The sequence below is a fragment of the Lepisosteus oculatus genome, chromosome 24 (genome assembly GCF_040954835.1).
Source record: "Lepisosteus oculatus isolate fLepOcu1 chromosome 24, fLepOcu1.hap2, whole genome shotgun sequence".
NCBI lineage: Eukaryota > Metazoa > Chordata > Actinopteri > Semionotiformes > Lepisosteidae > Lepisosteus > Lepisosteus oculatus.
In genome coordinates this window covers 4,355,124-4,488,371 of record NC_090719.1, presented here as the reverse complement: position 1 = coordinate 4,488,371, position 133,248 = coordinate 4,355,124, and the positions used below count along the sequence as shown (strand labels likewise).

General features: G+C 38.9%; 5 protein-coding genes and 1 long non-coding RNA gene across 10 annotated transcripts; 3 read left to right on the top strand and 3 right to left on the bottom strand.

The window, feature by feature from the left end:
• Window positions 1-15,151: 15,151 nt before the first annotated feature.
• Window positions 15,152-35,662, bottom strand: mrrf (mitochondrial ribosome recycling factor). 3 transcript variants are annotated; one of them, XM_006640621.3, is made up of 7 exons: window positions 35,577-35,662; window positions 29,187-29,392; window positions 28,667-28,816; window positions 24,526-24,644; window positions 18,851-18,942; window positions 16,551-16,710; window positions 15,152-16,050 (listed from the first exon to the last, which is right to left on the bottom strand). In XM_006640621.3, exons 2-7 carry the CDS (start codon window positions 29,362-29,364, stop codon window positions 15,973-15,975), a joined length of 777 nt encoding a protein of 258 aa, XP_006640684.2. In that variant the 5' UTR covers window positions 29,365-29,392; window positions 35,577-35,662; the 3' UTR covers window positions 15,152-15,972. The 3 variants fall into 3 exon arrangements, with proteins under 3 accessions (XP_006640684.2, XP_015222344.2, XP_015222345.2); XM_015366858.2 differs by lacking the exon at window positions 35,577-35,662 and adding an exon at window positions 34,971-35,276; XM_015366859.2 differs by lacking the exon at window positions 35,577-35,662 and adding an exon at window positions 34,777-34,889.
• Window positions 35,663-35,735: 73 nt separating this feature from the next.
• Window positions 35,736-57,750, top strand: rbm18 (RNA binding motif protein 18). The gene is made up of 6 exons (XM_069183267.1): window positions 35,736-35,908; window positions 36,147-36,265; window positions 48,129-48,255; window positions 50,117-50,203; window positions 55,297-55,382; window positions 56,598-57,750. Exons 2-6 carry the CDS (start codon window positions 36,153-36,155, stop codon window positions 56,755-56,757), a joined length of 573 nt encoding a protein of 190 aa, XP_069039368.1. The 5' UTR covers window positions 35,736-35,908; window positions 36,147-36,152; the 3' UTR covers window positions 56,758-57,750.
• A 5,119-nt stretch (window positions 57,751-62,869) lies between these two features.
• Window positions 62,870-86,483, top strand: lhx6a (LIM homeobox 6a). Of its 2 annotated transcripts, none has more exons than XM_069183253.1 (9): window positions 62,870-63,135; window positions 64,049-64,120; window positions 64,954-65,136; window positions 67,181-67,302; window positions 79,396-79,613; window positions 80,581-80,681; window positions 80,760-80,855; window positions 81,790-81,964; window positions 82,734-86,483. In XM_069183253.1, exons 1-9 carry the CDS (start codon window positions 62,959-62,961, stop codon window positions 82,811-82,813), a joined length of 1,224 nt encoding a protein of 407 aa, XP_069039354.1. In that variant the 5' UTR covers window positions 62,870-62,958; the 3' UTR covers window positions 82,814-86,483. The 2 variants fall into 2 exon arrangements, with proteins under 2 accessions (XP_069039354.1, XP_006640594.2); XM_006640531.3 differs by having other exon boundaries at window positions 79,393-79,613.
• On the bottom strand, window positions 75,831-79,564 carry LOC107079837 (uncharacterized). The gene is made up of 3 exons (XR_001480745.2): window positions 79,475-79,564; window positions 76,619-76,705; window positions 75,831-75,910 (listed from the first exon to the last, which is right to left on the bottom strand). It is a non-coding gene; the product is annotated as an uncharacterized lncRNA (long non-coding RNA).
• A 2,081-nt stretch (window positions 86,484-88,564) lies between the features above and the next one.
• morn5 (MORN repeat containing 5) lies at window positions 88,565-99,717 on the bottom strand. Of its 2 annotated transcripts, none has more exons than XM_015366764.2 (5): window positions 99,541-99,717; window positions 97,797-97,944; window positions 96,522-96,648; window positions 96,138-96,269; window positions 88,565-89,186 (listed from the first exon to the last, which is right to left on the bottom strand). In XM_015366764.2, exons 1-5 carry the CDS (start codon window positions 99,585-99,587, stop codon window positions 89,107-89,109), a joined length of 534 nt encoding a protein of 177 aa, XP_015222250.2. In that variant the 5' UTR covers window positions 99,588-99,717; the 3' UTR covers window positions 88,565-89,106. The 2 variants fall into 2 exon arrangements, with proteins under 2 accessions (XP_015222250.2, XP_006640682.2); XM_006640619.3 differs by having other exon boundaries at window positions 96,522-96,633; window positions 99,541-99,705.
• Window positions 99,718-100,045: 328 nt separating this feature from the next.
• Window positions 100,046-106,549, top strand: ndufa8 (NADH:ubiquinone oxidoreductase subunit A8). The gene is made up of 4 exons (XM_006640530.3): window positions 100,046-100,251; window positions 101,666-101,829; window positions 102,853-103,018; window positions 106,252-106,549. The coding sequence occupies exons 1-4, from the start codon at window positions 100,201-100,203 to the stop codon at window positions 106,387-106,389; spliced, it is 519 nt and encodes a 172-aa protein (XP_006640593.1). The 5' UTR covers window positions 100,046-100,200; the 3' UTR covers window positions 106,390-106,549.
• Window positions 106,550-133,248: the final 26,699 nt, after the last annotated feature.

Genomic DNA, 133,248 nt, shown 5'->3' with positions numbered 1-133,248 from the left:
CAACAACCACTGCAATCACAATAAATAAAAATTCGTCTGCCCCGAAACAAGGTTTGGGATTTTACAAAGCCAGTTCTTTTTTAATTTTCTAGCTCCCTCTGTCGTTTCTTTGTTAATACAACAGATTCTTTTCTACTCTACTGCGACTTGACTTTTCCTATGAGCAGGAAGCAAAACACCGCGAAGAGTAGTGCTGTAGTGACTGTAGTGTGACTCATTTTTATTGCTGTGTAATATATTGCATTTCTGTAAATATGCAGTGTATACAGTACGTTCTTAGTCAGACTGTTTCTGGATAATATGGCGTGCATTGCAGCCAATGATAGGATGTTTGTTGGTGGTGTTATTGTTATTCAGGAGGAAATTGTTTTCCGTATCTATTTCCGCATCTAGCCTATACAGGAATTTAAGCTTAGAATTTATTTTTTTCTATAATGGAAAGCTGAATACTGAACTGATTTGATCATGTTTAATTTGATAAAACAGCTCACGAATGGTTGGCAATCCTTGTTGTTGTTGTTGTTGTTGTTGTTGTTGTTGTTGTTGTTGTTGTTGTTGTTGTTGTTGTTGTTGTTATAATAATAATAATGACCGCAAAGCCTATTTCGTTTTCTCCAAGAACTAAAATGAATGCCTTCAGTCTTTCCAAGATGCAAAGAATGGTTGTTGCCTCTAAGCTGCAACTCAGGGCTTAAAATATGCCATTTTCTTTCCTTGACGCAAATACTGTATACCCCTTTTGTCAAAATAAAGTGGAAATTTGCATTTGAAATGTATGTAATTTCTACTTTATAGAAAGATTATGAATATCCATTCAAACAGAACCTCTGTTTAAGTGCGCTTTATAAAAATATTCCAAACAATGGTATTGAAAGCCTTTTACAAATCTATGACTTTGTGCATCAGATATAAAATTGCAATAATTTCTCTAATACACAAACCTCAGTTACAATAATATCCATTATTGTATTTATTTTCCAAGAATGTTTTCCAAAAAGCTAAGTGGAATTTCTTTTTCTCTACATTTGTTACAAACCAGCTTTCAACTGCATTTAGGAAGCATCTCAATATATTGTGCTACTGTTGTGACTTTTTTACGTTCTTGTTTTGAAAAGACCCAGGGACATCCGCTCAGCTCTTGCAATGTACGAGCCGTTCAGACAGACATTGTTGATGGGTAAAACTGTATAAACAAGTGTGTAATGCTAACATGTACACCACATTGCTGTAAATATGCTTCCCTTTTTACAAAACTAAGGCTCTATGTTAAACACTTTTATTCCACAGAATTTCCCAGATCACGCTTTGCTTTGAAAGTGCAAGGTCTTCATACTGAGACTGAGTACATCTAATTTTACTTACAGTACATGCTGTACATACAGAACATCACACATATACGCATTCATCCCTCTGTGAAAGCTGTTTGTTCTTGGTAAAGATTACAGCAATCAGGACGTACACAGTACACAAAGCAAGACTACCCTGTGGATAGGATGCTCAGAACACGGGCAATATAAAAGCACCTATTAATCTAGCAAGTAATTCCTCAGCACGTTTGAAGAAACTGCAGCAAAATGAGAAAACCCCACATAAAAACAGAGCAAAAAAAAAACAAACTGGAATTGAACTCAGGACTCAAAAACTGCCACTGTGCCTTCATTCAATCCTGAAAACATAGTCTTCCAATCTTGAACTTGAACTTTATTGCCATATGTAACCGGTACTGGTACAATGGAATTCTTACTTACAGAAAGTCTCTCGATTGTAAAACAAGTGTAAAAAACAAAACAAAGTGCATCAAGACAATATACAAACAAACAGTAGACAATGTGATCAATATTGACAAGAAACACGGGAGGAATAAAAGATAGCGTTGTCACAAAAAGCATACTGAATAAGTGTTATTTTAAGACGTTCATTTCTTTTTGAGACGTGTATATGTCTGTGTACTGAGAGAAGGACCATCATACAAACTGCACACATGCATGAGTCCTTTACACTGAACAAAGCTAAGCCGTTTTTAAAATATATATATATAACTGGATTGGACTGAAATGTTTTGCACCTAAAGGGTTAAGAGAATTAAAGTACAGGACACTGGGCCCCATGTAATTCTTTTTAAAGTTTCAATTTTATGATTGTAGGATTAAGAGGCCAAAGTCGCCAGAAGAGCTCCATTAAAAACGTCTTTGTCTTGTCATAGAAATAGGATTAGTTCAGTCATTCGATACATTGCCAGAAAGGTAGGGTGCAGTCATTTCCTTTAAACATCAAATGAGGGTTGACTACTTTTTGGAATTCGCATAAAGGCGAATGTGTACATTTTTAATTCTTCAGAGCAGACGCTTCATTTATGATATCCGTGTCCTCGTATCCTTTAAGACACAATTAGCGGATCAATCCTTTGAAAACAGAAATGACACCATAATTGTGGCCTGCGATCATCTGCGAGGAATCCAGAACACTCGTGTTTTCCTTATGAAAACCATGTGGACCCCAGAGAGAAACAAAAGCCAAAACATATAAGACTTTGAGAAATCAAACCCTCCCCTCCTTTAGCCTTTAAAAGAAGAAGAAAGCCACAGACAAATATGTACCTGCATACCATTGGAAACCGGAATTCTGATGTCCTCTATCTAAAACAGTGCAAAGGAAGCTTTCGTCGGGTGGAAGGCTCCACAGCCGAAACGTTGTGTTTTCTTTCTTCTCTTTTCAGCATGGAATAAACCTATTATTTTGTTCCTTCGCAGCCTACACATGCTGACGCAGCTACCCACCTGAACTATCTAAAACAATGTCAATGACATAAAATGCAAACTTTTGGAGTTGCGATGAATAAGGAAAATGCACCTTATTCCCGAACAGGCTAAATTAACGGGACATGCTGTACTGTGATATGTAAAATGTAATGCATTCAGTAATGTTAGGCTTTGCACATCAGCAAGTGAAAACTCTTCTGAATTAACCTAATGCATCCTCTCCAGCATTTTCTAGCATTTTAAACTTACTAATCAATTGCTAATTTACTCATTAAAATTGATGCCGGTTCCTTGTTCAGCACCTCGACATGTATTGGATTTTACTCCAGACAGATTTGACCCCACTCAGAACCCAGAGTATGAGATTAAGAACGTAAAGCGCGTATTTAAGCTTTGTGTGCGTCTGTGTTTGTATTGTGTATCTGGCGCCACTAGGGGGCGTATGGATATAACTACTTTCATGTTCGGTACCCAGCCTGCAGAAATGGATGCTAACAAATGCTAGAGAACATTCTATTCACTTAAACGGAATATCCATCTTAAGAATCCCAGATGCAACACATGCGACACACAACGCTGAGTAAGAACATCCGTGGGATGAACTTGGCAGTGAACACCCTGAAATGTTTTCATGTTAACATACTGTATGCCGGATCATTTCGGCAGCATTCGAAAGCAGAAAGAAACCCAGATGCTCTCTTATCTGCTTCCCAAAAACATTTCATGAATTAATCTCTTAAAACAACAACAGCATTATTTCAGGCAAACGCATGTGTTCTACAGCTTTTATTTCCTGCTACGCTGTTTTTGTTTCATTTATTCCCAACCTTGAAAATGCTAAGCATCTATTCCCTGATTTTCTAGTCAATGAGATTTCAGATTCTTTTTTTTTTAATGTAATGTGGTGATAAATTAAAACATTGTTTTAACGCAGGCCCTTCCTTGTTCAGCAACAACCCTTTCTAAGAACTCCAGAGCAACATCATCCTTTTCTCCTGGTCCAAAACTTTAGATCTGACACAAAAATAACCTTTCTTTTCTGCTTCACACTCAGCTTCCCCACAAACATCGTAACTGAATGAAAATTTATATTTATTCGGAATTAATACTCTGGGTAAAGTAGAGCATCAGGAAGCAATTATTTAATAATGCTTAGAAAAGTAAAGGACAGCATACATTTGAATTGGAGTGTACTTCCTGTTTGTTGCTAGGGTACACTGGAAGGGTCCAATATCACCAGGCTAATTGACAGCAGATGCTTCCACGACCTGGCTTGTAAGTAACCTGGAAGCATTTATTTTATGAAAAAGATGTTTAGTTAAGTGCACCAATGTGGCCTTAATGAGTCTGTGCTTGGCTGTATGATGAATATGATTGGTGAAAGCTCTGAAAGGTTGTTCCTGAGTCCTTCCTTCCTTGGTATTAGGTTACAGATTAACAGACTTCCTGTCCAGTCTCTGTGTTTACTTTCCAACTGATAGTTTTTGGGGGGTCATCGTGTATTATTTCAGATGGGGTTTTAGACATAATGGCAACGCACTGGCACAGAGTGCCACCTCTATTTAGAAAAGAGTGAGAAGTAGCACCTGTGATGCTTGGATATCTTCTTTTGGGCTTAATCGATTCCAAACTGCTGAAGACCTCTTTTGGGCATCAATAATACCTGAGCGACTGGGTTATTTTTCATGAGCTAGAACCAGTCTATCTCTCCAGTTTGACAAGGTCACTCAATGTTTCAGGGCTGCAGCTGTGAATAGATAGTAGACTAAGGTAAAGTTAAGATAAAGGCCCTTTAAAGCTTTATAAGAACCAGAAGTCTACGGCACACATGTGCATCGTAGTTCTTGGTAGGAGACTTGGTAGGAAAAGGCATTTCAATGAGATTGACATTTGAATTGAGAACCAATCCAGTTCCACTTACTTTCATTAGATTTACCTTGCCATTCATAAAAAAAAGTCTAGCAATCAAAACAGCACATTTAAAGATAAATAACACAAAAATATCTCGTTTGCGTTTTAACAATTCCCCCACTTATTTTTTCTATATTTTCCGTAAAGGAATCTGCTAATGTGAACAGTAAAGTAGCCGATTCGTCCTCAGAAAACTTCCTGTTCCTGGTGGAGGAAGGACACAAGCTAGAGGATCAAACCCAGGATGCAAGAGGCAGCAGCACTAATTGTCACACCACCATGCTGCCCTGAAACATTCCGAACCAATAAAATTTAATTAATTTGTTTTCACATTTGAAGTACATTTTGTGGCAGATCAACGGCAGCCATATCACCCTGCAACTCACCACTGGCAGCCCCACTGGAGCTCAGCAGGTGTGAGCCTGGCCAGTACCTGGATGGGAGATTCCTGGAAAAGCTGAGGTTGCTGCTGGAAGAGGTGTTAGTGAGGCCAGGAGGGGGCGCTCACCCTGCAGTCTGTGTGGGTCCTAATGCCCCAGTATAGTGATGGGGACACTATACTGTAAAAAGGCGCCGTCCTTCGGATGAGACGTAAAACCGAGGTCCTGACTCTCTATGGTCATTAAAAATCCCAGCGTGTTTCTCGAAAAGAGTAGGGATGTTACCCCAGCGTCCTGGCCAAATTTCTCCCTGACCTTTACCAGTCATGGCCTCCTAATAATCCCCATCTCTGAACTGGCTTCATCACTTTGTTCTCCTCCCCACTGAGAGCTGGTGTGTTGGGAGTGTACTGGCGCACTCTGGCTGCCGTCACATCATCCAGGTGGGGCTGCACACTGGTGGTGCTAGAGGGGATCCCCATTACTTGTAAAGGACTTTGAGTGGAGTGTCCAGAAAAGCGCTTTTTAAGTGTAAGCAATTATTATTATTAAAATGTATTATATACCTGGAATAATGAAAACAAAACTATGAACTGTAATGAAGTTATCCTGGATAAATAGAGGGATTTGCTGAAGACAAAACGGTGCCCACGAAATTGAGCAAGAGGTTTGCTGTGCTCTTTTTTAAGTCTTCCTTGTACTACGATGGAAAATCCTGTGGATTTGGGCCTTGCTTGGATCCCTTTGCATGTGCTGCAAAACGGGGATCCGACGCCCTCTGCTGTTACAAGCAGAACATGCACTCTGAAGTGAGAACCTGATGCTACTATCAACCTACATACCTGGCAGAAATGTGAGGAGCATAATCTAAATCTAGATGCATCACTGATTCTAATATCCCAAACATTACTAATAACAATTTTCTGGAAAAGTCAAATTTCCTACAAAGAAAGCGACTAAGTTGTTTTTGGACATGTACGCTGAAGCTGACACACATGAAATCTTTTGTAAACATCATATTTGATTATAGTGGACTATAGACATGGCAGAGACTCAAAGGAAACGGGTGCCTTTGATTGTTGTACATTGTGGGGGCAGGATAGTCTCTTGAAGCACTCAGGGCTTTTAACCCTTTAATTACCACTCAGGAAAGTAATCTGAAACAGAAAAACATAACTGAAGACCGTGACACGTCACTGACAAAGAGCTGAGAAAATATAAATTCATATTTTCCCATACAAGTTAATAATACCTTATGGTGAACAAGTAAAAAATTCCTGAATAAGACCTAATTGGGATTTTAACTATTCCCCAACCGTCCAGGCTTAAAAAGTGAAAAATAAATGCCTGCTGTTTTGAAATATTAGGTATTTTTCTTCTAAGGCAAGCTGTAAAAGATTCTGTGTTGCAGAAACATCTTGCATTTGTATGTTTGTAACTGAACTACTACTGCACATTGGACAGTAATGTAATCTGAAAAGCATGCATTTTGAAAGAGCTAGAATTAAGCCTGTATAGTGCTGCTTCAAAGGCTCAACCTGGTATTGACTCTTTTTTTTTGCCATTAGAGACATGGATTAATGGAGAACAGCCAGAGGAATAAGTAAATGGTGTCCAAGGGTTGCCAAGTTCAACTTCTTAAGGCAACACCCTCTGCTGTGTTAAACCTGCGTGCTATCGGAAAAGGCTCTTCGTGGCTCCTAAGAAGTGCTAACAGCTGTTCTCTCAGCTCCCCACCCTTAACCAAAACCAGGAACCTCCTACAGACTAAAGCCAAACCTTAGAGGGTGGCCACAACACACTGGAAGTCTACACTGGCCTCATTTATCATGTGTCACTGAATCGGTGCAGTTCAGTGAAGAAAAACACAGGCTCAGCTCTGCTCCGTGCTCAGATGGACGAAGGTTAAGTGCTTAAAAATCAGTGCTCAAGGTTAAGTGTTTAAAAAGGCTTCACAAGCTCCACGCATAAAGTAGCTAATACATCAGGAGGAGTTTTGTGCTCCATAGGTCCATTGGAAACAGCCGGAGGGAAGCCATTGGGTTTGAGTCTTTACTTTGTCCAATGTGAACTTCGCCAGCACCCAGCAGGAAAAACAAGCTGACACAGACTCTACCATGTGGGATGAGGTGCTCTGGCACAGCAAAAGAGCGCATTTCCTCTTAAGGCCTGTCGCCGTGTTGTGCAGCCTGTTTACAAGCACAGCAACTGCGGGGGGTTTCGGTTTGGACATGTCTGCTAGTGACCACTCTGTTTCTTCCTGCATAGGCTGAGAAACTGCAATCACACACACACACACACACAAATGGTGCCCACCCACCTGGGAGACAGTAGCCACAAAGAGGAGAGGTGGGAATCTCCAAGTAGATTACACGTCTCGCCGTGTAAATATTTTCAAAGCACATCTCTGCTCTCTCTGCAGATTTGCTAAACTAACAACAGGTAATGGCATTTCAGATAGGCAGTGCATCAGAAAGACAGAATGCTAACCTGTGTGAAATGGGTACCAATTCTGCCACAGAATCAGAGGGGGGAAATCAGTTGATGTAGCAGAAGCCGATACTGGAATGATCTATCTTCTTTGACTCAGTAGAGTGGCCAGGGTCCACCTCATGGGCTCATGGGCTGTAAAGAGGATATGATTAAATAGTACAGGACGGGAGTCTGCATGAATATTCATCTTCCTGGCAACTTTGGGGCCTGAAACCCAGATAAAAAGTAATTACTTGACTTTTATCTGAATGGCTATGGTGGATTCTTAACTCTTGAGGATTTCTCGGCTGTGGTGACTGATAGTCTAGTATTGTATGTAATAATTTGAGCCGCGTAACGCTAAAAGCGCCACTTATTTTAGTCATAATGTTTATAAGGGATGTGCGTATCAGACAAAGGGATCAAAAAAAGAGGTCAGCTACGCATACTTCATCAGTGAAAGCAATAATGTCCCTCCTCCTTATCTCCCCGTGTCTAAATTCCCCAACTCCCTCGCCCAAGGAACGAGAGGTGCTTGAACGCACTTCCTTCAACTTGATCTGCGATGACTTTGCTTATTATCTCTAATTACTCCTGCGTGTGCCGGTATTAATGACTCACATCCGAATAGCGACTCTTGACGATTCTCAGATCGGCAACTGGTCATATCAGATGAACAAGATTAAAATCTAACACTCTATATTGTTATGTTTGTATTGATATAACTACCCCATACTTTGTCCCTCTTCACACACACGTATGACGTACACGTTCACTTGTTATCGATTTTGTTTTTGGATGAACGATGCAAGACAACGTTTTGTGCGTGTTGCAAGGCACCAGTGTAAACGGATCTTATCTCTTAGCCTGGAAACACTGACCCGTAAATCACTCCAGATCAAGACTCTGGACCAGGAAATTGCAGCAGACACAAAGCTAAATATACAATTTCTCAAGACGTTGTAATCAGGGTTTTCAGCCTATTTGAATTGACAGTTTAAACACTTCAATTCAAAGAAGCTCTGTTTAAGAGGATCAGCGTGTGCCATTCAGCGTTGTGTCCAGTCTTGTGCTTTCAATCCCAAATTAGACGCACGTTTCCCGGCCTTGAAATTGCAGTTTTTTTGTGGACGCACTAGGATGAAAGGAAACAATTTTTCTCACGAAACTAGTTAACCTGATTAAATAGTTTATTTAGCAAAAAGGTTTAGAAATGTCAGAAAACTATAAAACACATTACAACGAATGCGGTTTATTTACATCTGTAAACAACCAAGCCTAATGAAAATCCAGTATACCTGGACATTTATAATTTAAGATAATTTACAAAACTGAACGAATCATAATCATTGCGCCTGCATTGTTCAATGTATATATCAGATTCAGTTATAGAAATGCATCCCTATCAGAGTAGTACTGTATGGTACTTTAGCTTAGCAAGGTGATGTGCGGCATTCTAAAAACAGAAAATAATTTCACTTTCTAGAGTATGTGTGTATATCCTATACAATATAAATTGCTAAGGGGAAATGAAAAATGTAATTCGGCTAAAGGCGAGAAGAATAATTTAAAAAGTTGCCATATAGTGTACTGTATATATTCAATCAATATGTTGTTGTGCAGCCAATTGGTAAATGGTGGTAATTTTAAACCTTGTTATCTCCTTATAATCTGATACAAATAGCGTGCAGTGTGTGGCTTCATCGACACTTCTGCGGTTTATCGAGGTCTCGGCAAAAAAAAAAATTATCAATTTGCAACGTTGTTGAACACGTTACATAATAATTCAGCCTTCCGAGATTAAATATGAAACGCAAAAGAAACATTGAGTAATTTCAAGCAATGTATATACAGGCACGGCAATTTCTGGTATCACAATAACCCGAGTTGTCAACCCGAGTTAAATAGCGGTCGCTCTTAAAAATAGAAGAAAAAAAACAGAATCCCATACATGATTATGAATTTGCGTTATTTTCAAATCATTTATTACATTTTTTAATAATAGATATATTTACTTAAAACATACTGTTATACACGTCCACCAGTATTTTTTGTAAATAAATTCACTTGAATTCTGTTGCAGTTCATTGCCTTATGCAGCTAGTGTCTCCCTTTTCTCCATTCTTCCATTATGTTAATACAGTAGCTTGGATGCTGTTGCTCTCATAGCTTCATTTTCTGAAAAAAAAAAAACTAATCCATATTCAAAAATTGTTCTGTGGCCGCTTCGTTTGCATACGACGTTAGCCTGTCCTTAAAACTTAAATATGTGAGCAAAATAGATTTTTTTCTACTTGCTGCATAAAACGCGCGGTTTATGCTAATTTTGATTGGATTCGAATCCTTTGAAACCTACTCATTAACGAAGACTGAGATTGAGGTGTACTTGAAACGACACCGAGTGTCAATTCAACGCCGGAGCCAATTATGTGAGAGTGAAGTGATTAACAGAGCTCTCCAGTTTGTGTAACTATCTGAACGTAAATTGATCCTCACTGCGCTATCAATCAAGTTCTCGGATTCACCAGACAGAAATGCTTCATATTAATCAGTTTCTTCCAGCAAGGACAATGATACAGTAAACCATTCGACATTAACTGCTCCAGACTTTAGGAGTCTGTGCTGCACAGTCCAGGTAATGCTAAATTAATCCCGCTACAATATTTACACCTCTTTTTAAGGTTGAACTATACCTTAATAGTCACACTGGCATTTACGTGAAAGAAAATGTGTCAATTCCATTAACGTCCAATCAACTGGATAAAAACTACTTCTTAGCAACTCTACAGTAAATACAACAGTAAAACAAACTTACAAAACTATTTTGCATTATCTTTTGTAATGTGCACAGGACAACATAAATAAAAAAACAGTACAGTCACCATTTTTTACCAGAAATTTCACTCGTTAAATACTGTCGACACTAAAATGGTTTAGGCTTTACGGCCATTATGTATTTTTAACTTTGTTTCTATTTAATCTAGACCCCAATGGTCCAAGCACAAGGTTCTTGGTTTCAGAGAATAAACTACAATAACTCGAAAGGTATTTAATCTCCCTCTTAACCAGAGTGTCAATTTCCGATGGCACGTTCTCCTTCACTTGGCTCTGAATATGGTCATTAACAGCGTCATTAATTTTTCACCAAACGCCACGCAAAGTGTATTGGCCGATAATTTATACATTTTCATATTTACTTTTTAGAAATAAGACTGCACTATGACACAGTGTCTCCGCGGAAGACAGGAGTAACTAATTGCGTTGGACGGAAATACGCTTCAGAATGAGAAAACCAAAACAGGAGGCCATTACTCCCAAGTTTGCATTGTTTAAAAGCGGCTTGGAAGGAAACATTTGGGAACGGTTTCCCTTACCGACCCCTCTTGGAAAATCGATTGCATTACCTTAGGAGATGACAGGTTATTATCTTATGCAATCGGAAAAGTTGTACTTTGCTTCGAAATGCAGAACAGAAGCTAGCACTCTAGCTTGCTGCTATGGGGTATACCCTGTGTATAAGGCCAGGTGCTCTATTTTGGCTCCCACTGTGTCAGGTATTGTAGCGAACTCGACCTTTCCAGACACTTTCCAAGAAATATGTTTTGGCAGCTTCGGTTTCTCCAGTACTGCTGCTTGATAAGTAACACTACACCCTCGGACATTGCAAAAGCACCGAAAGGTGTCGCATTCCATACACATCTATAAAATAATGAGCAATGTAAACACCGTCAAATCGTGATTTACAGAATATGCTAACTCAGTTTTAATGTTTGTAAGTCTAATTACAAAACACAACAGACATTATCCTTACATATGACGTATTTATCTCAGTTTCCACAACTGAGAAGGAGCTGCAGAACGCTTGCATACAGTACATCCAAAAACATGTTCTGACTTCAAAAGTTCACCTGCGGTTTGGAAGGTTTCTGCTGAGCTGACACGTTTCTGTGGCAACAGGGAACGCATGACCCAGTTCTAGAAAAGATGCAATATCCACATAACCACATAACAAATGAATGAAAAGATTTCGGCATCATCTCCCAACATCTATGGATCCTGTGATAGTTTCTGTCATTAGGAATGGTCACCTCAAGCCATTGTGCCACCCAACACAGCACACTAGAGAATCTGAGATCAAACAGCCCTTAGAGACTGCTGCCTTTGAAACCAGGAACAAAGTATGTTATGTATTCTAACGGAAGATATTAAAAATTGTACTGTATTTTGCATAGTCAAATATATTGTACTGTATCAGTAAAAAAACAATATAGGTCATTAACCTTAACGCTTCTCACTTAAAAATAGATTATTATGATCTAAACATTTCAACTTGACTCCCAGAAAATTTGGTAATAATTGCATTGTTCTCTACACCTGAAGAGGGACTCTATGCATTATGTGTACTGAGTTCAGTTTTTTTTATTTGCTGATATTGGCGGGGAAAAATGAAAGGACTGGGGTGTGGTTCAACTTCCACCATAACGTCAGCCTTCATTTCACGTGCAGAGAATTTCAGTGAAACTGCTTTCGCTGATTCTGCATTAGGGTACCAACACAAATTGAAACGCACTTACCTTCAACCTTAAATTTACTTTTAGCGTATTAGCCCCACTCCGGGGCACAAATGGAACTATAGAAAGATCCCAGATTCACAGATATTTCAAAGACTTTCCGGAACCAAAAAAAAAACCCACTGTCTTAACAAAACACAGGGATCCTTCTTAAACCATTCCCAGGTATCATGGAAAGAGGGTATCGGATCCCACAGAAAGCTACAACTGGGTTTTCTTAGAAAAAAAAACATTAACCATTACATATGTATTGGTTAAGTAAAGTCTAAAAGCATCGCACTCTACTCTAAATCCCTCTGTCCTCCTGGGGTATTTGTTCTAGTAGCATTTGGCCTCATATGCCTGTTCACAGGATAAGCGGAATGTTTATCTTGAGCCTAACGGTTCAAATGAAAAGGTCACCATCGTACTGGCAAGCAAACTGTGCACCTGTGTGCGCCGAAACCCAGAGTCTCACCCAAACTGGAGCAGCTAGCACAGAATTAAAATGTTTTCCGAGCCTTCTGGGCTTGTATGTTTTTTGTCAGCAAGATAACACACAAAAAAACCCCCGCTATTAGCTCTCTTTGCTGTTTTGCCTTTTCTTTCTGCTCTTTCATACTGGTAAACAGGGGGACATACTGTAATCTACTTGATAAATGTCATCTGAAATAAAGTAATCAGCTGAAAGCAATTTGCATGTCTCTGTTACTGCCAGAGGCTTATGATTTCCCTTCATTCATCTATCATGAAACGTTGTTCTTGGCCAAAATACACAATGCCCTGAAATTGCTGACATATGGAGTCTAAATGTAAAAAAAAAATCCCTCAATTTTTCCTTGTCCGTACATGAATTATATATATATACACATATTGTTTATTTAAAGACCACAGAGTATTTTCATCCATTAAAAACAATGCTTTGGAGAGCAGGTCCTTCATAATGTGTTATTTCCTTTGTTTATTTGAAAGAATTTTAATGCAATGGTAAAACCCAAAACTGAAATTAGTTGTTTAATAACGAATATCAACTAAAGCATTCACAACACTGAATACTTGCCGGTTATCGATTCAGCTATAGAACAGGACATTCATGAGATAATTGACTACATTATTTTGATTGTAGTTAATAACTTTCCAGAATTTGTTAGGTTGTGCACCCTAAATGATGTAATGATTCATGTACTATGCCCTCCAAGTTTGCTGTACCAAATAAAGTGCTCGGTTAGCTAATAGAGCCTGTTACAATCGCACTTAAGTACATTCAATTTCTGCAACTTCTCATTTTCTTTACAAAGCAGTACATTCAATTCAAAATACATGTGTACTTCTCCGGATCAACCCAAAAGCAAGGATTAGATATAGACGAGTGCTCTCAGGTTTCTTTATAAAACCAGAAGATCTTTATACCTTAACCAGCCCAGTCTGAAGATACTGGTCAATTGAAAGGGATACCATCCCCTGCTATTGTCAGTGAGCTAATGGATACCCTTTTGATTTTTCTTTCTGTACCAAGGGAACAGTAATGCCAGTATGGAGCTCACGGCCAAGATCAGGAGTTTGTGGAAAACAAAACTCAAACTATATGATGATTGTTTAGGGAGGAGTTTTCAATAATTCATTCCACTTATATAGCCCTTTTCTGGACACTCCACTCAAAGCACTTTACAGGGAATGGGGACCCCCCCCCCTCCACCACCACCACCACCAATGTGCAGCCCCACTTGGACGCTCACCACCCAACAGCTCTCAGTGGTGAGGAGAACAGAGTAATGAAGCCAGTTCAGAGATAAGGATTATTAGGAGGCCATCATTGGTAAAGGCCAATGGGAAATTTGGACAGGGCAACACCCTGTCAGGACCTCTCTTTGCATTGTATGCACAGTATGGAATTACCAATTGCTTCTTTTGTTTCATGTTTCAGGTCATGGCAATGACTGTTATGCGCTATATGTATACAGGGCAAGAACCTTTTCCATAAGACCATGTCAACCCCTTAGTACATAATGTACGATTCTCCCACAACAAGAGATGCGGTCTTTTGCAGTAGTAGAGCTGGTTGCTGTCTAGGGAGAAACTCTGAGCCCATGAGCAACTGCGATTGAATCCCAGCAGGAGCAGAGTTGCACCCGTCACTCAGAGGGAGAACAAGATGGGCAGATGTGCTTCTCCGACGCACTTGCTCACTGAAACATTAATCTGATTTGACACTCCGTATTACGGTTGTGTAACATATTTCACCTTTTCTTTTTACAATAAAATAGTGCCACAAAAAAAAAAAGTTAAAACTTCGACTTGTGTCCCTTCATCTACTGCACAGTGCTGTGGAGTCATTCATTTAACCAATATGAATTATATTTCAAACTAAATCCCGGGGCCTCCTAAGTGGCTAAACTAGTAAAGATGCTCATCCTATTGGAGGTTGAGTTCTATTTATGTGGATTCAAGCCCGGATCACGTCACTATCCAGCTGGGACAGGCTGGGATTCTCCAAATGGCAACACACAGGCTGAGTGAGCGCTTAGAGGGCAGGATGGCAATTAGTCAGCCAGGGTTCTCAGCGACACAGTGCCCCCCTGTGGCTGCAAGTCTGCAATGCCATCATGGAGGGATATACTGTACTGTACTTCTCCACTCAGCACTGAACCTCTGGTACGGGGCTGTGATGCCTGTGACCTGGCTAAAAGGTGGGAGGGTCAGAAGACTCTACCTGCACTTCTTCATTCGCCCCCTGACTGTATGGGGTCGCAGGCATTGCATCTGCAAGCAGAGGTGGACAAAACCCAATTTGGCTACTCCATATCAGGAAGGTAAAACAACAAAAAATTCTAAATAAAACTGGTGATTCTAGATTAAAAAAAAAAACTATAAAACATAGTTTGGACAATGGAGTTTATGAGGGGATAAAGACTTATTTGTAATACACACTGTGTCTAATATACTATAGTGTGTGTATATATACAAACAAGCAGCAAAACTTGAGAATTCAAAGTGAGTCTCTGCACAATATAAGATCTTGACGATTTAAAGATAAAGCTGCAATCATTCTACAAAGATGCTGACCCACGAATATCAAAGATTTTTAGGGAATCATACATTTTATTCCGTGTATCACTGGTTCTTTCAAGCAGAGGGCTGGAACCCGGGCTTTCCAAACGAAAACAAAATCTGATCTCACAAACACCAACAATACTCCTTTGCCCTTGGAATCTATTCAGTCATGCTGGGCCCATATTTTACACTGGGAAGAGACGAAAACTGATGGTAAACTCAAACGCACCACACCGATGAAACTTTTATGGAAATGCTATAGAGGCAAAAAACAAAAATCAAGAAACAAGCATAATGAAAGGAGTTTCTACAAAACAGCATCAATGAATAATGTCCAAGTTGTACTTTGTTTATGTTGGTAGCTGTGCTAAGTCCTTTAAAATGGTGGAAACACTGATTAAATGAGCAAAACCCCTTAAAGACGACCTGAAACCAATGTTGGCAAAGTATTAATAATCCTGAATCTGTAACAGACTCAACGTCTCTACCCAGCCCATTACTTTTAAAACGGCATATATTAAATCAACAGTATTTGCGGCATTGGTTTTAATTAAAAGGAGAAACCAAAATCACATTAAAAGTCTATACTTTTCAGTGCTTTCTTGCAAATGTGTGGAGAAACAGGCGATGCATTAGAGAGCCAGGATTTGTTTATGCATGAGTGAAATGCATAAATACTTCAGATTGGCTGAGTGGGCCAAGCTCAAATGCGTTTTCTGGAGGCACAAGTTCTGAAAGCAGGTTTTGTCATTCCGAGTTCCGAGTCCTGCTCCGGTCGGTGTTGGTTTACATGTCCATGGACAGTATTCTGCAGGCCAGTGTCCATAAGGTCCAAAACATGAACCAATCTCATCCCAGAAGCTCCTTGGTTTTTATGGCAAGTTGATTGTCCAAGTCAACAGCAACCCCATCTGCCAGTTGTTGTATCTGCGAGATATAGTTGAGGAACGAACAAGGAGAAAACTCAAATTGGTCTGTGTACAGGTTTTTAACATGCCCACCACTCAAGAACTATGTATCAAATCCATTCAGCTGGAACTACATTAGATTTAGCCCCTTTAAGCAGTGTACAAAGCAAATGGTTACTGAAGTAAATCATGTCATAGTATTTAAAAAATTCTGTTTAAAATCGTTTCCTTCTCTATACCTTCTAAGTATTTTTTGTGGCTGCACTTTTTATCCCATGCTGGATCTATAAATGATAAATCAAAATCCAGCATTTTTTTTTTTGCAAAGGAAAACGGACTATTTGGAAAACGTGTTTTTTTCCCCCCATAACAGGATCATGTTTCACTTTAGAAGTTAGGAAAAAAATGATCTTTACCATAAAAAGCAACTGCTGTGTTCAGAGTAATTACATACAGTAATTGCATCGGCTTACAGTAATTCCGTAATCTTAACCAGCAACCACCAAAAACTGCATTTACCTGCTTTTCTATTAGCTTGATGGTGTCTTCAGAAACGGTGTCCTTTGATTTTTTGACTTGGTTCAGTGCATTGGTTCTTACTTTCCTTAGGGACTCCTTTGCCTTGTTGGTAAACTGCTTTGCAAGCTTCGCAAGGTTTTCTCTGTGCTCTCTCGTAACTCTTTAAAACAGAATGAGATGACAAAATAGAAATAAAGGGGGCAAAGGGAACAGAAAAGCAGGACTGTACACTGTTTGCTCATAATTTTATTACAAATCTTTCACATTCAGCATCACTGTAGTGCTGGTCTTTAAAAAGACCAATACTCCAGCCTACTGTTCCATCAACCCAGCTGACTAAGTAACCACAGCATAAATGGTTGCCTTTCAATGCTCTGAATGTGGACGTGATGTAATCTACTTGTTTGCGCCAGCCAGAAACTTTACAAGAACATAATTATATTGTTTGCAAACACATGCCACGAATGGCATCTGTTTATATATAAAAAAAAACCTCCAATTAAGTTAATTAGTAATTCAAGGCCAATCAAGCAAGCGATATTGGAAATGCAAATTTCTGTAGTTCCGAATGATTGCTGGAATGGGCGTTTCTGCTTGCTCAGAGCACAAAGCAGCTGCAGTGCCGTCCTATTAAAAGAGGTAAACAACGGTTATTAACGGATAGCGAGAGCTCAGATGGCAAATAACATGAAATACTTTTTCGGAGGAATACGACACAAAACTTTTTGGAGAGAGGGACCAAGCAAGTACTGCAATAGTAACTAAACAGAAATTCCTTGTGCACAGGAAGCTGAAATGTGAAGATACTGCTCTGGTAGCACAACACACTTCAGTCTATAACTATTCAGATCCAGTCTGCTCTTCACCAAAGGCATGCAGCTTTAGTTAATCATGCATTGCATTGGCACTAATGACTAATGCCTTCTAGGGATTATATTCAGACCAATCAGCCATTCATCTTGTAAACGAGCACCCAAGGGGGATGGAAAAAAAAAATGAAAGCCAGGCCAACTAAATCTCCACGCCCCATAAAGAAAGTGCATCTTGATCAGTGTTTCTGTGCTTTCTGACCAACCTCAAGTCAAATACTACTGCGTAAAACAAACAAAAGAGCTGTTTTGTGACCCCTTTCTTCCAGTAAAAAGCACTAGATTTACAGAAAACAGGGCATTACTTTGTATTGCCATGCACTGATGGGGGGAAAAAAAAATCATTATACAAATCCTATAATAAAGCTTAAACCTTTGATATTATACTGAGGTTTGGACTACAAATGGGAATTTAATTATCCTGCTTTAGGGATTTATCAACTCATAACTTCTATGCTCAACTCTGATTTTGCCAAGTGCTAGAAGTATTCAAAGGCCAGATGAAAATAAACTGTAAGCTGGGATGGGACTTTATACAGTATATATGTATATATGGATAAGCCCTGTCAATCATTTCTGAGTTGTTCTGCTCAGCACAAGACTAGAATCGCATGGCCAGGAGTAAATGAAGGAAGTATTAATAAAAAAAAGGCAAAATACGTACTGCAATATAAAATATTTTTGGGTTATTATTTTAATGTTCCCAATTTTATTTCTGGGCCTTTCCTCCAGTGAAAATTATGTGCATATTTTCTTCACCATTCTGTCTGAAGGCCTATTTTCAGAAGTTAATTGGTCTGGAAAAACCTATCACTTCACATAGCCAATAAAGCAGAAACAACACACAGAAGTGTAAATGTGAAGGGAAAAAAAAAGACATCCAGACCATAACTGGAGACATTATTTGCTTTACATTTTTAGGAGAGAATGTTTTGTCCATCAAATTTCACTGTATTTTGCATTTCTAAAAAAATACTTGAATGACAATCAAAATAATCCTACCACAGTCCTGCTAGAACGCATCTAATCTCAAACTGTCTTGGGGGCCAGAAGGAGCCTCATTGTTATCGATATATTACACACTTCAGCTCTTCTGCAGATTTTGAATCCAGGATTTTGAGACTAACAGAATGCAGATCTGTTGCACAGGCATTCAACTGTTCGAATTTGTACAATAAACACGAATGAAGGATGCATCTAGGACAAAATGTTACTAGAAAATCTTCTTGCATCATAATTAGTGCTATTTGTATTATATTCTCAGAGCAAAGAAGTTTTGGGACTCAGAGTTAAGATGATGTCGAGGGCTATCAATCAACCCTCTGAGCAGACGGACAAAAGCACGCTCGCTGCTTGAGGAAGAAGGAAATGAGCCTCGCTCGGCGGGAACCGTCGCTGTATCAGGACAGCCCTTGACCTCAAATTACTTACTTAGGAACTGGCACCCTGATCACTGTCCCATCCACCTCCGGGTTCAGGTTCATTCCACTCTCTCTCAGGGCCCTGGTGGCGGCCGCTGTGGCCTGCAAGTCGGATCAAAAGACACGGGGGCATTAGCAGAATAATTACTGCCAGCTGCCAGGAGGGGAGCCTCTGGCTTTGCGAACCCAGCCTTGCCAGAACATGGAAACATTTACTTCTGTTTTCAGGAATATCAGGAAGTGATACTGGCTTAGGCTGCCTTTGATCGCTCTTTGAATTAGGGAATTGTGTCCCTTTTTTTGATATTGTGGTGTTGCAGAGATAAAGTGAGAAAGTGGAGTGGGGAAGAAGGGGGGGGAGAGTGAGCTTAAAAAAAACCCAGCAGCAGTTCAGGTGGGGGGGATAGCTGGAGGATATAAGTGACTTTGCCTGCGATGGAGCAAAGTCTGCTGGGCTTTGCGTTGAAAGAACACAGAGGTGCACGCAGTGTTCTTGTGTTCTTGACCAGGGTTTCCCCTAATATATGCAGTAAAAAAACAAAACAAAATACATGCCACGCTCTGGTAGAGTAAAAATCCACTGGAGACCTTTTTGTCGAGCGGAAGAGGAGTTTATTGTACTGTAAATTCAGCCAAAGAGACACACCCTCCTTGCAATTAGGAGCATGGTTCTGACAGGAGAAGCTACAGCTTACCTTTTATGCACTTACTTGATAAGGAAGGCAAACAGCTTCAATTGTATTTGTAATTCTATTGGTTAAGCAAACTTCTATGATAATTGATTCATAAGATGTCTACATATCTGAGCTACATCAGTGTTTTCTAAAAGCAGTTACAGTTGCGATTGGTCTTCTACGCATAGATAATTCTTTGGAATTCTTAAAACGAGCGTTCTTCGTGTCTGTAGCAGATACATGTAATTTTGCAGCTTGTGTTTTGATGAACATGGTTAACAGAGAAAGAATTTCACTCTTGAAATTTAAAAAAAGTTGCAGTTTTTGAATCGCCTGATGCATTCAGGGGGGAAAAAACTTTTGGAAAGTTGTAACTATATGTTGAATGTAGTTAAGTAGTAGACTGTCAAACTTTGTTTCTGTATACCTTCCAGCCTTACTTAGACCTCATCATCCACTTAATATATAGTAATAAACCTAATACTAGCAATTGCCAATGCATAAATGACAGGTTTTCAGAAACTATGTGGAATAAGCATTCGAGAGCCAAGAACTAAACAAAAATGACAATGAATTATACATTTCTTTAGTTGTAATGTATACATATTTACAAATATGTAAAACATGTATATAACTTTGTATAAGTGTATACGTTTGCTTCTCTAAATTATTTTTTTCAGAGGGGTGGTGATTGACATGCAAATTTATAGCCCAAAAAAAGGACTTTACAGTACTTCTGTTTACGCTCTCTGCTAAGACGGTATAATAGAGAACATCACACATACTGTAAGTCTGTTCAATCGGGCATCAAAGATGTTAATGCACTGAAATAAATACCACCGATTCTGAACTTGGTGGTATTTAATGGAAATGGGATTTTTGTCAACATCCATAGTTAGTTTTAGAATCTAGTAGCTTAGTAATGCTGAGACACAAGACTAATCTTATAAATGAAAATGTTAAACATTTCCTACGGTGCAAAGCAAGGTTTTACAAGTTTAAGGTAATTTTGCTCATGGAAAGCTGCAAAACTGACATGCAAACCTAAAATAACACCCACAGCTTTTGTAAAACGTACACTGCATGTACCAGCCATTTAGTTTTTGTAATTATATTATAATTTGAACTCAACTAGAACTTAATTAATGCTTTCTGCCCTTTATCAGTCACTTTTATGACAGCTGAGTTTCCAGTTGTTAATGCACTTTAGATTTGATTTAAATGACTAAAACAATGCCCTCTCCTGGGGACACACTTCATTTATTGGATTCATTAAGAAAGTGTTTGTTTTTGCCCGTCTGCAGTCACTTCTACATTATCGTTGCCTTGGTGTTGGATAATTGAAGGCAATTGAGTTGTTCAGCATCATTACCACTGGAGGACAGGTGAAGAAGAAGACGACCACACGATGCTGACTGCAATGTGTAAACGTCTTCTCAGGCTAAGTCCATCTTCCAGGCTATTTCAATTTCCAGAGCTGTCAGCAGAGAACCATTTCCTCAGAGTGTTCAACTCTAGGACAGCAAACTCATATAGACCAAATATCATTCAGTTTTTGAAGAGAAAAAGAAAATCCTGTTGGTATAGGCAGTGAAATGGCCACTGTTCCTCCAGGACTCCCACTTATGAACAGACATGCACAGCCCATTAATTACCACAGGCACTGGTATGAACCTGCTGAACTCAGTTTCAGTGTTTTATACAGACACACCACACTGGTCAATTTCACAGCTCAGAAAAAAGAAAACCCGTTTCCTCCAGGCAACTTTTGGTTGTTACCAGAACAGCAGACCGCAAAATGCGTCAACTCTTTTTGTTTAGACAAACCAAACCAGGAACATTTCAGAAAGAGTAATGTTTTACCAATGAGACGTAGCTTTGTTACAAAGCTGTAAGGATCCTTTGTGGTTGTTTTTTTTTTTTGTTGTTGTTGTTGTTGAAATGCTGGAAAAAGAGGAGCAATGCACACAAATGTAGATCAGAAACTGAACTGTCCTGTTAAGTGCTGTGATTTTTTCCAAGATTTGTCAAATACTTGATATAAAGTAAGATAAATACCTAATACTACTACAGTAGCACCTTCCTCTAAATACACTCCATTGAGCCTTGATTGCCTGCTATAGCAACAGTGCCCTCTACTGGCTGAAATTGCAATTGCAACCTTTTGGTACATAAAGTAACCACACAAAAACCCAGGCTGGTCCAAATCATACACCAAAAATATTCAGATATATTACTCCGATATCACTGTATCCACTAAAAGCAACTTCTTTAAAAACTACAAAAGCATTAAAATCTAGTACATTATTAGGTAGTGAGAACAGAGAATCTCACACTGTGTCCTTTTAGTGCAGTTGTGGCTGTAAATTGAATTTACTTCACTGTCTGCGATGGAAAGAGCATGTCTAGATCACGAAAGAAAAAAAGACTCAAGACGAAGTGACCCTGGGCAGGTTAAAGGAAATTTACTTTGAGATCCGTCTTGTAGTTAAAATACCCAGAGATGTAGCCAAATGAGAACAAGACCTAATGTTGCAAGACTGTCTTCTCCACATAGGGGAAGCTTTCGCAAAATCCATGTGAAGTCCAGCAGCAAGCTTCTCTCTCAAGACAGCTTCAGATTGAAACCAAAAGGAAAAACTGCAGATAAAATATATCAAGCCCTTTACCCCCAGCTGTACATCTGAACGTGGCAAAGTGTGTTCAGTAACAGCTCACTGTTGAGTTTGACTCAATGCCCTGCCTCGCAAGAGAAGTGTCAGCAGAGGCATGGTAATGTACGTTTGGCGTCTCGGACGCTTGGAAGGGTGCCCACGGTCATGAACTTTATTCGTTTCTTGAAAGGCCTGAATCATAAGTGTTTCTGGCTAAGAACTCTAACCTCAATAAGCTCAAAAGTCATGTTCTTCCCATGTCACTGGATGTTTCTCCTCAGACCAGAGCCCTGAATCATTACTTCATCCATCTTCCTGATTGAACGTCAGCAAACACAATTGGTCTTAAGTGGAGTATTACTGCATGACACAAAACAACATTTTTTTCCCCCCATCGTGATCAATTACTCCCCCCCCCACAGTGGTTCCTAGATCTTGAATGACTCAGAACATTTTGAACTCAAAGGCAACACAAGAAAAACATTGCTATGCAGTGCATATTAACAGCACTAGTGGCAAATAGCATCTTTATGATAAGATTTTTCTCATTCTCATGCAACCCTTTTGAGTTAAATAAAAGGCCTATGAGGGGGAAAAAAATGTTCAACAGAATTAAAATATTTCACATAATTTACCCGTTGTTTCTTGATCTTTTATTCCTTAAGGAATACAACATCTGTTCTAACAGGGTCACTGCTAATTTAAATTATGCTATAGCAGTCCTTTAGTCCATGAGCCAGTTCCTTCAAAAGAAAATTGCAACAGATTTTGTTCTAGTTTAATTCTGCACCGTCAGAGAAAAAAAACAAGAGAGACATTCTGATAGTTTTGCTTTAAACTGTTGTGGGAACTCACAAAAATGTTCTTTTCAACAGTACACTGCTTCTCTTTTATGCCATTTTCATTAAAATATTATACAAGTAATTGATTTGCTTAAATATTTTCCAGGTGAAAAAGTTGGAGAATTGAAATTGATGGCACAGAAAAGAAATGTAATAGAGAAGCACAGTCTATATACTGAAAAATGGGAGACAAAGCACTAACGTAAAACCGACATTTAAAAAAAAAAACAGGATATTTTCTTGCTTTCCAACCTGACTTGGTCTTCTAGGGGAAAAGCACATTTATTCAGCTTTCAGAACGCTCAAATCGAAATCTGGAACAGCCCTCATAAATTAATGCAGAGGGCATTATCAAAAAAGAACAAGAACATCCAAAAAAGAATCTCTCTGAAGTGTGTGTTTGCAGAGAAAACACATTTGTGAAATCGACAATGCAAGGTGGAAGCCTGGGTCATTTCCTTTGTCTTGACAGCCTGCCAGATTCTCTTGGCCTTTGTTTCAAGAGCGCTTTAGGAACAAAGTAATTTTCAAATAATCAATCAATTTGTCTGAACACGGCAAAAACAGATTCAGATTTCAGCTGCAAAGACCTTGGTGCCAGCGATCTTACGTGCAAATGTGCAAGGTCCTAGATGGAAACCGAAGAATTAGATGAAAGCCGTGGTCTGGGCATTTGGTTCAAGAGCCTCACCACAGTCTTTCCATAGCTTTGTGCTTATCAAGAAAGCTTTCAACAGGCTGTTTGGAATAAGTTAACACCCTCTGCTTTATTTTACGGGATCTCGGCTCACGCAACGCACTTAATATTGGCTCTGGTGCGTGACATTTTTATTTTTCTGGGAAAAAGAAAAATACAGGCTGGCCAGGTCTTTCTCTTTTCTCAACCCTGCTTTTGCCCTGTCACTGGTTTTCCCCACTTTTTGCCATTTAATCTTCTGTTTCTTACATAGTTGTATACGGTCTCCATAAGAAGGTTAGGGACCGGACAATCTAACTGTTGCAAAGCATCTAGATTTTGCAGGCATGGGTGAATCTTGTGATAGGACTGTTTCACTACTGTACACGTTCCTGTGTGCTTGAGTCTGGAGAGTGGCTGTCAAGGAAATGGCCGAGCGACATAACTACTGATTAGGGGTCCACCTCATAGCTTTGAATAATCAGAACAGCCATTTCTGTTTTTGTGGGGTACGGTTGTGCTTTCTAAAAGCAGGCATTAACCAGAGAAACCCATATAAAACTAACATTTAAAATCAGCATCTGTTTTTACAAATGTATTGTAAGAAACCTGTGATGGACTCAAGTCCGGTCTAGTTTATACTGTAGTTCCTCCTTGCTCCCTGATTGTCCTGGGACTAACCCTGTGTCGTCTCAACCCCTTAGGAGGAATATGAGACTCTCTGATAATGGAAGGATGCTAAGAGAACGTCTCATTTAAAAAGCTTAAGATTAATTAAACGTCGCAGTAAACACACGGTTAAGGCTTTATTTCTTTACTGTAGCAGTGTTGGAACGTACCTCTGGGAAGCTGGTCATATTTACTAGGATGACCTGATTAGACGTCATGGAAATCTGCCCAAGCTGGTTCAATGGAAACTTCCCATCCTTTGTGCTCACTGTGATGTGGTCTAAAGCACCTAGGAAGAGAAAGAAAACAAGACTAATAAAAGACTTGAGCTGGCAAAGCCCAGAGAGGCAAATCTAAACAATCTGAGCTCCTGATCAAATGAGCTGAACACACATCTGGCTGTCTCACCCTCAGCTCCAATTAAAACTGTATTGGGTCGATTATAATTTAGAAGCCACTATCTTGATTATGTAGTGATTTAGGCCTTATAATATATTTGTGTTTATAAAAAATGAAATGAGTAGGTTGTTCAATCTTTGTGACTTCGGGCCATCGTGCATTGAGGTGCACTTTGAAGGTGGCCTCTCCACAATTCCTTCTCCACAATATTCAGGAGTTTGGGATTTGTCCTTTCCATTCTGCGGCGTGGACCCCAGTCATGGAAACAGAGATACACTAGCCAAAAAGCTTCTCGTCAGTCAGTCTGTTTCAACTCACAAGCTGGTTTTTTTTTTCTGTGCTGAAGGGATGCTTGCAATACGAGGTTGGGGTGCAGTGTTATTCGCCAACATACTTTGTACAGTTTAATTGCCTTTGATCCTTCATTCTTTGGCCTTTGGAAAATATTTTTTCAGAACTAATTTCAGTCTATGCACGAGATGCGTTAAAAGTGGTTTTTTTTTTTCTATGCAAACTTTTAACCTAGATGAGAGTCACTTATAAATAATGAGCTATCTGGGTAAAAGTCCTGCAATTTTAAATGGTCTCTGATAAAAAATGATTGTGTGGACAACTCCTCAGATGTTCTCTCTTGTTTTAGAGACACGGATCAAAAAAATACAGAGTGATCCTTCACTTAAAAGAACCAAGTGTATTTCTTTTTATGGCTACACATCCATGTTCAAATACTTAGCTCCACGCGTCTTAAAAAGCTTTTGTGTTACTTCATCAGATTTTTATTCTGTCTTCTCATGTCATTGTCCGATTTTCCATTTTGACAAACAACTGACTTACAAATTGTCAAATTGTTTGACAATTGACAAACATTTGTCAAACAATTACTGTTCAATCCGCCATTTGCCATTTTGCTCCCAATAAAAACAAATAACAGATATTTTTAAACTAATTTCTGAGTTAATTTAACTCACACCCTTTATTATTCCATGCACTTTTTGTTAGTCAGTTAAAAGTCACTATCAATGTCACAAAATGTTTTATGCCACTGTCACAGTTTCGGTACTAACCACCAGCTCATCTTTGCAGTTACGAACCAGTAGTTCTGGATTTATGTGCTTAATTCACACAGTTTTGTTTTATAAATTTACATGATTTTGAATTACATGGCATCTTTCAGGAACACACTGCAATGCTGGTACTTCTTGTAAATTGAGGAACTACCTATATTTACATTTTTATTCTTCATGTACCACTATAATACAGGACACCACGAAAACTATAACAGAATTTGACAAAAATATTTTTTTAAAATTCTGATAAGTCTCATAATCATATATTTTCAAATAAAAACTGCTGAATTATAGAATCCCTATGAAATGGTAAAGTAACGGAATTTTAAAAAAGAACAGAATGAAAACCCATAACCTGGTGGGGTTTTTTTTAAATATAGACAATACCCACTCTTTATTCGCGAATAAAAACGACTTGTCTAGGCTGGCTTGTCTGCGATGCCGAAACTTCGTCCCCAGCCTCTGGAGAGGAGCTGTGACACCGTTATGATGGAATCTGTCAGAAGACTAATTTCGCATCAATTGGACTTTTCCTGGTCTGCCAGAGCATTACCTGAAAACTGACTTCTTCACCAACATCTGCTAACACTTCAACTAGACATCCTGACATTTCCCTTTCACCAAAAAAAATCAGTGAGGAAGTGATTAACAAAACTGGACTCTTCCTGGTCAGGACATTGCTTAACTCGATGGATTCTGAAAGCGTTACTGTACTGCAATACAAGTCACACAAAGTGATACCTGATGAAAACCGTCTGCAGCCAAGGGGTACGGACGCAAAACACTACGGAGAGCTCGTTAACAAACCTTCTCTCTCTGTATCTGGGCCTGGATAAAATACCAGCACAAAATCAAAACCTGTGTTGTGTGTCCTATAAATTAATGTATTTTAATATTCAATAAACAGAGGATACACAATTGCAGACCCCATGGGTTGGAGTTTTAGGAGATTTTTCAGGCCATTTCCATTTCGTGTCTGATTAAGACCTAAAAAACAAACACTTTGACTTTTTCATATCAACAATTACTGTAGTTCAACTATGCAACGAACTTCAAAGTTGGGGAAAATCCAGATCCTTCTCAGGCCCTCGAAACGGAATTTGCCCATCCCTGGTCTATACTTACCACTTACCATCATCGGTTACAAAATAAAAAGAGCCCAAGTTTATGCATTTGGTATTTTAATCCCAAATTTTAACGAACTGTTTAGACAAATTATATTGGATAATGCATCTACAGAGCTATTAAAAAAATCAATTAAAAAGTTTGCACCAAATGCAGCACTGCAATCACAGCAGAGCAAAACAAAATCCAGATCCCATACAGAATGGAACTTTGAGGTACATTCTTTTTCCAAGAGATGCTATAGCTCTTCACCATAATTTCTCCTTAGCACCAACAAGATACACAGCCAAGATGACATCATAAAGATCTGTCTTACTGCCAATGGCTGTTGTCTGATGAATGCATTTCGAGAACATCCCCCCTATACTATATACTGTTCTGAGCATCTGCTATCCAAAAAGAACAAGAGACCTCATGTTAACCCTGTAGGCCGTAAAGCAACTTTGTAACTTCTACATTGTATCCAGATGTGCATGTATTACCTTTAACTTAGTGCAGTTAAAAAATGATAGGCTGATGCTCAATCGTGGGGTGATGAATCATTTCACAGCAATGTTCTTCCTTAAATGTAGGTGCCTTTCAGTTTTCTTTTACAATAAACATAAGGAATAATTAAAACCAGATGAGTGCATTAATAAACTGTTGCCCTCCGACTACAAATGATGTCATTAAATTTCATCATCTGACAAATGGCGCGTTTTATTCCAAGTTAAATTTCATGTCATTCCCAAACCTTGCAGCTTCTCATTTCCTTGCAGCGAGTCCGAGGTTGGCCTTATTAACAAAGGGACGATGTCGCTGAATCGTTTCGAGTATCAAAGTATTGGACAATTTGAAAAATATTTTATAAGACATTCACTAAAAATTCCCCAACTGTAACTACATTTAAAAACTTAAAGTTACCGTGTTGGTTTTATATAGCCGATCTAAAATGCTTGTAGCAAACAAATGATGCAATTATGCAAAAAAAAATTTTTAAAGTGGAGACAAACTGAGTCTAACGTTGTTTCACACCTGAAGCAGAAGCACACAACAGATCGCGTTTTGCTTGGAGCAGCATGCCAGTTCTGCATTGTGTCGGTGGCCGTGAAAAAAAAAAAAAGCTCTGTGCCAGCTAAATGGATTAATCAGGCTGACGCGTGCGGTTTATCCCTGGTAAACCCGACCACGTCTAAGAGTAAACATCCCCCTGCAGAGCTCTCCAGCATGCTTCCAGAGAGCACGCCCCCCCCGGGGAGCTCTGGGCACGCCAAAGACGAGAGCCGAGGTGCACTGACATGGAAGTGCTTAAGGAAACGGAGACGGCTCCGATTTGCTCTGCACATAACCCTGGTGATGACGGAAGAAAACGAGCACTGAACTGTGCCATTAGCTTCCAATTCATGAGGAACGAGCACTTGTACTGTGCATTTTCCTTGGAATCACACAGAACAGTGGTGACAGTTCCCCTCCCCGCACTGGCTGAAGACTTACCATTCTTGTGTCCCACCAAACATCTTGCATCTGGCTGCTCGAGTTCAGGAATTTTATTGAAAAAGATACTATCTGTTCACTTTGCTTGAGAAACACTGCACTTTTCAATGTATTAAAATCCACGCATTCATCATTATAATGATAATGGAGGCAACTTTACACTGCACTATGCTGACTTGCTTCACACAACTTAGCAGAGATTCAGAAGGAAAATGTATGAAAAGAATATTAAGTTGCAGCCACATACCAGGTGACGTCCGGATACTTAAATTCCTGCTATAATCTTCCTTGAGGTTCACCACCACAGCGTTCATCTCATCTTTCACCTCCTCCAGATTAATGATATCTTCTACTAGTGCTGAATTGATATTCACTTTAGCTTGTCCTTTACTTTTAGCTGCAAATGAGGAGGAGAAAAGACAGTAGTTGCTACAGTACTTGAGAGCTAAGAGATCTCGCTGCAGAGTGAGGGGGGGAGGAAAGGGAAAGAAACACATATCAGCTGCTGATCATAGCTATTACAAATCAAGGCACTAGATTGAGACAGAAGTAGGATTTTTCTTGTAAGTGGTAATGAGCCACTTTGCACTTGCTGCACGAGATACCGGCGTTCACTTCTTCATCGATCGCCGAAGCAGGCTTTGCACAAAGCAAACTGAAGTTAAGAAATAACAGGAGGGATACCGATCCAGGCTTCAGAAGCCTATCATGGACATATGAGACAGAGCGGTGCAGGTCAGCAGCCAGTGAGTGGAGAAACTCCTTACCTTTGCTTTTCTTGGTCGCGTAATGCCTCTTCTGGGCTGGCAGCAGGCCCCCACACTGCTGGCAGCTGTGGGGGAGGACAAGGAGACGTCTCGTAGTTGACTCCAGAGGCGACCCCACGAGAGCCGGCAGGGATCTGCTCCACGCCGCCCGCAGGAGGCCAACACGACTGAGTGCCATCGCTGTGAGTGCCGCCACACACTGGAGCCTGAGGAGAGCGGGCACTTAACAATACAATTCTGCAGCTCTTGTCCATTTACCTTACACTATAACACGGCCTGCCATCGCCTCTGCCAAGATGAAAAACGAATGAAGAAAAGGCTGGAAATGTTTATTCTTCTTTTCTTTTTGCTCACCAACATATTGTTCCTGATTTGCCTTCGAGGGAAAGATGGAAACGGCACAGGAGACGAGAATTGTTCTTGCAGCACGCCGTTGATCACGGCTTGATTACTTTTGACATTCTAATCATGAGAACCAATAAGTAATGTATGGAATTTACAGTAGGGCACTTGCAAATGGCTTAATTTAGGATCATATGTCATTGAACAATATAATTAGGTTAACATTTAATGAGCCACAAAGCAATGTCCTAAAATGTTTCGGCCTGGGTGAAATTTTGTTTGTGCTGCTTCAAGCACATTTGAGCAATGCTGACATGAAATAGGCCAATCATGCTCTTCGGAAATGGTTCCAGCAAAGTTTCAGTAAAACTGAAGGTCACGCTGTGGCAATGAACACTAAACAGGCGTTTTAAAAGAACCTAGCGGACGAATGTGCAGTATTTTTCAAAAGTGTAACAACCGACGCTAAAGGGTTACAGCCACTATCCCCCCCCCCCAGTTCATCTCCGAAGTGCTACAGTAACAAGATAAGGCAGCATTGTTAAGTTTGGGCTTTGCAGCTTGCTTAACTAAACATTTTCCTTCTGCAAACATGCCAAGCACTGCATCAGTCATTCTGTCATTGGCCTTTATGCTTTCAAAAAGGAGAGGCCTCTAATCGGGATTAAATCAGTGTTCACGTTTTCATAAACCGAGTGGCGAACTGTGCTGGCACCTCAGCTTTCTATAGGCAAGAACAACAAGCAAAACGGTGGCACTTTATCTCAGGCAGACAGAGAGCTCTTGACAGGACAAAGGATGCTGGGCAGGGTGGGACCGCACCAAGCCCTCCACGATATAAGGAGGCAAAGGCAGATATTTTCGTGGCACACTGTGCTGAATCCGCTGACCCTCTGAAAAGAAAACGCATAAAGGTTTCAGCGTCCTCCCTAAACCAGAAAAGATGAGCGCATTTGATCAACAAAGGAAAAAAATTCTCTGGCCCTGGAATACTACCTATGATGCATGCAAAGCTGAAGGAATTTCGTTAAAAACAAATGTACATCTAAGCTGCGGTAGACGTGCAGAAATATTTTTAACAAAATAACAGGCATAAGCGTATAAGTTTGACCTTTCTGATTCTGCATTGATTGTGCCATATTTCCTCATTCCACTTGGAATATACAGGTATAAAAGCGTTAGTCTATTAATACAGCGCTAGTGAGTCCAAACAGCTTCCTACTTCATAAATCTGATCTTGTCACCCTTTCAAATCCTCAGGGGGCACAGTGCTCATCAGAACTGATGTTCCGGAATATTATTTTGCCTCTCATTCTGCATGTTTCAGCCAACATGATTCTTCAAAGATGTCCATCAATTACCCGACAAACATCCCTGGTTTATATCTAAGATTCCAGCTGGGAATTGAGCGCATTAAAAGTATGTTTTTCTTTCTGATATTTAACAAATGATGGTGCAACGACACAACCGCAAAGGGAAGCAGATCTCCCCAGGGAGAGGGTTCTATGGACTATGCTGAGTGTACGAATTGCACAACTTGACACAATGTGTTTGTCTTGAGAGTGTTCATGAGCCTCGAGGCTCCGACTTCCCACCAGCTTCTCAGGGTTAGGACTACCCAAGAGGTTTCACCTGTGGCTGGCTGAGAAATTAAAAATTCCCAGCAGCCACGATTTAGTGTTTGCATACATCCAGTACTTATAGGGCCCCATATGATACACCTTCAAATCTTTTTGTGGTCACGTGATCAGAATTATAAATCCAGTCTTTTAGGCAGTATTTGTCTTGATCTCATTTTACAGGTATTCATTCTTAGGGTTTACAGTCACGATATGTCCCTTTCTTAATTCACAGGAGTGCGTTAAAGTACTTCTTGAAAATACTTTTTATGTTTTTATTGGACAAAAAAAAGACCACAAGAAATTCCAGCATCTGTGCAGGTTTAACGTTTGCCTTCTTATGTGGCATAAATGCATTTAAATTGACTCGGGGAAACAAGTATTTTCAATGGAGAAAAAAAAATCATTTCCGTATAAGAAAAAAAGAGACTTTTAGATGCACTAGCCGAAAACTGAGCAAGCTGTACAGACAAGTAACTGTGATTAACCAGAAGAGGGCTCTACCTCGGAAATATCACCCTAAGAAACTTTATTTACAGAACTTCAAGGATCTTCACTGCTGAATGGCAAATTCTCACACTGGGAACCAGAGATTTCCTGGTGTAGTGCTCATGCGGAAAAAAAAAAAATTGCTTACTGTAAATTGCCTACTGTACATCACAATAACAGATGTTTCAATAAAGGCAAAATTTGGCTTCAATAAGTTCTACTTTGCTTCAGTAATTTGTAACACTTAAATAACTTCTGCACCCTATCTGCAATAAAAATGTATAAAGATGCCTTAAATCAACTTTTAAGTTGTTCAACAGGAACGATAATTTAAATGTTAGAAACCTAATTAGACCATTAATTATAGGCCTAATCAGACAATAACTTTTTTTATAAAGAATAAAAAATGCCCTGATGCCTAAGAGCTTTCAAAAGTTTGAAAGTGTGACATATGAAGGAACTTAATGCAGTACAGAATTAAAAGACAACTAATGTCCAGTGATCCACTGATGCAGACTTGGACTTCGTGCAGAGATCCTGCAGAGATGAAAACGAATATTAAGGTGAATTACTTCACCAAGGCTTCATTTTTTTTGGCGAAGACTGATTTTTAAAAAACCTTGCATTGGGACTTTACTTCAAGAAAACACAAATCCAATCTGGAAATTTGCTCAAGCACCAAGACAAACCAGACAACCGAAATACTGGCGCGTGAAGCTCTCTTTTTGTTTTGAATACTAAAATTAAAAAGGTCCTATACATGTATAATAAACCAGTGCTATTCATGGTCATCTTAATCAAATGAAGAAAAAAAATTAAATGCTCTCCAGAAACAGGTGGATCTCTTCAGTTCCCTCAAGTGTTAAACTTTGGTTTACAATTTCCTCCTAGTCAAAATATAACCTCACTTTGTCTTTCTGCAGAGACCACAGGCCAAGACAATTCAGACAGTCTCTGTTTAAAGTCTGCTGTTCTCCACTGCATCAATAATACCTCAACAGTGTTGTTTTAGCACACGTACGTAAGAAGAAATACCCCTTCTGCTTCTCTAAACAAAGCCAGGTTCTGATTTTATCTTGCTTAATGACGGGGGGGGGAGAGGGAACGGGTTCACTGACAGACAAACAGGTTTAAATCCATCACTTCAATGGCTTTGTTGTCAGTAAGAATTGTTACTATCGGCAAGCACTACGAAACAATGTTTGCCTTCAGAACAGAAGTCATGCAGAAAAAACTATGTCCAGGTGTTAGGTACAATACTGGCCCTTCTTTTTGAATCCAGGTTTAAACAACTGGGGCAGCTGGCTTCCTTGTGTGTGTGATCATCCAACTGTAACTGATCTGAAGAGTAAGAATGCTTTGCAAAATGTACTGTAAGTGTTAAGGTCCTTATCGCACTGAAAGAGGATGTTGGACATGGCTTGGATATCTTACGTGCATCTTTTATATTCACCAAAGGTGTTTACTATGTTTCAACCTGTAGATAAGGAATTTCCTGTAAAAGAAAACATGATCTCCAACCAACCAACACACACAATCAAGTTCGGGCCTCACAACAGCTTTTTTCTCTGTGCAAAACAACCACCCACATCTAATGATCGCAGGCAAAAGGGTGTCTATGTGATTCATAGAAATTAATTTGGGTGAATGTAATTTCAATCAAGTCGAATCAAAAGGTGCACAGCTTTACACAAAGAGATGTGGATGTCAGGAGTAAACAAGCTGACAGATTGGATGGGACACACATCAACAACCTAACACTAATTAAGACATCCAGAATAATTTCATTTGTAGCCCCTGTGTACTACTCTAACAATAAGTATCTATTTCAGGGCTGTCAAAATGTATTCCTTGAGGACCTGTTTGCTGTTGCAACCTGAGCTGTCAGTTAAACTAATCTAAGTATTTTCTTATTAGTCACATGCAGTATGTTTCTTCAGGTCTTTTTTCCCCAGTCGATAAATCACACCATGCACTGCATAAAAAGTGCAGTTATCAATTAAAACTTTGGAGCAAGGGTAAACTATTACAATAAAAAGGGTTAAATGAATAACTATATAATAAAAAAACAAAAGAAACAAAGCCCTCCAGAAGGTTGACACCCCTGATCTGTCCCATTAATGGAATATTTATTTTTCCTTTGCTTAAGACAAAGTTGTTGTCATTTTCAAAGTTTGGTCATTAAAAATGAAGCACAATTTTACTTGTGGAAAATAGGGCAATCTACTGTTCAAGGTCATTAAGAATTAATGAGATATTTAATGAGTTTGTTATAGCTACTGCTTGTTAGCAGAATGTAAACCTGGAGGCGATTTTGTTTGTCGTTTGTGTTGACTTAACTGATGAAAACACCACACAATCAAATATACACCGATTAACTGGCTTATCAAAATGTTTTACAAAACAAAACTCTCCTTTTATTCACCGTTTCCAGGACTCCAATCCACTACAATTAAAATATCAACCCGGTTCTTTGCAAAACATTCTGTTGAATTCATTGGAACTGGCAAATGATTTTAATTAGTTCTGCTTCCAATGACGAGTAAAGATGGTTTCAAAAGTTAGAATTCAAGACCAAATGTATTCCTGGGGTCACCTCTTAATCTGCTCTATAATCCATACTAAAACAGCACAAAGGACAATCAGGGAAGTTATGTTTCAATCTACTTATTTTCCCCATACTATTTCTTAGCTGAATGCTACATGTTTAATCTGGTATTTAGAGATTGCGTCCGTAAATCCACACACTGTTGACTGTAAGTATTACAGACCACAGGCAAAAAAAAAGAAGCTTTTTTTAAACAAATAATATAACCAAAATGTACTATAAGGTCTATGGTAAGTGTAGCGTCATTTAGTCAACATTCAAAAATCCAATCACTGCCAACACTGTGAGCTTCCGAGAAAGGTAAGGATCTCAGAAAGAGGGGACATAAAACAAAAACTAGGACTGCTTTCCACTCCTAAATAAGAAAACGTATTCGCCGCAAGGGGAAATGGTAAAACCATCCAAAAAAAAAACACCTTTAAGGAACCAGGCATCTCCTGGACTGCTTACAACAGGCGACACGAAACCCTAAAACAAGTCGTAGACTTGGCAGCCCAAACAGTTTCCTGGTTCTGTCCAGACTAAACCTCACCCAGGAGCACTCGAGAGCCGCAGACGCCGTTTCACTTAACACGCAGGGTACAATAGTACCATTGGTTTCTTTTCCACCCAGATGGCATGTCGGCTTCCCAATCCAAACTTCGCATTTCTCCAAACCTTAGGAATCTGCAAGCAATTTCCCGTCTGCCCGTGTTCTTAAGTGTTGTGGACAGAAAGCAACTTAACCTGCAGGCCGCAGCTCCTTTGTGATACGTTGCAGCTGTAGAAACCGTTCAATCTTTTCGGTAGCAGCGTCTTATTGACATTTGGGCCACGAGTTTTATGAATGTTTCCGAGAATTCCTGGATTTTCACCAAGCAGGTTTTTCTTCTGCCCTTCCAAAAGAACTCCAAGTGCTATTAGCATAAAAGTGATGTATTGCTTTATACGCAATGAGTAGATCCTGCTTCGAACTAGAAAAATATACCATTTTAACACGGTATCATATCCGCTGTCCGACGCTTATTTTATTCCATTATTCTGTACAACACACCTGAAATCAATTTATCTAAAGACATGTGGGTCCTTTTGCGGTACTGTATAAAAATGTTTAAAATTAACATTACAACTACAACCTTTATAACAGTCAAGACAAAACCTTCAATGAGCTAAAACGTGCTCACTGCGGTAGGTTAATAAACGAGTCCCCGTTGAAGTGCAACACTAGAACTTAAAAAGAAAGGGAGGGAGAAAGAGGGGGGCAGGTTTTTTTCTACGCAATACAAAGCTTAAAAATGTTTAATGTAAAAAACAACAACGAATGTCTGCTTTTCAAGCTGTCAAAATACTTACTGAATGAACAGAGAAGTCGCCCCCTCTCAAATCACGTCCGAAAACCTGAGCTTGCAGGAGGCGACCCACTTTTGCGTCATCAAGGAACGACGAGAGCGATGTAAAAACGTCATCGAAAGCAGGAGCGGCCCCCTAAACGAATTGCTTTCTGTGGTAAACGTCATTAAACGGCGTCTGTGTTGCTGTTTTGTAGTTTGAGACTTTATGATAATCAGATTCGGGGGAAACATACTTTGTCATAGGTTGTTTTGCTTTAAAACGCGATTCTGGTATCGAACAGCAGGATCGGTGGAGTACCGATTTGCCTTTAAAAGGTGACTTCACAGAAGCCGGTAATTATTGTTCAAGTTTTAACCTACTTTACCCATTGACAGGTGTGGCATGATATTCGTGTTTTGAATGATAGAAATTCATGTTAAGATAACTTTGAGTTCGTGGAAATTGTCAGTTGTGCATTCAGTCATGAATAAAGAACGCTAAACGGAAGTACGGTGTATATTTAGTCTGTATTCTTTTTTCAGTTACGTTTGAGTTCTCTATATTTTCCATATTTTGTATGTTCAAACGCAGGTACCTATGGCGTCTAGAGTTGAAACACTCCACTTGGAGAATGCTTCTATCCTTTCAGAAAGCACATCTCAGGAGGGACACCGTCTTTGGATTGGCAACATTGACCCGAAAATTACTGAGTAAGTTCCTAAAGACTATCATAGTAACCTCCCTTTGTTTGAAAATGTGTCAAGTAATGAAAACCGACAAACGTTCCCCAATTAACAGTTCTAGGGGGGAAATGGTCAGGTGTAATTTGTGCGAGTTATCATCTGTTTAGGATGTGTTAACCTACGTGATACTTGTGCCATTGAAAATGTCTGCGGTCTATCTGAATAATTTTGGCTGGTGTATATGTACAGCCCTGCAACTTTAAAAGCCATGAAACTGATCACAGTTCCTGATTAGTCTCAGGACCGTTAGACATGTTGAAACCTGAATCGTCCTGATGGTAAAGACTTGGACACGCAGTTGGTGTAAAACAAAACATTCAGAGACTCCTGGTTAAGATGCATTGGTTGTGTTCTCTAAAAACTTTGATCGTGAGCAGATAAGGTTGTTAATAATAAACTGCTACAGTGAGGGGGAAAATTGTGGTTTTATTGTAAAGTTTACTTTTCTCTCTGTGGAGAAAGAGAGTTATTTTGGGTATGAAGTGATCAAATGGCTTTATGTAATCGATAGCCCCTTTCACATTGACAGTCACTGTGTGGTTTATATCCTACCTAGGGTATGACCAGGTGCTTAGTGGAACATATGGTTTCATATTATAGTTGAAACAAATGGGGATAATCTGTTTCTTCAGACCTCTCAGAAATATGTGTTTTACAATTACTGACATCCTGCATTCTTTAAATGTAATACTACCTCAAACAATGACTAGATGATTCTAATGTTGGTTTTGAAATATAAAAAATATACATGGCATGCAAAAGGGTATCAAAGACTTCCCATCTAATTCATATATAATTATATATATATATTTCAACGGATGAATGCAGTTTACCATAAGCAAGTAAATGGAATTTAATCTTAAAAAATACATTTTACATAGTGTTTCTGTTAGCATGGCTTCATTCTTGATTATCAGAAATAATATAATAAGTAGAATACATTTTTCATTTTCTTTAATGAAATGTGTGATTTAAAAATAATGTAAAAGGCAGCAACCTACTTTTGTTTATTCATTCGATTGCATTTGTTTGCATTTTAGTTAACATTGACTTGAAGAAGGCATTCTAAGTAAATTAACAAGACACATTTGTGGTTTTCTGGTTGTGTATTCTGTTTTTTTTTTTAAGTTGTACATTTCCATGAAACGATCTGTATTTTTCCTTGTTAGTCTGGCAGTCACATGCTGACACGTGTCACGTAGCTGGGAATATTTGACAGGTTTTGGGTTGCCGTTGTAAAACAAATGTAAGATTGGTGCTGTGCAAATCAGAGGTTATGATCTGAAAGTGAAAATGAGTCCATTAAAATGTTAACATTAAAAGTTTATTCTTTAAGCCTAGAAGACCTAAAAAATGGTGAAATCTATGTTCAGAGGTTATATGCATATACTTAAAGAACGTAATAGATCCCTGTCACTGTTCATGTCCAATTTAAGGCAATGTTGTATCAGGCTAGGTTTTCAAAATTATTTTCCAGTTTTTGAAATTTTGTGTTCCAGTTTGCCATTAAAGACTGCTCCTAAAGCAAACAATATCGCTATTACTTACATCTGGGTTTCTTTCCAGATTCTGTGCCATTTATTTTTTTGTAACGTTCTGGAGCTGAAACTCTAATTATTTAGAAATTTCCAAATATTTGTCCGCCAAATCATTTTTCTGGGTGTTTTACAAGCAGGCTGAGTGCCCAGCCCATGTCATCAGTTCCATTAGAGCACTTTCTTTTATTAGAGCTTTACTGGGAGCGATTTCTTATGCTAAATTGACCTTTTTTGTAGAAAAAAACAATCTGTCAGTTACTTCTTTCTAGACTTTCCCAACTTAGAATTCTTAATTGTTAATCATATCACTGCAACCTTTGTCCCAGCACAGGGCAGATGATGACTTGGATAGGATGATTGTACATGACATTTTTCTGAGGACGGTTAAATATTTAAGTCATTTTCTGGGCTACCCATCTTTTTTCCCCAAATTGACATTTTGCCTAATTTTCCAGATTTGGAAAAAAGACCCAGGTGCCTTGTTTTCAGCTCGGGAAAATGCGATCAACCTAGTCATGCACTGTTGGGTCATTTGTAATATTACATCCTGTATGCTCTGCAGTATCTCACAGGGGACGTCAATTGGAGGAGGTGTTTAGCTCACATAATAATAATAATAATAATAATAATAATTGCTTACACTTATATAGCGCTTTTCTGGACACTCCTCTCAAAGCGCTTTACTTGTAATAGGGACTCTCCTCCACCACCACCAATGTGCAGCCCCACCTGGATGATGCGACGGCAGCCATAGTGCGCCAGAATGCTCACCACACATCATCTATCAGTGGGGAGGAGAGCAGAGTAATGTAGCCAATTCATAGAGGGGGATTATTAGGAGGCCATGATTGGTAAGGGCCAATGGGAAATTTGGCCAGGATGCCGGGGTTACACACCTACTCTTTTCGAGAAACGCCCTGGGATTTATAATGACCACAGAGAGTCAGGCCCTCGGTTTTACATCTCGTCCTAAGGACGGCACCTGTTTACAGTATAGTGTCCCCATCACTATACTGGGGCATTAGGACCCACATGGACCGCAGGGTGAGCACCCCCTGCTGGCCCCACTAACACCTCTTCCAGCAGCAACCTTAGTTTTTCCCAGGAGGTCTCCCATCCAGGTACTGACCAGGCTCACACCTGCTGAGCTTCAGTGGGTTGCCAGTTGTGAGTTGCAGGGTGATATGGCTGCTAATGGCAAGTAAAAGGACACTGATCTATGGGCAGAAAGCTCCCCCAACCAATGAGGTGTGGGTTCAAATCGTTTTACTGTTATATTCACTATTGTTCAACAAGTTATGGCCTGCCAATCATACCACTACAAAAAAATATCATTTTACAGTACAATGCCCATTCATTCTAATATTGCATCCTTCATGCCAAGGCATTTTTGTAAATAAAAACAAGACATGTTGAAGAAAAACCCAGATCTTATTAGATTCAGAAAGCATCATTTCAAAGATGTCAGTATTCTACTATGTATTCACTACATAGCAGTGTAAGGTCCAGATTCCAGTAGTCCACCTTCTTAAGTACCAATGCATAATCGAGTACATGCAAAGTAAGCGGTTCAAGACCTGTGAAGGACCAGTAGATTTAGCCACACCTGCCTTTTCATGATCCTTTTAACCACTTCAGGACAGTCCCCCTCAAATCTGATCATCAATCACACACAACTAAAACTGATTGAGTTGAAAAGATTATAATCATTTTGGTTGTAATTCTCAAGTCTCTCCTTGATAGCCAGGGGCGAATACCGTACAGTGTTAAGATATTTGAAACGTGTTTGCAAAAGCATTAGGACCCAAGTCTCACCCTCATAAGCCAGTTGTAGACTCCCACTCAAGGTGTCCCGGGCACAGCTGGCTAGGGACAGGGCCCAGGCTTGAAAGAGTGCTATCTGGATGTGTGCTCCAAGCAAGAGGGTTTATTAGTTGAGCCCCAAGTGATCCCTGTATACCTGCTTCATAAGCAGATGGTGAGGGTGGATAGTATTACAAATCGGTGAATCTGCTCTGAACACGTTTAATTTTTTTATTGGGGGGAAAAAAATGTGATGTTTAATGTGAAAACAGCATTGCAGAGACTTGGTAAAAAGGACACTTGTGCGGAGTGAAGGAAGGCAGTGTGTACCGTATTGAGGGCTTTTTGATTTGGAAGGCCTCAAAGGAATGCTAATCAGGTGAGAGCGGGTATATGGGTCACTAGGTTAACCCTCCAAAAATATTTTCTGCACAGGGTTAGGGACCTCTGCTCGCATGCTTTATTATGTAACCCTTGCTAATCACCTGCTTACAGCTGAACGTAATTGCAGGTAAGGTATATACATAATAAAACTTTGCATTAGGTGTTCAAGGTTTAGTGGATTCTGACATGGAAGATTTAAGTTGAGAACAGACTTGAGGTGCCCTCTTTCTTAAAGTAATGAGCTGACAGCACTGACTGTTCCAGACTGGGCCAGATCTCTGGCTCTTTTCAAGTGGCCTGATTTGTGACACATTTGAACAATGATATACACTGAGATTAATTTCCTTCTTTAACATTACATAAGTGGGAAGGAAAAGCCGGAGTGAAACAGGAAGAGGCTTTAGCATTCAATCTTGTGATGATTAATCACCTAGTGGTTGCTGTTTTCTCCTTTACCACCTAGTAAAGAGAGATCTCTTTGATGTAGGGGAAGAGTGTGAGATATTACAGACCGGGTTTCAAGACCATTGAACTATTTAGCCTTTTTTACTCTGGCTAAAATTCAAGTTGGATTGGTTAAAATTTGGAATTAAAATTCAGAATTCTACATTGCATGGAAATAAATCCACTGGGTTTAAATCAATAATCTATCACTAAATATAACATAAATTTTACAATTATGTTCCATTATGTGATTCAGAGTTTGTTATACAGGCTTATTCATACTTTAATTAAAACAAGTAGCAGAGAAAAAGAGACCTTGAGAAAATATGAGAAGTGTGTTTAGTTTATATAACGTTAAATGTAGTTTTTTTTTGTTGGATAAAAATCAGCCTGGTTGCAGTATATTGCTACCCATCATATTTTTAATAAGTGTAACATATTCATCTTCCAGTAAGTGTTTTTTCTACTAAATGGGGGCTCTTTTAGAGATTTCAAATATGTAACATCCCTTTAAATGTAATAGTAAATTATTCTATTTTCCAGTTAAAACCACTTAAAGAGCACTAAAAATGACAAAACAGTGTGGGGTTCTTTTCCCTTAATATCTTAACTGTTGATTGTTTTTTCCTTGTCAATTCCTCACAGTTAACAGTCAATTGAACCCAGAGCGTTAGAACCTAACTTGCATTTTATTTTAGTCTTGCTGTTTCCCAGTATAAGTGTTGTGTATTGTCTAGTTTTGCCCATAGTTAAATGGCAAGACAAAATACTGGTCGAAAGTGTGGAGAGTACAGTGATAAGTACAGGGTCCACAATAACCCTATAAAATAAAAATGTCCATAAGCCCAGAAAGCAATACATATTTTTTTATTATATTGAATTCTGGTGACAACTGTGCAAAGGGAGCCTTGGATTACAAATTTGAGACGGAAAACAAAAAGCCCCACTTTTTTTATTACTGCCTTGTTTTACTCAAATCGCAATACTGTTTTGGATTGTAATGCAGTCTACAAAAGCTTAATGGTTCATTATTGTCTTGTGGTTAGACCCCTCAGGAAAGATCTTTGGGAAAGCTTTTGGGAGATCAAAGTTGCCTAAAGTACGGTCATCCTAAGCCCTGTCATGGGCTCCTCATAACCTTCATTGTTGTGGTTTACAGGACTCCAGAAACGGGTGGTTATCAAGAAAGTCTGAAGCACTGAGTTGAAATGTCAGTTTGTCGATACCTTTCAAAGAGGCGGGGAGGGGTTCCATCTGAAACCACACTGGAGACTATAACAAGTTTCATAGAAACGCATGCAGGCTTTCTGAGCTTACAAAAGATACTCTATTTGTTGACCTTCTAGTTCTCTTCCTATTCTTCAAGTCCAAAACAACGATGTGGCCACATGCCTTGCGAGGTGATTACAAAGAACAAAAGTGTTCCCTTCACCCTGCGGCTTCCCTCTGCTAGTACAGTTGTATAACAACATATCTATGTGGTGATCACACAATAGAAGAGACAGCAGTAATAAGGTTGTGACACTTTGACCCTTTGACGCTCCTCGGGGTAGTATTTTCCTTGTTGATAGATTTAGCATGTGTCCAAGCCTGTTTTTTTATTGCCACGGGGCCCTGGCGGTACATTGTGTGAGAGAAGCCGCGAGTCAGGTTGTGAATAGGGCTGGGGGTGCCAGGCGGAAGGTCAGGGGAAAAGGAAGCAGGGGAGAGCTCGGACGGCCGGGGTTCGGACTCACGTTCACATCGGATGACAGGACGTGGCCTGCAGGCCCTGCCAGGCCTCCTCAGTGGCCACCTCGTTCCCCGACAGCGGTTTGTAAACACGCTGCTCGCTGCCTCCTGTGGGGTTTTGAAAACAGAACGCCGCAGCCAGCTTCTCGGCTTCCCCCGAACGCAGGTTGGATTCCAAAGTGGAACTTTTCTTGCACTTCAGGTACTGGCAAACACCTCTTCAAGTTACCGATTAAGTGCGCTAATCTTTATACCCATATGCTCCTTTCCCAAACTTGGGAAGGATCCAGTTTTATTACCCCCAAGCGAGTTCGGACTCACTCCTGGTGGGTCGCCAGGCTGGAGTTCATTCCAGTTTTGTGTAGAGTTAGGTGGGTTGAGTGTCCATGACTACCCCCAGATGGGATGCTAATGGGTCAATAATAATAATAATAATAATAATAATAATAATAATTCCTTACACTTATATAGCGCTTTTCTGGACACTCCACTCAAAGCGCTTTACAGGTAATTGGGAATCCCACTCCTACAACCAATGTGCAACCCCACCTGGATGATGCAACGGCAGCCAGAGTACCCCAGCTCTCGGTGGGGAAGATAACAAAGTGATGAAACCAGTTCAAAGATGGGGATTACTGGGAGGCCATGATTGGTAAAGGCCAATGGGAAATTTGGCCAGGGTGCCGGGGTAACACCCCTATTCTTTTTGAGAAACACCCTGGGAGTTTTAATGACCACTCGGTGTTGCGTCTCATCTGGAGGATAGCGCCCTTCTTCTTTTTTTTTTTTTACAGTATAGTGTCCCTGTCACTATACTAGGGCATTAGGACCCACACAGACTGCAGGGTGAGCGCCCCCTACTGACCCCACTAACACCACTTCCAGCAGCAACCTGTTTTTTCCCAGGTCTCCCATCGAGCTACTGACCAGGCTCACATCTGCTTAGCTTCATCTGAATGAAGGGTTGAATGGGTAGTATTGGCTTACCCCCAATGCTTGTACCTATACAACAATGCTTGTATCTTAAACCTTTGGGTGGACTGGAGAAACCAGGGTAAAGCATCTTGGCAAAAGAAGAATGGAACACTAGGGTCCAGAATGGCAACCTCGTCTCAGAACTTTCCAATCAGAACTCCAGATCATTAGCTACCTCTCTGTACCATCCATCACTTGTGTATAAAAGTTCTGAAGACCCTGTTGGTGATTATCCAAGATTAGACACTGAATGCAAGCAAAGATTCAGGTGTGTCTCACCTGAAACAACAAGCACATCAGCTTTGACTGGCTTTTTTCCATATTTTAGTACATGTCTTTTTCATTTATATATGGCCATTATTGTTATGCATGTTAGTGGTTCTGTTGGAATTCCTGAAAGACCCTATCGAGCTGTTCAAATAAGAGAAATAGAATAGTTAAAGCTTGGGAACTGCAAAATGCAAAAGCTAGCTATTTGAATGAGGCCTCAGAGATTTCTCTTGCGAATATGAAAGTTAGAGGGGGAAATTGCACCAGATTAGGCTAGCAGCATTACCAGGAAATGGTAAGGCCAGTAATTTTTGGCTTAATAACAGTTGACCCAAAACATCAAATGTTCTGAACAAGTAGAAAATTGTACAGAATAGCCAATAAATTTAAGCCATCTGTGTGGTATGTTCCAGGTTAGGTTGGATATGGCTTTTTATATCAGTACCATTAACAGAACAGGTGACCTGCTCCACAGTTTGTCCTCACCATCTACAGCTCAATACTTCCTTCACTGGAGTAATTACTGTGTTTTCACATACTGTACAGTCACAGTTGGAAACATTATGAACCTCAGCCTTAAAATGTTTGATTGTTTGTAGCCTTCATAGAATGAAAATCTCAGTCCGACTTTTCCAATTATAAACCGTTTTTAAACTGGTAGGATAAGTAATATAATAATATATTGTATATAATACACTGCTATATTATATAATGATGGTATAATTATAATATCCAATAATATAATTAATATTTTTATAATATATAAATATGCTGTAATGGCATATTAATAATATAAGTAATGTATACATAGAATGTATTCATAATCATATTTAAAAAAAATCGAATAATAAAATTGTTTAATGACAATGAAATTACAGCTCTGCTTTGCCTAATTGTATCAACAGTAGATGTAATAAAAGGGTTTTCAGCTTTGGTCTCTTGGGTTTAGACAGTTGGTTTACAGAAGCGATTTTAAGCAAATCCCTTGCAGTTGAATAGCATGGATGCTCGATGGCATGTTGATTCCGCTGATGATGTCTTTCCAGCATCACGATTTCATTTCTTTGTCCTGTTCTCGCCGCCTCCCTTCTCTGTGGGTTTGAAAGCTTGAAAACACGTACCGATGTGTTTATTCGTGTTGCACTTGCTTTTCATTCGGAAAACGGCGCAACGTCTTGTTCTAATTCATCATTTCCTCCCTGTCGAGGAGAGTTTGGTCAAGGGCTGAGTGCGAAGTTGCATTGCAAGGTTGTAGAAATTACTGCCTTTGTCAGGGTGGACTGTAGGCTGAAAAAGGCAGCATCGGCTATAAGTGAAAAGCAGTGTGGGCGGAGCGGTGGCTCTGTGGCTCAGGATCTGCGCCTGTGGCTGGGAGGTTGCCGGTTCAAATCCCGCAGCCGGCAGAGGAATCCTACTCCGTTGGGCTCCTGAGCAAAACCCTTCACCCCAACTGCTCCAGGGGTGCTGTACAATGGCCGACCCTGCGCTCTGACCCCCAGGCTCTCTCCCTATCTGTGTGTCTCATGGAGAGCAAGCTGGGGTATGCGAAAAGATCATTCCTAATGCAAGAAATTGTAAAGGGTTAATAAAGTGATGTTATATTATAAATTCGGCAATGTTGAGTTGAATGGTAAGATCTGAAGGTGCAATCAGAACAGCCTGGTCTTAAGAGGCCGCAAAAGGTGGTCACTCCCTCTGCTTCGGGGACCTAGCTCTGCCACGGGACTTGTTGTGACTTTGATTGTGACCTGGAGGTTGGTGTTTGAGCAGAATTGAAAACAAGAGAGGGGCTTTGGGAACTGAGCGATCTTGACTTTGGCAAACGTACTTCAATCCCTCTTGGCTTCAGCCGACAATGTTACAGCTCAGCTTATAGTCTTGAGGCCAGGACTTAACTCGCTGTCTCTTTTTTTCATAGTTCATCTGCGAAATTGCCCCCTTGAGCACCGCATTGTCCTCTTTCTAAAGCGCGAAGTGGTTTCTTTTTTTTCAGGCGCTATCAAGTTTGAAATCTTTTAATGGTCAAGGAAATGCTTTCAGTCCAACCTTGAGGGGTGGAGGCTGGGAAAAGTGGGAAACTCTCTTCAGTAAAAGCTCTGGGGAAACAAAAGGGAAGACATTAATATAATGTTTAGGCCCCACTTCTGCAGTAGTACACACCTCACCAGTGTTAAAAATAACCCCAGTTAAATAATCTGGACATAGTATGTCATTTGGAAAAGCGGAATACAGGTTAGTGTTCATTGACGGCTGTTTATTATTCTGAAATGTACTGCATTATTCAGCAGACTCATAATTCTTTTTTCTTGAGAGGATGCAGATTTGCAACGGTAGCTAGGTGTTTTTCCTGCCAAGAGCAGAGAAAAGACCCTTGAATCTGGCTGCCACAGAGAAGGTTCCAACCAAATATAACGGATTGCAGAATAAAAAGCAAGTTTGATCCCATTTGCTTGTGCTCATCATCTTAAGACGCCGCAGAACAGGAGGTGGAAATGACTACCGGCAGTTCGAAGCGGTATTGCAGATCCTGAAAAAGCCTGCTGGAGTTCTGTTCAGAAACACTAAGCTAAGTTGTTGGTACTGCATGTTAGTTTAGAATGTCCTGAGGCTCTGCACTGGGGTAGCTGATTTCAGGCTTCAGCTTGTGTCATCTGAGGTGATGTCTTGGTTTTAAGATTACGCCTAAAACTATGTTTTGAGAAGCAGAGTGCATCCCACAAATGAAGGGCAAAAAAATGTTTCTACATGTCAGTTTATTTTCTGAGCCACGTCCATGAAAGAGCAAAGTCTGCTGTTTCGTGAGACAGTGGAATGGCAGTCACAGCTGATTACTTTTAATCTAACGTATCTGCAAAACGGCATCATAAGGCTGAATTCAGATAAGAAGGAATAATAATTTAGGAATTGGGGCTGAAGGGTCCTCATTTTACTTATTTTCAAATTTTGTGTTTTGTGCTTGCAAATAGGCATTATTATATACAGTTTTGTGGGTTTTTTTTTACAGGTTTCAAATGTATATATTATGGTATGACTTAAAAATAGCCCCTGAAAAGCAAGACCTATAAATAGAGATGATTTATCTAAAATAGGATCTGTGCATAGAATTGTATAACCCCAGCCCATTGTAAGGACATTAAGTAATACCTCAAGCACAATGGTATTTCCAAAGCAATCTTTTGGAAAGCAACATGTGCATTCTTTCTTAAACAGTTCCTTTTTAACAGAAAAAAATAACGACTGTAAATGGTACTGGCTAAACAGACGTATTCGAATCTTTCTGGGAGTATCCTGTTTCATTGCTTGTGTTTTCAATGTCAAGTGTTCCCTTGTTTGTATACATGGAGATATTCCTCGAACATATTAAATTAAAAGATGACATTTTCTTTTTTAAGATTGAATTTGCATGTAGCTGGACAGTCAGCAATTTCGATGGTTCTCCAGATCATTATGGTCAATCAGTTGTAAATGAACACCTGTGTATTTGGGAAGTATAGGAATACAAATAAAATGAGATTCCTGCATAGTTCCAAAGCCTTAATATAGATGAGCTTCGTTTTCCAAAGGGGAAAACCCTGGCTGATAATGGCCTGAGTTGAGTTTTGTCCAAGCTTATTTTAACTCATAATAATAATAATAATAATAATAATAATAATAATAATTGCTTACACTTATATAGCGCTTTTCTGGACACTCCACTCAAAGTGCTTTACAGGTAATGGGGATCCCCTCCACCACCACCAATGTGCAGCCCCACATGGATGATGCGACGGCAGCCATAGTGCGCCAGAACGCTCACCACACACCAGCTCTTAGTGGGGAGGAGAGCAGAGTAATGAAGCCAATTCATAGATAGGGATTATCAGTAGGCCATGATTGGTAAGGGCTAATGGGAAATTTGGCCAGGACACCGGGGTACACCCCTACTCTTTTCGAGAAACACCCTGGGATTGTTAATGACCACACTGGGGCATTAGGACCCACATGAGCCGCAGGGTGAGCGCCCCCTGCTGGCCCCACTAACACCTCTTCCAGCAGCAACCTTAGTTTTTCCCAATGCCCCAGTATAGTGACAGGGACACTATACTGTAAACAGGCGCCGTCCTTCGGATGAGATGTAAAACCGAGGTCCTGACTCTCTGTGGTCATTAAAAATCCCAGGGCATTTCCCGAAAAGAATAGGGGTGTAACCCCAGTGTCCTGGCCAAATTTCCCATTGGCCCTTACTAATCATGGCCTCCTCATAATCCCCATCTATGAATTGACTTCATTACTCTGCTCTCCTCCCCACTGAGACCTGGTGTGTGGTGAGCGTTCTGGCGCACTCTGGCTGCTGTCGCATCATCCAGGTGGGGGCTGCACATTGGTGGTGGTAGTGGGATTCCACATTACCTGTAAAGCGCTTTGAGTGGAGTGTCCAGAAAAGGGCTTTATAAGTGTAAGCAATTATTATTAATTATTAAATCATCAGGTGATAAATACGTAGCTGCGGCACCTGCGGTAACCCTAAGTAGGAAGATTTTTAACAGTGGTGTGAAATTGTTCTATTACTTAAAGGTTTGGGGAATAGGTGGGAGAACTCCTCGAATGTGGTTGAAGAAGCGTGAAAGAAAGGACATTCGTCAAGCTCTAACTATGAAGCAAAACCAACCGGGTTTTAACGAGCCCAACCTTTTTCTCTTTCCCAGGTACCACCTTGTGAAACTGCTGGAGAAGTTTGGTAAAGTGAAGCAGTTTGACTTTCTGTTCCATAAATCTGGACCACTGGAGGGGCAGCCCAGGGGCTACTGCTTTGTGAATTTCGAGACAAAAGAGGTGAGTGTCTTCTAGTTCTATAGCACTGAGCAACCCCAGGAGAGCATGAAAATATTTTTTCAATATTTTCCAGCTATGCTGGTGGTAATTCTTTTTGTCTTTGCAAGAGCTGTAGGAATCAGTGGAAAATGTGTTGTTTTTTTTTCAATTGTGGTATTGTCAGTTCTTTTTATACCCGCCCATTCTGGAATCCCCAGCTGTATCTGCTTGGGAGGGAGACATACAGAATGTTCCTCTGCCATCCCGCCTGCAGAGCTATTTGTAATTTGCCACCTTATGAGCTCCGTTGCAAAGCACGACTTGAGGAGCTGCCTGCCCCTCGCTGTCCTCACTGAAAGCCTAGGGAGACCTGCTTGATCACAGTTGAACAAATTGGAGCCACGTTTTCAGAATAACTGGGAGGTAGTTGTTTTAAAATGTATTCACATTAGCAATACATTTCTCTACAACCCTCATCACCTTCCCTAATGGTAAGAAATAGTAAAATATTCCTTACCACTAATGAAGGCTTCATGCTGTTGTTAAGGAGAATGTGTCTCCTCTTGTTGCACTCCGGCTAATGAAATTATTTACAGCGTCCTCAAGGTCCAGTAAAACAGAATCTCCTTGAATATGGAGCACCAAAATGCATTCCGTTTTGTTCTTGAAGTTTTGCAAGAGCTTCATGCTCCCATAAAAATCAGGGAATACGAACTTGGTGCACATCGCAAAACAACTAGTGCTGTCACGTCTTGGAATATCTAAGGTAAGGAGCGTAGAGTCAGGTACGTCAGCTTCAGCCATGTTCTGTCAAAATCAGTAGTGATTTTAACTTGACAAGGTAGGTGTGGAGAGGCTCCACCAATCAAAGCCAGCTGTTCAGAGTACAGGCTGAGGTCTATGATCTAGATGTTGTGAGCTGGCACAAGCTGGCCACCGCGTAGATTCCAGTGAATTAGCAATGCCTGCAGCTTCCTGCATGACCTCCCTCACGTCTCCGTAGAGCTTGTAACGTGTCCAAAGATGAATAGCTCCATGAGCCGGCAGCTCAGAGAAGCCTGTCTGTTCTTCCTCATTCTCCCTGTCTGGCTATAACAACAGGGCTTGTTGCCTTGAGCTGTAAATAGGCAATTCCCAGTTGGGTGGGTGTTGACCGAAAAGAAAATCTGTAAATGCTAAGTTTAAAAATAAGAAGGCAAACCTATTGCCTTTTTTTTTTTAATTCTTTGCCACAATTCAAAAGCAACGCATAAAGTGTAAGAGAAAAGGCAGCTGTTGGATGAATTCACCTACAAATATTTTGTGCTTATTTGTACGGCCCTTGTTAATTCCAAATATCATGGAAATCCAGAGTCCTCCAATATTAGACTTCTAATATTTTTATTAATGAGATAAATAGATTAGATTTCTAAATGTGTAGTGGGACTGCATTGCAGAACATGCAACCTTTAAGGTGGTAAGTCTGCATGTTACAAAATTTCAGGGATGTACTGAAACTCCCAAACAATGGTACAGTAAACTCTATTCAGGTTTTTGAGCTGGGTAGTTCTAAAATCTCATTTCCTGTACCTTCTCGCATTATAGTTGGTACTATACATTATATCAGTTATGAGAGAGAATTATTTTCTGTGATTTGCTTAGTTTGCCACTGAGCTGTAATATTTGTCTTCTTTATACCCCGATTTGCGTTTACGGCTCCAGTTATCATGCTTCAGAACAGTGTGATTGTGCTCTGTGAATGATATGGTTTCGTTCTGCGATCTTGCTCATCCTCATACCATCTTGAGCCCTTGCGTGAATTGACAGACTCTCAGCTTCGGTGAAAGAAGTGTAACGTGCAGCAACTGATGTTTTTGCGTTTATGCTTTATTTTCCTTTCCAGGAAGCAGAACGAGCCATTCAGCGTTTAAACGGCAAGCTGGCCCTGTCGAAGAAGCTGGTGGTTCGTTGGGCACACGCGCAAGTCAAAGTAAATATTTCTCAAGGAGCTTTACAAAAACAAACTCCTTTCGCATTTCAATACGTGGGGTTTATAAAGGTCGGGGGAGAACGTAGAAATGTTTGGGAAAAGGCACCATTCTTTCTTTTTTTTTTACAAACTCAGGCCTGCCAGGAATGGCATTTTTTCTCTTCTTCTTTTCAGAAAAGTCAGTAAAGGCAACCTGGAGGGTCTTGTTTATTTCGCAAACAGCAGGTGCAGTTTCTCAGCACACTGCTGCCCCTTCACACAGTCTGCAGGTCTGGAGCAGCCTGGCTCTCCAAATGATAGAAAATTGGATTTTTTTACAATTATTTTTTTTCAGATGCTCAATCTACTATGCATAAGCTCTAGGAAGAGCTGAGTATGCAGACAACGCAGATCCTCAGTTACATGACGCACAAGTGTTGGCAGATCTTTTTTTAATGTAAAATGTATCTCAAAACAAGGGACAGAACGTTTTGGCTCACCTTCCCTTTAAAACAATTTTTTGGACCGGGGGAAAAACTGTCGAAATCCTTCTTCTTTACTGAAAGTAAAAAAAAAAACAGCAATGTCCACTGTGAATGGCATTTTACCAGTACAATGTGAATGTCCTTCAAAAGCACTCCTCAGAATTAAACAAGATAATTAAGTTGAACAAATTGAACAATGGGTCACAAACAGATGACAGGCATTAATCTTTGTTTTTAGCTTTGTACTCTTGTCACACTGAGCTTATATTCCATCAAACGTCGAACTGCATGTGTAGCCTTTAATTCTCCTTTCATAGTGATTAAGGGTTTAATGTCCGGGAGTGTGAGTTGGGTCACTTAACTCAAATTATGTATGAAATCAATTATGTGTAAGTTCAGATATGATTGCAATGGAGTTACTGGCTGTATTTTTCTTTTCCCTTTTTTTTTTTTACAAGCCTAATGTTACGACAGGGAGTGAAATCAAAATATTCTGCTGTAGTAGCCAACAGGTTTTGCCAGGGCTGGCTGGGTGATAGTGTCATTTAAAATGAAGCCAGTAGCTTTTATGTTTTAGCAGTCCATCTTACTCTGTCAAAGATTATTCTGCTGTAAAGCTATATAAAAATAAAATAGTCAGGATAGTTTTACACATTAAGCAGCATTAAATACTATATAATGTGGTATTAAGATGTGAAGGTATAGTATGCCTTATTAGATCTAATATGGGCTAGGAGAAAGCAAGATCTCTCCGTGTTTGGATCCTTGTTTTGGGAACAGAAGGAAAGCCATTGACCAAAGTGTACAGTAGGTTTATATTATAGGGAGTTACCAGTTCACTAATGTAGTGAGGAGCCAAACCATTCAAGCCCTTAAACGTGAACAGCAGTCATTTCAGTTTTACTCTGAAATCCTCAGCCAGCTAGTGCAACGAACCTAAAATAAATGATATATACTGATACACAGTTTAGTGTAAGTCAAGATCTAAGGATGTCTGAACGAGCTGCATCTAGTTTAGAATAGTTGGTTGCCCTCACAAGTCTGGGGGAAAAAAACAGTAAGATTTGTCTCGTGAATAAAGATGCCTCTCTATAAACCTTTTGAAGTCTACCCAAGCAAATGATTGCTGACTTTAGTGTGAGTTAGGAAGACAAGAAAATTGCCCTGTGAAAAATAGTCAAACTTTGGGGAACCCATTTGAATTATTTATTCTAGTATTGAGGTGGGCAGCGAATACTGAGATCTGTCATTCCAGTAACAACCCCAGCCTCTAAGAATAGGCGGTCTCGGTGCAAAGTGAGGATATCCTGGATGGGATGTAATAATCCATCTCCTGTGGTTGTTCCCAAAGGGAGCACGCTGCAAAGAGGAGTTCAAGGTTAATGCATGAGACTTGGTGACAACAACAAACCAGCATTAGCTTTCATTCATGGCCGTCTCCTTTCGAAACCCCGTGCATTGAGAGAGTGAGCTGCTAACGAGGGCTAAAAATAACAGTGTTGTAACAGGAAAGTTTATCAGCTTATTGTTGTTGTTTTTTTTTCGTAATTGTATGGGCAGAAAAATGTGTAAGTACAGCGATTTGAAAAACAACAACCCCAAACTGCAAAGGTTTAGGATTTACTCCCGTAGACGGCTATTGAGTCTGGAAAGGAAGTGCCTCACAAGAGCTCTTGAATGCATCATCCAAGATCAAGCTGAATCCTCAAAGGTGACGCAGCCGTCTGCAGGACCCTTCGCATGCTTTTGAAGTGACTCAGTGACTAGTGCAGCCCTTCTTTTCTGTTTTTCATTGATGAAATCTTTTGGAAAATGCTTGAGTGGACATGGTGGTGAAATATTTCTCAGTACAGTTTCACCGAGGCTGTGTGCAACTAAGGCTGTAGCTCTGAACCCCGTATTAGAGTCCAATTTGTTCCAGTCTCCAGTGTGGAAACTGCTGTACATGTGAGCAAGCAGGATTATCGCCTTCAACCTTGCTATATTACTGTGTACCTATCTTGCTGGTGAGCTATCCTACAGCAGACTAGCATCCTAAGCGAGAGGAAATTTCTACTCTCCGTTCACATAATGTAAAAGAAACCTGGATAATCCCCAGAACTGTGTGCCTCCAACACATTTTAGCTACACATATTTTCTTGAATTTGATCTCTCAAGTCGCACTCTGTGGGGACACTAAGACCGTAGATGTACTGTACGTTGCAGAGCAGAGACAGCTGTGAGAGACAGCCTTGTTTCTTGGACACATTACTTGAACGACTATTTTAGTTCCATTGACAGTACACCCATTCCTCAAAGGGGATTCTTCACCAGTCTTGCCTCTGTGGTTCCTAGTTCTAGCAGGTCATTTGTCATTTGAAATGATTATATAGCTGGACCCATGTTTTAGGTTTTAGGTTTTATGTTTCTTCGTTCAATCAGTAACGTTACAAAATCAGTCAGATATTATAAAAAATAAAATCACTTTACTTTTAGTGACTGGAATATACATGTATGTTGCTGAAGAATTTTCAAGGTCTTGATATTTTATCATGGGATCAAGAGCTCAAATCAGTAAACTATTTCATCAGGACTCTTTAGAGTAGAGCTTTTAAATTAATTGAATAATGGTCCTGATACTGTGTTTTTGACGTCGGCATTTTCCTTTGACGAAATGCAGGACGAATTGCTAAGACTTGTACTTTCAGCCTCTTGGTCTAAAACTTGTTCGGCATTCATTTGTTACACTAATAACCATGAAACGACTCTTACCGTTGACTGCAGATTTTCCAGTTTTCCTGTAGCCCACGGACCTTATATTGTCACAGAACCTTTTGTAGATGACTGTTCAGGTGACTTTGTTTTTTAAATTGTAAAACCTTGCCTTATCACGTCCTCAGTCAAGATTTCCCACAAATAGGCTTTTTAAATATCAAAAGCTTTCCATTGTTTATACATATTTAGTGAAGAATGTTTATACTTGCTTCGATTTCACTTTTCTTATGATTTTGTGTTTATTAAATGGCATATGTCACTAGCATGACATTAATGCACACTGCTGTAGAAATTGCATATGCAGTCTCCTGTTAGAGAGCAGAATGTACTGTCTTTTGCAAAAAGCGATACCTTCACCTTTAACTGCACTAAATTATGGCTTTCTTTTTGCTGTGTGTTTACTTAAGAAAAGACTGGCAATATTTGACTGGTATTTGCAAGCGATGTAAATGTACAGTATCCTCATTTGTCCAACATCTCATAAGCTACCCTTTCAATGGGTGATGACAACTTATAAACTTTAATCCTGACAAATAAATGTTGGGCAGGGGAGAGAGAGTGGTGGCAGGGGAGAAAAAAAAGAAGTATTATACAAATTTAAATGTTTCAATAGTTCAGCTTATTTAACTCAGAAAACATGCTTTTCCAATTAATTTCTCCACCGGCAGAAGGAAGGATTTGGTATGTTTAAGAGGGTCATTGTTTGGAGTGTATTTATAATTTTGACACAAAGCCTTTGTAGTCTGACCACAAACTTCACCGTGTCTAAACCAGGACCTGCGAGATACGGCGCAGGATTGGAAAAGTTAACAGCCGAGAGCTATTTCCATAGCGCTGCTGAAAAACAAGTTTGAACGCCTGCCAGAAAAAACATCTCAGAGGAAGCAGAACACAGGGATGGTATTTTGGGAGGCCCACAGAGTTAGAAAAGGACTGCCCCCTTTTTTTTTTCCAAGAGATCTAGTAATGGGATTTAATAAAACATTGTATGGTAAACCCAGTGATGCAACCGCATGGCATTTGTAATGAAATGTGTTTTGAAAACGGGCATCATTAGCACTGATTAATGAAGTTTTAGCAACTGGCAGGCGTGGACAAGAGTTTTGAGGATGACAAGCAATTACTCAGTTACTAATGGTCGCGGTTTCACTGTTTGGATTATTTGGCATGAGCATATGGTGTCTCGTATACCTTGTATCATTGCATAGATTGTCAATTCCATTTGAGTTAACTTGAATTACATTAACAATTACACCCTGCTCTTTTCAGACTATCGATGCTGCAGATCTGGGATGCTTTGTTCATCTTGCTAATTATTCCATTAAAAATTCTAAGGACAAAAACTACTTAGAATTTCTATATGTTTTTACTGAGAGGCATTCAAATTAATTTGCTGTGATTTTAAAGACTTCACATTATGGTGCAATAACAACAGGGTGGAATCAAACCAATAACATGGATACCGTTTTAAACCCAGCAAATAACATCATTTATCATCATTCTCATCAGAGGAAAAAATTGCCAAAGGTTTTTTTTAAAGTATTGAAAGATATAAGATCCCAGCAGAAATGTTTTCAAGTGGGGAAGAAAACAAATAAAACCAAACTACGCAGTTAAAATTGTGGCCTCTTCCATATGTCTTCGACATAATGACTTTTTGGCCAAACATAGTGCAAACAACTACATTCCAAAGTTTTTTTTTTTTTAAATAAGATTAATTGCCAGCTAGGACTATATGCACTGCTCATTAGCAATATGTTTTTAATTTCAGAGTGAAAGGTTTTATACTATTTATAGCTACATCCAGAAAATCTCCAGTTTGTATTTGCTAGTCTTTGATAATACTCCTTTTTCTCTTTGATTGTTTTGTGACAGAGGTTTGATCCATACAGAAATGAAAAAGCTCTTCCAATCAGCCTAGAGCCATCATCAAGCACTGAAGAGAGCCCAACTACCTTGAGGTAGGGATGCATCTTGTATCAAGAAAATATCTATAACAGCAATCGAACACAGTGAATGTACCTTTCATTAAGTGATTTGCTGAAGAAATAATTTGAATAAGAAGATGGTCATTCAATTAACAAAGGTGACTTTTTTCAACATAGTTCCCATTGAATATATATACAGTACGTCAGTCCAGTGAAAGACACCCTTGTAATAAAGTAATAACAGATTGGTTGCTTCCTGAGGGGTGGTATAGTGGTTTGGTAGTTAGCACTGCTGCCTTGCACTGGGGTCAGTTCCAAACCTGTGGTGCTGTCCGTGTGGAGTTTGCATGTTCCCACCATATTCACATGGGCTTCCTCTGGGTGCTCCAGAAAAATGCTGGTAGATTAATTGGGTTCTTGGAAATTGGCCCTAGATGTCAGCTGTGATGGACTGGCGTCCCATCCAGGGTGTACCCTCCCCTGCACCTATTGCCTGCCCAGGAGAGGCCCGTGGCTCTCTACCAAACCTGAACTGGAAGAAGTGGCTGTTCCTTGAGTTGCTCCTGCACTGCCACTTGGATCTCTTGGGGGGTGAAGGACATCAGCCGGCAACGTGTAGCTGTGCCCACAACCGGTGTGGACTGCTGTGTCGTGCTTTGAGTAGCTGTTCAACTCAAGCCCTTCGTAGTGCCGATCATTCACCGTCGGACTTTCACCTGCTTGACCTGAGTAACCAAGCTCCTCCAAGATCAGAACTTCGGTGATATCTGCAGTGTCCAAGTGGCGGTGCAGAAGTGGCTCAACATTGCTTGATTACCAAGGCGTCTTTAACACCGTGGAGCAGTGGCAGAAGCTTCCAGCTGGGCAAAACAGCAATGGAGCGTGGCTGGTGGATAATTAACAGATCGCCTGTTGGCTTAACCTCATAGGATACGGCATTGATTTGCACATGCTGTTTGCCAGCAACCAATTTAAGGGCGGTGTGGAAGGCACATTCTTCTGTATTGCCCCTCTCTTTAGCCCGATGGACGTGTGCAATATTTCAAAAGGGAGAAGTCATTCTTAGTTCAAATCTTTGAGTTATTGAGTTATAGTAAAAATGCCAATCTTTTTAGCCCTAATGTATGTGAAATGTACATGTTGGGCGTCAGTAGTTACCTAAAAAGTGAGGTGCACTGAGATTAAAGATCTTCTCTCTAATGGATTTTTTTTTTTACTTGCCTTTTATTTTTTCCCCCTCCTCTGCAGCGTTAATGCAAAAATAAAAGCTATTGAGGCCAAGCTGCAAATGATGGAAAACAACCCGGATGACAACTACACAGGACCCTCACCATATCTGTACAATAAACCCACAGATAAAAAACGGACTGCTCCTTACCACAAGCAGACTCGGAGATACAAACGATGACGGTTTCAAGGGGGAAATTTACATCAAGGAACTGGTGTTTCTGCAGCCCTTTTAGAACCCTTTGATCTTTTGTACTGTGTGCATTTGGAAACAGAAGGACCGCAAGAAGTGCTACTATGAAAACCATTTTTATTTTTATTTTTATTGTGAAATGTAAGATCTTTTTAAGGCAGAATTGGTTATACAATCCTACTCTCTTCAGCAGTCACCAATCTGTACGGCATATAGGCTTCATTTCTCAATGTGGCTGCTGGCACTGACAAAGCACAGTTAATTATAATTTTAGCAATCCAATCTTTTGTTTTGTAGAAAGATTGATATTTAGGATGGATTTTTTTGTATTCCAGTATTTTTTACTACTGTCTGAGAGTTTTTATTAGATATATTTTGTGGAACCCTTGCTTTGTCAGTTATGTCATCACACTTTGTAAAATATCATTAGGCTATTCTTTGTCCTACTTGTGAGATAACTACTACGAGGATGACCTGCTGTTTTTTTCATGGTTATTTATGCCAGATTTCTGGTTTAATACTCACATCTTTATGTAAATGTTGTGGTTGTACAGGTTCATTTTGTATTTTACATTTCTGTGTCTGCCAGTGGCCATGCTGTGATTGTCAAAATGGCACTGATGTCAGTCTTTGTGAGAAGCAGATCTGCCTTTTGTAAAACAAAGGTTTCTGGGTTGAAATCAGAAGAAAGAACTGAGAACCTGCCAAGCCGGAGTAGGAGTCCAAATATTGCAGATGGAGAAAGACATTGTTTTTGAACTCGTGGTAATTACGTTACCTCACCATAGGTGGAATTCAGAGTCTTCAACTTGTAGTTTTTTATCAGGACTGCTTTTTTTCTAAACACAAAAGACAACTTTAAGGTCCTAATCACTGAAATAAGGTGACCTGTTTATGAAACAGTATCTGTGTTGTGTGTTTTAACATGATAAAAATGAGGCGTAACTGAAGTGCAAATTAAATTAGACTGTTGTGAATTTTCATGTTGTTTCACTGAAGTTCAATTATTATCATAACATCTGGAGCAAAAAAAAAAAGGAGTGATTTAGTCCCTGTGTTTGAAAAATATAGTTCCCAAAACTCACTTTTTTCCTGAAGTATAAAACAGTATTTTAATTTTGGGGAGTTTCAGTATAGCTGATGAAAGAACCTTTTCATGATCATATCTCAGTGAAGCAGCAAATCTCTGTCTGCTTGAGTTCCCTACGTTTGTAAAGCAGAAATCTTCAACTCTGTGTTAGGATGGTATGAAAGCTTCAAATGTCAATGAACCCAAAGCATTGTCTTGAAGGATTTTCATCTAATACTGACCCATGAACTTGTCAGGATTAATACAATTGAGCGCACAAGGTTGTATTCTTGGGAATAGCATTTTAGTGAAATTGTGATGTGTTGGGGAGAACGTGGGGAGTCTTGTATAGTTTTTGCTATTTTACAAAGCTGTTTTTTGGATTTTAAAACACAAATCTTTGCAGTCAGAAAAGCATTTTTGCTTTCTACTCTTACCTACCACGTTTTTTTTGTAGAGTGTCTAAGAAATACAGATCAGTGTATTTGAAAATGAAGTAAAACACTTTCAAATGATTATTTCCATAAAGCACAGTAGTGCAAAGGAAATATCTCTAATCCAACTGAGATGCCCTAAAGGGAAGAAGTGTTGGATGTATAGTTAATAAATACCTTTATTACCCACTCAACTTTTAAAGCAAACAGTGTAAGGCAACAGTAGTTAAACCATAGCAACAGTTTTGTACAGGTGTAACTTTTTGATGTAGATTTAGATTATGAACACTTTATGTATTTCATTTGTATAGGCTTCATCAGTTCAATTAAAGCTCAGTACATTATAATGCTGATGTGGAAGTGAGTGGTTTTAGTTATTTAATGTATTCCAGTGTTAGTGGAATACATTACCCTCAGCTGCAAAAGAAATCTACCTTCATGTGTTGGGATCATCAGTTTTAGTTATGACGTGGCAGTGAACTTAAAAGAGAAATGAGAATCAGGAAGACTTAAAAATGTAATTGAAACGTCTTGCAAAAAATCCACAAAGCAAACATTGACTTAGAAATTGATCGATCTGGGCGACGTGCTGGAAAACGTTCCTTGCGTAGTGAATGTTTAAACATTTCAGGATGGGCATAATTTAGTTCTTACTAATGGGTATAAGTTTCACTGCCTTCGGAGTTCCATGTCTCAATATGAATTCTCCCCTACCTGCTATAGGACTGATCAGTAGTGGGTCCTGTCTCCCCCAGCTAGACGGGTGCCTGCCTTAATTACATCACAAGCATCTGATTGATAGCCAATGTGTCAATCAAGGCTGAAGTTCCTGAAGGAAAGCTAAATTGATTCCACTATTCCCATGGGCTGGAACAGGAAAATTAGGTTAGGATGAACAGCCACAGTCAGTGCACGTTAAGCCAGTTAGAAACCCAGTTGAGCCCTATACCCACTTGCCTACAATACCTCCTTGGCCTAAAACATTGGTAAGACTACTTCATACATGGCAGAGTGAAGGTGGGGTAGTTACAAGGACCGTGTTCAAATAAGTCCTACTGTCCTAAGAAGAAAATTAGAAAACCCATTATATTATTTACTACGTACTGTGTATGATCTGGAGGTTGCTGAGGGATTCATTTCGTTAAATGTTTTCTAATCTTTCAATTTGCACCAGCAGGATTTGAGTCCTGCGTTTCACTTACAGTATATTTTGTTTTCAGGGAGAGTCTATCGTTTTGTTTTGTTTTTAATGCAAGCTCACGTATAGTTTCTACGGAAGATATACCTTCTTGAACTGTCTCGCCTACTTTTTTTTTTTGCTTTTTCTTCTCAGTTTCATCAAAGAGGGTAAAATGTGTCGTTGTGTAGGATCATGACTGATAACGCATCAGCATGAAAAGTAAAAAATTGAATTTGTTGCATACACGGTTGTTGTTCGACAAAATAAGTTGGTTGAATGTGCTCTCAAGTCGTTATTTCGGATCTGTAAAGGATCTTTTTGGTACAGATACTTTTAATTCCACGCTTGTTTTGCTGGCACGAAAAGTTTTATTCCAAACGTAGGAGCAGACATTATTCTGGATGAGAAAGGTATTTTCCTTGCGTCTTAAAGTTGTAGCGGCAGTGAGAAAATCGATTTTTATATTGTATATCGAACTACAAATGTTAACAACCACTCGTACCTTGAACCCCATTTCCTATTTTTCTTTTTCCTCTAAAATAGGGCGCTCTTGTTATGCTGAAGCAATTTTTATTAATACCTGATCTATTAACATCTGGAAAATGTGCATTAAGCATAATCATATAAACGAGATTACGGTTCTTATCAACGTGTGTGTTAAGAGGACTTAATCAGAGTGCCCTAAAATATGTATTAAAAAAGAATTATTCATATACCTTTAGAGAATTCATCTTTTTTAAGTTTCATACAAGCACCACGAAGCATCGCTATTCGCTCGCAGAGCTATAAGGTACTGACGAGTTTACGAAGGAAATTCCATGTAAAAAAATCATTGAGTGTTTGACACAACATATTAAACGCACAGTACGCTCTGCGACCACCTTTGGTTGTTCCAGGTCTTGAGAGTTGTGATATTTTGAGACGTGTTTTCAAAACCTGCGGGAGTTTTCCTTAAGGATGTGTTACAATTTCTGGTCTGTCATCTCCTGTGCTCGGGTACTCCTTTCAAGAAGACGAACATACCGGCCTTTTCAAAATAACGTTTATTTGAAAAAGCCGATTACATTTGTAATAATAACAACAATAATAATAATACTATTCCTAACAATTCTGTTTCTCAAGGCACTTATCAATCGTCATTATTCAAGCCAGGTAGGCTATGTTGTAGACGGGCAGAAATACCGCAGCATCCGAAAACACTAACTACAGAAGAAGTTTGCATTTCTTTTGATCATGTCCATTACGGCTTTAAATACTAAGGCCCCTAATTCAAATACATCTGCGTCTAAGAACAGTGTTTAATCTCTCGATACCCGCCTATATTTTGATCGTTGTTTCTCGAAAAGATCATGTACTACGCATTTTTTAGGCGGGGAAGTATTTTTGGTCAAAATAATTAACGGGTTGGAGCACAATCCCAAATTACTGTCTCAGTGCGAACTATTCCCTCGCCCCTACAGGAAGAAAAGTTTCTCCTAATTGAATTTGACTTCGAAGATCGTGCTTTTCAAATAAAGATCATTTTTATTAAACTTCCAAAAGACATCTGTCCGGCCCAAGTACTTTCATGTACAGTATGTATTGGAAGACTGCGCACCATGTTCAATTCTGTGCGCACGCCGGTCTGTGTATTTATTATTCTACATCAAAATCATGAGGACACAAAGTTGTCTTTTTCAAATTAAATCTGAACAACCAAATGGGACTCAAATCACCCTTACAGACAAAAAAAAGCATTATGTCGCAAACACTATCTGCTGCCCAACAGGTGAAATGCATTATTGTGCTCTTTAAACAACATATTGTGTAGAGTTTACTACAAAATCGCCCTGTTCTCATATGGAAACGCACTGACGTTAGAAGTAGATTTTTTTGCAGGATGACAGCAAGTTTTCTATGCTGTTCAGTTCAGCGATATTTCGACAAACGCAGTTTCGGATAACTCATAAAATACAATCTATGAGGTATAAATCAGGCACATTTATTAGCATGCAATGTTGTGTTATAAACGCTAACATTTTTTCGGACGTGTTGGCAGGACTGTTTATGGACAAGGGGTCTGTAATATCACGTTCTAACTATCTTTTAAACACGAGGTTACCAGTGCAAAAACATGTTTTAACAAGTGCCACGTAAGTTGAAGAGCAAGCAGTGAATTATTAAAATGTCCTATTTGCATTGTCGTACATTTTTAATATTTGTTATTAATAAGACAAGAACAAATGCAAGTACAGGACATCAACACTAACAGTAAAGACTGCCCATCAGTGTGCGGTGTTCCGAATCTATTGCGAACGCTAGTGTGCGTGGTCTCTTCAGCGTCTGGAGACTCCTCTTTTTTTGTGAGATGGTCCCAACATCTTCCCGTGTTTAGCAGACGCAGAATTAGTCCAACAAATGTATTTGGATGACGGTGTTTCCCACATGAATTTAGATCTGGCACACAATGGGTTAACACTCAGCGTTTGCTCAGAGATTATCCTTGAATTCCGTTTTAAGCACCGGGTTCTGCTTGGGATCAGTTTGGTTACTTTTCTAAAAAGTATTCAACTTTGACCAGCTTATTCTTTTGGGTTAATAAACTTCAGTGGAGCCCTGTCCTGAGCTTGTTACCGTCGCTTTTAAAACACCAGATGCTGGATGCTTTATCAAGTCAAAAAGAAAGAACCAGAACCGTCAGAAACCCTGCCGCGGTTCTCACCTTTTTAAAAGTTAGCACAGACACAAATCACGACACCATCACCACACACAAAAAAAAAAATGTGCAATTGCTTTAAAGACAGCTCTGTGAATCGATTAACAGGTCACGGTTTAAAACAACGAACATAGCTGAAATAGTGGTCATGTAAACACTGAAATCTGCCATTTGGTATTTTTGACGTTTGAGAGCTGGACTATTTTCTCTATCTCTGTTGTGCATATATGTAAGTAAACTTTCGTCTACGTTGAACTCTCTAAGTTAGGAATATAGTCTTGGCTGTGTCTTTTTTTTCTTCCACCTATGACTGCTGCTACGCCCACTGATCCAGAGTGTGCGACAAAACTTTTACCACCCCTCTGGAGCTGTGCGAGAAGGTGATTCTGACACGAGTCTGGATGGTCTCGCACTTCACAGGAGACTGGGAGCAGCAGACTTGCCCCGCCAGCCCCCTCGACTTCATTTCACCGACTTCCTGCCTTGTAGCTGCAACTCCATCCTCAACGGGAGGAAAAAAAAAACAAAAAGGTGGAAGGAAGAATTTGACGAACTCCTCTAAACAAGGCGCTCAGAACAACAACCCCCCCACATTGCAGCCCTGCTGTGGAGCCTGAGCCTCGCTTGTCAGTGCTCGGGTTTTCCTTGTTCCTAAAATCGAAAGTGCTGCAGGACTGCTCTTGCGGGTGGGGGGGTGGGTGGGGGGGGGAGAGAGAGAAAAAAACAAATCTTCTGGTCCCTTTTCTGGTTTATCACTGATGTTGTCGCAGATCCACCACGCTGAGGATATCACCTTCGCCCATCTATTCTTATGAAAGTACAACCGTTTCGCTGTAAAAGAGGATTTCTGGAACACTGGGATCAAACTTTGGATCTGTCCAGGACAGGCGTTTTATCGTGGGTTTTTTTCATGTATTGGAAAAATGAAGTTTTGGCCCCTCTCCCTGAGGGCAATAAACTTTTATCCGAAGGAATTCCAACTAAACAGGTAACAATCGCGTTTGTATTTGCTCCGTACAACAGAAAATAACTTTATAGCTTAACTAACCCCTTTTATTTCTCTGTAATGTGCGTTATTGTTTTCTTGTCCCCTTTTTGGGGGGCTAAAATAATACATTTGCGTTCTTGCCATCTTTAAAATAATAATAAAATGACGTCTTACTATCATTTGGATTATTAACGTTAAATATTTTGCAAATCCGAAAATACAAGCAAGCAAATTAGGCAGATTATGTTTATCCATTTGAATGAAAAGCAATAATCATAGGTCTGAATAAGTAAAAACGCGCCGGTTTTGTCTCTCCTTGAATGCTGTCTTAATAGCTGAAAATGTGTTGAGGTTTTATCTTAAAGTGACGCTATAGATCTAGAAATCACTGGCCCTTTCAGGCGTAAAGATCAGCTGCGAGTTCTGGAAATAGTGTTTTTTTTTTATGAATAGTGTGATTTCCAATCCAACCACTTCACATCGCATTTCTGCTAAGAAAAATTCGATTTTTAATTACTGCCATTAAAAATCAAATTTGCAATTCTTTGGGTGGCCCGATGCCTTTCTGATTGACAGTTGAAATTGACACTCTGGATGCCTCTTATCTTGGCCATTTCAAGCAATTTCTAATTGCAGGTAGTTTATTTTTTCAGTGCCTTGGATTGCATGGGAACTAAACGATTACTATAAGAGGCACGGGTTAAGTGCAGGAAAAAAATCAATCCAAATTCAAATTGCTTCATTAAAAAAGGGGGCTTTTGTTGCAGAGGGTTTAAATGCACAGTAGAAATTCTTATTTATTGTTTTGGGTGGTTTATATAGGGCGCAAAATAACACGAAGATTTAATGTAGGGGAAAGAACCAAAGGCAGTTAACTTTATATTAAGGCACTGTTGTCGAATTTGTCTTGAAGGTAATTTCTCAAGAAATACAGAACACACAAGGATCATCCCGCTGTGTAGAGAGCAAACATTCACAGATAATGGTGAGTAAATATTTTAAAAGCGTGCCGTTCTCTGAATTATTGACTTCTATCTGACATTATGTGATGTTAAGAGATCGATCTAAAATATTTCTCAGCTTCGGCCTGTGTACGTTTTCTGTGAAGCTCTTTTTGATAGAACACGTTTTCTTAAAAAAAAGAATTCACCGAAACTGAAGCCTTTACCGCTTTATGAGACGGCTACGGTCTTTGAATTGGTAGCGGTGCAAAAGACTTTTAATCAATAGCTTTGAAAATCCATCTGTGTTTATGCCGGTCAATGTTGAAAGTATTCGACCCACAGTCCAGCTTGCTCGCAGCCTGGGATACAGCACGTAGATTTTAACTCTGAAAATATAAAGGTTTCTGCAAATACGCATATTCATATTTGGTGTTCTTGTTTTGAGATTTGCCGAAACAATTAGAAACGCGTTTTTCTTTCCGCCTTTTCTTGTGTTCGTCCAGGTTGCGAGTCCGGACGTCTTATGTTAAAACCATCTTCTTGCAAAATGTTTACGTAAATCAGAAACACCGAGAGGAAACCGAAGGTGTCTCCTTTTCACAGGAGACAAAAGCATTGTAGCTATCTTTAAGACTTGTAACACAAGTCGCCAAGGACCTTTTAAATATAATTCCTCTGGAAAGTTAAAGCTGACTAATATCAGTGGTCTGTGGACTGTCTTGCAGCATGATAGGCGACAGATACGCGACCTTTTGCTCGACTTAGCGTATTAGCAGGCCTGGGTTTTGATGTGATTTGGGGGAGAGGTTTTTACTGCTCATTCTGTCTTGTGCGTGTTTTGAAACATTTGCGTTCGCTGTCCCCCCTCTTGCAGTCCCACTCGGATGGTGAATCTCACCGGTCGACTATGGATAAGGAGGACGCTCGGTCTTCCCCCAGTCCTCCGTCCACACCCTCGATATGTTCTCCGCCTTCATCGTCCTCGTCTGTCCCTTCTACAGGGAAGAACTTGTGTGCCAGTTGCGGTCTGGAAATCCTTGACAGATACTTGCTCAAGGTGCGTTAGTCGTCTGCGACCAGCACACACTGACACCAGCGAAATCCGGAGTGAATCTTTTTTTTTTCCGGTTGCCTCAGACAGACGGTGGGCTGCGTTATTCCGCTTGCAGTGCCTTCAGTGTCAGTGAAGTTGGAGCAAGCTCATTTTCTCCCCTCTACCGTTCCTTGACCAAATTAAAGTTCCGTAACTGCTGGAATCATGCATTTTATGAGACAAAGAGGAATTCTGTTCTCAAGATATACAGCTATGATCATATACCCCTAGACCTGTTGGACATCATATTGATACTAGGGCCTGGCATCTGAAAAAATGGACCACTGACAACCAGCCTACAGCTGACCTTTCTTGTTCATTTGTTATGCTATTTAAATACGGTTTGGCTTACATTAGATTTGCCTCATATACAATAGCCTAAACCGATATATAAGCTCAGAGGCATTTTGTTTCCCAAATTTAATAGGCTTCTCATATTTTGTTTGATGCTGTACTATGACTAATAATAGGATAATTAAAAGCCATCAGGTCGCAGAGCAACGCCGAAAGCCCGTGTAAAGCTTCTGTTCAAAGTACGCCTAAATGATTGTGCTAACATGTGCAATCTTAATTAAATCCTATGATTTCGTGATTATTTTACCCTTTATTTCTGCTCTGGCAAGCGACTTGAGCGAACGCCTTAATGTTAGAAGTTAACGGGGTATGTTAATCTTAAACGCCTTACCTAAAATTGCACAGAAAAACAGCTCGCAGAGAGAAACCCGTTGTTTATTCGTTTTATTTGATTACGGGTAGAATCTACACATATGATGAGGCAATGTGTAAAAATGTAAAAAAAAAACAGAGATGCGATGGGCTACCGGGAATCCTGCAGTCACTTTGCCAAACGGTGCGGTTAACTGATTTTACTGCCCTTCCAAAATCGTTAGATTGTAGTTTTTATCTAGACATATATCCGCTTTCTTTGAAATTCAATGTCAAGCTAGATACCGCCTCCACGCACTTCGTGTGAGGACACAGTTTGTGTGCGCAGGAGGCAGTGTTAGGCATGTAGACTTGAGCCATGCAGGAAAAGCGCTGCACGTATTGTAGGAAATTTCTATATGGATGCATACAGTATATATACATATTGCACCAGATTATACAGTTCAAATATTTTCTTTTACACTTGGCATGCAAATGACTAGCTTTGCTTCATTTTGGATCTGAGATTGAAATGTAAACCATAATGGATCTTAACCCACAAGGCTAACACTTGTTTCTTGCGGGTTCCTTATATGTTGTATTTTTTGGGTGATACTTATAGATTGTATATTATTTTTTCTTAACTGCCAACACTATTTCCTATTATAGTCAGCGTTTACTCTAGTACTATAATAAGCCAAATGATTATATGTCGAATATAGTATAGCGATTGGGCTAAAGTAATATCGAATTTATTTTTCAGGGGTGGGGGTTATTTTTAATGTGCATATATGTAGCCCCACAGGCACTGCCTAAATAGACGGGTCCCTCTTATTCACCTTAGAAGAAGGCGTATTGTTGATAATGATGCTTTTTTTGTTTAAAGTTGAGCGATGGGATTCTGTAAACTCGATTTTATATTTGCAGTAATTTGTTAGCTTCGGTAACTTCATAGAGGTAACGCAACGGTAGTGTCCAAAAGTCAGAGATCAATTCATTATTTTTGACACATCCTGTAAGGTGATGAATTCGTCATCTCCCAAGTCCAATTTGTCAGATGTTGTTATCTCCATTGCGTACTTAATAAAACGTTCAGTCATTTTTACAGGGACAACGAAAATAACTTATCCATTTTGTATTGCTCTTATATACTGGTTTGGGGGAGAGCTTTTGAAAAACTTCTTTCTTACAAAAAAACATTTGCGCACAACTCTCTTTTTTTAATTAAAATAATACAGAAAAGACTTGTTAGGTCTCAGGCGCGTTATTTTTTTTTTACACTTGGAGTGCTAAGAGCATTGTTTGTTATTCGCTGTCCTGAGGAGTAAAATGTTTTAACTGCTAATATTTCGTTACTTTGCAGGTGAATAATTTGATCTGGCACGTGAGATGTCTGGAATGTTCCGTTTGTAGAACTTCCTTGCGTCAGCACAGCAGCTGCTACATCAAAAATAAAGAGATTTTCTGTAAAATGGATTATTTCAGGTAGGGTAAGTTTTAAAGTCCATTTCCAAAATATTACAAGAAGACGACTGCTAAACTAAAAACGAACTCGCGTGTCTTTATGCTGTACATTTCTTTTTAAAACCGATTTGCGAGCTCAGCTGTTTTTCTCCATTAAGCACATTTCACTTGCCGTTAATCACTGACGGTTGACTCAGGACTGACTGAAATGACATTTTTTGGTGCTTGAAGGCAGATTTATTCTTCCTGCTGTCCAAGTTTTATTGAGTAAAATTTCTCAGGTGTCGTGTTTTTCTGCCGCGAAATGGCGCAAGACTCAAAAAGCTTGAAATGTAAGCCTGTGTTTTATACTTAAGTTAAAAGTTAACAAAGCTGCAATACAGACGTTATGTCGAAGTTTTATCTTCGGGAGATACACGGAAAACCAGGTGCCGTATAATAGCTGTATACAATAACTTGTATTTCTAGGTGAGCTGTAGATTGCGACAGATGGGCAAGTATCTGTGATTGCCGAATGACGAACTTTCAACGTGAAGGACAATTAAAAGAGCAAAATTACCTATACTACCTATACTAACATGTTGATTAATATTTTGTTGCACGATTTTTACCTTTCTGAGAAACTCAATGAGCAGCATCACCATTTTTGCTTGGAAATTAAAACCTTCCCTTTAAGATGAACACGCGAACTACAGGTTTGCTGCAGTTTAATAAGCGCTTTACAGGTAATGGGGACTCCCCTCCACCACCACCAATTTTTGGTGGTGGTCCTCGATTTAAAGCGTTTTCTCTAAAGAGACAAATTTGTCACGGGTTTAAAGTTTTCTTGTTTTTTTAAGTACTTAGTTGATCAGTTTTAATTCTGTGAGCGTAACACATTGTATGGTGTCTAGCATCATCATTACTGGAGTAAAAACGACTTGAAAAGGCATTTTTTTTTGTTCTTTAGAAAATATGTTCTTGGATCTGAAGACAACAGCAGTCGAAATCTCGACTTTACAATCGTGCAGTTTCTGTTTCATTTCTCCCAAGATCGTATGTTGCTATACCGTCCTCACGTTGAGTGGTCTAACTGTAAAATTATATTTTATGGTTTACATTGTTTAGCAAGAAAAAGAAATTGACCAAAGCCAAAATACACATCATTCACAAATGCGTCATTAGGACCTTATATGATGTCAATTGCTTCGAGATCTTCATTTTCTTCTTCGCTTGTGTGAGTTACAATTTAATAGCTAATATAACGATATTAGAGAAATAGACTGCTGACACACGTAGAAAATCATATACAGATATTGTAGAAATTAATAATCGTTGACGGCATTAAAATAAAGTAATATACTGGACGTGCTAGGTACGAATGGGTTTGTAGCACTCCTCTGTTGATTAGCTTATATTGGCTTCATTGATATACCTTGAGTAAGTGTGCACATAAACATTTTCTCTAAATACCCAATGATCAATACAAATCAATGTCTTAGTTCTACTCTGTGTTGTTGCAGTTCATAGTAGAAAACCACGTGGAACAGTTATTATTTAAAACAGTACTGTTTCAATCGTTACAACACAACTGAGTGGATATAAAACACAGACATGCTGATCTGATCTATACAGCAATGAAAACAATTTAATTTCCAAATATTAATGTATTAAAGTGATTGCTCTTACTAAACGGCCGCTTCAGTATCTTCTTTGTACTTTAAAGATTATTTCATAAACGATGTCTCACATCTCAATAAACTATTTAGCACCAGGGTTCTAATGAAACAATCGTGTTTTTGTAATATTTGTAGAAGAAGCTGGACTTTTACTATGTGTTTAATTTCGCGACAGTATTGAAATGCCTATATAAGGAAATACATCAATGTAATGCTAATCGCTTTGTACATTTTTAAATTAATGGTATGTTATAGGGAGGTTTCAGCTGTAATTTACAAAATGTAACGCTATTAATATTGGCTAGGAAACTTCTGAGGTCCAAAATCAATAGGGCTCAGGCAAATCTTTCATTTTGTCTTACATAGTTGCCCATTCACATCACTGTACCAGAAAAGCCCAGTCAGTCATCTAAGTAACAATGAAAACTCCTGGTTCTTTCGTAAGCCCGTAGTTCTGGGGAACTACTGGATAAGGATGGAAAAAAAGTGCTTTTTGAATTATGAAAAAATTAAGATAACTGCATATTCTCTTATTTTTAGTGGTATTCCACATCAATGATGGCTCATAAGACATTTGCATTAATTAACAGATTTTGGACTATGCTCATGGTAAAACCAATATTAAAACACAAATACGTAGCAAATAATTTACAGAAATGTGTTTTTTTCTATTTTGTAGCTTTCATGACTTAGGTTCTATGAAACGATGGAATTCTGAAGTGTGTTAAAATGCACATTCACTGAAGAAATAAGGCTGATTTTTTTTGTTTACTTTCTGATGCACAGAAATCTGGCTTTTTCGTTTTAAAGTTTTGGGGAAAAGACAACAAAAAGATTGGAAGAAAAATAATTCGAAAATGCATTTGTTTGTTCTGGGTAAATATGTTAGGTGAAAAGTGACTTTAAACGTGGTACTGTACTTTGAGTTGCATTAACATTGCTCTTGAGAATTATCCTCTGTGCTTGTTTATAATCTAGAGTGATGCTTCACTACAACTGTTATGAAAGCCAAGCATACCTGTGAGGAAAACCCACAGAACTGACTGACAGCTGGACTTTTGAATTTTTGTTGCAGACAAATCCAGGGAAAAAAGACAAAAACATTTCACTGCCTTAAGATAATTAAGACTGCAATGTTATTTTAACAAGTCATTAAATCTAATAGCTGATATGCTATGGTATTCATCTTAAAGAGCCTTTGTAAATGTGACATACAGGTATGAAGAGCATTTGGAAGTTCAAACACAAAAATGTAAGCGATATTAGCTGTATGTTTTGATACAAGTGCTGCAGTTATGGAGCTGGTAGTTGTATGATTAACATCACAATACATGGTGTGGGACTGAGAAGCTTCGGAGAGCAGCACTGTTGTTATTTAACTAATAGTAAATATTGTGTTGCAGAAATACATAGATCACTTTAAACGTACGGATGTCTGTGACACACCGGTCTCTGCTTGGTTTACAGAATAGTACTTTCACCAAAGTTCTTAATTATCAAAGGAATTGGGTTAAAGAATGATTAATTATAATTATGTATAGCTTTAAGGGACTGTGTAAAAAAGCAATATTGAGCTGCATTGTAACAAAAGGCCAAAAGGGCTGATACAGGCATGTAAACCATTAGGTGCATAGAGGTATACATTTTATTTCCCAGCAGATGTTATGTTCTTTAATTGCATGAATCTATGTGATTTGCCTCCTATCTGAATAACTGGAGCAGTTGCTTAGTTGGAAGCAAACACGCTTTTAAGGGTTGCTTTGCTTAAGACCTTTCACTTGGCATAGATTGATCTGATTGAAGATCGAGAAACAGGTACACGCACCTTATAGAGAAAAGAAATGGGCTGTGTGCAGCAGTGTTTTATTTTAATTTTCCTAAACTGCAAGGACAACAATTCCTGAATGTCTGGTAATTTTCAGGAGCAAAATAATTGAAGAAAAAAGGATAGCAATGTCAGCTATACTGTATATAAATCCTGGGGACAGACCTACTTTGTGTACTGTACTGTAGATATAGGCTTCAAATAGGAAATCTCACTGTTACATCTCGATGATTGAATTTACATTTTTGTCACAGAGGATTAAATAATCTCTCTGAAAGTTCAGGGCTTTGAAGGCTGATCTTGTGAGACTCTGGATAGAGTAATATTTTACGTTTCTAAAAAATGAAACTGCCAGTCTAAAGCCATTTATGCTTTGAATCTACAATTTTGTATTTTAACATTCTACATTAATATTAACATCTTTTAACTACATCTCAGCATCTTGAATAAACTACAGTTCTTGTACATTTTTCTTTAATGGCTGTAAAAAGATGCTTTGTATAAAAAACAAAATTAAACTATCTTTGATTTTTTTCCATTTTCTGAAATTGAAGTTCAATCTATTCCGATATAGTAAGTTCTTAAAGTCATTGCCACTTTGTGATCCCTAGTTATTGTGAACAATAATACCAAGAATATTTAAATTACAAATAAACAACAATTCTACATTAAATTATGCCCCTGTCTGAAATAAATGATCTTTTACATCCTTTATTTTTTGTTCAAAATATGGATGATCTTGAATATGTGATTGCTTGGTGTTGTTTTTATACCATAGTTATAAAACAAAGCCTTTTGCAACAGCTAAACATTTAACAGTTGTTGGAGTCAGAACTAGTACTGATGCTCAATTAAAAAAACAATGTGCAATGTGTCACCAACTCTTTATATCTTTTGCTACCTTTTGTATGTTATTTTAAAATAATTTACTTCGTTGTTATAGGTACTGTATTTAGGATCGTTCATGTCAAGTTAAAGAATAAGGCTGCATCATGAATGGGCTGTATATCAGAAGTGAAATTCATTGACTTCCTAATGTATTTTAAAAGCCGTAACAACAGGTTTTAATGGTTTCAAGCTTGAAAATTTGCCTAACAAGTGCTGGGATGCATTTAGATAACAGGAAATGAAAGCAAGGCTCACATCAGGGTTGGAAATTTGTCACAGAATTAAGTCTAAATCGCCAGCTGTTAGTTCTTTTTTCATATTATCTTGAACAGGCCGGTGTACATACAAGCAAACAGACTGAACTGATGTGACATGTCTGGGGGGTTAGGAAAGAATCTGTGATAAAGAAGGGAAAAAGAAAGAAAGAGAAAGAACTATAACCATGTCTTATTGAGGCTCTGGATGGGTGCTTAAAGTGGAAATCGGAAAGAGAAAAAAAAAGTAATATGGAGTTGAGCATATTGCATACACAAGATAAATAAAAAATATATATAAAATGACTGTAATCAGACAAGCAGGAAGGATTATGTCAGAATATAGACATGTATAAATGTATATAATGTAACACTGTGCAGAGAATGATTTTAGTGTTTAGTATTGGTGTCTATTTATGTTTTCCAATGTGTGATTTTAATATGTATGAAAGTATGCCTATGCATGCATCTGAGCACGTACAGTATTTTACATTAATCCACCAGCAGATTTAGAGATATAATGAATGGATTCCAAGTTTCATTAAACTTTTGACGTTGAGTTTTATAAGGAGCTGTAATCTTATCAAGTGGATATGTATTCTATTAGAAGGTTTTAACCACTGAAATATTGTGATCTTGTGTCTAGTTCTCCGGTTTGAAAGTATTGTTTTCTGGGTGATGGATGGAGTGATCAGTATTGATTTGGTGTTTTTGAGGGTGACGCGTAAGAGCCAGATATCACCAAGTAGACATCGGGACAGGGAGAGTGGGAAGCTGCTATTCATAAAAAGTTGATGTTTTTTGATGACTTTTTTCCAGAACTGTTGGATTGGAGAACACAGTGAGATGGCATGGAAGTAATTGTCAGAAATCTCTAAGGTGCATTGTCTGTATTTAACTGATTCAATATAACTCTGTGTTAAACATTTTTGTTCTATGAATAACTTTAAATTGAATTAATTATATTTTGATATTTTTAGTAATAGAAAACGTGTTGATATAGATTTTAGTCTGGAAATTTGCATCTGTGGTGATAGAGTGATAATTTTCCCATCCCTTAGTGGGAAGGGTACATGGTCTCATCTCTTATTTTATACAGTTTGGATAACAATTTTTTTAAATTAGATGTTCATTTTTTTCTAACAGTGGCGATGGTTGCAGAGGGTTATATATAATATTCATCTTGGTCTTCATAACATTTTTCAATTCAAATATTACACGTCATGTTTTTCTTTGATGCCATACTTTTGGCTCAGATCTGAGAAACTGAGGAGGGTATTATCCCCCAAAATGTGTTGTAAATGTGAGATTGCTTCTTGTCTCCATGGAATAAAAATAAATGATTATTTGTTTATCGGGAAATCTGGATTGAGCCAAATCACTCACAAAGTGTCGTTAGAAAAGTAGTGATTGAATTTATTTTTCACCAAGCCAACAGACTTGTAGAGACTACAGAGTTTTGTTAAAGAGTGTGATGCCTTATGGATTTGCTGAGAAACCATGAATAACCACATTCTACTTGTTCGGTCCTAATCAAGGGATTATGTTGTTGGTTTGGGCAGATTCAATTATTAAGTATTGAAGTTGATTTGCTTAATAATAATGTAATTTATTAGGTGCACCAAATTCATTTTCTTTCTGTAATATATGCCAATTTAATTTGAGGTTATGTGTTATTCCAAACTGTAGTAATGAGAGAATCTTTTTGATTTTGAATTTTGATTCACAGTTACTTGTGGGGGTGACAGGGATCATTGTGGACAGGAGGTTAACTGTAGGTAATATGTTCATTTTGATAGCGGCCATTTGTCTAATAATAGTAAGTGGAAGGTTCATCTAGCGGCTCAGATTGTGTTCAGGGTTTTGCCAAAGGGGGTCGATTATGAGATGAAAGAACTTTTACAGAAATATTGCAAGAAATATTGATTCCAAGGTATCTGAATTTGCTAGAAGGGACAGGCATCTTTTCATAAGTAATATAAAAAAAAAATTTCCAGTTTGTGGAGAAGTCAGATATATTTGAAAATATGTTGAATATTATGATGGTTTCAGGAAGTGAAACAGATGGATTTTTTCAGCTGTTTTGAAAAAAAAAAGCTAAATCGAATAAAGGTTTTCTAATTTAGCAGACCTCACCCCCAGTTAGTATGGATTTAAGGCAAAATGAGTTGATCGATTTTGTTTTGTACGTAAGTCTTAAGCAGTTAGAACAATTTTGGAAAACGTTCTTTTACAGTGTAGAAAGAAATGCAAACTCTGGGCTGTAAACTTTTTCTTAATCATTTAACTTAGAGTACAATGCAAAAATGTGTCATTTTTCTATGTCTGTTATTTTGTACACTGCAGTTGAACTTCCAATAACATGGCATAGACTGCTTGGTAGATTGATTTCATTCGTTAAAATGAGAAAACTCAGTAGTAGGATTCTATTTCTTTGTCTGTTTCCATGGTGTTGTCAGACTCCAAAAATGTAGTGACCTGTGAGAATCCTCAGCAGTTTGAGACCAAAGAGAAACCAAAATCTTTATTTTGTATTGAAACGTGTCCAAAAAATGGAGAAATGAATTCCAGTGTGGTCATAGTAAAGACATGCAGGTATTTCCTTCCACTCGGCTTATGAATTGCTTGTTAGAACTTTTTCTGTGTGAAACTGTAAAAATTTAACGTTGAAAAATTAAATATTGTGACATTTGTGCTGCTACGTGTATGTAAATATTTACTAACCGTAGCCTGAACTACAATAATATGAAAATATGCTTATTTTTGTATTTTAGAATTTTAGACAGTCATTTGATGACGAACTTTAATTTTAGTGTAAAATTTATTCTGCTTCCTAATGGAGCAGAAACAAAACAAGGCATCAATACAAAGCCCTTTGTTTTAGCATTGTGTGCCTCGGTATTTTGCATTAAAACTAGTAATATAACGAGAACCCTTGCATGGAAGTTCTCCGATGCAGAGCAAGGCCAGCCAGGATGAAAGATGGTACTGTATCCACGCATTGTGAAAAACCTGCTGCACTAGTGTTCCTGCTGGAAAGAAAGTGTTTAGATGCTTTTAATTTACGCCATTTTTGGCTTAGCTGAGGGGATTGGCAGGTTGGGTAATGACATGGAATTGCAGGAAACTGGGCAGGTTTTGCCATGCACCGTGCACACAGGATACGAGTGTATAACAGAACTTACATCCTGCATGAGAAACCTTATGCAGTGATGGCAGGAACTGCGTTGAACAGAAAGCCCACACATGTGGTACAAAGATACCTACAATCAAGCACAAACCCATTCCAGACAACCTGGATCGAAACCTGATGTGACTTGATATCCTGTCTGATACATGCAAAACCAAGGCAGCGCAGAGAGGGGAGAGTGCAGTCTCCATGCAGGCAAGTGCTGTGAATAGCAATTCATTTATCAGGCTGCTCGTCATCAATGGGGCCTTTGTAGCCATAGTAATCATTTTACATGTAGGAATTATGCTCGGCAAGCCAGTGGATAACCCACATTCAGTTCCAGCATCAGCTCTCTGGGTGCTTCAAACACAGCATGAAACTACTGTGCGTCTTGCATATTGTTTTCAAGATTCAGGGACCGAATGCAGATCTATGCCAGTATTGAAATACCGAAATAAAAGAAAACTACTGTATATGAGGGTGGTTAGCTTAAATACCGATAGCATGTTAACTACTGTATATTTAATTTTAAAGTGTTGCACAGAGACTATGCATGAAATCCTCTTTCTAAGAGGTAAATCCATAATATCCGATTGTTTTAACTTATTTATACTGCTCCCCTGCGGTTCTGTGCTGTTGGTGTGTATTTTTAACTGTGACCCTCACAAATCTGCATTCTCCACATACCTCCCCATCCTGAAGCTGCTAACAGCCGCTCTCTGGGCGTGTCCCCCGGCAACGTTTCCCACTGCTCCGGCCGCTGTTCCCTGGCCTCTTCCCACTCGAGTCTGGTAAACCGAGGATCCCACATGGGAGCTGTGGAGGAATGCAGCTGAAAAATGAATGTTCTCATTAATTAAACAGCCATTACAAATACACAGGAGCATGTAAGCTGCAAGGAAGCTAACGTGGCTAAAAGAGGATTTCTTTTTATTGACAGCTGTGCAGAAAAGTAACAGAAATAGGGGGGAAGGTGGGGGAAAGGTGTAGTGCCCCCTAGTGGTCACTTTTAGAACTGGCTCCCAGCTGCTGTCTTGCTGTCAGGCGGCTTTTTCACAAATAGCGTAGCTTGACATGGCGGGCTTTTCGTTGGCCACAACGAGGGAAGAAATAAGAAAGGATACAAATGAGAGGAAGCCATTTGGCCCATCTGACTTGTTTGTTGTTTTTTTCCAGTAGCTTATTGGTCCATAGACCTCATCCAACCATTTATTGAAGGAAGGCAGTGTTTAATAATAATAATAATTAATAATTCCTTACACTTATGTGGCACTTTTCTGGAAACTCCACTCAAAGCGTTTTACAGGTAGTGGGGAATCCCACTACCACCACCAGTGTGCAGCCCCACCTGGATGATGCGACGGCAGCCATAGTGCGCCAGTACTCTCCCCACACACCAGCTCTCAGTGGGGAGGAGAGCAGAGTGATAAAGCGAGTTCAGAGATGGGGATTATTAGGAGGCCATGACTGGTAAAGGCCAATGTATGGGTAGGGTGTGAGTCTCAACTACATGGCTGGGCAGGTACATATTCCCACAAACCTTCGTGTAGGGAAGTGCTTCCTGCCCTTGGCTTTAAATGCACTTTCCCATAGCTTCCAAAGATGCAGAGTGGGATTCACATGGGATCTGGAGTAGAAAAGAAATGTCATGAAATGTGACACGCAATTTTTTTTTCTCTTTCAATGCAGAATTGTTGGAAAAGTGAATTTTAATGGCAAGGAAGAAATAATCACAGTAACGCGGTGTTTGTATTCGAGTTCCAAAACAGCATCTTCTCATTAATGAAAAACAGTGGGCCCGTTGGTAAAAAAACCCGACATTGAGCACGGACCATGGGCTACCAACCGTCATTCCTCTGATTGCTTGAGTTTTTTTTAATTAATACCTGTCTCAGATACCTTACATCCTATTCTCAAGCTTCATCTTTAATTAAATTATTGATAATGCATTGCCTCCCACTCCCCCCCGGACCCCTTTACACAACCCGGGACACTAAGCCCACTTTTCAATGCAGGGAAATAATTGTCAGCTCTGAATTACTTTATGCTCAATAGCACAGCAGAGTTAACTACAAGACAGAATATGACATTCAGAGACAGTATATTTTAGTGAGTTATACTTCTATGGAGACATTTCTCAGATACCATTTTATTCCAGTGCACAATGCGCCCTGTTTGAATTTGGGAAACTCTTCCAGGCTGACAAAGTAACTTAACAAGGTTTTATAGAAACTCTAGAGGTTTTGCATTGCAACAGTTATGCCTCACAATGACAAGAGTCTTGACTCTTCATCTGGCCAAAGGATGTAAAAGGCTGGAGTGTGGGAAAAAAAATGAACATTATTTCCTTGGATGCTGACTTCCATAGGCACCGTTTTATAAAGTGAACCAAACATGTAGATTCTTTAAACATTTCATTTAAGAAAAACACTACTTTCCCACAATTAAAGTTTTGCATTTTAGGACTCCCATACTCTTTTGTATTTTTTTGTAGATGCATTTCAAAATATTTCTGCACCAGTACTTCAATCCAAACAACCCTCTATGAGAACACAGACAAATGTTGTCATTTTGGCTCTGAATATGCCGACATGGCAGCAGTGACTTTGCCAAAACGTTGTCTTTTCTTTTTCAGATACTGTATGTACATGTCTTTCTCCTTCATAAGAAGTTAAATATGGCTTTGTCCAAGCCATTGTTTATGACATGCTGTTTATAAGAGCCTTTCGTTTTTGGAGACTGGTTTTTGTGCCCATGAGACAAGGGGGAAAAATGAAATCTGCGTAAAATACATCAACTTAATCGCCACAATTGCATTTTCTTCTCTACATTTACAGACTGAGACAGATGTTTAGGCCAACAAGGAGGGAAGTCCATCTGCAGACGATTAGCGTAGCTGCATTTTGCTTAAAACCTAGCAACTGCTGCAATTTCATCCAAGTTTCGTTTAATTTATCCCGAAGTTTTTAAGGTACTTTGATTAGTAAACTGTAATTATTATTTAAAAGAAATAACATAGCATTTGCTAATTCAGGCCAGATGGAGACAGTACATATTATTATGTGTGTAATTCAGATACGTCTTTTCTCCCCCCTCCTGCAATTGTGCCCTGCAAATTAAAGCCCCTTAAATGAATAAAATTAAATGGAAATACACAACTCCTACTTCTTCAGCTCCTAAACAGACAAATCAGGCCCCACCCTGACGTATGTTATTTACTATTCCTCACTCTTACAGTGACAAATTCCAATTCACATTTTTTTAATTTAGTAATGACAGAAAATTCTGACAATTTATGTTCCCACGTGCTTGATAAGAGCTGAAAAAGTGATGTCTTCGTATTTATTTTTTGTTCTGCATGAGAATGTCGGTTTGAAAGTGTACAAAATATTCAGCAAATGCAGCAATCATAAAACATATTGTGAGTTTGTTTTTACATGGTGGGAACCTAGGTTTTCATTGGCAGTAAGAGACGTGTGCAGCTTGGTGCCAAAAGAGCTAGTGAACATTTCGCATTTCACAACGAAACAATTCTCCACTTCTCTCAGACATAAACGGGAAGCAGGATTAACAAATTGAAACACAATCACTCCAAAACTCTTACGCGTTTTATATTATAAGAAAATATTATCTTCCAAAAGATATGCTACGGTGATAACTGCTGAAACAAAATACCAAACTTATTCTTTAAATACAGTACAAATCTACTTTTGGTTTTTCTTCTTTACTGCACAAATCTTTCTTGTTTCAGTTTAGCCATGTGTAGATCATGCACACTATTCTAACATAGTCACATGACAGGAAGCCAGCGTGCAGGTGTTTCCAGTTTAGAGTAGAAACCACCTTTGAGCTTGGGCCCAGTCGTTGCCACTTGAAGCTAAATCTTTTCCCACGTGTAGGGTTTTATTCCTTCACTGGAATACCTTCAGGGTCAATGAGGGACTGTCAATCAGTCTTTCAGACCCAATCTAAGAAATTCTAGGATTTGTTTCTTGAATTTAAAGCGTAACCCCTTTGGCAAGTACAAGCATTTTGCTTTTACAGTATATAAGTACTTCATAGAGTAATAAGAGGTCAAAGCAAATTATTGCTTTGTAGGTAGCCCTATCTGAACAACATTATTGCCAATTTTGAATTGCTGAGTTACACTGTGAAATAGTTGCAAACTGTGTACTTCCGTATTTTAAACAACAAGTTCCGTTGAATTCCCGTTTTTTCAGAAATGGAGATTTTATCGTCATTCCGGTTGTTGCTGTTGCTCTCATTTCCATTTGCGGCGCAGGGTTTTAATCTGCGTTGTGTTCTCTCTCGCAGTAGGTTTGGTACAAAGTGCGCCCGCTGTGGGCGGCAGATTTACGCCAGTGACTGGGTGAGAAGGGCCCGGGGAAATGCCTACCACCTGGCCTGCTTTGCCTGCTTTTCCTGCAAGAGGCAGTTGTCCACGGGGGAGGAGTTCGGGCTGGTGGAAGAGAAGGTGCTGTGCAGGATCCACTACGACACGATGGTAGAAAACCTGAAACGAGCAGCAGAAAGTGGTGAGCAGAGGAGGAACGTGCCCCTTTTATTCAGAAGACACAGATTTTACATCACCGATTATACCTGTGACATGTACTGCATATGTTAAGTGTCTTCAAAGTTTCAGATCTTTGGCTCTTGTCTGTCTGACGGTGTGGTGGCTCTGTGGCTTACGCTCTGCGCCTGTGGCTCGAAGGTTGCCAGTTCGTATCCCGCGGCCAGCAGAGGAATCCTACTCCGTTGGGCCCCTGAGCAGGGCCCTTAACCCCAACTGTTCCAGGGACGCTGTATAAATGGCTGACCCTTTTGCTCTGACCCCCAGCTTCTCTCCCTGTCTGTGTGTCTCAGGGAGAGCAAGCTGGGGTATGCAAAGAGACAAATTCCTAATAAAAGAAAATTGTATATGGCCAATAAAAGTGATCTCATTTTCTTTCACCATATTTCCCAGAATTTATTATTGATTGATATTTAGTTAATTCCTACACTGAATGCGTTTCTCAAAAGTGGCTTAGATCTTTTTAACAAGGCAAAGCATACTGCATATGCCTTATACTTATACTCCATGGGTGATCTCTAGTGAGAGCTTGTTTTAAGTATCATAAAAAAAGTCTGTCTGTCTGTCGTTCTCTTGCCTTCATAAGATATGTGTGAGGCAGAATTAAAGATGCCTTCATATGTTCTGTTTCTAATGTTGTGAAATCAGCCACAGCAATTCATTTTGTATATTTCCCATTGTTAAAAACTATGTAATTCAGGTTTGTTCTATGTTCAAAGCTGTTGCCTGTCAAATAATATTTTAGTTTCTATTTTTTAATACAAATTTGCCTTGCAAATTCTGTCGTAAGTGCTTCGAAAAATGGTGCTTGCACAGTATGTGATTTAATAAGTATTAAATTAAATAGCTACTGTATTTAAACAGGGGTGCTTTTCTCTGAAATGTCAGATTCTGAGAGTCTAACTGGGGCGTTTTCTTTGTCTGATGTTAAGGCAGTGGGATCACGTTGGAGGGAGCTGTCCCATCGGAACAAGACAGCCAGCCGAAGCCGGCGAAGAGAGCGCGCACGTCCTTCACGGCCGAGCAGCTGCAGGTGGGCTGTGCCAGACGTTGTGATCTAACATGAGCAGAGAAACAGGCCCGTGTTGCTAACGCTGTGCTCTCATCCCAGGTGATGCAGGCCCAGTTTGCGCAGGACAACAACCCAGATGCACAGACGCTTCAGAAACTCGCCGACATGACGGGGTTGAGCCGCAGGGTTATACAGGTGGGAATGTGCGGCGGTCAAGGACAGGGAAACTACGAATGAGAGAAATAGTGAAAACAGCACCCACTCCCATTCGTAGAGCCACAGTGCTTCCTTCCATTCTGGCACTTTATGAAACCCCAATCTAAAATGATTTCTCCTGATCTAAAACAGGCCTTCAGCAGGACAAATTTCTCAATTGTTTTGACCTCCTCTATGTGTCTGTATTGGTCATGGCAGTGTAATTTACATTTGGTATCAATGAAATTCAATAATAGAGTATGTAGGCCTGTGAGTGCTGTTTTTCTTCAGCTATTTTCCTCCTGTAGCAAACTGTGTGCATTTATCCTGCCTTAAGCCAAACCAAATAAACATGTGGAAACACACCCTTTTAAAGGGTTACTGTGAAATACAATAATTAGAGCACTATAAAGCAATTAAAGTAAAATCACCATAAAGAAGGAGGTAGGGTTAATCATGATGTAATTTGTACGAAACTATTGCAAAGCACAACACAACTCACAACACAAACATGAGAAGCTTTTCTCCAAAGTATTGACATTTGTAAACCTTCTTTGCAGAATTGCTAACCTTGAAAAAATTCTTTAGAACAACTGAAAAACAAATTAGAATGTTACTTAAGGGTTTAATCTACATTGAAACATTATATTGCCCAATTACTAGGTTTTAATCCTCAAGAAAAAAAAGATGGAAAGTTGTGTCCTGATATAAAGTCTAGCAAACTTCATGTTCCAGTCCTTTAACTTATATCTGGTTTTAGTAAGCGTGTACTCTGTTATTGAGTTTTACTTATAAGTAGGGCTGCAAACAAGACTTTGTTCCTTCTTTTTCTTTGTTTTGTATTACAATTAAAGGTGTCTGCCTATGATCTATTTTATGAAAGAAATGATCAACATCTGTCAGCTTAATTGTTACTGGAAATGTTGCATTATAGGTTTGGTTTCAAAACTGCAGAGCAAGACACAAAAAACACACGCCCCAGCACAGTGGACCTCCCCAGGGGCCACCTCAGTCCAGGATGCCCCCCTCCCTCCCAGAAGACATTCATTACTCCCCCTTCGGCAGCCCCGAGAGAGCCCGCATGGTAGCACTGCATGGATATATTGAGAGTAAGTAAGGTTATCTGTGCATCTGAGAGATTGCTGCTGGAGTCATAATCCCCGTCGCTCATGTGCAGAAAGGACTCTTTTAATTCTGCGTCACAGTGTGCACATCTTTAGAAATATAAGAACAGATCTCTTGCTTAAAGGCAAAGGCTTGTGTACCCTGAGTAGATAATAAGAAAAAAGAATTCCAATGTAATTAATGACATAATTGTTGTTTTAACGTAAAATCACCAAATAAGTTACAACGTATAAAAATCACTTAACAACATTTCATATTAATCGTTTAAGTTTTCTGAAAAAGGTACGAAGCTTGTCCTTCAGTAGTCCTTGTTCCCCAGAGGGTGTCCAAACAGTTGACCGCAGCTGCCCACGGTCCAAGCATAGTGGGTTTAATTAGTAAATTGTGTTCAATTGATTTTTTTTTTCTTCTGTCTACTTACCCAAAATTTCCACTGGAAGGGAGTCTGGCTCTGTGTTTATTGTAAAAGTAAAATGTCTCATCAATGCGGTCATTGTCTGAGTTTCCAGTTATGTAAAGCTTACAGGCCACTGCGGCAAGAGCAAAGTCATGCTCAGACATCCAGAGCTGTGAACTCCAGCTTCTATCAGTGCAGTCGAATGGGCTCAGTGGGTAGACCAGCAGTCTCTGGACTTGTGAAATGCAAAAAGGATGACCCTTCGTAGCTAATGAAATGCCAGTCCTGTAACAGTTTTAGGTGTCATTACAAGTAAGTGCATCGACCTGAACTTTTCTCACTGGTTTCCTCCACAGGTCACCCGTTCTCCGTGTTGACTGCACAGACTCTTCCTCACCAAGCCCTGGCTCTTCCTCAGCTGCCACTCAGCCGCTAGCCCACTCTGAGACAGCCCAACCCCCCCCCCCCCACCCAGAACTCTGTCAGGAACCGTGGGGCAATGGCGAGAGGCTAGCCGCGCTCCGCCTCACCCCCCCCCCACCCGAGCCTCTTCAGCGTGGCTGTCTGGACGCCCCAGCGAGAGACACCCCTGGATTTCCCTTTCTGAGAAGATTGTTTCAATTTCAGTGGTTCATATGCAAAACGGGAAAAAAAAAATCTCCCGCACAACAAGGCATGTTGGTTTGAGAAGGGAGAGACAGCCGCCGAGGCCCTGCCTGTGAGACAACCCACAGCCGGTCTTCAGTTCCTCCAGGAGTTGTGATTTTCCCCAGCAGCAGCAAGTTCCTCCTGGATTTCTTTTTCATCAGCAGTGCCTTTTTTTGGTTTCACCCTTTCCCTTTTCCCCCGCAAAATGCCTTTGCCCCAAAGAAATATACGAAAGCTCATTGTGTGGTGTCCGTCCGGTAATTCGGCAAAAAGCAAAAAGTAAAAGACAAAAAGCCAGTGAAGTGAAAGATAATCGACAGTGGCCCAGGAGGTAAGTTGGCCCTGGCCAGGTGTGTGACTGACGCAGGTAAAAGGCTTCAATTTACAATTTATAGAAGACTGTGAGAATCGACACTACAACACAAGATCTACTGAAGATTCCCCTTTACAAAGTTACTTTTTAAGCTAATCTTCTACTGCCTTTGGCTTGACGTATCATGGTTTGGGTTTAGAGAGATGTAGCGCATCAAACAAGACCTTTCCGAAACATAAATCAGTCAATAGTTTTGTCTGTGTTCCTTAAATGGGAAGATTTTGAAATCTTGTAATCCTATTGATTATTAGAAGGATTTCCCATAGATTGTCCTTAATTCAGAGGTTTGTGTGACTACTCTAGCCCACTACACAAGACATCTTCAATCTGTAGATTGGCTTAATTTCTTTTGAAACATTTTTATTTTCGTCAGTGAAATCAGCATTTTGGGAAAAAATACAACTCCATGCATTAAAGTTTAGAAATACTTTCCCGTAACTTCAAATCACAGAGAAAGTATTGTGTTCCAAATATCCTGGGTGTTGCTTTGCATAAAAGGCCCGTGGTCCTTAGGATTACACATGCTGCTGTAGCATTGACTGAATGTAGCTGATTACTTGTTTCACTGAGTGTAGCAAAAACTGCCTTCTGCACTAACTAGCCCTCAGCAGAGGAGGATCAGTGCTGTAGGCATTATTATTGTCTTTAATTATGGTACACTCATTTTACAAGGGCACAGACAAACCATACCCGCTCGCTTTTTGCTCTGAACTGTTTGAGTTTTTTATGACAACGCTCTTAGTAAATTTTCTTCAAAAGTCACTGTCAAGAGGAAATTGGAAATCTCTTGAAGAAAACAAATGTCAAACCATATACCACATTTCATTTCTTTTACCTGTAAATTGCAATTAGTTTTGATTAATAACAACAAAAAGCACAGGTAGTGCCTCTTTTCACAACACTGAACGTTTTATGTTCTAAATAAACAAGTAGTTCACTAATACTCTAGTTTTTAAATAAATGTATAAAAGTACATATTGAGGGCACCTACAGTTATTAACAACCAATTATCCGTGCAGATTAAAAGCTTGTTTATTCAGCAACAATATAAAATGCTACCAACCTTAGGTTTCCTTTTTGAATCAATGGATGTTTGAATGATTGAGCATTTGTATTTATTAAGCATGAATGTTTGTATGTATTTATGAATGTTTGTCACATAACTCTATGAGAAAGACTCAGTCGCAGCATTGTAAGGTGAACCAAAAAATAACTATTTAAATAGACTTGCTGAAGATTTTCAAAATCATGTGATACAGAGAGACTGCTCAAAAACAGGGCCACATTTGGTGCCTAAACGAGTGTTCTACAGAATAATGCAGAATACATTTTAAGCATTATATAGACTGAACTCAATTTCTAAAGTTACAAAACACTACGTAAAGCTGTTCAGTGTCTTTAGTGCTATTTGCAGTTGTGGACAAAAGCTTGCTGAGCCTTTTTGGAAAAGGGGGAGTAGATGTTTTTCTACTCAAAGATTCTTGTAGGGTATTTGTTAAATGTTTATTTCTTGATTATAGTCTCTTAATCGGTATTTAGATTGAATGAAAGTTTTCTTTGCAAAGGGTTCTGCAATCCTGTCCATGACTGTGTGTTTAATTCATACAAAAAAGTGCCATTACAACACATTGTAGACAATATCAACATTCCAGGAGGGGAAGAAAGATCTCCAAAATGCAACTAATTAAAATGTAAAAAAGCACAATGGTGGGTTTAATTAGTTTGGAAGGGGTTTAAAAATTCTTGGACAGAAATCATTCTCCTAAAAGGTGTCTCTGGAAGCACTTAAAGGTTCCTGCCAGGCAGAAGGGAAGCAATTTGTTTGAAAGATGCAGCACATTAATATCATCATTAAAACATTTGCAGGGTTAGAGACCATCAGCTGATAAACTGAAAAGCCTGCAGCTTAGCATTCCTGAAATGGGATTTGGCAAAAACTACTAATCAAAACATTTGCCCCTGAGAAAGAAAGTATGGTTTATTTATCTTTAAAAAAACATTGAACATTTGGTCCTTTGAAGCAATTTCACAAACCCTGTAAGAAAGTTGTCCCTGTGCTGCAAACAGTGTAAACAGGATGAGCTGATAAAGCTATCCTTCCATTCTGCTGGTCAGCCTGCCTCCTCCTGTCAGCCTGCAGGAATTTATCACATTGCTTCTTGAAGGTTACATTTTGTAATTCATCCAAGCTAAGTACCACTTTATTATGAATGTGACCAGTGCGTTTTTAAAGCAGATTGTATGTCACATATTATAAATGTTGGATTACAACAATTCACCTCGGCTGTTCAGTGGGAATATCAGCAATTTAAACAGGGAAACAACTGCAGTTAGGTTTCCTGCTCTATCTCAGAAGAGACCTAAAAACCAATGTGGATTATTATACAGGTCCGAAGCCTGTTTTGGAAAATGCTTTCATGCTTTCAAAACCGATTTATATGGCTTATCTGTATAACTGCAGTGGCTAAGATGTAATTGATTTAATGTATAGGAGCTGATTGAACATTTTGAAAACATCTCAATTCTCCTAGCTTGAGGAATCTGCGTAATGCATTGAATTATTGAAGTGAAATTGATTGAAATTTTTCAGAATAACTTGTAATTAAAAGGACTTTTTCCAGGACATGTATTTTTTTACTTATCTTTCGGGATTTTACAGTGTTTGTATTTTCCACAAGTAGCATTACAATGTGCTCAAAAGGGATAAAAACGGTACAGTAAAAACATCTTTCTGTCATAAAAGCAGGCCGTCCAGTAAGCACAGTCTCTGCACTAGGCTAAATTTCTGTTCTTATCAAGGTTGGATGTAAATAGTTGTTTTTGGCAGTCTTTGTGCAAAGCAGATGACTGCATTTGTATAAAGCTGTAACTTAGCATGTCTTGGCTTTAGAACTAAAAGTCCTAACCTGTGATGCCAGGGAAGACAAGACATCATTGTTCCATATTTATTGAAAAAGTAAAACACATGTAAGCACTTTTTTTCAAATGTCTGTTTTGTTAAAAGAAAAAAAAAGTTGGATTTCAATTATTGTGCATTGTAAATGTTTTTTGTGTACCTAATGCAATAAAAATGTTAAAACATAAATTTGACTGTTTCATACGTACAAAAACAAGGATGAAATGAGGATTTGCTTATTCATCTCTTTGAATTTTGAAGTCACGAATTTCATTTTAAATTTTAATTCTGATACGATTGTTTAATTAAAAAACAAGAGTCTAGTCTGTAAATACAAACAATAGAACCTTTCACGTATTTAAAAAAAGTGGGTCCTACCATCTCATTAGATCTTGGATGGGAATTTTCCAAACAGATGCTTACTGTACATGCATTTGTTTGTTTGCATCCAAACTAATTTTAAATGCAAGATATGTAATAAAATAATCTAGGCAGTGTACAGTAACAGTGTTCTACCCAGTGCTAGCCTGCACAGTAGCCAGAGCATGTAATAGATCATTATATATGCAGTGTGATTTAAAAAGATTGTCAAAGAGGGATAAATATATATATATAAACATTGCTAAAAGAAAACATTGTTGAAGTTGAAATACTACAAAAAAATTAGTCTAAATTAAATTATTTGCAACGCTTGCTGAATGTTTACCATTCACCAGCAGATTATATACTGTTATCCTCAATCTCTGTCATAAATAGCAATTGTCTTTAAACACAATTAGCCATTTCGTGTAGCAGGGATGCACAGGACTTTAGAAGTACACAAATGGCTGGTATCTTGCTCTCCCGTTCCCGAACATATACTTTCTGAACTTGTCCACACCATCACACATGATATAAAGACAAACTTCCAGAACTTCATGTTGACGTAGATAACACCTAATAAACATCATTTTTAGATAAATTCATCAACCGTTCTTTATTCACAAGCAATCACAGTTCAGTAGGAATGATCCTTGCATGATCCTTGAAGTACCTCTTTTAAATATAAATCACCCCGTTGTAATCTATGCCATGCAAATGACGGGAAGCAATCATAAGCACATAACTTTATCGCTAGGCTGTTCATGGGTCACTGTACATAATAATAAGTTTCCACTGCTGATGAGTGTCTAGTATCCGAAAGGAAAGGAATGGCATGTACCTAAATGGGATTGATTTAGTATTGCAGCCTGAGTCCTGTTCCAACAAGAGCATGGTCACCATGACAGGCAGCGCTTAGGCAATGATTCTGATCTCACAGACCCAAGCTTCATGATTAAACCACAATGTTGTGCACAGCTCATTCTCCGCTTCCTAGCTACAAAAAGCCCACGACTACAGTAGTCATTCATACAATAGTAATCTTCAGCCTGAATGCTGAATTACCTATTAATGGAAACCTTTTAGATGGGAAATTGCCTGCATTAAGTCTAAATTACCTTAGAACAGATATGTTTATAGGAATTTAATTAAAGAGAGCGTCGGTGAGGCGGTGAGGGGCAGACATCTCTTTTTTTCTACATTTACAGAGAATACAATTTTTCTGGTCTTAGGACTAATGGAAACTGTTAAAAACAAGTAAGTATGTTGAACAATGTCTGGTGTATTGATCATCTATTCCTGCTTTCATTACACCTTTTATAGTAATGATATTAAATAGACTACTAGCACTTAACTCTGCACCAGGCATTGGAGTGTAGGAGAAAATGAAGTTGGAACAAAACAGGTAAATACAGGACTTAAGTTCTTATTGTATTCTTGGTGACTCATTGTATTCTTCTCGGTTTAGAGTAGATAACTGATCGATCTTAAGCTGTTCAATTTCCTCTTCCTTTCAAAAGTATTAAGTGCTCCAAATGTTATCTGATTTTTCGTTTCCAATCTCTTAATGCAGCAGATTACCAAGAAATCAGGCAGTACCCAGCAATTGAGCTACTTTCTCCCTGCCTTCCAGGTTCAATCAATTAAACAACTGATAAAGCACTGGGAATTTAAATATTAACCCTGGGCTTCTACTCACCAAAACAACAAGAAGATAAAAAGCAAAAACAGCAGGATACTTCTTCCTTACAATGTCCAAATGTCACACTATTAGCCTCCCAAAAGAAATGTAATTCCAGGCTTTTTTCTGGGCTATTTCTTTACTTCACCTGATCAGTAAAAACGCTGTACGTAAATCAGCGCTTGTACTAGGAAAATCAATCTTCAACTACTGCAAAAATAATAATAAATTAAAACTGTAAAGATTTATCTTTTATTGTGTTATATTGGATTGGAATAGATATGACAACCTGCTGTTTGTTAGGCTACATAGAGGGTTAATGCAACAATGATATTTCAATATCTTTGATAGACCTAACATAATCTATCTTGATGAAAATATCAATTTTATCAAGTGTGTATTCAATTATTTCTAAAAAAATTAAAACCTCCTAATAGAGTGATAAAAAATAATGAAATGGGAATTTAATTTGTAGGGGTGCATTTTTATAGGTGTGCCGAATACTTTTCCTTGCTTTCATTCAGCTTTTATGTTTAATCAGATATTAGATTGTATTCTGCATGCTAGCTGCAATAATACACACTATGTGCAATGCATATTAATAATGGGATTAAAATAAAGCACACAGCTTCAAATTAAAGCTAGAAATACATGTAACTAACCATCTGGAAACCATAAATGACTTACACTAAATGTACATTTATTTGAGTGTAGGATAGGGATATGTTAGCTCAGATAAAGTTTGTGTAATGAAAACAACCACATAGTTTTCTAATTTCCAGGTTTGTGCCCAACTATTTCATCCCAGCCTTTACGACAGGTCCGGATTATCCATTCATGTTCGTCATCATCTGGAAGGCAGGAAAAAAAACGGATTAACCCCCCACTAAGAAATCTACAGTATATGAGATACAGTATATAAACCTGCTGGTATTTCTATCACTGTTTGAAATATTCCACACACATTTGAACAAATCAAAGAAGACACAACAAGTAAAATAACAAAGTCTAAATTAATGCATTATTACAATAAAATAAAAATAATTCTAACTACAATTCTATGTGTATTTGGTTTGTATGGTTGTTTTTCTAAATATGGTCACCAGTACAATGTATTTTCTATTATGTATTATCTAAGTAGGTATTTATATTTTACGGAGCTGAACATCTTTTTTTATCTAAAGGATCTTCATTGGCATAACATCCACATCCAGAGTATTTAACTATTAACTGTTAACTGCCTTGTTTTTTGAAACATTGCAATATCACTAACTGTAGTTCATGCACAGTATATTATTCATTTTATTCCATCCAATATACTATTCAATGTAATATCTCTAACTGTAATTCATGCACAGTATATCACTCATAAATGACACTCTTGCTTTCAAAAAGGTGAAGATTGTATTTTAAAAAATCCATAAGCACAAATACCGCACACGTCCCTCAGCAAAACAGGCACTGCCTTTGACAGCAATCTCTTCTGTGCACATGGTTTTGAAGAGTTAAAAACATTAGATAATAAATATACTTTTTTTTTCTCCAAAGCTAAAATTGAAAAGAGGTGCTAATTGCAGAGAGGTAGCTCTTTTATGGCGGATCTGAATCACTGCATGCAGCTGCAACCTCTTCAACAGTAACCTCTGAAACAAGGCAAACTGGGCCTATTGTTCTGAGCAAGTCTTAAACCCTTCCCTGATTGTTGGTAATTGCCAGCAATGGCCTTAACAGCCTCTTGACTAGCCTTTTTCGCTCTTTACCTGCCTGTGCGTCCAGCAATTTAAATCACAGATGCCTGGTCTACACTGTGGCAGCTGCATGCTAACTAAATATTTCCCCTATTCTCTCCTTGCCTGCTTCCACCACCCACAACATGGAGGTCAGATTCAAGAAGCACATTTCATCACTATTTAAAACCAATTAATACTTCTGGTTTGATTGGTACTGGTGGATAGCTCATAGCAATTACCATTTCCCGAACTGTGATTCTGTGAATATGCTAATTAGATTGCATGGGCACACATTTTCACCTTTGCTGTAATTTGCCTCTTAAAAAGCCAGTGATATATATATATTTATTTATTTTTTTACACAAAACTCCCTAATCATATCTGTAAATTGTTAAATTAATAAGTGTTTCTTTTCTAAACGTCTCTAAACCTCCTTTTTTCCCCCACAAATAATACCAGGACACATCTAATAATATCACGTCATGTCAGTTTTTGGAAAGACCAACAATACAGCATAGGAAACAAATCTTTCCATCTAAGTGGGTGGCTGAAGTAATTATAATTCAGATGGAATTCAAAGGCAATCCAGCTCATTAGAAACTTATCTCTTTCATGTTAATTTATTCAGATTGTCAATGAATAAAGCTTTTCAGTATTTATAAACAGCCAAGTGTGCTTCACATACACTAATTGTAACCGCAGCATTTTATAATCACAGCAACAAAAACATAACTTTGGAAATCATTTTTAAGAAAAATAATTTTATGTATTTCTCCTCCTGTTTTGATTGTAGGAGTTAGAAGTAATTCGTCAGTAATTTCAACTGCTTAGATATAACATCTGTAGCATACTAAAAATGTTTTTTTTTTTTAATTTGAACTTGCTTAACAAGTAAGAACATTTTATAGGGTGCCTTTCTGATTTTTTTACATTATCTTTGTTTCTATTAAGAAGAAGTTTTGAGACTTTGAGAACATCTGTTATGGAAAGAGAGCATACACAACATATTCCAAGAGTTTCAAGATCCATTACGTGAAGATATTGAGTAACTCAATAGCCTTCTCCTAAAAATAAAGTGTCTCTCTTACTATATTTAAATTTACGGAACTGCAAAGTTTAGCTATTTATCCCAGTAGTAGTACAATAAACTTAATCCCATTCAATGTCGTTTACTTTCAAATCCAAGACAAATCATCTGAACATTGGTACTGTTTCAGGGTGGAAATTAATTCATTATCTAACGTGCCAACTGGCACACTTGTAAAATACAGCACAGGAAAGTAGTTATGGTACCTTGTTAAAAGGCGTTTCTCCCTAATCCTTAAAATATACTCAAAAGGAAAAGTGTTTCCTTCCAAAACAAAACTGTGCTTGCAGTAAGGCATGTAAAACATGCTGAGTATTTTATTAGATTGTTAGCTCATCACCTCTTCACAACCGGTGTCTTTATGTGACATTTATTTAACGGTATAAATGATTTTGAGGATCGTGGTTTGAGCACTTTGCGAGTCAGACTTACAGACAGCTCCTGAGGTGGACTTTCCATTCCAGAAAGAACTGGTTTTGGCACAAACACGTGGACATTACATTAATACTGCCTGTTTAAAATTCTTTAATTTGACTCACAATAGAATGGCCGGGACTCAAACCAGGTTGTTTTTCTTGGCTGTGTAATGTTTTGAATCTGAACCTTTGCAGGTTTCAAAGGGGTAATTATTTCAGAAGCAGGAAACCACAATGAACAATATACCAATGAGGGTTCAAGCCACTTACACAGTTGTTATTTACAAAGGTAAAAGAAGGACTACAGATCAATTTATGCAAAGAAAAAAAAGGCCACCTTGTTTTATTAAAAATTGATCTACTTCATACTCAGTATTGTTGGAAAAGGAAAATGGTGCTTTGATTTGTTTTTGGAAGGGATTTGCAGTAAATATCAAATTAATGGGTTATGAAAACACGCATACAGTACAGTACAACAAAAGCACAAGCCTGATATGGAATTTGGTTTTAAAACAATCTGTGCGCAGAATGTGTCCTTTTGATTTCTTGATTTTAAGCTCTGTGCACAGAGGACCTAAAGAATGGAACTGAAAACTCTTAGTCATGCATGATAGATACACACAAAGAAAACAAATAAAACCAGTTTTAGAAATAGTTTTGTGAGGTGCACATGAAATGGCCACCGCTAAACTTAATCTGAAAATATTATATCTATTGGACTCACTGCAGCCTCTATTTTTAAAGAGTTAGAGCACTTCACCTTAACACACTCTTACCTACATTCTTAGTGTTTAAAACAAAATAAATGGTGAAGAAATTAGAAAAAAATGTCATTGGCACTTTGACACTTTAAGGCTGTGATCCACTAATGACATTTGAAAAGGTTTTCAAATCATCTTGTGAATCCTAAAGCTACTGGATCACATCACTGAGAGCCAGGGTAATGACAGAAGTATGGGGGAAAAAAAAACATATTTTAACAATACATAATTTAATTAGCAGGTCTGCAAAATAAAAGGAGGGATAAGGGAGTGATTTCACAGTATGTTAAACTTAAATAAGGTTCATTTTTCTCTATAGCATTACACAAAAGACTTGCGATGGAAAAATGACAGTTTATAGCAACCCTGATGAGAACAGAGGCCACAGTGGTTATTCCAAAGGAGTGCCCCAGCTTTCCTCTGTTTTGCAGTAATGGGCAGCTCTCCACAAAGGACATGAGTGAAAGGTCAGGGAACCTGGGCATCCTTGAATACCACTCCCAGACCTAAGAGAGCCAGTGTCACTTTCGGTTAACCTGTCTAGTCTTTAGAGCTGTGTAAAGAACTTCCTGAAGGCTTCCTACCATCTGCTTTTGCTGCTTTTCAAGACTTGGCCAGCAGCCTGGGTATTTCCCTGTCCTTTCCTGCCCAACCTAGGGAGCAGTAGTTCTGGACACACTCCCTCTCATTCCAGCCTTGTCACCCCTGTTCCTCAGGCCTGCAGCTGTGTCTATACTCTTCCTCTACTGCTCTGGCCCTGTTGTCTGTAATGTCCCTCTCTGGGGAGGCTAGTTCCTCTTCATGTTGAGTAAGCACTGCTCTCTGATGCACTCGTTTTTCCTAAAGGAAAGCTATTGGCAATATATTTTGTCTTCACACCCATTTTGACAAATGTACCTTTGGTCCATAAAGATAAAAATACATCCAGGAAGAGAGAAGGCATGGACATATCATTTACATGGCCAATGTTCAGAAAGATTTAATCTTTGACTTGCAACATGCAGATCTATATTTACGCTTATTACCAAGGGCAATACAATTTCAGTAAATATCAGACTTTATAAATAGAGAACAATCATACTGACTTTTTATTAAAATAGACTTAATAATTTGCAACACGGTAAACTTTGCAAAACAAAGCACCCACATTCTCACAGATGAATAAGAATAAATTACATTCTTATTAATAATTAAACCTTTAATTTCTAGTTTATTGTTGGTGCTCTTATTAATGCTAATTAAATAAAACCATAGATATAGTATTTAGCAATCACTGCTTAAGAGCTCCATAAAATAACATAAGCAAAAGCAAGTCATGAAAGAATTATTCTTACTAATTCATTCAGCTGATGCTTTTATCCAAAGCAGCTTATATTTGTTCCTGTTTAAACAGAAAGAAATTTTGAAGAAGCAATTACAGATGAAGTACCATGCGCTAGTGTTACAACAGTAATATCAGGTTTACAAGCCCAAAGAGCCAAACACCTGGACTGGTTTCTTTTGTTTAAGTCCAAAAATAGAAAACAGCACACTGTGCATTGAGTTTTTTTGTCTGTATTTTGTATTTATTCAACTTCAGTTCCGGAACTTAATGTTCTTCTTCGCGTTTAAGTGAGGCGGGCATATTGTTCACTGTCAGCAGCAGGACACAAAATGTCTATGTTCCAGTGCTTAAATTGGGAGCACCTCTTGTACAATGCAAAACCTCAGATCAGCTTCCCCATGGTATGGAGAGCAGTTACAGATGGACTCACTGCTAGGTCTCTGAAGTACACACTACATGACTTTTTCTCTTCACGTGCATCTAACTTAATTGCACCAACCCCACCGCAAAGACCTCACTTACATAACCTTTGATCTAATGTTTGGGTGCAGATGTCAACTACATCCCCTTCTCCTGAATGCTCAGTGACCTTGGGGTGCAGAAGCACATCTGTTCTTACTCAGGCAGTGGATCTCCGATTGGTATATAGACATCCATCGGGGTCACTCTAGATTAGGTGGAATATGGCCAGTGACCTCTTCATCTTCTGCCTGTCAGCTCTATTGGAAAATGTCTGCTACTGCTAAATTAAATAAACCCCAGAAAAGCAGTTTTAAAACAAATTAATAACACATATAATTTATTTAGCTCCCAAATAGTGGCTGATATTATAACTTATTTTTTACCAATAGTTTCCCAGTTCATATCCATTAACAATAAGCTTATCATGAAATGAAATGAAATTTGAAACACCAAGTAGGAAAAAACCCACACAAGTATTTTTGAAGTTTCCAAGATGTCTCTGTTTTATCTTCCACTGTCTGTCTGTATTTATTGTTGAAATCGGTGTCGTATTGTAATGGTTTTGAGGTTGCGCTTAACCATGTTCTCAGCTAGCAAAATCCTGATCTAACAGCTTGCAAGCATACTTTGTGAGCACAACCATCATGTAGCCTCCGAGCAAATTGGCCACAAAAAATAAACTTAATGTGCCCTGCGCATGATTCAGTGCAGCCCACAGACCAGAATTTGGTATTGCAGCTAAACCACATTCAGAGATCCAGCTCTGTTCATACAAGCATTTTGTTGAATTTAGAATTAAAACCAAAGCAATTCCAAATCCATGACATCTCTTTGCAGAGCTTTGCAAAATGAATTCCTTTCTTTAAACCTGACATACTTGATTCACTTCAACTCAAAAGTCAGGCATTGAGCTCCCATGTTATTGGGAAAAATGTGTTTTATATTTTCCTTTACACAAAAAAACTGAAAAGACTACAAAATCAAAGTGCACTTGGTAGAGAGTCATAAAAGTCATAAAAGCAACATCCTAAATCTGCAAAACGGCTCGTGTCCTCATCTTTATTATGTGAATTTCAGAAAGCATCGCTTACCTCACTAAAACACTTTAAGTAGATATTGTATCTTGCATTTTTTCCCAAAGGCTTTAAGACCAAAACAAAGCTTAACCCATGAATGCGAACAATTAAATCTGAATAATGCAGCATGCATTCAGCTCCAAACCACCCCGCTGACAGAATCATTCCAGTAAATTAGATTTTTGTTTAAACCACAAAAGAACAAGAAAAACACTGGAATTACTTAGTTGTTTTTTCAGGTTGCCCTTTAGGGGCTGTGGCCCACAATCATAATGCATTCATTGCTGTGTTCTAGTTGCATAATTAAAAAAAAAATGAAACAAGAAAATAAGAGTATTTATCTTAAAGCTTCTCATAAAACTCTCAAGTGTTTTAAATCAACATCCACCAAAGTGCACTCAGATCATTTCTTAGCAGTTTGTTTCTGATTTATACCCTCAAGTTTTCCAAATGGTTTGTGAGGAAAGGACGAAGAACTTACATCAGGGGATCGGTGCACAATTTCATTTTAGAGAATGATGACATTTTATTTTTATTGTGAATGCAACAACAAAGATAACCTCATGCAGATCTGTATTTGAAACTGCAGTGTATCTAACACAGCCTAAGGGGTTGTCTCAGAACGGGACATTCCTTATTGAAACTAGACTGCAGTCTGCCAACAAAAACTGAAGTTATGCAGTGCAACCAGAATGATAAACTGGGCTGCAGTTCAGAGGAGAGTACATTTTTATCTTGGACGATGACAGTCTTATCCAGAGTCCAAGGGATCAGCACTGCAGTAGAATCCGGCTATCCAGTTTTCCATGTCAAAGATGCCGTGAAGAATACAGGAGTGATTAATTGCAAACACACACAAAAGTCCACTTCCAAATAGAACTGCATGTCAAAGACAAATCTGCCTAAAAATTAGAACCATGTGTTAAGATCTTACTACCCTTCTTACCTGCATTCCTCAGAAACTGATTTTTGTAATCTGTGATCACTCTGGTGTTAGTATTATAGAATCCATCTCCACAGTCATAGCACCCTTCTGGGATGACACGAGGTGGATCTAAGTTGGTGAGCTGTGACTGGCCTATTGGAAAACCAGACAGATATGCTGAATCTCCAAGAAACCCCAAAATAAAATAACCAAAAGCAAACACATTAAACCAATCAGTGCTTTCTCAAAACTCCTAACCACTCGTTATCAGGCAGACCACATCCATTTGTAATGCTCACAACCACAATCTATAAAATAAACTAGGTGCTTTTAAAAAATGAAAACCTTAAAAACCTAGCTCTATAGGTTTCTTTTCTCACTCTGCTATAGCATCATTATTGGTACCTGCAGGTTTAAGTCCGTCACACACTTCTGTGTAGAAACGTCTTTCATACCCATCACAGTACTCCCAGTCTGTCTCCTTGTATTCCAGTCCATCGGCGAAGGTGTATTTCCCCTGTAAAACAAAGCACTGCTGCATGTCTAAACCAGTGTCAATTGAGGAGTAAATTGTCAGATTAAAAATCCTAACTGTGGTATTAACAATAGCTTTGGGCTATGGCAGTAATCCTTCAAAATGATTACTCTACAAGATATCAAGTCTGCTGTGTCATCTATATTATCATAAAAACATAAAGGAGTCAAAAGAATTTTAATAAAATTAAAGGATGGTTCGAATGATCAGCCCATTCTGTAAAGCACTTTAAGAAGCCACCTTTAAAAGCGCTATGTAAAATAAAGTTTATTATTATTATAATTATAAATACTATAAATCATGAACGACTATAAAATTATTTTCTATACATATATTATTAACATATATTTTTCTTAAAGAATTGCATATTTGGCACCTTATACAAAACACAGTAAAACACTGTCTTTCGCAACAAGTACACACTATGTATATTGTATTTATGTTCTTCATGCTTAATTTTGAGTCTTCATAATAATTTGCATTTCCTATTCATTACTTTGAATTTTAGTTTTAATTTCTTCACAATACCCTCAGAAAATCACTATGACCATTAAAAAACACTGGGGTCTCTGTAGACTGTTTATTTCTGTATAAGCCTATTGCATTATATTAGTATTGTGAAACATAAATTAATTTGTTCTTTATTCTGATTATATAGTAGCCTATGTCTGGCAACACAAAACTCAGATCTGATTAACTTTGTTAAATGTACTAATTGACAAGAACTTTATAGTTCTATGCATATCAATTTAAGTGTTAATGTCTGCATTTTTTAAAGGAAAACTTTTTTTAAAACATTTTAGCAGCATTTTAACTGTAGCAGTTAGCATCATTCTGAGCAAAAGGTTTTCACAATAGTCTTCAACCAGTCTGCATTGGATGTCATGTATCTTATGTCATGATCTTGTTTAATGATGCAATTATTACATCATGGCATGTATGAACAACAATCAGGAAAAGTAGAAATAATAATGTGCGTTACGTGAAAGACAAAAATAAAGACAACCAAAGACAACTGCCTTTTCAATTGTAATGCATGTCAAGAAAAAGACTAGACACAGCACTGCAAGTGAACAGAAAACAAGACAAAGAAGCCTCAGGCTGGCCCACTGCCAGCTATATCTGATTCGCACGCTCAAAAGCACCTTTTTAGCTATTCCTCTTTCCCAAGTCCCTTCATACTTGCTTCCACCTGGAAAATACAGCGTCCCTTCTCCATGAAACATGCCATCCTTCATCTCACCCACATATCTGGTGTCTGTTGGGAGGGTATACTCCCCTCTCCCTTCCATCCTAAAACAGAAAGGAGAAGAGGCTGGTCATATGGGTGTGATCAGAATTGTTGGCTTTCCTCCACCATGTTCACCCATTTCTCACTAATTAATTTAAATGTCATTATCTTCATTCAGTTGGTTGAACATAATTAATTAGCACCTGCATCATGTTCCACAGATCGAGAACTTTTATTAAAAAATGTGACATTCCCGATATTTCCCTTCTATACTGTATGTCTTGCTATAATGAGACCTTTGATGTAAAAATGCTTGTCATCACATGTAACTACTTGCTAGCACATTCTGTGCAGTGTTTTATTCTTGTCTTGTGCTTTTAGCATTAATGTCCGCGTGACAGGGCCGGGTCAAGAAAGACTGATATTAATGCCAAACTGCCACCAGAGACTGCTATAGGCCTCTAATCACTGTAAATAGACACACCGGGTGAACTGCAGTTAATTAGTTGTATAATTTAGGGAAAGGGGGATCAGAGGACACATTCTCATTTGGGTGAGTTATGTTTGGTACATAAATGGCCTCATGGTGGTAATTGGTTGTTATGCTTTGTGGACATTTTGAGATATTTTACTAAAGAAAAAATATAGAAAGCCTGTCACAGACCAGTGCTGAAATGATTTCTAAAGCTCTTTAAGATTACGTCACAGTAAAACCTGCAATTCAAGTACTTTACTACATGACATGATACAGGGGTATTTTCCTGAAGTACACAGTACTGTAGTGTTGTCCTAGCTAGTGATATTACATGCAACTTCTTCGACAAGTAAAACTGTACCATCTATTCAGTTCTCTGTCTGAATCAGGGCTTTTCTAGACCGAGCACAGGAGAAAGTCCGAGACACAAAATCAAATGTCTGACTCTTCTGTTTTGTTGTGCTTACAGATTTTTCTGGTGAAACTGGAGATGTGAATGGTATTGTTCTAACCTGAATGAAGGTTTAGCAAAATTCTGCATTTCAATGTTTCCATCAACAACTTCCAATTGGCCAAAACCACAAAGTCCATTTGTAGCTGCAGCACATCCCTGGCTGGATCTAAATGTTAAATCTGCCCAATGACTCACTTTTTTGAAAATCATCAAACCATAAAACGTAAATCAACATCATCTTTGATTGCAAGGATAGTTTTCTAAAACTTTTCTAAAAATGTTGAAACAAATTAGAAAAAAAAGAAAAGGAGCTAAATGAAAAAAGTAAACACGTTTCATTATATCATACCTAGAGCATTAATATTATTTTAAGAACGGTAAAAACAAAAAACATTTAATTTCAGTTTTGTCATTAACGAATGCTGTTATGAAAATCCCCAATAATATAACAACTATTTCAGAATATAGTTGCTATTTATTCAGCCCCTAACAAACAGAATAGTTGAAGAACATAATTGTAGTGCTAACTGGAGGAAACTCTATATTTCATCTCAAAAATAAATTCCTATTACCTTTACCATTACAATGTACACATGATACCGCAAAGGATTAAACTGGTTTTCTATATTCAAAAATTAAAAGGAATTTGTCAGTCAATTTTAAAACATATTTTTCTTAGTTACAACTGAAAGAAGGACTTGTAACTTTCCATAACTTTCTTTTTCATACCTTCGGTTTTTGAAGTCTCCTTCATATCTGCTACCAATATACTCCATATCACCAGGCCTGAGTTTATTCTGCGTTTATAATTTAGCAGCATCTACTTCGGATATACTGTAGTTGACACCGTTTCTATAGCAACCTCGGCCTGACAGATTTTTAAAGAAGACTGTCGCTTTGTAGTATGACACCAATAACGTCACACTTCTTTATTCCAGAAGTGTAATAAAAATAAAAACGCTATGCAAAATATATATTTTTTATTTTTTCGTTCAGAGGTTTTACAATGACGAAACAGAGACTCTAACGTTTGTTGAAAGTACGAACAAGTTACGAGGATACGTAAATTCGATAAGGGGGTTGAAACTGACGCCATTCTGGCTCTATAAGACAGCATCTGCAGTCGGGTAAAACTTACATATTTTGAGCCAACATGGCGTCAACCTGGCTGCAGTTTCTCTTCGTGTTCTTTTCAACTGCTCGAGAGGCGGCGCTAAGTAAAAAGCGCAGGCGCCGTGGTTTGACCTTCCAAGTGCGGCCTGGTTTGTCGCTTTCAGCCCTGTCCGCCGGGGAGACGGGGACCTTGAGGGACGTTTTAAAATATAAATCACTTTAATGGTTAGGTTCTGTAGTTTTTACTTAAAAGATTGAAAAGAAATTAACAGGAGGATGCCGGGTACGGTGGAAATACCAACTCTAGACGAACTGAACGTTCAGGAGGTTAGTAGCTGATGTTTCGTGCAAAAAGAAGGAATATTGCACAGAACGAAAATGTGTCGAATAATCTTACAATTTTAGTGATTGCAGTCACGAACGTGTATAAATAAGCGGTATTTGTTAAAATATTAGTAATGTATAATGTCACCGAGCGTGTAGTAATAATTTGTGAGCTGTAGTTTGGGATGTATCCTTGTTTGTTCGTATAACCTTATGGGTTTTGACACTATAGGTGCAGGCTTTCTGCGATTGTAGAAGACCTGTATGCACTACCTTTTAATTTCACCAAGCCTTCAAAATACAAATTGCAAATTGATATAGTTATATATTGATAATTGATATAGAAAATGAATATATTTCTATATATTGTCAACTGCAATACAGAATGCATGCAAAATAACTGGCACTACATTTGTGTTTCAGTTAGATTTTTTTTTAAATCACGTTGTAAGCAGTCTTTACATACTTTTTCTCTTTGAAATTAAAATATACCACTTTTAGTTTAATTCGTGCCCCACAAAGGTATTTGCCCTTCCGAGATCGGGCTATTTATATATTACAGTAGGTAGACAAAGCTGCATGATTAAATTGGGTTAAATTTTCAGCACTCTCATTGATAGAGAAAATAAAGTGATATCTCTTCTACTTTAGAAACGCTTAAAAATCACTCAGAAATTAACAATTGTGCAATTGATCATTTTAAGGACTCGAAGTGCACAGAAATACAGAAGCAGTGGTCTTTACTTAGCGTGACTTTTACAGGTGTCTCTGTCCAAAAGTATTCAAAGCTCTAGTGACATGTAGTTTTAGATCTTCAAACTCACTCTAATATGAAATACACTTCAAGTATGACCACACTATTTTCAAAAGTTAAATTCATTTGCTTTTAAAATCTCGCGGCAAGAATTTTGGATTGATTTAACACACAAGGGTTCAGTCATGTTCTGGTATACAAATTAAGACGTACAGTAGATACAGTTGAAAGTGGTTGTAATTGAAACTTTCTTTCTTTGACACTGAACTAATGCATCCGTTTGCAGTAGTTTATGTTTTTTATTCCTGTGGTTATCAGAAGGATTCTTAAGACTTATTTAAAAGTTACAGATTGTCATTAACTTTGAGCTTGTCTGGCATGCATATGTCCAGAATCTATCAAAGACAAAAGCAGTGGAAAACCAAAATAATAGGTTCAGAAAGAAGCTCTTTAAATTTGGTTTGCTCAGTCAATGTTGGCATCCAAACATGTTACTAATAGGTGGAAAGGTACTAACATTCTGTTTACAAAAAAAACGTGTAGGCCTTTGTTGATTCAAAAACATTTTCTAAAAAAATTAATTAGCACACACACACACAGGTTGAGCTGCATAATGTTCATCTTCTGTAAGTTATGACTACTTTCATCTCCTGTCTGAAACAGGTCAATGTATCTTCAGCAGTGCTGAAGGCGGCTGCTCACCACTATGGGTCTCAGTGTGACAAGGCTAACAAGGAGTTTATGCTCTGCCGCTGGGAGGAAAAAGACCCAAGGAAATGCTTGAAGGAGGGAAGCAAGGTCAACGAGTGTGCTCTGCAGTTCTTCAGGTACCTATTGACTCATGATGCACCGATAGTGTTGCTGATATTGGGTTTTTACGGTACCTCACTTTTAACAACCGTGTGTGTGAAGGAGGATAGGTTTGAAAACCTGGGATAGCTGCTTTCCCAGCACAAGACCCTGCTGAACATTTGTGAGTAGTGGTGCTGTTGTCGTGATCAGTAGGAGGAAAGTATGATTTTATTTTCCCTGCAGAAGGAGGGAAAGGCTTAAAAAGGCTTGTTTTTGCTTGGCTTAGGATAAATAATGGATTAAATTGAAACTAAGGCTTACTACATACTGTTGTATGTCAGATAGCAAGAATATATAAGGGCATCTAGGGTGTATCACTTTTAAGAGTGGTGGCAGTGTTTATTGAAAGTATGTTTGTGCTGCTTTAAAAGTATCTTTTGCTGCGTTTCTTTCCACTACTAAATCCACAGGTTCTTAGACATTAAAAAGGCAGCTTTGTATGAATATCAACAAATTATACAACAGACTTCAAAGCAGGCACTAATAAACTCTTTTCATTAATAATTACACTGAATGCCATTGTTTTGAAATTTCACAGAAACACTGAATAACAAAATCAACTTTGACTAAGGTGGCTAAAAACAGAGAGTTCTCTTCCTTTTAAAGTACCTGAGTAATCAGCTTTTTCTCAGTCCTAGAAATAAGTACCATCAAAGAGATTGAGAATAAGTGAAGCATATAGGCTAGTTGGTAATTTGCAAAAACAATTTCTCCGATATGAAGCTGCCTATCACCCTGATTTTCCTAATGTCTTCCTTTAATATCGTGTCCCAGCCTCCCCATAATAGTTTGTAAAAAAAAGTCAAATCCACAGCAACACCAAACGGATCACAGTGCTTTTATGCCTTCAACCTTCAGTAGTTCCGTGTCCTGGATTTGCACTTTACTTTGGTAGCTCTACTCTGATGTCTAATTTGGCAGTGGAATCAGAATGGGATAAATCATAATTCCATTTATAATGTTGTTGTCCCTGTTTTCTCGTTTTCTCGTTTCCCCAGGCAGATAAAGAGTAATTGCGCCGAGTCCTTTACAGAATATTGGACCTGTTTGGATTACTCCAATCTGGCCGCGCTCCGCCACTGTCGCAAACAGCAGCATGCGTTTGACAGCTGTGTTCTGGAGAAGCTGGGGTGGGAGAGACCCGACCTCGGACAGCTCTCCAAGGTAAGGGATGAGCTGTACATCCATGTACTTTAGATGAATGTCCATGCCCTGTATATATTTTACATGCATTTTTAAACCAATTCCCCATTACAAATACCTGTACAAATGTTGATTTTAGGGTTTTTGTGTGTAGTTACATTGTTCAGTGTTGAGCTCTTCCAGAGAAGAAATAATGAAGTCTTCACTGTGTGCTTCAGTCAAACGGCCTGTCTTAGAGCTGACATTGCAATCTGGGGCACTGAAAACATTTGTAGAGACTAGTATGACAAGAGCTGTTCGAAGGTTTTGAAAGCTGAGTGACAATGTCAGCACAGTGTGTTCCGAGAGCCTGACAAGTCCATGTGAATTTCAGATCCATCAAGATTTCTCTCAGAATCTTTTCTCGCTCTCTCCTTGATGGGTAACATCTATGGTTGCTACAAATATGTAGGTTGACCTGGCACTATCCCAGTCATCACGCTGTTTTACTAGACCCAAAACTGACAGCTTCAGCTCTTGGGATATTACACTGTTGAAGAACAAGTAATTTTATTGGTTATAGTGTCAGCAAGTATGTACCTGTATGTACAATCATGTAATATCTGGCACATGAAAATTACTAATGAGCCAAGAACAAACTTTGCCACCTGTCATGTGGCATATGTGAACAATTTATTCTTAATGTTTGTTGATTGTTTTGTCAACCCAACGTCCAACATCATTGCACTTCCCGACAATTTTTTTCCCCACGTGCACAGGTGTCACAGACGATTGATGTTTGCAAATCAGGATGTTGGAGATTTGTGTTACAACTCTAGTGATACATTACAGAAGACCACTTTTATAAATGTTTTCTGTTTTTGCCAATTACATTGTAATCAGACTGAGATTCAGTGTTAGTCACCAGATTTTGATTTGATTTAGTCAGTCTTAGTCAAGTTGACTCAAGTGTCTGTTAGTCATAGTCTTTTTCTAGTCACCCACATTTAATTTAGTCTAATAAACTAAAGTTTTTCTACTATGTGTAGTCTTACTTTTAGTCGCCTAAACCAAAATTAGTTTTAGTCACATTTTAGTCCATGAAATTAATTTATTTGTATAATAAAATGTATGAAGGTATAATAAAATATTTCTAAGAAAATATTTAACACATCTGATAAGAGTTTGTCAAAAAGCATAAGTCTCTTGCACAGTCTAAAGGGTACTGATCCCCAGAAGGGTCAAATATCAAATACAAGAAATAATTGTGCAATGCATATTTATTGAGAGTAATAATCATGTACAGTGACATCATATGAATCTTTACTAATAAAAAAAACTATTTTGGCACTGCTAATAATAATTCTTTACTTTCATAAAGTCAACTTTTACTTTAGTTTCTTTTTCAAAGCCTTTTTTTCAAAGTTTATAAATTTGTTCAGTAGACTGTAACTATACTGAATATAGTCATCTATAGGAGAATTACTGCATGAGTTACTTACAAATATTGCAACTGGGCAGGGCAAGTAATATATACATTCTTCAACTCATTGGTATATTATTAATAACCGTTTTGATGCCATAATATTTCTCTCAAAAAACTGCCCTAGTCTAAGAGTAATGTAAGTGCCAGTGACGTTGTGCTCATATCACGCTAACAAAGAGACATGCCTGTGCTCCAGGTGTATCACAGCGCTTTCAGTCCTCACACATTCTTCTAAAGAAGTAAGACGGAATGCCTCCATGCGATACAAGATGTTGGTGCTACGATAATAGCGCCAACATGTGTAAACACCCAGGCACATAAGCTATGTGTAATTAAACAACATTTTTTTTCTGATCGCTGTTAACATGCTGTGAAATGTACAGTGCATAAAAAGCATTTTACTGACTCATTTTAACATTTTGAAACAAAATATTAGCACAAATCAGATTCCTGACAGAGCGCCATTATTTGTGTGTAGCACACACAGCATATTTGACTAAGTCTCAGATTTTAAAAGTGTAACTACTTATACATTAATCTCGAGCCAAGACAAAAAAGTAGTAATTTCCTAATGTGCAAACTGTAAAATACGCTTTTTTTCCCGCTTAGTTTTCTAGTTAGTTGACTAGCTACAATATAAAAAAGGTATGTCTTAATGCAAAAGTGTCTGGGTGCTGGGACTCATGGAGCCTTCTGTTTATCCTCAGTAATGTTTTACAGTAGTTTTTCCTGGTTTGTTCATCCTTTATCATGTACTGCCAGACTCCAGTTCTTTCTTCTAGCTGAAAGCATGGAGAACCACAAGCATGTGTTGCATCTCTGCGTCTTTTCTTTCTATAAGCAAGTGCTCAGGTTTTAATAATTAATCTAATTAGTACAGCATGTGCATCTGATTGTTTATCTGGGTACCAGTCAATTAACAAACAATACGAATTCATGACATGAGCTGTGGAAAAGACCAGGTGTAAACGAGGAACAGTTAGAAACAACAGAAGAGGCACACTCTGGTACTTGTAATTCTCGCACATTAGTAGCCCCTGAGGCACCGAGCACTTGCCTACAGCCCCAGCCCTAGAGTCATACCTGTTACAACCAACTTGCTATTTTCCAGACAGAAAGTAAAGGTGCAAACGGTGGACCTCGTGTGACAAAATTCATTTCAGCATGAGTTTTAGTCAGACAAGGCATTTCATTTCTTCTTCATGCGGTCAAACAAAAATGCAAAGCAATTTAGTTTCCATCATCCTCATTGTGGATTATTTTCGTGAGCATTTAGTCTTTAATTCAAATGAAAAACCAGATCGTTGATGAACAATTTCGTCATAATTTACGTCGACTAAATGAACACGCTGGGATTCTTGTACTATTGACGACCTTCATCAGCAGTGAACTACACCAACTACCTTCATCGACGTGTGTTTTAGAAACGCAGTACCTGATCGACAGTTGCTTTGCCATAGTGAACTAGTCTGGATGTTAATAATGCCTAAATACAAAACACTTCCAAACCTATATTCATTAACATGCCTAACACTTCCACCTTTATGATTTGAGTAATTGCTGGGTTTTTTTTTCTTTGAAAGGCGGTTATATAAAGTTGACAATACTTTATGTGCTTGCATTCCATGAAATGCAAGATAATTTTTTTTTTCATTCTAGGGGATATCTTATGCATCATTGCAATTTTTGTGAACATGTTAAGTATGTGTTTTTTTTTTACGTAACCTCTCAGGTGACACGCCTTCCAAAATCTTATCTAATCCAATGTGAAACCATCTCTTTCTTGCAGGTCACCAAGGTACAGACCAGCAGGCCTTTGCCTGAAAATCCATACCATTCAAGACCAAGACCTGAGCCCAATCCTGCCATTGAGGGAGAGCTCCAGCCATCCAAATATGGCAGCAGGCTTTTCTTCTGGAACTGGTGAAGAGTCATCTCTCCTTGCCATCCTGTAAGAACTCATGTCTTGCCACACTAGGCTACGACATATTAAACACAGCTTGTAATGTACAATATAGTTTTTTTTTCCTGGTTACTTTATGTGAAAAAAACCTCTCCTAAAAATAAAGAAGTTTAATTTAAACTGATACAGGCATGTGGTCATTTGTAATTGAAGAATATGTTTATATATTGGAAATTGAGGTGAGTCCAGTGGCAAAATAAATATAATCTTAGCGATCCCTTCCAAACTCGAAAATAAAAATTAACCTCCATATATAATTTTCCTTTTCCTAAACCACAACATTTATATGGTTTTAATATTTTCCCTCAAAATAATTCAAATATTCCAGGCTGTTGTGCTGGCGAATCCAGCTCCAACACCACAGACTTGTACCTCGTCCAGTTTTCAACGTGTTGAATTTAATTGCATGCGCCTAGGTTGGGAAATCGAGAAAATTGGGTTCTGTTTCACTGCAGGGGCCATCCTCAAGTCAGACATGTCTGCTTTGTGTCAGAATCCTAAGGGATCTGTACAAGACGACCAAGGTTATTATCCCAAGGTTCTGACCAATTTCCTTTCCTTACATATTTAATTTACTTCCTCACTTAGACCTGGGGACCTCTTTGTAACACAGAATACATGTTCAAAGAAGTGCTCTCCAAAAATTTGCAGCGCACTTCCCTTTTATAATGCAAATCTCAAAGATCACTGGGATTTTGCTGAACCTGTGCTGGCAGCTCCTTTGTCTGCTTTTTGTAGCTTTGAATGCAGTTCTGCTTATATTTGTTTCAAAGATTGCTAAATCTGTAATTAGTGCTCGAGGGAAGAGCTTCATCAAGATTCTGCTACACTGTACAGTTGGTACAATTACATATGTTTCCCTGGCGTGCAAGAAATTTACCCCGTGTCTTCTGGATTCGATTGAATAAACTATTAAAAACTCTTTTTGTCTAAAAAATGTGGTGAAATTCGTTACCTTCTTTGGCCTTATGCCATTTTGGCATTTGCAATAGTGATCTCTTATTTTTGTCGACAAACAAATTAAAGGTTTTGAAAGCTGCACTTGAAAAACACAAATGTGATATCCGCAATATGGCATAGTGGGTTGTGTTTATTTAAATCAAAGGTGGTGATATCAGAAATTCATGAGCATAAAAACAAGCAAGTGAAAGGATTAGGATTTTGAATTTCATCCAACAAGCTAAGCAGGATCAATTTAATCATGTAAGTTTTCTTTATGCGTATGTGTGTGGGCAGAGGTAATGCTAAAGTGGTTTTGCTTAGGACTAGTCAATTGTCATTTAATTTAAGGCATTTCTTTATGAAACTAGAGCAAGGCAGCATGAACTCTTGAGTTGAAAACGTCTTTGTGGAATTTATTCTGACATTTCCTTGGCAGTCAGAAAGCAATGGCACGTTAGTCTTTGTCGTTGGCAGTAAAGTATGTTGTGTGCCTTGGTTATTGTATCAGATGAGGGGAAACCTAACACTTGAAGTCAAAAGGATTCAGTCATTTTAGATCATTTTATTGAATAAAGACATCCCAGCATTACACAAACATCAGGCTTTCTTTAAATTCTTAAACCATCAAGTGAACATGTTGTGCTTCACCCTTCTGATAGCCTTTTTTTTTTGGAGTAAACTCATTTTGAGGATGTTAATGTAAATTCAGACCTTTGGAAATTTGTTCAACTTTAATTGAGAGGCCTGTGTTTTTAGCAATCGTATTACATGATGGTGGTCTTGTATCATGTGCCTTAGGGGATATTTGTTTCCAACAAATCTCATTTGGTCACATTTGTTTTTTATAACTCGTATAATAAAAGTTAAGCATTTAAATCTTGAATTTTTGCAGTGCACACTATTGAAGATCTGTCTTCTCAAGATTATTGGAGTAAGTATTTTGTGTACACTGAAGCAAATGATTCCTTGATTTGTGTTTGCTTCTAAGCAGGTACTGGATATGGTCGGTTGACCAAAGAGAGAGAATTAATTAACATAATAGTTTCATAATGCACCCTGATATTGCTGTTGGTTCTGACTGGGGGACTTCGCAGAGACTTGGATAGTTAGTAGTTGGCCCCCTGAGAAAATGTTCTTGTGATTGCCTCCAATTACTTTTAAATACACTCAGAGGTTTGTCATTCGTTTAAGCACATGCCTTTTTTAATTTGGAGATTCTTGTCATCTGATGAGAAGTTCTTCTGCAGTGTGGTTACTACGCACATGGGGGACAGACAGTGAAAATATAAACTAAAAGCAAAATGAACTCCCTTTGAATGTAATCTGTATGATTTGTTAACAAATGGGGCATTATCTTTGCTTTGGAGCTCTTCTATGGCCGTAGAGATCCATAATCCCTGGAAAAAGTGAGTCGGATCATTTAAAAAGTTAATAACACTGGCATTGCATACGGTCACTTGTTCCATCACAGTCAGCTCAGGTAAAGGAAATACTTCCCTGGTGTGCTGTGTATTGCAAAATAAAATTAAAATGTTTTCCCTGAAAACCCATGTCTAAGACTAAGGTTGTACATAAGATAATAAAAAACTGGTCATCCTTATGACTGTTTAAAAGACTGTTCAAATAGTGCCAGATATCCAATTCTAGGTGCTGTTCTGGTTGGTGCTGCCCTGTTCTTTCAATAGATTCGATTTAAAAGGACTCGGCCTTCAAATTCAATATTCTGCCCACAAGGTGTTTTTTAAATTCATGTATTTTCGCTTGCTGCGAGATGACAGTTTGCTCCTAGTCTGCGCCCACTGTGGTTCTTACAGGCACACTTTTTCTTTTATTCAAACACCCTGAGAAGACCCCGGTTATAAAACCGCCAGTCTAAAATCTCTATGTATATGTGTGCAAAAAAAAACGTGTCTCCGTAAATCAGACTTAACTTGGGTGAGAGAAACAAAAAAAAAAAAAGCCCTAGCCCGAAGGGTTCAGGAATAACTGAAAACATTACCTAATGCTCTCTTCTGCTATCTCCTAAAAAGTTTGTGAACCTCCCTCTCCCCGCTCGCGCGGTCGCCGGGTTCCCATGGCGATCTCCCCAGGTGTGGTCTGTGTTGGCGGCCTCTCCAGGAAGCCGCTGACAGTTCTGGTCTTGACCTGGGTGATGTGGAGGCGGCAGGAGACCACGACTGGCCTGAGGTGTGTCTGCAGGGCTCGTGGCAGCCCTAGCTCAGAGCGGCGCAGAGGAAGGTGGGGGTCACTGTCAGTTAACTCTGCCCAGGCGCAGGAAGCACATTTTGGCAAAGGAAAGAAATACAATACAGGACTTTAAAAAGCAATAATACGCCTGGGAGCCAGTAGTGTTAAAACACTTAAACAGAACGGCTAATTCGCATTCCGACTTTGTAAATATTCCCATTGTTCTGGAGCGGGCTTTGACAGAATCAAATAAATATTAAAAGCCGAGTTCGGACACAAACAGGAGTCCCCTCCCCTCCCCAACTGGGCCGTTGTGCGGGTTAAAATAGAAAGTTCAAACGCTTGAAAAAATAGATGATCCAAAAGCGGACAACTGAAAAACAAAACGTGGAACCGAAGACCCGTTTTAAATTTTTCCGCTGCCTTGAGCACAGGTTAGAGACGATGAATGGTAAACATAGGACGCATCGAGCTTGCCACTTATAGAAAAAAAAAACACTTTTATCTTCTAGACACCATAGGGAAGAAATAAAAAGTCAAGCAGCACGTTGGTACGTGTAGTGTTAAACGCGCAACGTACAGTAATTTATCAAATGTTGTGTTACAATAAGACAATATACAATTAAAGTAGTTCAAGTAGGGAGCTGCGTCAGCATGCGTAGGCTGCATACAGTAGGAACGCGTAAAGGTTTATTCCCTGCTGAAAAGAGGAGAAAAGAAACAAAACGTTTTGGCTGTGGAGCCTTCTTCAGGTGTGTTTCTTTTCTGCTTTTTTCAGGATGGAATAAACCTCTACTTGTTCCAATATACTATTAAATCCTTCATTAGTTTTTTGGTTTGGGTCACTGTTATAATGTGACACACCCGAAGAAGGCTCCACAGCCGAAACGTTCCGTGCTTCAATGACAAAGTTTCCGTTTCTCCTCTTTTCAGCAGGGAATAAACCTCTACTTGTTCCTATGCAGCCTACGCATGCTGACGCAGCTCCTGGCTTGAACTACTTTAATATACTGTCGGGCTGTAATCCAACCACAGGAAATCAGCCCAGGTAAATTCCTTAAATCTTCAGCTTGAAAGAACTGAAACTTTTAGTATGTAACAGGGAAAATGATGAGAAGGCCTGATTCAAGTATTCAAAATCCTCACCCACACTGTAACTGTCTGTCAGTTCTGGTGACGTCTTCACAGTTAAAGGTGAAATGCTGTGAACTCAGGGGACTCAGGTGGACAGTACGTGGAAGTGTATTTCAAGCAGACGACAGGAGGAAGCTCTTTATGCAAAGGTTTGGGGGAGTCGGGATCAAGCTACCCAAACCTGCTGTCGAAACCAGGGCCTCTGCCTTTTTCAGACCGTTTACATGTTGTTCATTTGAATTTTCTTTTCTTTTTTGGGGGGGGAGACGTCTCTATGATGTGCAGCAATTCTCGAAAAGTGCACTTTCCAAGAATACATGTCTAAACTGCAGGTAATTATAGAGGTTATCAGCGAGGACACTTGATCCTTCTGATCTGTGCATTCCCTGGTCTTCCCTTATTGTTCAGAGAGCGGTTGCCTAATGCACCTCTTGAAGATGTTTATCCAGGTAGTGCTTTGAACTTGAGTGCAGGCGAGGCCGGAGAGAGCTGGTGGTTAATATGACTGATGTCGAGAGTTTGTCGAGCTGTCCCACACGGGACACAAACACAGGAAGTCGGCAAGGCTTTTCAAAGGGTTATTCTCTCCAAACCCGGCTGGGATATTGACGTCTTTCATCAGAGCTGTCCACCCATTAAGACTGTCACCTGGGTCACAAACTCACACTGGTGTGCATATGTCCCAAACAGAGCAAAGCAGGCTGAGGACCGAGTGTGAAATTGCAAAGAGATCACAGCCGTGTAGGCGGTTGTGCGTACAGTACGTACGTCTGTGTCAGAGATAAGTGTTGCGATACTACACAGAGCTCCCTTCGAATCACAGTACTTGTCTGTTTTCAAAATAAGAACTCCGGAGCTAGATCATTTTTAGCTTCAGTCCTCCATTTAACAAAAACAGATTGTTATTTAAAACGGCAACAATTAAAGTCTTATTTAATACGCGATCCTAGAAGCTATATAACCTATCTTCCAAGTTCCCTTAAATCCATCACTTGCTAACGGGTTGGGAAAGACAAAAAAAAACTTCAACCAATTACGTTTAATTGAATTAATGCGAACCCTTTCGTTTCATTATTCATTTGGAAGAGAGGCTGGAACTAAACCAAAGACGAAATCTGTCCCCCCATGGACTATGCGACTTAACACTTGCAGTGAAAAATGCAAAATACGCAACCGAACTAAACACTTCGTTGGGAATCTATCAGCGCAAACCGCTACACCACCGATCAGTTATATGGATGAATGCTCTGGGATTCGCTGGGGTTAATTCGATGTGACAACAAAAGGCTAGCCAAATATCGCACTTAAGCAGAGAAATAGCCTTCAGTATTATTCTAGATGTCACGACAAACTACAGAGCTCGATGTGGGCACAGTTAAGCTGTCCGGTTCAGGGCAACAAAGTCTCAGGCGCACCCAGGTGATCAAGCTCAGAAATGTTTGGGTGTATGAAGCGCCTTCACGGGGTTAGTATGTTCCCGAACGAGTGCTTAACACACGTCTTGTTTCTTCACACGGTTTCACCTGTAAAGAAGGCGAACAGGAGCTCATTTCGCGCCGTGTGTCGGCTTGGACGAGCCGGCGCGCCCACGATGACAGGTCTGAAGTCATCCGAGAGAAGGCGCTTGTTCGCGCGGAACACAAAGCGCATGGAGGCGCAGCGGTTGTACGACAAGCCGACACGCTTTTTTTCTGTGCTGTGTCTGTGCCGCGGAGAAATGGAATTGCATTGGTGTAAAAGCTGTTGTGAGAGGACGTGCGACATACAGTAAAAGGAGACTCTACATAATTAACTCGATTCTGCGTGTGTGCGACTGTGTCTGATGTGTGAACTGTTTTCTTAGCAGATTAGTAGCTGCAGTCCGGTTTTTTATTTAGAATTGGACTACCCATTTCAATTTTCTGACAGCGACGGGGATGCGTAAAAGACAAGATCTTTTTTTTTTTCCAGTCTTGACGTGAAGTCCTTCGAAACTGATGAACATCCAATTCCTCCAATTTTCCAACACTTATCTGCCACAGTTCTCCCCAACACCCCCGCTTTCCCGTGCAAATCAAATACGAGGGGATTAACACATGTGCAATTATGTTTTCCGAAATTAAATTTTCCTGAAGTCTAATGCTTTGCCAAAACTCGAAACCACTCCGATAAAAAAGAGCTATGAGTTGGATTTGATCCTTAAATGTGTAGGACGTTTTTCTTGTTTTCTTTTCTTTAAAAAAAATATACATGCTTTTGCGCCAGATGAAATTATTTAAATCCAGTCATATGAAAATGACTGCAATTCTGTTTGGGAACGATTTTCATTTAAATCATTTTTTTTTTTCATAGGCCACAATCACAGTACGAAACACAATTGCACTATAACTAGTGGTTAGACGTATCATTCTGAATGGAATGGCTATTTTTTTTTAATGGGACGTTCAGAGGATGTGTAAATAGCGTACAGTAAGTGGAATATTTGCTGTTTGTTAGCAGTGGCAGGTGCTTAATGTATATTTGTGTAATTCATAGACATCACATGATGAACTTTTTTTTACCGCCTTAACGTTTTAAAAGTAAAACGTTATAAAATGAAAGCTGAAGTCAAGTTATGAGCACGTTGCGATAACCGCAATCTCCCGCACTGCTGTCATTAAGCCAGGCTGTTCCTGGATATCTCAGTTTATTCATCTTTCCAGCGGCATGAGGGACACTCACAAGAAAACATGCCAGTAGAAATGCTTGTGGTTAATTGCAATTGCAAGACACCCAGAAGCCTTCACAGGAAATTAAAAATATTTTCAAACAATTCTTGCATTTGGAATATAATGGGGCAAAGAGACACATGTGCAGTGCAGTGGCTCTGTGGCTAAGGATCAGCACCTGTGGCTTGAAGGTTACTGGTTTGTATCCTGTGGCCGGCAGAGGAATCCCACTCTGCTGGACCCCTGAGCAAGGCCCTTAACCCCAACTGCTCCAGGGGCGCTGTACAAATGGCTGACCCTGTGTTCTGACCCCAAGCTTCTCTCCCTGTCTGTGTGTCTCATGGAAAGAAAGCTGGGGTAGGTGAAAAGACAAATTCCTAATACAAGAAATTGTATATGGCCAATAAAGTGATCTTATCTTAAACTACCTTGAAGCATGTGTTGTTCATACTGTATGTCTATGGGCTCGGTTTTGACAGTTTGCTTTTATTTTTTTGGTCAGTAAGAGCACAAACCATGCCAGAAATAGCTTTATTCCTCTTAAAAGCCACCTGCAAGTTCAGTGTGTTGGGTGGGGCCTTTGGGAAATTCTGAGACTCAAGCTCTTCTTTCACTCTCTGTTCATAATCAACTGCTTAATCACACTTCATTGCTAGTGCTTAAAAAAAAAGAAATCTAATCTTTTGTGTTGTAATATAGTGTCTCCTTTACTGTACATCATCCAGCAAGAAGACATTATTCCTATACTACACTTCTTCTGCATCACAAGCAAAGGTGTTTAAAAGGTGTGCAAATTTTTTAAATTCTATACAAAATAACATCTGATGTTGTCAATAAAACTCTCTTGAGCTTAACCCGTAATGCACCATTTGAATCTTTCCTGGCCTCAAGTTGTTGTGCTTGCAGAAAACGTTATCGCACTGGCACGTTTGTCAAATGAACCCAGATCCACTTTTTTTTCCTTCCTGGACTCGGCCCCTTTGGATTGAACTTGTTCGTGACCTTTCTTCACACTGTTGAGATTCTCCGGAGCTTCTCTGATATGTTTGCTTAACCTCGGCTCCCTGTGCTTCAGAGTAATCTATTTACATTTCCAGGGGTGCCTCTGGAGGGCTGTTGTGTCTTCATTTGTTTCAGTTGTCTGTGAAGAGACCTTTTTATGATTCAGGTGCAAACTGTAACTTCCATTGATCTTGAAAGGTATTCCATCAGTGGTTGATTTCTGTGCAATTAAACTTTGTAATTGGTGCGTGTGGGTGGAGGAAAATAAACTACAAATTCCTTTCTTCTATGGATTTATTTTACTCTGTGCTTTGATAGACCTACACAGGTGCTGCTTTCATAGATTAAGATCACTTTATTGGCCATATACAATTTTCTTGTATTAGGAATCTGTCTTCTCATATACCCCAACTTGTTCTCTATGAGACACACAGACAGGGAGAGAAGCTTGAGGTCAGAGCACAGGGTCAGCCATTTATACAGCACCCCTGGTGCAGTTGGGGTTAAGGGCCTTGCTCAGGGGCCCAACAGAGTAGGATTCCTCTGCCAGCCACTGGATACAAACCAGTAACCTTCCACTATTTGAAAATCTGATTACACAAAAGGGACTTGATAATTCCAATACAAATCAGTCGTTAATATGTCTGAATCTATCCACCTATTGATATGACGTTGCTTTCATTTTCCAGGAAACTTTACCTTGCACTCATAGTTTTTTTTTTAAATGTCTACAGTAGTGTTAAGTTTAGTATTAATATCAATGCAGCATTAAGCTTCTTAATCATTTAATCTCTTGTCATGTTAACATTTCACATAAATAATGGCTAGCTTACTGGGGGTTTGGAAAATGAAGAGGTTACGGAACAAGGAGCTGGTTCACTGCAATGTGTCTTTGATCTTTGCTTATCTTGTGGCAGTTTGCCCATTTTTATAAGTGCTTACACAATCGCTCTGAAAATGTTCTTGCGAACTCTCCAGGCAACGTGATACTATTTCTGTTTAATACTATGTTCTGGGATAATACTTTGTGGGTGGTGCAGTGGCCAGCAGTGCTCCCTTTTTGTGCTGAGGCCCTGGGTTCGAATCCAGACCTGAGCTGTTATCTGTATGGAGTTTGTATGTTCTCCCCATGTACAGTCTGCGTGTGCTCTAGTTTTCTCCCAGAATCCCAAAACACACTCTCAAGTTAATTGGCTTCTGGGAGCGGTCTTAGGTGGTCTTAGGTGTGAGTGTGTGTGTGTGTGTCTCCTCTGAGATGGACTGGTAGCCCATTCAGGGTGTATCCTGCCTTGCTCCTGTTACTTGCTGGGATAAGTTTTGGCTTATTTGTCTAAATGGGAATACATCGAGACGACTGTTTATGAGCCAGCCTGCCTGTATAATTGTAAATAGACACACTGGGAGATGATTGATTAATTACATAATTGGTGAAGGGTTTAGAGGGCACATTCTCACATGGGAGTCATGACTGGAATGTTTTGAGTTTATAAGCATCCTAACAGGGGTAGCTTGTGATTTTGTTTTTAGTAGCAGTCGCTGTGTACCTGTGGCGATTTACTGTAATGGACTACTTACTTCAGTCCTTGTGAGTTTTTAATATGCTTTGAAATCTTGACCTTAGCCCTCAACCCCACATCCTTTACAATTGTGATCCTTTTTGGTTCCTTGTCCTATTGCCTGCTGCTGATTCCCAAACATATCCTTACCCAACCACATTGTCTTTGGCCACAGGGCAGATGGAATCTCAGAGTCGATACCAGGTAAAGGAATTGTACTTCTAATGAGTTTTGTTCTTGGTCGGTCTTCTTTTGTCTCGTGTTTTTTCTCCATTTCAGTTTAAAATCACATTTTGTGGATTTTATTCAAAACATTGTGCAGTTAATTGCTTTGAGTTCTGTGTATTACTGAAATTCTATTAATGCTGCTGCTGCAGTGGCACAATCCCCATTCATTCCAAGTTTCATAGCATACCAAAATCCAGTTAATATTATTTTTAATCCTTGTTTTTGCATGAGTATACTGTGCGACTGCTGTCGTGTATGTTCACAGGATCATTTGTGCCTGCGTTCCCCAATTGCTGTACTGTCTGTGTTACAGATTCAGTTACCAAAGCGGTTTTTATGTGTCTGTAGCCAATCCTGTCAGCCTTCATTCTCTTTTGTGTTTTCTCGAATGTTGCACAATGAGCTAGAAAAGCAAGCACTTGAGAGGCGTCATGAAAGAAGTGCGATGTACACAATCCCCTATCCATCATAGGACACCTTTGAGAATGAGGCAGCCCAGCTGTTGACAGCTGTGCACAGGGAGTGTTTGCACAGGAGTTAAGAAAGCAGAGATCCTCCTAGGCGAGCTGCTGTTTGTTTTGGATCCCGACCAGAGCTTCACTGCTCTGCGAGATGCGTGCGAGATACAGTTTTAGAACTATTTATGTCCCAAGTACCATATTCGTGAGGTTCAAATAATTGTTTGGGGGGGGGGGGGGGACATAGATCTCCACAGTGTCATATATGGCATTGTTTGTTGAAATCGCAGCTATGATTCATCATGCCAAGAGCAGCGGAAAATAATAAACATTGGCCGGACTTTTATCGGTAATGTCCGCGTAGAAGCTTACTGAATTATGTGCAGTTCATTCACCAAGACCTCGCAAATGAACAGCTCGTGATTAATCAAAAATAGCCTTTCCCCCCCCAAATATTACATTATCTTTTCCTGCTGTTAAGTTCTTCGGAAGAAGGACACGGCGTCCTTCTTTACTGTCTTGAACTTGGGAATAGGATATGCTTACTTACCTTCCCTTTCTAGCATTTATAATCCAATTGAAATACGCTTGGAGCAGCATGCATTGTTAAAATAAGTACGTCTTCCAACTATTAAGCTAAAGGCGCTGTATGACCAACTTAGATTGGTAGTTGCGGGAAAAACTAACTTCAAAGAAATCAACTAGAGCACTGCTGTGTCATTGGTCCTCAGTTCAGTTCTGGCATCGAGTGTCTGTCTATAAGGAGTCTGCATGTTTCTCCCGTTTTCCCAGGTGTTCCTGCTTTCTACCAGCTCCCAAAGACATGTTGGCTGAGTTTGGTTGTCTATTTACCCACGTACACAGGACTGATGTCCAATCTGGAGGTGTGTGTGTGTGTGGGGGGGAGGGGACAGTTGTGCATTCTCAGTCCCACATTGTTTACTATACTTCTAGGGTAGACTCCAGCTTGTAGCAACCCACACTAGGATAGGCTTTCCAACATTGGATGGCTAGGACTTTTGTTTTATATCATAATTTCATGTTTTCGCATTCATAATGATTATTATTATTGATGATAATAATTGGGTTGATGAGGCTATGGGGAAATTTGGCCTGGACGTCGAATGACTCAATTCAAGAAACACAATGGGATTTTTAATGACCTCGGTTTTACGTCTTATCCAAAGGACAGCGCCTTTATACTGTCCTCGTCACTATACTGGGGCATTAGTGGTAAGTGACATTTTGAACTGCAGTTAGTGAGAGAGAACAATGACAAGTCAATCTCACAAGGCTGCACCTAATCACCATCATCACCGGGCTACTGTAGCTGCATAAACTGACCTCAAATTCCTCCTTTTGCTTTCAGCTCAAGCCTCCCTCCCCTCCCCCCACCCCCCATCTCCACCTTGCAGCTGCCCCTTCGTCCACACACTCTGACTGGGGTTCCAGCCTTCTCGTCCTGTGGCCAAAAGGCTACCTGTGAACCAGGCAGGTTAGTCCCGATTTTCCCACCACCTAATTCCAAGCATTTACAAGTGTTCAATCTTTGGAAATTATTGTCCCTAGCGATCTGTTGTATATGGTCTGAAACTTTGGCTTAAATAATTCCAATTCAATGAAGCAGTGGAGTGCAAAACAATGATTATATTGCCTAGCAACTGCTTATAGAAAAGTTATGTTTAAGATTTCTAGAAAGCAAGATCCCAGTAAAGTGAAAATATTTCTTTGTGCTGGAGTCTCATTCTTGTTAATTGATATCCTGTCTGGGCTTTGCCACGTTCTTTTCCAGCAGGTCGGTCTTGTGAGGTGTTACAGTGTAACGTTTGCTCCTTTTCTAACTATGGGAAATGCAGGAAGTGTGTAGAAATGTGGAAGATTTTGATCAGAAGCTCCTTTAATGAAATACTTGTAGGTCAGGTCCTGTTGGACAAACGCTGAATTACAGGGAGTGAGTGCATCTCTCTTAATGTGTGTGTGCTTGTCTTTTAGGTAAACCATCAAAATCCAGTCCACGTAAAAACATTACATTGTAGCTATGGGAAAGCGATCTATCTTTGTCTTTCTGGTTTGTGGTTATGAAGCTGATTTCTGGACGGCCAAGGATGATGACAAAGTTTAGATGGTACACCACTAAGTTTGTGTATTCTTTGGATGACCTTTGAAAGCCATTCACAGAAGCTTGGTTGAGGTATATACTGTACTTCTCATCTCCCCTGTCTGGTCCTCCATCCATTTGTTTCAACTTTCGGTATTTTATTTTAGTTGTTTGTGGTTGAGGTTATACTTGCAGTGCACAGGAGGAGGGAGGTGGTGGCTGGGACAAATTCCTTGCCAGTGTGATCATTTAACTGCATAGTAGAATGGGCATTGCTCTGATTCCTTTTTGTGGTTGAGTCTTACTCTCCTCCTCAGCAAAGCTGTCGGATTGTGTTTCGTGCTTCTGTCAAGTTGGGGAATTGTTTTCCAGAATTCCTCAGTTTTTTTTTTTAAGTGTGCGCTTGGCTCACCTCTCGTCTTCCACTACCAATAAGAACATCCTCAATCCCAGAATTCTTTTTTTTTCCGCCTTTCGAATATTCTTTCCGGCATCCCATTCCTCTCCCAGGTGCATTTCTTTGGAATCCTTCACATCTTGAGGCTGAATTTCCTTTCCAAGTGCTTGGCAAGGCATCGAGTTGTCTTCGGCACTGCCTGCTTTTGTGTTGGAATAAAGGATGCAGGACTGTGCATCAGTGGTGGTGCTGTAAATCATTTTGTTTGTTTCGTGGGGCAGTTAGGAATCATCTGGTTATCGCGTTGATGGGTTTTTGTGCATCAGCTCCTGCGATGCACCTGGTTTGTAGTCTTGGCCTGGCTAGCCTGTCCTATTTTAATCAAAGTCTTGGCTTGAATTTGAAACTTACAGGATGCTGTTGTTGATGTGTTCTTTTTTTTGATGCAGAATAGGATCACTTTCCTCTTACGGCACATTGTGCTCAGCTGGGTGGCTCTGATTTGAGGTGTTTCTTTCAGGTTTCTGTGGTTCATAGCTAGGTTTTTGTGGCTTTCAGCAGTCTCTGTCGAGAAACATGCAATGCTTTTGTGTTTCCTTTTTAATAGTGCCTCCAGTGGATACCCTTACTTCAGAATCTCCAAAGCAACAGAGGGAAATGTTTTTTTTAAAGCAATTCGTTAGATACTGTAACTGTGCAGTACATGTTCTTTAAAGTGGTCATTTGTGTGAACACTTACACGAAGTGCTGTCATGCAGTCATATCTGTGATTATTTATGCTAAAGTGGAAATGGCTTTTAATTTTCCAAAGGGCCATGAGTTTTATGCAGTTGATGAGTATTTCTCTTTACATGCAAAAAGAGAAATCATTACGTACAGGGCCTCTGAACTGCATTTGTGTACTCCATTGCAATGAAGTAATTTAACTTGCATGACGGAGTTGTATTTCTCCATCACCCACAAGTGTCATCAGACATTGCCCCTCTCTTTGGAATGGGCCATACATCAGATTTAACCACCATAAATGTAATCTATTTTCCCTTCGAAAGGCAACCGCAAAACAGTGTGGGATGGTAAAATCCTGTTTACAGCAGACTCCTACGGAACACAGCTGCTTATAGGAAACAGCCCTCCTGTAGGATACAAGGAAGTGGAAGGCACAGTCAATTGTAAAAGCACAATGGTCACAGAGTTTTGGCAAGGAACTTGAATGATTTATCTGCAACGAACCATTGTCTCAAACCTTCTCGACATCATCGGTTTGAAATAGTTTATGAATGAGATGGATTTCTATTTCTTGAGATGTTTCCAAGAGGCTTTACTGCCTTGTCATGTTTGGAACTCATATATCATTGGTTTGCTGTTAGTTTTTTTTTGGACCCAGGATGGATTTCAGTGCCACATGTAAAGTTTTAAAGTTTCACTCCGTGCCTCATAATCAGTAGTATCATGGCGGTACCCTTTATGTATCCCTGGTTCATGATTTCCACTCTTGACGCATTTTTGCAATTGAGCTCAGTGTTGCCTGTTGGTAATGGCCTCTCACCAAATGCCAGTGGCCTGTGATTTTGGATCAGTTGCTGCATTTACTGTGCCAGTTTCTAAACTTAAGAGTACACTGAGTGGGAAAAGCCTTCTAAGGGTAACTCAAGTATAACCTACAAAAGAATTAGATAATACAGCAATATTAGAACAGTTTAAATATTAGTGTTAATTTTAATATGAAAAGAAATAAAGGCAAAAGAACCATTCAGCTTTTGGGGGGTTAATTAAATCAGTTGGTATAATAATAATTAATAATTATAATAATTGCTTACACTTATATAGCACTTTTCTGGACACTCCACTCAAAGCGCTTTACAGGTAATGGGGACTCCCCTTCAACACCACCGATGTGCAGCCCCCACCTATAAGTATAAGTTTGAGGTTTCGAAGGAAAAACCGAAGTTTTGCCCTGCTATTGACTGTCTTTGAGGACACAACGTTGAGAGGAAGCCAAGAAAAGTGAGTGCATATTAGTGCTTACTTATAGTTGTGGTGCACATCTTGTAATTTCAAAATCTATGTAGTATAGACCTGCTACGGTATTTTGAACCATACTGTACATATTTTGTCACTCAAAGGGAAACTGACATACTATTTTTATATTTCGGGGTTAGATAGAATCAGCACTGACGAGTGCATTTCAAGTCACAATGAAAGTAAAATGTACACAGTAACTTGTAAAACCTCCAATTTACATCGCTAAGCAGACAAAATTTCCAGGTATGCTCACCACCATATTCTATGATTCAGAATGAGGCAACAAAACTTCTGGTGACATAAAGTGGCCCTATTACATTGTAAACAAGCAGGCTTGTGAATACATCTCTTTTTATCCAATAGAAATATTACTTTAGATTTTGAGATGGATTTGTCGATACATGGCGCTTACTCGTTAGCTCTGCATGCAGATCACTCTGGAAACTTTCTGTGGTGAAATGTCTGCAGCACAGCCTGCACTTATTCATGGCCTCCTAATAATCCCCATCTATGAACTGGCTTCATTACTCTGCTCTCCTCCCCACTGAGAGCTGGTGTGTGGGGAGCGTACTGGCGCATCATCCAGATGGGGCTGCACACTGGTGGTGGTGGAGGGGATCCCCATTACCTGTAAAGCACTTTGAGTGGAGTGTCCAGAAAAGCGCTATATAAGTGTAAGCAATTATGATTATTATGATTATTCACTCATACAGTGCATTACATTAGCCATTTTAGTGACTAGTGAGAAGGAAGGGCTGCATCACATCACAATTCTTGGGAACTCTAACTCTCGCCCGTGGCAAGACTAGGGGTTTGCAACAACTTGACGACTTACAGTACTTTCACAAAGTTCATGATTTGTGTGCTTTATTCAAAATGTGTAAAATGTTTCTATGATGTCAATGAATTTCTTTTGTTACTGAGTTTTAATAACCAGTCAGAGAAACTGTGCCCACACGCCTGCTGGTTTTCATTCTAGCTGAGCTTAGTTACTAAACTGAAGCTTTAATCTAACGAACACGTTTTTTGACTCATACATTTTGAAGCAAAAGGATGGAGTTTTGTGTCGCTTACGGAATGCGGTCGTTAAAAGGAGACCTTCACCACATTTAAGAGCTGAAAACTGTCAAACAGATCAAATCAATCAGGTTATTAAGTCAAAATAAAGGTATAACTATGAGCTAAGCTGGAACAGCAGGGCTTGCTGGCACACAATGGCTACTCTGAGTCACCCAGGCAGGTACTGTGCTTAACTGGTGAGTGAAATGGGTCCCTGCCTGTATCAAAAGCTCTTTAGGCTCCTTTTGGGATAAAAAGGAATTATTATTAACCCTACCAGGTCACATGAACTTCTGTCTTTTGTCTCTGTGGCGCTGTGCCCTTTGTTCTGTGTTGTGAGGCTGTGCATTGCTGAGAGCTTTATGAGAGTTGGTAGATAGATACCCAGCTGCTGACCAGCTACACAAGACACTGCAGCTCAGTCTTTTCCTGCTTCAGACCTGCTTGTGTGTCTGTTGCCTTGTGAGGAAATCTGGTAATCCTGTCTTTGTTAGTTTTATTCTTTGACGCTATGCCTAATCCATGAAAATTACAATTGTAATTATCACAGTGTTATGACACTTATTTTCACCAAGCACGTTCTTATTAATTACTTGTATGTTACAATTATATGCCTGTATTTATATGCAGTTATATGCTTATATGCAAGTAATTCGCCATTTATGAACCGATCCAATGCAATCGGTGATGATGAAAATTGAACTTGGACGTTTTTTTGTCCATTTTTTTGCAACTGTGTGCAAATTGGATGTGTGTGCATGTTTCTGTGCCGTTTCCCCATTTTGTGAACGGCTGTTCATTTTTGCAATGCAGAAATAATCCAGTCAATTTGTAGTTGCAAAACAATCCAAACCATCAAATGAATTCCTTCTTCTTTCATTTGCTTCGGTAATTGCACAAAAAAGTATGACCTCATGCAATATACTGGTGTGCAAATCGTATGCTGCACAAATTAAACATGTGACGTTGGTCATTATGACAGCTTTATATAAAGGGTCTATAATCTTTTTATGAGCCTTTTAATTCTTGCTTTTGCTGTTTTGCCATCTCCTAATGTAGATGGAAATATCCTCAGTATGCATTCTAAGAGGGCGAGATGCATTCAATTAAAAACCTGTCATCTCAGTCAAACAGGCCTGACAAGTGGAGCGCATTACTGTCTGATGTAAAATGTATATAAACATTTCATGTCTCCTTGAAGAGCTCAATGCTACCATTTGGTCCTTGTTGGGGTTTTGATGCATGTTGACCTCATTTATGAAAATGATCTTCATCTGCTGCAACATTACTGTTTCTGGAATGACAGAGCTTTGTCCGAGAACGTCCAGGGTGCCGGTTTTGTATTTTGTAGGTAAATAAGCAGTGAGCTTCCTTATTTGTTTTCATTGCTAGGATCTTGCAGTACACAACCCAATTAGCACACTTGAGTTAATTGTGGATGCAGGGAGTTTGTGAGTCAAAACTAAAATAACTTTCCGAAGAAAAATAAACGGTCCAGCACTTTTCCTGTGAGGAAACTTTTAGTTTACTATACGACATGTTTCTTAATAGTGCTAAAGTGTTCTGCGTTCTTTAAATAAACAACGGTGCATTTTGCATAGAGGGGCATGTAAGAATGTAGGGTTTTGGTGCGCTTCACACACATGTCAGCAATTTGGCTGCCTTGTGTATTTTGGATTTTAAAAAAGCATTTCAAAGTAAACGGGCGAAGGAAAATCTTATCCTGCTGGCAGCTGTGCTTCGTAGTAAATTGCTTTCAGCTGATACACTGCATTTCAAACTTGCTTGGGTAATATCAAGTGATGCATTTCAATACTGAGAAAACAACACAGACAAAAATAAATAGAAGAAACAAATGTTGGAAAGTTTCTGTGTTTATCCTTCTTTACTTGGGTTCCCACTGTACCGTGCAGTTCTGCAAAGCCATTGTGGTTATTTCTTTGGGATAGTTTCATCTAGGCAGGCCACAGATTCTTTTGGCAATTTTGATAATTTTAAAATAAAATGTGTGCATGCCGTTTTACATTCTGTAGAGGCCTATGTGTGTATGAATCCTCTAATGCAGGCTAAATATGATAGTGTCTCTCAGAAGCTGCAGCGTTTTACATTTTTTTACATCACTTTATCGTAACTAATGAATTACATTTTTTAAGTGAGTGAAATTTAAATCGGTGATCAAAACAAATGAATTAAAATGCTTTTAAAGGAGTGGCAATAAAACTTTGCCATTTAAAAAAAAACACTTGGGTTCAGTGGTGACAAAGTTGTGTTAAATCCCTGTCATTTTCCTTGTTTTGGGATAATTCAGGGGGAAAACATTCAGTGTTAATGCAGATATAAAACCTTTTTTTTTATAGGAAAAAAAACTAGCCGTGCATTTTTATTTAAACCTTTCTTATGTTCTTAACGTGATTTAACTACTCCTGTTTCATTTTTGCAAGCAATCTCACATTGCAGTGGTTCAGTATTAGTCTACCAGAGGGCACAAGCACATAGAGGCGCACACACACACACACACACACACACACACACACACACACACACTCACTTCCAGCAGCCTGGCTGGCCAGAGCTCTGTTATTGGCAGAATGGGGGTCTTGGCTGTGTTTGCTTAATGACTCTACATCCGGATTGTGAGTAATGAGGGCCACCCTCCACTCCAGCAGGAAGAGTCTGGCCAGTCCTTCTCACACAGAAGCTAATAAGCAATTTAATTCAGCCGGCTCTTGAGTCCTGGTCTCATAGCAGAACTGTGAAATGTGCTGCTTGTTTTAGGCACTCATGTGGAACAGGCCCAGGAGTTGTATAACTGAAGAAATTAACACAGACAACTGAAATGATCAGAGGGTGCTGGGGTTGGGTTGGGTTGAGGGGGGGTTTGGTAGTAACAAGAAAATTTTAGTTTTAGTCTAGTCTGATTCCTGTGAGCCTACACTCCAAGTTTAAGGGCTAATGTATTTTAACACTAGAAAACCACGAAAAGGTCATTACTAGCAAGTCTCCATGTTTCCTAGCGGTTGCAGAGATCAAAACAATTGTCACACCTCTTAGCCTACTTGACATCCTTGCACATCTAGAAAAGAGCTATAAACGCCCTGATAACTATACCACCAAGCTAATGTTCTCTTGAGACGTTTGGCAGAGATTACAAACTACTCGGGCTGACCTTGAACCTTGTGTGAATAATTGGTTAATAGCGCAAAGTCCATCATTAGAGTACAATGTCTTCTAAATAGTTTTTACACATGCTTAACTGCTCAGTATTAGTATTAGTTCTATTGTAATCATTGTCCTGCCACACTCAGAGCTTTAAGAAAACTACACAGCTATACATGTACAGTATTAACAACAGATATGCTTTCAGAATATTGTTGATTGTAGTGTGCAATATTTTGCTTTTCCCAGAAACACACTGGGAACACAGTGTTTGGTGAAATATTTTTAAACCAAACAGTAAAAATTTTTTTTTGGGGGTGGGGAAATACAACAAGCTTCATGTATAAGGAGAAATCCGTTTAAGAGAAGTATTTTTGACAACGTACTTATGAAATCTTTTTATGTAATTGGAACTTATATTCTGTTCATGTGATAATCGCTCTTTGCTGAAGTCTTTGGGAGTGGAGCTCTTATAGTGTCTCCTGTTCAGCCAAAACTGTTTTTTTTCCCAGACAGATCACTAATAATTTCACTGATGTTTCCCAGTTGAGCCAAGCAATTAAGGACTTCCGTAAAGCAGTACCCTGGATTTGAGGATTTTTAAACAGTCTGAGGTGCAAATTCCTGGAGCTGAACCATCGCTGTCTTGTGTTCTTTACCATTTGGTTTTACCTGAACACCATATTTTTTGGAGAGCAGATGTAGTTTCAACCCAGACAGGTGCAAGATAAACCAAGAAACCTCATTTGAAGCTTCTTTAGGAAAAAAAAAATAGTCATAAGCTGTAAATATCTATATGAATTCCATAACAGAAGGTTTTTAGATTTAGATGGTACATTTTTTTTATACTGTTTAAAATAACCTCAGTCTCTATTAGATTTTTGGACACAGGAATATATCCATACATATTATGAGCATTCCTTTTTGTAGAGTGCTAATATATCTTTGTGCCATGCAAAGTCTGTTTCAGATTGTAAGAATTGTATTTACTTCCCACAGTAGTCATCAATGACTTTCATTAAAAACTACTCCCGTGTTGAGTCTTTTATTCTGTAGTCTTGAAAACTCTACAGATAAACTATTCACATTAAAGCAAAAATGCAGATGAAATACCGGTAATTTATTTCAGATTTGTTTAAGTACAGATTTGATTAATGTGTGGTACATTAGATATAACTAACAAAGTTTAAAAATATGTGGTTTGCAATTTCATATCTATTGATAATTTGATAAATGTAATACCTACCAGTTTTGTATGAATGAAAATAAAACCTTCAAAACTTTTAATTTAGTCCATTTAAGGTGATACAGCAAATAAAGGCCACTTTCAGTGCAGTGAATGCATGCCCTCACAATCATGTTTAATTGTACAGTATTATTCATGCACCACTTCAAATATATTTGTAATTGAAATAAAGTGGCATTAAAAATGCAAGAAAGCCTGAGTTCATGGAAGGCAGTTTAGTCAATGAAGAACAAAAAAGGTGAAAGATATTGTCTGAAGTATTGATTATGATCCTGAATAACAGGGGATAAAGGGACAGAAGTAATATTTGTTGCTGGAATCTTGGCTTGAGACTGCAGAATTTAATTGAATGCAAACAGTAATGTTGTTCTGGTCAAAATGTTTCTTTAAGCGTGTGTTTTTTACTGCCAGCGGGTGCCTTTCAAATTTCTTCCCTCTGCACTGCAAACGGGGCTCTGAGTAATCGGGTTGTTGATATGCTGCAGGATCTATCCTTGTGCGAGGGATGTTCTGTATCCCTGGTTGAGACTCCTCTCCCCAACGAGCTCTCGGAATGTTCGATGCGAGCTGCCAATCCTGCTACAATTACCCTGACACCTAGGCGGCCCAGTTTCCTCAACCAATATTTTTCTTTGGCTAAACCCTTCATTTGCAGTTTCGGATTTAATTCAGTTTAATTGCTTCAAATGCTGTCATGTGAGCCATTATCTGTTTCAAAATGGGGGTAATAGTTCCTCCAGCAGGCCAGAGTCTACAGAGCCACAGTCATGAAAATGTCATTAGCTGATTTTTTTTTTCCCCCATGCAGCTTCATCTCCAAAGGTATCATGAGTGTGCTATGGGTCAGATTGAATAATGTAATTAATTAACCTCTTGGCCTAGAGAATGGGACGTCTTTGATCTTTTGCCTTGTAAAAACAGAGGATTTGGTTTGTGTTGATTTTCTTATCAACTTAAGACCTTTACAGTTAGAGTTACAGCACTGTGGACTGGAAAAGAAAGAAACTGGGAACAGCTAGGTACAGTAGGACTTTGGTTTCTGTTTCCTGCATTGGAAGATGTGCATGCCTATAACTCTGAGTGTTGAGGGATTGTGTTAGTACTTTAGAGTCAAGGATCTTTTTAGTTAGTCCCAGGGTTGCCTCAAACAGTTGTTTTGTGGTTCTCTGTGGCTTCAAAACAATATTTATAATAAAGTATATTTGTGTTTTTGTCCGTCCCTGAAGTGAGAACATTTTGCTTTTTATGCTATATTATTTATGGCATCCCGTATTTTTTATCCAATGTAAGACTTTCGATTTTGAACTTAACTTGACAGTCCATTCTCACATCTCAGTGCATTTTTGGAAAAGGCATGTTTGCCGTATGATTCAATGACTGTCTAAAAATACTGACATTTACTGTAAAATGTGGTCCTTCTTCCCTTTTGAGCCTGCTACTGGAAAAAAAAAAGACAGAAAGCAGGTTCACAGAACTTGTTTTCTCTGAAACTTGTTTTGTTTAGGTTTTAAAGTCCAGAATCTGGATCTGTTTCAGGGGGATGCTGGGAACAATCAAACAATTTTGTTTTTAAACTATTTTGATATTAACTCTCTATAGAGTTAACCAATGTATGAGAACTTTGCTCCTCTGGGCAGAGAATTTGGCTTAGATGTAAAAAAATAAATAAACAGAGAAGCAGGAACAAGCAGTTCACAACAGTGAGATTCACGTGTGCAGCACAAATTTACAACTAAATGACTTTAGGTATGACAGCATATTCAACTTGAACTCTGCAGTGTATTTTCTGTTTTATCGTTCAAATAGTAGCATACTGCCTTGGTACTTTAAAATTATTTAGAAACATCCGATTTCTGCAATATGGATTCATATGGCTTAAAAAGGCATGTTAATCTCACCCATTAGAAAAGGCTTTCGAAATGACTTTCTCACATGCCCAGGTGTAACTGTTCGAAGGTCTTGCTTTATTACTCTTTGAACTTTTACAAAGACCCATTACTTCAATGTGTTTATTTTGCGGCCAATTGTTACTTTGGCTCGACTCTGCTTCGAGCTAATGGTTAAAATTCCTCGCATAAAATTGTGAAATAATTGATCGCATCTGAGTTTAATGGCGCATGTTTCCACAATTTTGTGATATCATGCGGCCAAAGCATTCTTCTGACTCTCTGATTGCTTCCGCCAAGCAGTTTTGATCAAAAAATTACCAGGAACAAAAGGCATTACAGCATTAAATAGTGTGTAAACATCAAAAGGAGAATGTTATCTCTCTGAACAAGCTCTGGAACTGCGCCACTGAGCTACAACAACACAGAGGCTGTCAATGGCTTTTCCTACTTCACAACAAGCAAGGAAATTGGTCATAACAATAGTAATTAGCATTTCCCTTGACTAGATTTTAGGGTAATTTAAACAGCATACTTCTCTATCATCTCTATGATGAGGACTGTGAGTTAAACATTAGAATAACGTCTTGCCTTTGAATTTTGCTTTGGTGATGTTTTTAACAATTTTCTCAAGCAAAGAACACACTTCGCTTAGCATCTGTGGGACCCGGCTGGAACTATCCAGAAATACACAATCGTTTTGATGCGTAGATCTATGTTGTTAAAACTTACGGTCAGAAAATGGGTAACAACTTTTATGGAGGTGAAATTTTGAAAAAGTGCGTCGCCCTAAAATTTTGGTACTCAGGGCTCTGACTTTACAATGTCACTGATAGGGTGTCATTTTATGTGACAAAAGCCCCGGTAGGACTCACAATTTGGCAAGAGCACGTTTCTCATGAATTCAAAGCATTTAGACTTTTTGTCAGAACAAATTTCAAGTTACCTAAAATAGAAAAACAGCCCAGTAAAATTCTGAGTGGATTAAAGTCCATTTTTATGCAGCTAAAACTGTTGTGCTCTGATCCTTGTTCATTCTTTTGTCAGTTGCCATTGATGATTTATAAATTACAAATAAAAAAGTACCTGAAAGCAATTCATTTTGCACAGTACAATTTATCCAACAATTTCAAAGATTAAAATAGATGTGTGAATAAATAGTTTCATATCTATGTCTTACATTTAGGGTAGTTAACTGAAGATGTATTTATGTGGTATTCCTGTAAATTCTTCCTAGACTTCACACACAGTGAGGTTCCTTAAACATCCTAAACCTTCCCAATGGACACCTCTTCACATCTGTAATAAGTGAAGGGCTCTATCATAGTAGGTAAGAAATATCCTACTGCCGAAACAGACGTGAAGGAGATTAGTAACCATAAGAGGGATATGGTATCTAATTTTGCAGAAACCTCTTGTCTGTTTGTGTAGAATTTATCAAAACAACCCAGGAGAATTGAAAGGGACAAGTTAAAACAGAATCTCTACCCATTCCCCGAGCTAGAAGACCCTTCACTGCATCAATCTTTTTTTTTTATTTTGACAAATTCGCGTTTCCAGGAAGTAGCTGAGGTCAAAGCAGCATCTGTTGCTAGTTATTTCCAAGATGCAGGGCTTCTTTGTGTGGGTTGCCCTGGTAACCAGGGCTGCGCTCAGATCCAAATCAGAAAACTCGCACTGAAACGACTGCAGCATCTTCAAAGACCACACGTGATGACCAAAACCTGGAGTGCTTGACTCTGTTTCATGATTTGAAGTAACCTGACTCCCGCTGTATAATATTGCTGGCACTTCTCATTTCTAAGGCAGCACGCCGGTCTGCCCTTTTTCCTATCAGAAAGGACAAATCGTTAAAAAAAGCGCTGTTTTTTTCTCTGTAATGGAAACATCAGTCGCAGTTCAATCTTTCCAGTCAATTCTGCCACGTGTTGTAACCATATAAGCAGATTCTCCCCCTTTTAAAATAAATCTCTTAAATGTTAATAGTTGTTAAAGGAGAAATTTAACTTTGAATGAAAACGAAATATGGATGGACAAATCCAGACATACTTTGCATCCAAGAGCCCACTTTGGCCTTAATCAACACGACTACCTTCCCACAGCTAAAACACAGACTTAGATCAGCGCCAAAATTACGTTTCTGGTGGGCTCGATGGAGCTACTGTAACGTATCCGCTCGGGGTAAAAAATGGGGGTTTCTCGAATAGTTCTAGAAATTATTATTAAATAAAAACCATAGAAAGATCTTATTTCTTGTGTGTGGGGGAAAAAACGTATTTTTATGCGATTGTTTATTTTTTGTCAAAGTGCTCGTCTGCTGCATTCCTCAGAGTAAATATTACAAGTTGAACCGCGTTGTGGAAGTCTCAGTTTATGTGAATCTGCGGATATGCGGAGGTGTATTGCTAATTACTGTGTGACTCCAGGATAAATTTTTTTTTCTGTAGCTGCGAGACGGAAAACCCATTTTTTAAGCGAAAGGAAAGGCGCGTTATTTCAAATCCAAATGCTGCATTCGGTTGCTCGCGTCTTCAAGCAAAACCATATTGATTAACATATCGGAAACTTCAACACGTACTATGCGGTGTGGTCATGAAGACGGAATGGAAATGAGACATTGCTCTGCACAGCACAATCTAGAGATGATTGTCCGACGTCATATTACAATCTGCACTTCAGATAAATGGTTAATGACAAAGTTAATGATCATAGAGGAAACGTACAGCTTCATCATGGTATATTCTTGTTTTCAAGATGACAAGAAAGATAAGGCAAAGAGGAACAAAATTATACAGTCTTTGCCCCCACTCAAATACTGCTTTGTATTTTTTATATTTTAAGGAAACAATATTCCAGATACAGTACAGGAGGAAAACTGTCTGATACTCACTATTTTCAATGGTACCAATCAGCTTTATTGTAGCCATACGGTGAGCAGAGTCTGTAATAACAAAACATTTTCGTATGCGTTTTACAAGCGAATGGAAGTGTTAATTTTGTGCACTGTGCAGTATGAAAAGGAATGCCTTTAAATCAAGTTTCAAATCCATGACAAATTGTTGTTTTTATACTAATTACTTAGAGTTTATTGTAATGACTAAATTCACATTGCTTATTAGATCTCTCCTTCGTATTCCCCAGTGGGGCGGGGTTCAGTATTTTTGTAATTGGATCATACTGTACACGGTAAACCATTCCATACAGATCTCGGGGAAAAGTAACCATATGTCTGATTCGCAGAACACAATTTATTATTTCACCTCCTGAATGACAGTATAGTGTTATTCCTAATACGTTATAATATAAAGCACTCCCGGCTAAAAAATAAGATTTTGCCTGCATCACACAAGCCTCCTCCACTATCGACTTAATATTTAATTTCCTTGTAGTTCTTGGCTACTTTTGAACCGCCAGCTGAAGCCGATGTTATGTCAGCTCTACCAAAAGACTTGTATCGCATTAATTTTTTTACAAAGTGTTAGGTTATGTCCCTGTGGGCCACATACTGATTTAATTTTCACTTTCTAGAATCCCACAGCTGTTGTTTTGGATTACCGAAATAACTGCTGTCAAATTAAGTGATCCTTCGCAACTACCACCCACTGTCTGAGGCTGGCGTGACGGACCACTCGGACAGGTAACTGTCAAGGAAGAGACGGAGAAGCTCCGGCGCTGGCGAGGTATTCCAGCGCCTGAGAAACACCTTTCACGATCGCATACCGCAACGGAGTTTACCGCGGTGTTAGTAGATGATTGCGGTTTGGGTTTCACATGGATGAATTTATGAGAAATTTCTGGAGACTCCCCTTATTAAAACATTCAAGAATGAAATCCCACAAACACAAAAAACCCGCACAAAAACAAAGGGTTTTTAATTGCAATTTTAAGACGTTTACAGGCTGGGGAACCCTAATGAACGGCTGAAAACAAATCGACACGATGTTGCTGCTTAAGGGCTTGCAAAGCAACCCAAATCAAACACATTTTTTTTTTACAGCGTGTTTTCGGAGTCAACTGCACTGTCAATAGCATCCTACACGGGTGTTCAATTTATCAAACCTGCAGGTCTGCACTTACAGTAATAAAAGATTTGTGACTTCTAAGAACGATGCGCAGGTGATCTGAAAATTGTAGTAATACTCCTTAGGTTTCTCAGTTTTTTTTTTTGCTCGTGTTCCCCTTAACTGATAGTGGGGTGCTAGGCTTTCTCACGTTGATCAATTTTTATTCGTTTTTTTCTTGTTTGTTTTGGGGCTGCTGGTTTACGTCTAATTATGCTTGGATGAGCACACTATTTTCTTTCCCAGAAAGTCAATTAACAGCAAGACATAATATAGCAGTTTTTTTTTTTAAATGAAGATGTTTTTCTGCCACGTTTCCTTATATGTATTTCTGTTTGTATTGTATGTATTATTTATTATTATTACTGCGGTTCAATTCCTGAGAAAGAGATGTGCTCATCCAAGGTCAATCCAACAAACACACATTGTTAAGTTAATGACAATTCCATCTGAGCTTATTTTCTGTGAATCGTGCGAAACATATCGTCATAACCCCCGTCAAAGAGGAAATTTGGAAATAAAAACATTCCAGGCGACATTTAAGGGGAAATGATGTGATTTCTGGATTCTCTGTGCGCTCTTTCATAAGGAGATCTCCAGTAAAGTGTAAGTAGTTTCCGAGCCTTTATATCTAGAGTTGGGATGAAACCCTAAAGGCTTTGCTAAGTTATTTAAAGCTACTGAAGAAAAACAGTTGCTTGGCA

Bases quoted from the DNA above. Each gene is read 5' to 3' on its own strand.
- mrrf (XM_006640621.3), bottom strand. From the start codon at position 29,364: ATGGCACTCAGTCGTGTTGGCCTCCTGCGGGCGGCGTGGAGCAGATCC. The intron at 28,817-29,186 runs GTAAGGAGTTTC...CCTCATTTGCAG, and splicing joins CGCGACCAAGAAAAGCAAAG to CTAAAAGTAAAGGACAAGCT. The intron at 24,645-28,666 runs GTATGTGGCTGC...TTCTCTTCCTAG, and splicing joins AAGTATCCGGACGTCACCTG to GTGCTTTAGACCACATCACA.
- rbm18 (XM_069183267.1), top strand. From the start codon at position 36,153: ATGGCGTCTAGAGTTGAAACACTCCACTTGGAGAATGCTTCTATCCTT. The intron at 48,256-50,116 runs GTGAGTGTCTTC...TTTCCTTTCCAG, and splicing joins TGAATTTCGAGACAAAAGAG to GAAGCAGAACGAGCCATTCA. The intron at 50,204-55,296 runs GTAAATATTTCT...GTTTTGTGACAG, and splicing joins GGGCACACGCGCAAGTCAAA to AGGTTTGATCCATACAGAAA.
- lhx6a (XM_006640531.3), top strand. From the start codon at position 62,959: ATGAAAGTACAACCGTTTCGCTGTAAAAGAGGATTTCTGGAACACTGG. The intron at 63,136-64,048 runs GTAACAATCGCG...TTTGTCTTGAAG, and splicing joins AAGGAATTCCAACTAAACAG to GTAATTTCTCAAGAAATACA. The intron at 81,965-82,733 runs GTAAGTAAGGTT...TTTCCTCCACAG, and splicing joins ACTGCATGGATATATTGAGA to GTCACCCGTTCTCCGTGTTG.
- morn5 (XM_015366764.2), bottom strand. From the start codon at position 99,587: ATGGAGTATATTGGTAGCAGATATGAAGGAGACTTCAAAAACCGAAG. The intron at 97,945-99,540 runs GTATGAAAAAGA...TTTCTGTTTTAG, and splicing joins GGAGACTTCAAAAACCGAAG to GATGGAAGGGAGAGGGGAGT. The intron at 96,649-97,796 runs GTGCTTTTGAGC...GACATGCAGCAG, and splicing joins AAAGAGGAATAGCTAAAAAG to TGCTTTGTTTTACAGGGGAA.
- ndufa8 (XM_006640530.3), top strand. From the start codon at position 100,201: ATGCCGGGTACGGTGGAAATACCAACTCTAGACGAACTGAACGTTCAG. The intron at 101,830-102,852 runs GTACCTATTGAC...TCGTTTCCCCAG, and splicing joins TGTGCTCTGCAGTTCTTCAG to GCAGATAAAGAGTAATTGCG. The intron at 103,019-106,251 runs GTAAGGGATGAG...TCTTTCTTGCAG, and splicing joins ACCTCGGACAGCTCTCCAAG to GTCACCAAGGTACAGACCAG.